A 109141-nucleotide genomic window follows, 5' to 3' on the forward strand; every position below is an offset into this window, starting at 1 on the left:
TCTTCTGGACTACAGGCATACATGCAGACAGAATATTGTATACATAATAAATATTTAAAAAAAAAAAAAGCCAGATAAGGGCACTGGAAGGATGGCACGGCAGTTAGAGCACTTAGGGCTCTTTAGAGGAGCAGGGTTTAATTCTCAACACCCACATGGTGGCTCACAACCAACGTCTGTGACTCAAGTTCCAGGGCATTCAGCGCCCTCTTCTGTTCTTCACACGTACACAAATGGTGCACAGACATACATGCGCCAAAACACCCATATACATAAAAATAAAATGTTTAAATTTTTTAATTAAAAATAATTATTTCACCTTATGTGTATTTTGCCTGTCTGTGCACCATGTGAATGCTTGCAGCTCACAGGAACCAGGAGAGGGTGTCAGATTCCCTGGAACTGAAGTGACAGACAGTTCTAAACTGCCATGTGTGTGCAGGGAATCTAACCTGCGCCCTCTGGAAGAACAGTCAGTGCTCTTGACTGCTGAGCCATCTAGACAGCTCCAGGACATTTCTGTTTAAGCTAAAGGAGTTCTGCAATTCCAGAACTCGTTTGGGGGATGGGAAGTAGAGACAGGAGAGTCACACCGTACCTTTTATCAAAAGTTCAATGGCAGAAACAACAGGAGACACCCTGCCTTAAAAACAAGGTGGAGAGATGGCCTAGTGCTTAAGAAAAAATACTCTTCCAGAGGACTTGGGAGTGGTTTTCCTCACCCACCTCAGGGGGCTCACGCATCTGTAACTCCCGCTCCAGGGAGAGCCAATGCTTTCTGCCCCCTGCAGGCACTGCGTGCATATAGCACACAAATTCACACAGGCACACACATAAATTAAAAGGAAAAAGGCAAGAGAAAACTGATTCCCCAAAAGCTGTCCTGTAACCTTCACAGTTCCTAGGCATAGGGATACTTTCCCCACCCTTTCACACACACATACACAAAATAAATAAAATCTAATAAATAAATAAATAAATAGGCAGAATGTACGGACAAATGCCAGAAATAAAAACGAAATTGCCCTAACAATAAACCCTACCTGACTACTTGGAGCCTGACTCGTGTCATGTAATGCCTTCATAGAAACATCGAGAGCTTAATGCCCAATGACCCAAGGCCTTGTCCCAAATGTCCAGTCTCAAGAAAGATAACCTGATGTAAAACTTACAACTTAACAAGATCATGAGACTTACCCCTGTAGACAAGGATCCCGCACAAATGGCACAGGAGATAAAGCCAAGCAACTCCCCTTAACTGTATAAAAGAACCCGCACTCTTGCTCTCTCTGGTGGGGAAATATGAGAATTCACCCACTTCTCTTCCTCTTTCCCATGTCAGCCGAACATGATAGTGTACACACACTTGTGGTCCCAAACCACTTGTGCACTGGGGGGTTGGGAAAAACTGAGACAGGAGGATTACTGTTGTTGGGTGTTGGTTTTTTCATTCCCTACTCCTTACTCTTTTGAGGGGCCGGCCACCCAGCTACCAAATAAATACACTCACGGTGACTTATTATTTCTTATAAATGTTCAGCCTTTGCTTGGCTTGTTTCTAGGCAGTTTTTCTTAAATTATCCCATCTATTTTTCTGCCTCTGGACTTTTAGCTTTCTTTAGTTCTATATACCCTTTCTTTCTCTCTCTCTCTCTCTCTCTCTCTCTCTCTCTCTCTCTCTCTCTCTCTCTCTCTTCTTTCTTTCTTTCTTTCTCCATTGCTGGTTGTGTAACAGGGTGACTGGCCCCTTCTTTTCTTGCTCCTTCCTCTCCTCCCAGATTTCTCCTTCTATTTATTCTCTCTGCCTGCCAGCCCCGCCTGTCCTTTCTCCTGTCTCGCTATTGGCCGGTCAGCTCTTTATTAGACCATCAGGTGTTTTAGACAGGGAAAGAATCACAGCTTCACGGAGTTAAACAAATGCAGCATAAACAAAAGTAACACACCTTAAAATAATATTTTTTGTTTGTTTGTTTTTGTTTTTCAAGACAGGGTTTCTCTGTGGCTTTGGAGCCTGTCCTGGAACTAGCTCTTGTAGACCAGGCTGGTCTCGAACTCACAGAAATCCGCCTGCCTCTGCCTCCCGAGTGCTGGGATTAAAGGCATGCACCACCATCGCCCGGTTTATATTATTCTACAACAGATTACTGTGAGTTCAAGGCCAGCTCAGTATATATAGTGAGTTTTAGGCCATACTGAACCATGCAGTGAGACTCAATAGGATCCTGGTCTGGTAATTACTGTTTCTCAGCCTGACTTGGAACATCCAGACACAATGCATAAGGTGCTGGCCTTGAATCCTGCAATTGAAAGGAATGATCTTAAATGATAACAAAGTTACATCTGCATTCATCATACCTTTGCCTGTGCAATAAAAAGAGATAAAGATGGAGTGAATAGCCTGATTTAGAATCTTTTGGTAAAAGCTTGTAGCTCTCTTGGCAGGAGATGTTCTAAAGAGAGACAGTTCCTCTCCCATAGGCTATTGGAACAATGAATCCTGAAGAATGAAAATTTCCTCAGGAATCTCATGCAAAGGGAAGAGAAGTGCTGAATCAAGAGAAGGCACTTGCCTTCCAGGAAGACATTGCACACATTTTAATAACTGGTCAAACCACCTTGCGGGACAGACCACACTTCAACCAGGTTACCTTACTTAGGTATACCTCTTGCTCTCTGTTTAAACTAAAACCTTGACTCAGACTTGGGGGTCACTGGGCTCCTCTCTTTTTTCCTCTTCTTAGTGTGGCCCACATTAAATATTGTGGTGGCTTGAATAAGAGTGGCCCCATAGGCTCCTGTTTTTGAGTGCCAGGGAGTGGCACTATTTGAAAGGATTAGGAGGTGTGGCCTTGCTGGAAGAAGTGTGTCACTGGGGGTGGGCTTTGAGGTTTCTTTTCTCCTGCTGCCTGTGGATCCAGATGTAGAATCCTCCGCTACTTCTCCAGCATCATGTCTGCCAGTGTGCTGCCATGCTCGCCATCATGACAATGGACTAAACCTCTGAAACTATGAGTAAGCCCCCGTAAGAAAGTATAAAATATTTTATTTTGTAAGAGTTGCCTTGTTCATAGCGTCACTTCACAGCAACAGAACACTAAGACAAATGAATCTCTGCTTTTCATTATTATTGGTTTCGGTTTGGTTGTTTTTTGAGATTTTGTTTTATTTTATTTTTGATTTTCGAGACAGGGTTTCTCCGTAGCTTTTTTTTGGTTCCTGTCCTGGAACTAGCTCTTGTAGACCAGGCTGGTCTCGAACTCACAGAGATCCGCCTGCCTCTGCCTCCCGAGTGCTGGGATTAAAAGGCGTGCGCCACCACCACCCGGCTGAGATTTTATTTAATTTAATTAATTTATTTATTTATTTTGGTTTTTTCGAGACAGGGTTTCTCTGTGGTTTTGAAGCCTGTCCTGGAACTAGCTCTTGTAGACCAGGCTGGTCTTGAACTCACAGAGATCCGCCTGCCTCTGCCTCCCAAGTGCTGGGATTAAAGGCGTGCGCCACCACCGCCCGGCCTGAGATTTTATTTTAAATGTATGAATATTTTTCCTGTACCTATGTCTGTGCACAATGGTGTGCAATGCTCCCAGAAGCCAGAAAAGGGTGTCAGATATACTGGAAATGAATTTTGGACAGTTGTGAGCCACCACATGGTGCTGAGAATTGAACCAGGTCCTCTGGAACAGCAGTCAGTGCTCTCAACTACTGAGCCATCTCTCTAGCCCCTATTACTGGGGGCTTTATTTTGCATACTGGGAACAAGACACACAGTCTACTTTGCTGGGATAACCAGAGCCCAGACTTTATCCCTCTCTCTCTCTCTCTCTCTCTCTCTCTCTCTCTCTCTCTCTCTCTCTCTCTCTCTCTTCTTTTCTTTCTTTCTTTTTTTCTTTTTGGTTTTTCAAGGCAGAATTTCTCTGTGAAACTGTCCTGCCTATCCTGGAACTCTGTAGACCATAGACCAAGCTCACAGAGATCTGCCAGAGATCTGCGTGCCTCTGCCTCCCCAGTGCTGGGATTAAAGGTATGTGCCACCACCACCCAGCCAGAGTTTAACCCTTAATGACTCTGGTTACAAACTTTTACAGAAATGTTACAATCTCTTTGCTCATCACAGCCTCTTAAAGATAGTTTTCTTTGTCCCTGAAATGAGTCAGTTCCATTGTTTCCTGTTGTCTTTACAGTATAACGAATTACCTGCTTCTCGAAATATTTACACAGCTGATGGCCTGTGACTTGCTGGTGTGTGTTAGTATGTGCATCTGCTTCCACAGTGGTGAAACAAGAAATGGTGACTGAGGGAGGGAGAGAGGTCTAGTTCCACAGAGACAGGCTCTGCGGCAGGGTCTTTATCCACACTGGCTACTACATAGGGACTCAACTCTATGTCTCAGGAGATTGGGGGGTATAGAGTTATCAACACCACGGGCAGACAGACAAACGGCAGCATGAAGAAGGCTCTGAGGAGAGCTCTGGCCCACATGACAGAGTAGGAGTCCCTTCTTACAGATTTCAGAGGAAGGAGCCGTTTATGACTCAGAGTTGGTGAGTAGTCCACTTCCCAGCACAGCCTGCAGCCAGGCTGTCCCTGACTCCCCTGCAAGGGTCAGGTGAGAGTGGGAGTGGGGGGGCCTCACCTCAAGAAAGTGGGGCAGAAGAGAGGAGAGGCACATCTAGTTGGAGTATGCCTATTGTGCTGGTAGCCTCTGATGACTCCATGCCTGGCCGCCTCAGCCTACAGACTTCCTTGGGGAAGTGAGAATTGAACACCTCTTTTCATGAGATGTGGGCACCTGGGGCACCTGTCAGCCAGTTTCTGAACCAGTGACAGGCTCTCAGTTTCTTTCACAGCATCCGTGAGAAAGAGACTGCTGCAGTGGGCATGGCCTGATTAGCCTCTAGCCTAAAACATAATATTTACGCATTCACATGGTACAGAAATCGAGTGGTGAAAACATTTAAGCCAGTGACACACATCTGTAATCCCAGCCGCTTGGAAGGCAGAGGTAGTCTAGTCAATATAGCAAGATCCTGTCTCAATACATGCATGCATGAATACATACATATTTCATAAGGCTGGAAATACAACTTAGTGGTAAAATGTGCCTAACATGTGAAGCACTGGATTTCATCCTGAGCCCTGCAAAAATGCATAAAAAGGAATACGCCACAATCTCCATTACCATTTCCAATCCCCTTGAGATTCTGTTCCTGCTCCCCTTGACAATCTTTACCTAGTTGTGCAACCCCTTCCCCTTTGGTTAAAAACAGATTTCTCTATGTAGCACAGACAGGTCTTGAACTCAAGAGCCTCCCGCTTCAGCCTCCTGTGTGTTTTGATGTTGTGGAACAGTCTTTTTGCACACTGTAAAGATGTGTCTTTGTCAAGGTACCTTCTGATTGGTTTAATAAAGAGCTGAATGACCAATAGCTAGGCAGGAAGCGGTTAGGCAGGACTTCCCTAGACATAAGAAATACGCCAGAGGACATGGAGGGGAAACATGATGTGTAAGATGGAAGAGAGGTAAAAAGTCATGAAGCAAAATGCAGACAAATGTAAGTGGATTGATTTCAGTTATAGGAGCTAGTGGAACAAGTCTAAGCTACAGGCTGAGCTTTCACAATTAATAATAAGTCTCCATATCATTATTTGGGAGCCGGCAGTACAGAAAAGCCTGCTATATTGTGATGACAAGCGTGTGCTACCATACCATAGGCTTTATTTATAGCCTTCTAACAGACAATATAATAATGTTCAGAAACATTTGTTTTCTTTTATGTGCGCATTTGTCTGTGTGAGGGTGTCAGGTTGCCTGGCACTGGAGTTACAGACAATTGTGAGCTGCCACATGAATTAAACTCAGGTCTTCTGGAAGAGCAGCCAGTGCTTTTAACTGCTGAGCCATCTCTCCAGTCCCAATCAGGAACATTTTAGAAAGAAAAAAAATGTTATAATGCTACCTCAGTCATTTCTTTCAAATCCTTGAGACTATGCATATTTTATAGATACTTGTGATGTGGGTCCATAAAATCTATTCTGGACAGTTCTTAAAACCCTTAAAATAACCAAAGTGGTATCATTTTGGATGTTCCTGAGCTGGAAACCCCTGGATTGCTTCACTCAGTGGGGCTGGCTGTTGGGGAGCCCCTATGATTAGAGGGTTGGGACTTTGAGCCTCACCCAGGCCTCTTGGGGAGGAAGGAGTGCTGAAGATTAAGCCAGTCACCAACTACCAATAATTATTAATGCTCATGCTCATGTGGTGGAAATCCCCCCAGGAGTCCTAAAGGACAGTTTAGAGGCTTCTATTGAAAAAGCGCATCCAGGTGCTATGAGGGTAGTACCCCCTCCCCCACCGGGCGTGGAAGAGCCGCACTCCAATACTTAGCTCCGGAGTTGTGTTGTGTTTTTTGAAAGGGTCTCCGTAGTCCAAGCTAGCTCGGAACTCACTGTATAGCTCAGGCTGACTTCCAACTCATGGTCATTTCCCGGTCTCAGCTTCCTGGGTGCTGGGCTCTTACATGTGAGTCGACACACACAGCTTCTGAGTTGTTCCCTTCTTACTAAACATACGGAGTCAACTATTTGCCTGATTTCTCTGAAACTAAGCATTTCTGAAGGAAGTACAACAACAATAGGGCCTGGGGTCTAGCTCAGTCACCTAGCATGTGACTTAGGTGCAAAAACGTCCCATGTCCAGTTCCCAGTGCTGGGTGCAGGATGCCACCAAAGACAAGGAGAGCAACAATAAAAAAAAAAAAAAAAAAGGTTACATCAACTCTCCAAGCAAGCACCAGCTGTGGACAACTCAGAAAGATAGACGACGAGCACTGGGAGAGATAAGAGATAAATGGAGCCAGTGGAGCCTTGAAGTAACAAATACCAGGCCAGCAAGAGGGCTCACCAGGTAAAGGTGCCTGCAGCCACACCTGTGGACCCAAATTAGATCAGATCTCCAGAACCTAGCTGTGGAAGGAGAGAACTAACTCCTTCAAATTGCCCTCCCCTCCTCTCCCCCCTGTCTCTACACACACACACACACACACACACACACACAACAAACAAATGCATGTTTAATATATTAAAGAAACAAGCTGCTGGGCAGGGGAGGCTGAGACAGGCTGATTTCTGTGAGCTTGAGGCCTGCCTGTGATCAGAAGGAAGGAAAAGAAAAAGAAACAAACAGCTGTTACTGTCATCTGAAAAGAGACTCTGGTATCCCAATCTGGACGTGTTCCTGAAGATAGTCCTTGTCTAACATCCACAAAGCCCTGGGTCTGATCCCCAGCACTGCATAAACTGGATATACTTTGGAGGTATAGCAGAAGGAACAGAAGGTTCCTGCTGTATAGTTGGAAGCCAGTCTGGAATATAAGAAAAGAAATCCTTTCTTAAAAAAAAAAGTTTTTATCTAGTCCTACTTTAAATAGAATGGAGTTATAGAGTTGCTTTCACTAGATAAAACACACAAACAAGTATCATTTTCTCAACAGTCTCAGAGAGAGACGACAGTATCTTAGTATCTCAGTGGGAGAGCACTCCACCCCCAACAGCACACAGACACACAGACAGATAGACAGACAGACACAGACACACATCCTGGAAAGGAGAAGATAGTCTGAACAGACTCTGTGCCCTTTCCTTTGGCTATCAGATTATTCAAACAATAGGTCCCAAAATATGAATTTTCCTAGGATTCCTATGCTGGGGAAGGGGAAATCAGAGAAAAAAATGCTTCCCCCCAAAAGACTTTGCACACTCCACTTTGAAGGACAGACTGCAGCAGAAGCAATGATGAGTCAGGGATGGGCAGGACGACATCTTGACCAGAACTGCTTCGTTATATGCACTCTTGCGCTCTCTTCAAACCTAGACTTCATGTAGGATCTAGAAGATGGCCCTTGGGCAGGGGAATAACCCGACCTGCTTATTCGCTCCTTTTGCCTATTGAATAAATCTTCTTTGTTTTCACTATGATCTCTTTAATTGGTGTACTGAGGATGGATGCCCCAGTGTAGCTTGTTGGGATTGCCAGAGCTCAGAGTGACCCTAACACCTACAGTAACACACACATATATACTGTGTGTATGCATGTTCCCAACTACTGCTGAATCAGAGGGAGCAGAGCCTACCACTGCAGGGTAGGGCTGGTCACAGAAAAACAAGCCAACAATTGCAGGAGCTTTTTCCTGAGCGTATATTTGCTGTTCTTAGTTTGAGCAAGAGGCTAGGAATTCAGGAATGCACCCGGTCACCAAATGAGGCAGTTGAACTGAGTGGCCTCAGAACACGGAGGGACAAAACTGGGGACTTGAGGAGCTCTGGAACATAACAATTTTTGCCCTGAGATGACTCTGAAAAGCAGAGCAAGGTTTCAGGCCGATGGTGCTGATAAGTGGACTCCAACCCCCATCAGAGGGGAGGGTGAAGGATCAGGTCTTACTGGGAAACAGGAGGGAACATGGAGTGAGGTGAGGCAAGATTGCAGTGAGGCATCAGGGGATAACTCAGTGGGAGAGAGCTTGCCCAGCCCAAGGTGCATGAGGCCCTTGGGTCAATCTTCAGAACGATAGCTTAGGAGATGATGTTGCGGTATTGCTTCCATCTTGGTTGGGTTAAGGTGAATCGTTCTCATCTTGTCTAGTAGAGGAAGGAGTGGGAGTGAAAAAAATCTGGAGACACTAAGTTTTTATATATCTAGTAAAATTTTGGAAAACTGGGGAGATGGCTCGGAATGCCGACTCCTTTTGTCTCTGTCTACTGGGGCTTTCACAATCATATTTGATTTTTATTATTTTGAGATAAGGTCTCAGGTAGCCCAGTTTAGGCCCAAACTCACTATGTAGGTGAGGATGACATTGAACTCTCTCTCTCTCTTTTCATTTTGTTTTTGGAGACAGTGTTTCTCTGTAGCTTTGGAGCCTGCCCTGGAACTCACTCTGTAGACCAGGCTGGCCTCAAACTCACAGAGATCCATTGGTTTCTGCCTCCTGAGTGCTGGGATTAAAGGTGTGTGCCACACTTTTTTTTTTCAAGATTTATGCGTATGAGTGTTTTGCCTGCAAGTATGAAAGTGCATCATATTTGTGCCTGATGCCAAAGGAGATCAGAAGAGAGCATTAGATCCCCAGGGACTGGAGTTACACCACGTGGGTGTTAGGAATTGAACCCACATCCTTTAAGAAAGCAACAAGTGCTCTTAATCCCACGCCAGCCTCCTAGCTCACATTTATTTACTTGTATGTTTGCGGGGAGCTACATACATACCGTGGAGTACATATGAAGGTCAGAGGACAACCTGGGGTCGTCAGTTCTCTGCTCCCTTTACATAGGTCCCAGAGATTGAATTCATCAGGTTTGACAGCACACTTTTTCCTGTTGAACAGTCTCACCAACCATTTGGTAGTTTTGAGAGTCTAGTACAGTCTGTGCTAGCCTCAAACTTCAAATACTCTTGCCTTAGCATCCTGAGGGGTGGGACTGCAACTAGGAGCTACCCTTGGTTAAAGGGGTATTGTGTTGGTGGCCACTCTTTATGGTAATCCCCACACCTCCAGTTCATTGAGTTTCTTTTTTAATTCTTCTTTTTTTTAATATTTTATTTATGTAGTATGTGTGTGTGTGTGTGTGTGTGTGTGTGTGTGATATACATACATGTCACAAGAAGGGCAGAGAGCAGCTAGAGGAGCTGGTTTTCTTTTTTAATCATGCGGGTCCCAGGGATCAAATTCAGGTCATCAGTCTTTACCCACAGAGTCATCTTGCTGCCCCTAGACTGGGCCTGAACTGTCAATCCTACTGCTCTGCCTTCTGAATACTGAGTTTTCAGACAAGCCCAGCATGTCAATGTTCTCCACCAGGTGAGGGTATGTGTGTGTGTATGTGAAAGGGGATTCTTTCCCTGCTCATATTCCCTTAGCTTTTTCTTTCTGTTCTACCTCTGACTTAACAGTAGAGGACATAGAATAATGATCAGTGACCCAGAAGACAGACAACAGAAATTATCCAAACCAAAGAGCAGATAGAAGAGAAACAGGACAGTCCAGTTTTGGGAAGTAGTATCAGACTGTCAGATATAAATATAATTAGAGTTTAGGAGGCAAAGAGAAAGAAAGCGAAGACAGGAATACTTAAATGACAGTCAAGCAGTCCCCAGATTTGGTAAAAGATATGTACATATTTGGGATACCAAAATTTTACTGTTTTTTTTCTCTTTTTTTTTTTTGAGATAGGGTTTTTCTGTAAATTTGGAGCCTGTCCTGGCTGAGCCTTGAACTCACAGAGATCTGCCTGTCTCTGCCTCCTGAGTGCTAGGATTAAAGGCATACACCACCACTGCCCCACCTGACAATTTTTTAAAGTCCCTATCTAGTCAGGCATAGTAGTACACATCTTTAATCCCAGCACTTGGAGAGTAGAGGTAAGTGGATCTCTGTAGGTTCAAGACCAGCCAGGTATACGTATTTCTAGATTAGTTAGGGATACTAGCTAGAGATAAAAGAAAATGGCCCGTATCTAGGTGTCTCACCATACTGCAACTAAAGATGAGAACAAAAGTGCTACTTATTTGCTTGATTTTTGGTGCAAGGATCTAACCTAGGACCTCACGTACGCTAAGGCTCTCCGGCTGCTCACCACAGTCCAACCCAGAGAGCAAAAGTCAGGCAGCACACACAGAGGACTTGCAGCTAGCTGGTTCTCAGGAGCTCACTGGCCAGCAGTGAGCCCACAGCAGCTCTAACATGCCCAGAGAGATGGAACATTCACAATTCCCTGTTCACCTGGAATGGGTCTCGAGAATGAAGCTGAAATACATTTTCATATACAAGGAAATAGAATTAGCTGCAGTGGTAGAGAAGACAGGAGGACCCCTTTCTGTTTCATCCTAAAGGGTCTTGGCTTGCACTTTGGTGACGAAAAACAGATTAAACACAGCAAATTCACCTGGCCATGGTTTTATAGGACATGAAAGCCTTTGGGTTGGAGACCCAGTGTCTCTGATCTGCTATTATTTTTGCTCTTTTGCAAAGGAGCAGGGATGGCCCGTAGAAGTGTGACTGGACGTGAAGGGCCTGAGGGACAGAACAGCCTGGGGCATAAACATAGCAAGGCCAGTCTGCTCCAGCTGAGCCTCTCCAGGCAGCATTCCTTCCTCCCGGCTATGGAGCAAGGGCTTTTGAGTGACGTCTTCATTCCCTGACCAGCTGTTACAAGGAAAGGCTGAGGGGTGTTGACAAGAGTATTTTTCTGCTTTATGGCTGGCTTTTGAGGGAAAAGAAACCCACTTTCTGTGATCTAGGAAAAGTCTAGTTCCAGTGGCCTGCCTTGGAGTCACTGTGACGGGTGAGAGAGGAGAAGGCAAAAGACGCATCTTGCTTTTGAGACTCTGCACCATAAGTGCTGAGGTCTTTATTTTGCCAGACAGGAGATGAGAACTGAGCAAAGTTGGGTCCTCAGAAAGGAAAACAGTACCCCAGTACCCCATGTTTGAGGTTCTGTACTGTGAGACTTTTCTGTGGATCTGTAGAATAACATCTGCCCCAGCAACTCCAAGAACAATTCATTCAGGTCCGTCTTTTTTGTTTTCAACACGGTCTCTCTACTGTAGCTCTGGCTACCCCAGAACCCAATATGTAGATCAGGCTGGCATTGAACTTACTGAGATCTGCCTGCCCCTGCCTCTTGAGGGCTGAGAATAAGACATGTGCCACCACTTTGGGCCCTCAAGTTCATATTGAATAAAATGATTTATTAAGGGTCACTTATGGGGACCTACAGGCAGCTGTATTTTCCCCAAAGTCACCAGCCCCTTTCCCCTTAGGAAGCTCCAGTTTGTTTTGAATCATATTTACTTATTTTGTGTGTGTACATGCCTACTGTGTGTAAGTACATGATGGGTATGTGTGTGTGAGCATACCATGCCATCTCAAGCATGTGGGGTCAGAGGATAATTTTGGGAGCTGATTCTCTCCTTTCACATGGACATCAGGTCTTGAGGATTTAACCTAGGTATTGAGATTGGTGACAAATGCCTTTACCCATCTTGCTGGCTCAGAAAGTTCGATTTTATATGGCTCTAAATGTGTAAGACTGGTGAGACGGCTGAGCAACTGAACGTGATCTTCAGGACCACATGATGGAGAGAAATGAGTCCTAAAAGTTGTCCTTTAGTCTCGACATTTCTAGTGGTGGCATGGGCACAAATCCATCATATGCACTCTCTTTCTCTTTTCCTTTCTATCTTTCTCTCTCTCACACACACAATGCATGCACAAACACCCAAAAAAATGTTTAAAAAAAAAAAAAAGAAAAGAAAAAGTGCAGCAAATGGCTGCAAATCTAGGTTCAGAGCGCTACCTAGTGTTAAAGTGCCGGTGACTGCAGGCTCAGATAAAGGCTCCGTCAAACCAGAGATGGGGAGAGCTCTGTGTGTAGCCATCCAACCTGCTGTCAGGGATTCTGCTGCACTCAACGAGCATTGTCCTACAGTGAGAAGGATGGCTGCTTCGCTGCCTCTGGAACCTGGGAAAGTTAAATGGCAGCTTGCTGCAAGATGAAGCTGCTCTGCCAAGATTCAGAGGAGCCTCATGAATCCTGGGTTCACCTTCTAGCATGGCAAAGCAAAACAAAACAATTCCAAAATATTAGCGGTATCAGGAAGGAAAAAGGGAAAGAAGTCCCTGTGGCTATTACAATAATAAAGAGCACGATGGGTGTGTGAAAACCTCACAGCCGTGGTATTTGTCATTTTATCTTAAAGAATGGGAAGCTCTTAGAAAAGCAAGAGTATCCCAACCTTAACTCGTAAAGTAGAAAATCTAAACTGCCAAACACCATAATATCAAGGATAGGCATCACTGTAAGGTAAAGGGTTGGAAAAATTAAATTTCAAGCAAATGGACCTAAGAAAAAAGCTGGTATAGTCACTTTAATATCTGACAAAATAGACTTCAAATCAAAACTAATCAGAAGAGATAGGGAAGGACACTCCATCCATGCTCACCAAAAGAAAAGTCCACCAAGAGGACATTTCAATGCTTAATATCCCAAATGTAAATAGATCTTTCTTGGGGCCGCCAGCTCACAAAAAGTGACAGAGAGACTTATTAGTAATTACGAAAACTTAGCCTTATCTTAGGCTTGTTACTAACTAGCTCTTATAATTGAATCCATTTCTATTAATCTACATGTTGTTTGTAGTGGCATTTCAATTGTATTTTAATAAATAAAGCCTGCCTGACGATCTGAGAATAAAACAGTCCCACTGGTCAACCTTACAGACCAGGCAGTAGTAACACATACCTTTAATCCCAGTAGCCACACTAGTTGCCATAGAAACTGGGCAGTGCATGCTTTTAATCTCTCTGGTACATGCCTTTAATCCAAGCCCTAGAGAAGATTATAAAACAGCAGGAGACAGCTCTTAGACACAGTCTCATTTTGGGATTCCTGGAGACATGATTGTCAATTCAGACTGAGTTTGAGGTAAGAGCCAGTGGCTGGCTGCTTTGCTTTTCAGATCTTCAGGTTGAACCCCAATTTCTCTGAGTTTTTATTAATTGTGCTTCATTTGGTGCCCAACATGGGGTATGAATTTATGAAAAATCAGTTCACCTGAGGCTTTTTAGCCACCAGCCCAGGACAGAGTTGGGATTGGAATTCCAGCTTTAGGAGCTGGACCCAAACCTAGCCACCTGGGTTTGGAGAAAAACTAGTGCTCCCAGCTCCCATCCACCCCGGCTTAGCTTCCATGTAAAGATGGAAAACACAAAGAGAATCTGGATACTGTATGTTATTATGTTGTCTTTGAATTGTTTGATGGCTGAGGAAGGAGCAACAGCTGCTAAACAGCATTGGATTAATCCAACCTATATATTTTGAAAATGCCTTGACTTCAAAATTTTAAGTCAAAAGATATGTTACTTTGGAGAAGAGGTTTTGCTTTTGTTTCCACAGGAAATGAGAGGCTGTGAGTTCATTTTGGGTTAAGAAAAAATAAGGTTTGATCAAAGAAGACCCCCTGAAAAATCTCCAGTGGGAACGGATGGCCCAGATGCTCCAATGTTTCAGAGCACCTCTGTTGCAGTTTCCTCTGAGTTCTACATCCAGAACAGCCTCAAGACTGCTGGCTGAAATAATCCATCCTCACAGAATACTTCAGTAAGGACTTCTTTTTTTTTTTTTTTTTTTTTTTTTTTGGTTTTTCGAGACAGGGTTTCTCTGTGGTTTTGGAGCCTGTCCTGGAACTAGCTCTTGTAGACCAGGCTGGTCTCGAACTCACAGAGATCCGCCTACCTCTGCCTCCCAAGTGCTGGGATTAAAGGCGTGCGCCACCACCGCCCGGCCAGTAAGGACTTCTAAATTTTCTTTGGGTCCCCATAAGATTATCAGCACCCCTAATCAGCAGGAAGTAGCCTAGAAAACTATACCCACATTATCAAAAAATGGATTATGGATGTTTGTCTTTGTATAGTGTGTTAGTTACAGGTTGTTGTGGGTAATGGCCAGGAAAAAAGCTAAATAAAGGAAATTAGATTCAAGGTTCTTATTTTGAAAGGAAAAGAAAAGAAAAAAAAAAAAAGCCAGGTGGTGGTGGTGCAAGCCTTTAATCCCAGCACTCAGGATCTCTGAGAGTTTGAGATCAGCCTGGTCTACAAAGCAAGTTCCAGTACTGGCTCCATTAGCTATTGAGAAACCCTGTCTCAAAAAACGGGAAAAAAAAAAAAAAAGAAAAGAAAGGAAAACAAAGGAAAGAAAAGAAAGAAAATGAAAAAAAGAAAAAAGAATAAAAAAGAAAGGAAAAGAAAAAAGGGTGTATAGGTATAATAAGATAAAAAGGTAGATTACTGAATCTACTCTAAGAAGAAAAAGGGAGAATATGGATATGATATGATAAAAGGTAGATTATTGGATCTATTAAAAAGTAACTATTAGTTTTAAATGTTTTACATTGGTTGTACTTTTATATATTGTATACAAATTTTGTATATTAACACAAATTTGAGATTAATTTTGTTAAAACATACTGTATAAGCCGGGCGATGGTGGCGCACGCCTTTAATCCCAGCACTCGGGAGGCAGAGGCAGGCGGATCTCTGTGAGTTCGAGACCAGCCTGGTCTACAGAGCTAGTTCTAGGACAGGCTCCAAAACCACAGAGAAACCCTGTCTTGAAAAACCAAAAAAAAAAACAAACAAAAAAAAAACATACTGTATATACATGTCTAATCTTGTTCAAGGTATTGTACCTATACAGTTCATTTAACAATGTAATGCAGAGCTTGGCGGTATGCACACCTTTAATCCCAGCACTCAAGAGGCAGAGGTAGGCAGATCTCTGTGAGTTCAGGGCCACCCTGATCTACAAGAGCTAGTTACAGGACAGGCTCCAAAGCTACAGAGAAACCAGGTCTCAAAAACCAAAACCAAATAAACAAACAAAAACAATGTAATGTAAATTTCTAGTTCTTAAAAATGATTACCAACTCTTTAAGATAATAAGGAAATATAGGTTACTAGTTAATCACCTAGTATAATCAAATTTGTAGTCACATTAGGTATGTTTTCATGGCAAACAAAGATACATTTTAGATATACAGGTCACCTTCAAACACTTCAGAGATCTACAGAATATGGCATTTAAGATGTTTTAATAACCTAGGTTGGGGCTGGAGAGATGGTTCAGAGGTTAAGAGCACTGACTGTTCTTCCAGAGGTCCTGAGTTCAATTCCCAGCAACCACATGGTGGCTCACAGCCATCTACAATGAGATCTGGCGCCCTCTTCTGGCATGCAAGCATACATGGAAGGAATGTTGTATACATAATAAATAAATCTTTAAAAAAAAAAAAACCTAGGTTGTTGTTGTTTTTTTTTGTTTTTGTTTTTGTTTTTCGAGACAGGGTTTCTCTGTAGCTTTGGAGCCTGTCCTGGAACTAGCTCTTATAGACCAGGCTGGCCTCGAACTCACAGAGATCTGCCTGCCTCTGCCTCCCAAGTGCTGGGATTAAAGGCGTGCGCCGCCACCACCACCCGGCTGGTTCTTCTTTTTTATGACAATGAGACATGTCTGCTCCTGTCAGCACCAATCTACTTCAGAGAAGATCATGATCATCAAAGAAGCTCCACAGGGGGTTTACTTTCTTTGTGGCAAAAGTAAGTCACTGGGCAAGAAAATGCCCCTGCCTCAACTGTTGACAGTATGCTGTCCTAATGAGACAAGCAGAACACAAAATATCCTGCTTCACAGAAAAGCCTTCTGGATATGTTAGGCCTGTAGGCCAAAGATGGATGCTCTAATGCTGCAGAGGAACTTTGGGTGACTGTTCAGGAAGTCAGCTGTTTTTGTCATTTCTCACATTTTTTAGAAGTCGCTTCCTTGCACTTCTTGCTTACTCAGTTAATAATATTTCCTTCTTCGGTCTCTGAGGGAGTTGAAGATTAGATAGCTATAGTTATAATTTACCAGATACAGAAAGCAAGTTATGATAGAAAGTAAATTAGGTATAAGACTTAGAACTTACCAAGATAGGATAGATAAGAAATATTTTCTCTGACTTTTTCAGAGACTAGATATTGTTGATATATTTATTGCCTATATAATATATTGTATATCGTCATTGTACTTATTGTATATAGTTTTCTTATATTATTTATAGCTTTTTTATTTTAGATAAAAAAGGAAATGTAGTGGCATTTCAATTGTATTTTAATAAATAAGGGTCTGCCTGAAGATCAGAGAGTAAAACAGCCCCAATGGTCAGCCTTACAGACCAGGTAATGGTAATACACACCAGATGGTTTTAGTGAAGAGTTCTGTCAGACATTCAAAGAGGAGCTAAAGTTAATATTCCTCAAATTATCACACAAAGCCGGGCGGTGGTGGCGCTCGCCTTTAATCCCAGCACTCGGGAGACAGAGGCAGGCAGATCTCTGTGAGTTCGAGGCCAGCCTGGTCTAGAAGAGCTAGTTCCAGGACAGGAACCAAAAAGCTACAGAGAAACCCCGTCTCGAAGATCCAAAAAAACAAACAAACAAATTATCACACAAAATAGAAACAGAAGGAACATTGCTCAGTTCATTTTATGAGGCCACAATTACCCTGATACCCAAACCACATAAAGACCCAACAAAGAGAATTATCAACCAATTTCCCTTATGAACATAGATGTGAAAAATATTAACATATTTGCAAACCAGCCAGGCATGGTGGTGCACACTTTTAACCCCAGCACTTGGGAGGCAGCAGTTGGTGGATCTCTGAGGTCGCAGTCAGCTTGGTCTAAAAAGTGAGTTCTAAGACAACCAAAGCTACAAAACAAAGCAAAGCAAAACAAAACAAAGCAAAACTGTCTTGAAAAAAATAAAATAAAAGCCTTGCAAACTAAATCCAAGAATACATCAAAAAGATCATCCACTCTGATCAGGGAGGCTAATCCACCATATAAAGACACTGAAAGACAACAACTATGTGATCATCTCATAGATGCAGAAAAGGTCTTTAACAAAATCCAATACCCCTTCATGATAAAAGTCCTGAAGAGAGTAGAAATATAAGGGACATACCTCAATATAATAAAGCCTACAGCTACTTAAATGAAGAAAAGCTCAAGGCAATTACACTAAAATCAGGAACAAGTCAAGGTTATTCATTTCTCCATATCTATTCAATATATCACTTGAGTCTTAGCTAGAGCAATAAGAAAATGAAAGAGATTAATGGTATGCAATTTAGATAGGAAGAAGTCAAAGTATCTTTATTTGCAGAAGATATGATAGTATACATAAGTGACCCAAAGAATTCCATGAGGAAACTCCTGATAAACACTTTCAGCATGGTAGTTGGATACAAAATTAACTCACAAAAAGCAGGAGCCATATACAAACAACAAACAGTCTGAGAGAGAAATCAGGGAAAGAACATCTTCCACAATAGCCTCAAACAATAGAAAATATATTAAGTTATGTCTAACTAAGAGAAAGACTTGTATGATAAAAACTTTAAGTCACTGAAGAGAGAAATTGAAGGAGATATCAGAGAATGGAATGATTGCCCATGCTCGTGGATTGGTAGGATTAACATAATAAAAATGGCCATTCTATCAAAAGTCCTATAGACAACACCTACACAATGCATTGAACAATGGAGATGCGGAACTGATTCCTACATAGAGCCTTCACCTGTACATTCTAGTGTCTTTGGTACAGGAAGGTACTATGCATGCTATCAAAAGAGAAACAAACACCAAGCCACTCTTTTCCTCCTCATCAACTGGGGCACAGTAGTCATCATGAGTGACACAGTAACAATCCGGACCAGGAGTTCATGACCAATTGTCTGCTTCAAAGAAAACAGATGGTTACTGATGTCCTTCACCCTGGGCAGGCAACAGTATCAAAGACAGAAATTCGGGAGAAGTTAGCCAAAATGTACAAAACCACACCAGATGTCATCTTTGTATTTGGATTCAGAACTCATTTTGGTGGTGGGAAAACAGCTGGTTTTGTCATGATCTATGATTCTCTCGATTATGCAAAGAAGAATGAGTCCAAACACAGACTTGCAAGACATGGCCTTTGTTTTTTTTTTTTTTTTTTTTTTTTTGGGTTTTTCGAGACAGGGTTTCTCTGTGGTTTTTTTTTTGGAGCCTATCCTGGAACTAGCTCTTGTAGACCAGGCTGGTCTCGAACTCACAGAGATCTGCCTGCCTCTGCCTCCCGAGTGCTGGGATTAAAGGCGTGCGCCACCACCGCCCGGCAAGACGTGGCCTTTATGAGAAGAAAAACACCTCCTGAAAACAGGAAAGGAATGCAAGAACAGAATGAAGAAGGTCAGGGGGATTGCACAGGCCAATGTTGGGGCTGGCAAAAAGCCAAAGGAGTAGCTCTGCGGTGACTTGATCTGCTGTGATATGCAGACAATTTCCCAAATAAACTAAAAGTTTAAAACAAAACAAACAAAAACCCACCAAGGCTAGGCGATGGTGGTGCACGCCTTTAATCCCAGCACTCGGGAGGCAGAGGCAGGCGGATCTCTGTGAGTTCGAGACCAGCCTGGTCTACAGAGCTAGTTCCAGGACAGGCTCCAAAGCCACAGAGAAACCCTGTCTCGAAAAACCAAAAAAACCAAACAAACAAACAAACAAAAAAACACCAAGCCAGCCAGCCACAAAACCTTTATCTAATCTACAATGGTGTACTATCTGCAAGATAGGCTAGGGCAATTGTGGCACAAAGCTCATGGGAGTAACCAACCAAAAACTGGTTTGACTTAAGACCCACTCCACAAGATGAAACTTACACCTGACACTGGGTGACCAAAAACCGGAGACAGCCCAGGACCCCAGGGTAAAACCAAAGACTACTGGTCTACAAAAAGAAAAAATTGTAGTGATAAGATGGCTCCTAATGATATTCTGCTAGACTCATAGATTAGTGCCTTATTCAGCCAGCATCAGATATGATACAGCAGATGGGAAATAGAGACCCACAGCCAGACATTACACAGGAAGTGAGAGGCGGTGAAACACTCAACTCCAAATGGGGGGTCTCCATCAAATCCCTCCCCTTCAGAGTTCAGAGAACCCCAAGGAAGAGGAGGTGGAGAGAATGTAAGAGCCAGAGGGATGGAGGACACCAAGCAAACAAGGGCCTCTAAATCAACTGAGCAAAACTCATGTGAACTCAGCGCCTGCATAGATATATATTATGTATATTATGTATTATGAGTAGATATTATGCCTTACGTTTATGGTTTTTATGGGATTCCTGAGCGTGCAAACAATCAAGTCTCTGATTCTTGTGTTTTATCTTGGCTCTTTTCTTTTGTTGATTTGTATTGTCCAACTTTGATGATAGTTTTTGTTATTTTATTTTAAAAACAAATGAAGGAATGAATGAAAAACCTAGACATAGGGTAAAGGTTAATAACTGAATTTTCATTTATGTCTGCTGGAAGAGGTAAAGTCATTTCTTCAGTGGAGTGACTCTAGGTGGTATCAACCACTCCGGGGTAGGCCACATGTCCAGCAGTAGTTAACCAACATATAATGAACTCCATAGTTTTTTGTGTGTGCTTTTATTTGGTTACAGTTTGTTATTTTTATCTGTTTGGGTGTTATTTTGTTTTCTTGGTTGGGAGGGTTGATGCTGTATTTGTTTTTTGGTTGTTTTCTGAGAAAGAACTTAAAGTTGGGTGGGTGGGCAGGGAGAGTATCTGGAAAGACTTGGGGGAGGGGAAGAATATGATCAAAATATATTTAAATTTAAAAGCTGTTTTAAATTAAAGAAAAAAGTGGAAGAAATAAATAATAGTCTTTCTGCTGGACGATCACACCAATTAAGCTATCCTGTACAGGATGATCAGCCCTGGAAAGGACAGATAAAATTATACAGATTGAGCAGGTTTTAATTAGGAATATATATGTATATGTGTGCACATATATGCATATAACAACACTTAGTGAAAAAAGAAGCCATAAATTTGAGATGGAGCAAGGAGGGGTATATGGGATGACGTGGAGGTGGGAAGGGAGAAAGGATGTAATTATATTAATCTCAAAAACAAAGTAAACTGGAGCGATGGCTCAGAGATTAAGAGCACTGACTGCTTTTCCAGAAATCCTGAGCCCAGAGGAGTGCAAAAAGGCAGTGCAGATGGGGTACAGAACCGGAGTTCCTTTCCATTGCCTCTGACCCTTGCTAGAGGGTCCCTAAAAGTTCCAGCTAAGATCAGCCAGAGCATTGTGACACCCATCTATAACCCCAGTACTGGGCGGGAAGCAAAGGCAGGACAGGCCTGTCTGGCTTACATAGGGAGACTTGTCTAACCAAACTAAACCAAATCAGAACAAAACAATGTACCAGTGGAAGGCAAAAACAGAGGTGAAGTCAGGAGAGCGGAGGAGGAGGTGAGGAGCAGTGGAGGGAGGCTTTCCACGTCAATTTCTCTCCCCAGGTTATGAATTCCTTTCCCTTGAGGTCTCATTGAGAAGTAACAATTACAGTCTTTACCCACACTCCTACTAGCCAGGGGTGTAACACTTTCATGACAAGTTACTCCCCCAGTCATTTGTTGCCATATCTTATGGCCGGCCGGCTGAGTCAACCTGAGTTCTTTCAGAAACCTTACTCCTCCACTCCCCTGGCGGCAGCAACATACTCTTGCTGCTTCAAAGTGCAACCAAAGCTCACAGCTTGATGGAAACGCTTCCCACCTGGGAGTCTGCTGTCTCCCCTCAACATCCTTGCACTTTTTAGGTCGCAGGAGAATCACCACTGTTTTTATTTGTACTTCTAGAAGAGAACTCCCTACTTCGGACGGTTTCGGTGTCTCCAGCAGTATCTTGTTACACCCAGGCAAGCCTAGTGCATTGTCAGTGGCTTGCGGCGTTTGTTTTCCACAAGGCGGTGGGAAGGAAGAATGGTGGGCCCAAGGCCGATCCTCCAACCACATTGCTACACCGGGCCCCTCAGCCCAACGCCAGGGCGCTGGAGATAGAGGGTGCGAGAGCAGCTCGGGTCTCCTGGACTCTCAAGCTTCGTACAAACCCTTTGGCCTCCCACAGACCAGAGTAGGCGGTTGACCGCGAGCGCTTCTCCGCGCGCGCACCCGGTGGAGTGATCATAGAGTGGCACGGACAGGCAGAGCGGCCAGGAGCTGCCCGCTTCCGGTAGCGCCACATTGCTCCAGGAGCTGCCGCGTACGCAGTTTCCATGGGGACTGAACATGGCGCCGCGAGGTGAGACTCCGGAGGTGTGTGTCTCTACCCACTGTCCCATTGGTACCTGCCAGTCCCTCCACCTCTCTGCTCTCCAGAGCTCGACTTAGTTCCCCATTCTTAAAAGTTGAGGGTCTCACTTTTAAGTCAGGCTTGCGTTGCACTGACCACCCCGAGTGCCCGCATGTGTAGAACTCGGATACCCTTAATAATCCCGGGCTGGCCCTTTTCTGGGATGACTCTAGCCTTGCACAGACCTGCTGCTGGTCTCTGCGCCCCGGTTTCCCCTTCAGCTATGACAGGGTTGGATCTCTGAGGTGCCTCTCAGTTCTGATGATAGCTGAATTGCCAGAAAAGACGCCTGCAAATAATTCCTGGGAAAGGAGGTCGAAGACTAGCCCCTTCACATCCATGCTCCCACTTCATAAGCAATCAGAAGTTTTCCCTCCTTCATCACGATCTTGTGTTTTCTTCGGATTACAGAACCATACAGGAAGTAGAGCTCCAGCTGTCCCTCTGCCCATCTTTGTGTTGCTTTTTTTCAGATAAAAGGTTGTCCTCAACCCCTCTGGAAGTCCTGTTCTTTCTAAATGGGTGGTACTATGCCACCTATTTCCTGCTGGAGCTCCTCATTTTCCTGTATAAAGGTAAGGCTGGGCTTGACTGCCTCTGCCCCAACAGCTCTTTCCCTCTTTAGCCCAGCGCCAACTCCCACCAAGAACTGTTCATTCGGAGGCAGAGGCAGGTGGATCTCTGTGAGTTCGAGGCCAGCCTGGTCTACAGAGCTAGTTCCAGGACAGGCTCCAAGCCACAGAGAAACCCTGTCTCGAAAAACCAAAAAAAAAAAACAAAAAACCTGTTCATTCTTTTCTGGCCTTTACAGCATGTCTCTTCACTGCAAGGCAGAAGTCTCTTCAGCTGATGGCTTTAGAACGATTCAGTAGGAAATCTCTCGCAGCAAGAGTATCTTGAGTTTGGGAAATGTGGGCTTTTCCATCCTGACTCTTCCATCTGTCTCTGCTGAAATATTCAGATCTGTGTACCATTATAATTCATTCATTCGACAGAGAGGAACCCCCACAGACTTAGTAAAAAAGCCTGCGGCTATAACGGTCCACACTTCTCTAATCGGTTCGTGGGAAGCTAAGACTAGTGTCCTTGTTCCTGGGTGTGCGGGGATGGTTAGGTGGTGTTGTAGACTCTGGCTTTTCCACCAGCAGGTCTCTTGCTGCCGTACCCAACAGCCAACCTAGTCTTGGATGTGGTGATGCTGCTCCTTTATCTTGGCATTGAAGTAATACGACTGTTTTTTGGTAAGTGTTGTTCAGAAAATAGTTCTATTCCTTATGAGACACGCTGGAGACTGTAACCTGGTTAACAAGACAAAGGACATAACCTAGGCTCACTATCAGAGGCTGGATCTGGTAGGATATCCCATTACTTCCCTATCAGAGGCTGGATCTGGTAGGTCAAGATTCACCTGTGTATTTCTGAGTGGGACTAGAGGCCGACAGTAGCATTTGATCTTAGATATTCCTTTCCAGTTGCCTGACTGCAGCACTCGGGAGGCAGAGGCAGGCGGATCTCTGTGAGTTCGAGACCAGCCTGGTCTACAAGAGCTAGTTCCAGGACAGGCTCCAAAGCTACAGAGAAACCCTGTCTTGAAAAACCAAAAAAAAAAAAAAAAAAAAAAAAAAAAAAAAAAAAAAAAAAACCAGTTGCCTGACTGCTACAAGAGTTCCTACTTCTTTGCTTTGTTTGGGAGAGTAAGGCATTACAGGCCTAAAGAGCTCTAAGATTCCCTCCACTTCTCTAAACAAGGATTTCTCTAGAAGTTTTTAAACCCCAGAAACACAGAGCAAAACCCTTATTACTTAGAATGTATCGTCTCTGAAAACAGTGATAAAATACAACCCAAGAGGGGGAAATGGTAAAGACCACATGTGTGTCTGGTGCCAGCAGAGGTCAGAAGAAGGTGTCAGGCTAGAGAGATGGCTCAGTGGTTAGGAGGCCTTACTGCTTTTGGAGGAGGATCCCAGTTTGGTTCCCAGCATCAGGCAACTCACAGTTGTCTGTAACTCCAACTCCAATGTTGTCTTCTAACCTTTGTAAACACATATAAACACACAAGTAGGAATGAAAAGGAAAAAATAGAAGAGGACATCAGATCCTCTGGAACTGGAGTTACAGATTATTGAGCTGCCATGTGGGTGCTGGGAACTGAAGCTAGGTCCTCAGGAAGATCAGCAATGGCCCTTAACACTGAGCCATCCATTTCTCTAGCCTTAAGTAACAGATATTTTTAAGGCATTTCTAAAATTGTTTTCCATTTTGGTTGGAAAGTTTTTAGTGTATTTATATACACATACACATATGTACATTGTAGACTCATATTTTACATATACAATTTTTATGTTGCTTTATGTATACATGTGGATTCAAATGCATATATGTTATACATACACACACACACACACACACACACTTTGGTCTTGATTTTTTTGGAGCAAGGAGACCAGGATGATCTTAAACTATCAATTGTGACACCTTAGCCCTTGCTATCATGGACTCTCGGTATAGACCAGGCTGGCCTCAAACTCGAGACCCACCTGTCTTTGCCTCCCAAATTTTTTCTTGATGCAGAATCCCATTGTTCCCTGCATAGTCAGAATGGAAGCAGGGCCTCTGGAATAAATGACTTCAATCACGTAGCACCCTGAAGCTTCAAAGTTTTAGTTCAGTGGGCTTCACTTTTAAATATGACACCTCCCAATCAGGGTAATTTTTCTCTACTCTGCCCATCTGTCACATCCAGATACTTTCTGAGGTGAGGAAATACAAGCTGATGCCAGGAAAAGCAGTCACCACTTGGTGACTCTGGGGGCTGTGTTTTATAGGTACGAAGGGAAACCTCTGCCAGCGAAAGATGCCCCTTGGCATTAGTGTGGCCTTGACCTTCCCATCTGCCATGATGGCTTCATATTACCTGCTGCTGCAGACCTACGTGCTCCGCCTAGAAGCTATCATGAACAGCATCTTGCTCTTCTTTTGTGGCTCAGAGCTGCTGCTTGAGATGCTCACGTTGGCCACCTTTTCCAGGTATTACTGCTGAGGGCTGGGTTCTCCACCCAGGGATGGATGCATTGCTCTTTGAAGGCATGAAAGGTGTAGGAAACTGGATTTGAAGAGGTGTCTATGGGGATGCCTTTTTTTTTACTTCCAGTAGGTAGGAAGGTTGCATGTGTATCTGCATATGTATGTTCACCTGTGTGCATATACAAATATTCAGGTGTGTGTGTGTATGTGCGCACGTGCATACCAGATGTTTATGCCAGATGTCTTCATGAATCACTTTCCACCTTATATTGGAGTCTTTCACTTGAACCCAAAGCTCTCTGATTTGGCTAGTCCAGCTAGCCAAACTAGCTAGCTTACCCAAGAAATCCCATCTCTCCTTTCATGAGTCTTCATGCTTGGGTGGTAAGTACTTTTACTACTGAGCCATCTTTCCACTCCCAAAAGCTTCTTTTTAAGGAAGATAGTCTTCTGGTTTTTTGGAATTAAGAGGCTTCAAATAGGCTGGACGGTGATAACGCATGCCTTTAATCCCAGCATTCGGGAGGCAGAGGCAGGTGAATCTCTGTGAGTTTGAAGCCAGCCTGGTCTACAGAACGAGTTCCAGGACAGCCAGGGCTACACAGAGAAACCCTATCTCAAAAAATCCATACAAAAAAAAAAAAAGAGGCTTCAAATATGCAGATTTCAAGCTAACTTTGTTGCTCAATGCTTTTTTTTTTCTAAAAAAAAAAGTAGAATTTTTATTTTATGTGCATTGGCGATTTGCCTGCATGTATGTCTGTGTGAGGGATTCAGATCTCCTGCAACTTGAGTTACAGACAATTGTGAGTTGTCATGTGGGTTCTTGGAATTGAACCTGGGTCCTCTGGAAGAACAGCCAGTGCTCTTAACTGCTGAGCCATCTCTCCAGCTACACTCACTGGTCATTTAACAGTTTCTTTCTTTCTGCCTTTAGTATGGAGAGGATCTGAAGTATAAGAATTCCAGCTGGTAGCCCATCAGGGTGACAACCCATTCTTCTGGTACTTCAGCCACACTTGTGAAAAGTGGTAGGTCATGTTGGCCTAGGAAAGGTTGTGTGGTTTTTCCTCAGAACAGACATTTGGGCATTGAGCACCTACCTGAGGTCACTGGCATCATCTTTAAACCAGGAACATCAACAGGAGATACTGACCTTTTGTGGTAGGGAGGGGCAATGCTGTCCCCATCTTGATCTTTCTAACAGCTCCTACTGACCTCAAGTTCTCTTCCTTGGTCATCATGGCCAGAGTTCCTTGTGTGGACCATCTGGGCTTGTTGGGCTTCCATCAGGACCTGAGCCACAGCACCTGTACATGTACCACATCTGTCTGCATGAGCATGAAAAGTAATGATGGTGGGCTCCTGGACTGATTCAAATACCCCCAACCCAATGCTCAGAGATGGAGACCCAGAACCCTTTTAGTAGTTCATAGTATTTTTCTATTCTGATCATGAAGCAAACACGATTTTACAATAAAATTATTTTCTGATGTGGGGCTTGTTGTCTTTTCTTTTTTTTAAATATTTATTTATTTACTTATTTATTATGTATACAATATTCTGTTTTGCGTGTATGCCTGCAGGCCAGAAGAGGGCACCAGACCTCATTACAGGTGGTTGTGAGCCACCATGTGGTTGGTGGGAATTGAACTCAGGACCTTTGGAAGAGCAGTCAGTGCTCTTAACCGCTGAGCCATCTCTCCAGCCCTGGTTGTCTTTTCTGTATGACATCTGTCTTTAAGTTCATCTCTTCTAAGTGAGGGCAGAGACTATCCCAACAGTGTGTTCTGAAGCTGTTTAGTAGTAAAATGTAACACAAAGTTAGTGGTGAAACTGTCCCTCTGATCCTTACCCACCCCCATGCCCAATTTGCAGCCTGAATCCCAATAGATACTGCCATCTTGTCTTCTTTGATCTGTCATTGGCAAAAGACTCTGAAATGTTCCACCTCTGTCCCAAGTTTGCTTGTGTCTCAGTTCTTTTCAGCATTAGCCACGTGTAATCAGAAATTGGAAGTTCATTCTAAAACTGACCAAAATTTCTCCTTAGTTTAAAAGGAACATTTATTGGTCAGCATTTTGCTGCATATTGCCATGTATTTATTCCAGAAATTACCAGAAGTTATGAAAAGTCCACTTTAGGAAGCCTTGAGGTCAGTCTTCTGTGTCAGGCCAATCCTGGGATATTTTTGTTTTCCTACTCCTCTTTTTAAAACTTTTCCCCCCTTTTTAAAAATTAATGATTTATTTAAATTTATTGTCTGTGCATTGTTGTGAAGGTGTCAGATCCCCTTGAACTGATGTTACAGTTGTGAGCTGCCATGTGGGCGCTGGGTCCTCTGGAAGAGCAGCCAGTGAGTGCTCTTAACCGCTAGCCACTTCTTCAGCCCCTTTTCATTCTATGGGCTCCATGGTCTAAGCACTGCTGCCTTTGTTTTCTCTTCTCCCTTGCCTCCTAGTTGTCCTTGAGTCCATAGTGAAAGATCAACCGCAAAAAAGTACAAAAATGTCTAATAGGCACTTCTGTGCTATTCCCATCTCCTATTTCATTGAACACGAATTTTCTGCTTCTCACATTTGCTTTCTCTAGTTTTGCTTTGGTTAGTGGCATAGAATAGAGAGGAACCCATTCTCTGTGACTTTGACTTCATTAGTTTCAACCCCCTATCCAGGAGCACAAGGAACAGAAAGCTCAACTAAAGTGCAAGTGGCTTTTACATCTAATTGTTAAAGTTCAGAAGGGCCTTTTTTTTAAAAAAAAATATATATATTTTTAAAATATTTTAAATAATTTAACTTTATGTGCATTGGTGTGAAGTTATCAGATCCCCTGGAACTGAAGTTACTGACAGTTGAGTTTTAAGCTGCCATGTGGGTGCTGGGAATGAACCCCAGGCCTCTGGAAGAATAGCCAGTGTTCTTTAACTTTGGAGCCATCTCTCAAGAATCCCAGAAGGGCCTTGAGACTGTACTCCAGTTTGCAGGCTTAGAGGTGAGAAGCAAAAGCACAGGTAGAACTCTTAAGCCTGTTTTACAAGTCAATATGCACAAAGTAAATAGAAACCCAGCAGGGCAGAGTGGTGTACAGCCACAGTGCCACTGAGGATGAGGTTTAATGGCTGAATGTACTGATTAGGAAGCTATTTCACTTATGCTTATGTGGAAGCTTAGTTCACTGGTTCCCATGGGTGGCTCCTTGTTCTTGATGCTGCTGGAACCACTTGAATAGTTATGCACAAGAGAAACCAAGACAGTAACTGCATGTGTCCCAACCACTTCAGAAGTAAGGATGAAACTAACCTGGGGCCCCATCTCAAGACCGTAGACCAAAACACTGTACTGTGATCATGAAGCAAACACTATAATAAGTACGTTTCTACAAATTTTTTTTTTTTTTTTTCGAGACAGGGTTTCTCTGTGGTTTTGGAGCCTGTCCTGGAACTAGCTCTTGTAGACCAGGCTGGTCTTGAACTCACAGAGATCCGCCTGCCTCTGCCTCCCAAGTGCTGGGATTAAAGGCGTGCGCCACCACCGCCCAGCCGTTTCTACAAATTTTTTAAGACTGGGGGGGGTCCCCCTGTTTCAAATTCCCAGTGCTGAGACTGTAGGTATACCACTATCTGGCCTGGTTTTATTTTATTCTTCTTGAGACAGGGATTCTCTACTTAGTCCAGTCTGATCTCAAACTATCCTCCTGCTTCACTCTTTTCAGGGAGTTAACATGGCTAAAAGCTATACTTATAAAGAGTAAAGCAAGCTATTTTATAGACCTGGAGGCACCAACATTCTGAGACAATACGAAGATTTTGTGGACATAAAAAGCCGATGACTGGATGGAGCAAACCTGGTACTTAGCAAGCATAGTAGTTATCTGACATGCAAGTGATCATTCACCCCTTTGTGAAAACACATTTCAATATTGACACTAGAAAATCAAGCCCCTCCAAGAATTTTTTCCCTGATAGCAGTACACAGTTATCATCTGGTCTGTAGTTTATCTTTTTGTCATGTATGTCTACTCTTACTTCACTTAAAAAAAATTAACTGGATTTGGTGGTATCTCCATACAATCCCAGCACTTTGGGAGGTGAAGGACAGTTCATTGTCAGCCTAGGAGATAAGAGACTGTCTTAAAAAACAAAGGGCTGCCCGCTGGGCGGTGGTGGCGCACGCCTTTAATCCCAGCACTCGGGAGGCAGAGGCAGGCGGATCTCTGGGAGTTCGAGGCCAGTCTGGTCTACAAGAGCTAGTTCCGGGACAGGCACCAAAAAGCTACAGAGAAACCCTGTCTCGGAAAAACAAAACAAAACAAAACAAAAAAACAAAAACAACCAACCAACCAAACAAACAAACAAAAAACAACAAAGGGCTGGTGTGATTGATTGATGGTTCAGTGGGTTAAGGTGGAAAGCCTGACCAGAGCTTGATTCCCTAGGAACCACATGGTAGAGAACAAAGTTTCCAAGTTGTCTTGACCTCCAGATATATGCCTATGTGCATGCATGAAGACAGCCAGCCAGACACATATGCACTAATGTATGCATTTAAAAACAAAACAAAACCCAAGTAACCTTTATGGATTCTGAATCTAACTCCTACATTCAGGTACCAAAACTTAGATACCAAATTTTAGGGACCAGCTCAACATCCTTGAGCAGCAGTGACATTTCAGTACTTCACCCCTCTTGTCATATTTGTCCAAACAGTAAATTGCTAAGATATGACTACTTTGTCAGTGGGCCTTTATCTGTGTTGCTTTAAAAGGAGAGCTCTTCTGGAAATCCCTCAGTATTTCTAAGCTTTCTAGTTTCTTCTTCACATATTTAGATGTCAGTGCTGTTCACAAAACATATTATGTGATTCCTAATGCATCCTTAATATGAAGGCAGAACAGCAATTATTCTCATTTTTGATGAGAGACTGAGGTCACATTGCTTGCCTATGGTTAAGCAGATGAACCTAAGTACTAGTATTCAGGTGTTCACGCCCAACTGGATACCACTAGAATTCCACAGGGTAGAAAACACAATCTGCAAGTAAGGCTCAAGAACCATGAGTGGTCAGGATGACTTGGAAGTCTCTTTAACTCAGGGAAAGGACAAACCGTGAGGGGCACAAGTAAAGGTTCAAATTGTACTCCTCGGAGACTCACCATGTCAGCTAAAGCTGTGCAGAAACGACTGCCTATCACCAAGTTACAGTTAAGAACCTGGATTTCCCTACATCACATCGTTATCAGTCCACACCCATGCCCAGACACCTCAACAAATCTATTCAATGCAGAATCCGTAAACAGCTCACACCCCATTTATTATTTAAAAATATTTTGTTACAAAAGGAAAAAAATACAATGCAGTATAAAAGATTGACATCGTCATCAAGTTTATTACACAATTTTCAACCTATCAGAAAGACAAACAAATCACCGACAACAGGGGGACGGGGCCTTGACCTTTTGAGGGCTGGGATTTTTTTTCTCCTTTTGCTACGAGGAATAAAACTAAAAATTCTGTCATTGAGTAAAAACAAAAAAATGGGGAGAAAATAATTCTCCAGGTAAACAGCTTTTCTGATATTCTATATATTGTTTTTCCTTAACTGTCAGTTTACTTGGTTTTCTCTACATTTTAAAAAGACACCCCACGCTGCTTTCAAGAATAAGCACACTACTTAACACTTGGCCAATTGGGCAGGGTGCCAGCCATGTTCTGAAGTGGAGTAAGGATCGGCTTGGGAGGCAGGAAGATAAGCTACAACTTGTAGCCTCTGTCCCAAGTGAATGAGCCTCTCAAACTCTAGGGGTAGTCCCTCAGTGACGGAAGTGTGCTGGAAAGAGGAAGGATCCAATTCAGTTGCTCTCCTCTGAGTCTATTGGGTCTCCAATGACCTCCTGCCTCATAGACCAAGTCTGATCTCACATGCCACATCTCTTTTCACATTAGATGTCATAGACCCTGCAGATGCATGCAGAAGGAACATCACCCTATGGTACTCCGGGACCGTGGCTACCTCCTGCAGGAGCAACCTATCACAATTTGGATGCTGAGAAAAGCAATTCCATCTGCCTGTGCAGAAAATAGTCACCAGTGTGCTGGTCCTTAGAACTCTGAGCTGAGTTCACTTAAATCAGGCTTCATTTCTTCTGTGTTCTTTGTCAAAGGCAGGAAGCACCTCCAGGCCAAGTGAGGGGGAGTATTATAGCCAAAGGGAAAGGAAAAAAAAAAAAAAACCAACACAAAACACCACATCTGTGACTTTACCTGCCTATTAGTGCTGAGTAATCCCACAATAAGTCAAAGAATGTACCGTGGGGATGCAAGCCCATGCTTACATCAAACCTGAAAAAGAAGAGCCCATGCAAGTAGGCCACATCCTGCTCAAATTGCTTTCTTCCCCACACTCCTGGTACTTAACTAGGGGTCCTCATTACTGAGGTCCCATGACATCCCTATGTCCCAAAGGCAGTACCTTCCTCTAAAACAAGGAAGAAGCCTTCTTGGGGGAAGGATTCCATGTTAAATGGAAAGCCCCAGGGAAAGGGAACACCTAAGAGCTGGTTATTGCAACAGACAACCGAGCCTGAAGCAGTAAATGGTGGTAACTGGCTTGGCTAGGCTTCCAGGAGAAAGCAACCTCCTGGGTTTTGCTTTCGAGGGGCAAGTCCACTGAGGAATCAGATAGCAAGGAGTCAAAAGGATTTAGCCCTCTAGAAGGCCAGGGAAATAAACCATCAATACGTGAGAAGAGAAAACCCAGAACAGCAGCTTGTCACAAGGTAGTTTCTGTTCTCATGGTCCCTCCTCAAAGGGCTACAAAGGTAAAGAGTTGAACAAAAAAGTGGTATGTTAGCAGGGTTTGGACCCTCTTGCCCCAACCAAATCTAGTACCGAGGGCAGAACCCTTAGGTATTTTTGGCACACCCAGTCATTCTTCTAAGATCCCACAAAGAGGGAATCCCGTTTTCTCTGGGAAGGAAGTTTTCTTAGTAACCTCACCATTGACTGCTCCTGGGGAATCAGAAACTCAGGTTTCCTTGGACAAAGCACCATTCTCTATGGAGACTAGGGGCTGGACACGTTGCTGTCTTCCTGTCTGCCCCCATTTCCTACCCCATAAAGTCTTTATGTTCTTCCCCTTCTGGCAAACAGGAGGTGTGGGATTGGGAGGGCTGCCAAGCCATCTTCAATCCTGTAGGGCAGAGGGTATTGCCTGGAGGAAGTTAGGGGTGTGGAAGAGGGGAAAGGGGTGGAGCGGCCTCCGTCCTTTAGTCCTGATCAAGGTGAGGAGATGCAAGTCCATTAAAAACAATTTGCTTCCACCCAGACTCCTGCAATGAAAGTACCAGAAGAGAACACCAGTTAGAGGCCACTCTCATTAGTAAGGGGTTATATGAGATACACTGGCTTTTCCTAAAATCACAACCTAAGTCAGAATGTAGGCAAAGAATGCAAGCTTAGCAAAGTAGAATAAAGTGGACTGTCTGGCATCGAGTAATGTGAGGAAATGGGTGGAGAGAACACAATGAGTAGAGATTGAGAATAACCAAAATGGTGGCATCTTTAAGGTCAAGAGGAAAACTCAGACAATGGAATGAGGTCTCTGAAAGCAGTCTGAGAATATATTAGCAGGAAGATAGGAACTAACATTTCAAGTGAAGTTATTGTAAGGAAAGACTGTTTCAGAAAATCTACTCTGAGCAAGTCATAGCTTACCTTAAGGGAGAAAAGAAAAAAAAAACAGACAAAGAAAGAAAAAGAACAGGAGAAATAATAGTAAGAAAACAAGTGTGCATACAACCAAGTCCACCAATCCCCAAACACCTCAGAGGTTCCAGCAGGACACTCCCAAAGCAAACGCCTCAATATCGGTTTTCTTTTAAAGCAGTCCTGGTTAGAACAGACTTCAAAAACAAAAAGCAAACATACACCCCCAAACCCAACCAAAACCCCACAAACCAAACCAAACCAAAATACAGATTCCAAACAGTATGCTATGCATGTGCACACAGACACACAGCACCAGAGCTTTTCCAGGCTGTACTGAACAAAATACAGATGATTTTAAGACTCTTCCCAGATAGCAGTTGTGAATGAGGACCCAAAGGTACAGGAACACCAACTAGGAATGACTTGGCCAAGCCAGAACCAAAGCAGAGCACGGAAGAAGAAAAGAGTAGTAGTCATCATCAAAAACATCTGACAGCTTGTTAAGAACCTTTACACCCGGGGCTGGAGAGATGGCTCAGAGGATAGGAGCACTGGCTGCTGTTCCAAAGGTCCTGAGTTCAATTCCCAGCAACCACATGGTGGCTCACAACTCATCTGTAATGAGGTCTGGTGCCCTCTTCTGGCCCACAGGGATACATGCAGACAGAATATTGTATATCTAATAAATAAATCTTAAAAAAAAAAAACCCTCTATTTAAAAAAAAAAAAAAGAACCTTTACACCCAACAGGAAGGGTCTGCTAGACTACTTATCACATTTTTAAATGTTAAGGTCCCTAGCAAACCTGAAATATACAGGTAGTTGGTAACTTGATAATATAATCAGGTCCAACAATCAGAAAGAAAGGGAAGAATTAAATTCAGGTCTAGTATGTTTACTAAACTGAACCCGGAACTGCAACAATATGCAAATTCTTACCCTTGATACCCTTTACCTTTGTAAAGAAGTCTCACAAATCTTGTAAGAGTCACCCAAGAAGATATAAACACACCAAAGACATCTGCATGCTGCCTCATCCTCCTAACCCTGGGTTGATACTACCTGAGTCTGCTACTCAGAAATCTGTATGATCTTCATCTTGCTGGCATCTTTAAACATATGTGCAAGTATTTGTCCCTTTTTCTATAAAGCAAAACTATAGCTCTCAGTGCCTTCTTTGTTTCCTAACATTCAGGCTTCTGAATGTTGTTTTCTCAAGACAGGGTCCTGCTGTGTAACTTAGGCTTGCTTTGAAATCATGATCCTCCTCCCTTAGTCTTCCAAGTGCTGACTACAGACATGTACTATCACAATTGTATCTGAATCTTTAAGCCAATTTCTGTTCACACCTGAACAGAAGGCCCAGTTTTCAATGGATCAGGAGGGTATGAAATGAGAATGATTCTATTCCAAGTAAGAAACACCCTGAGATTATGAGACTATTAGAGAGAGTTGAAGACAAAGACCACCTAGAACACCCTCAAACTCCAAAGCATACATACGTGCTCTGAAGAAAGGCATTTGTGAAGTGTCCTTACAGAATGAGATGCAGAGGATAACTGGTACTGGCAGTAGTGCCTGAATGCAGACAGAAGTCAGAGATCCACCACTTTAGCCAACTGAGCTGGGGCCCTCTCCTGAGGAACAGAAGAGGGTGATGCTCTTCCATTGATGCCTCTGCACAAAACATACCTTTCCTGATCAGGGAACACATGTTCACAGAACAGAATATCTTTTAAAGAAAAGATGATGTAAATGCTGTTCAAATGGCTTGGAGGAGTAAGGTCTTCACAGACAGACCTGTACAGCATTTCCCCAACATGAAACCTAAAGTACAATTTAGTAAATGAAGATAGAATTCAGACTACCATGAAAATTAAAGATGATTTTTTAACCTCTTTAAGGTGTCTAACTTGTACATATATGTTAGAGGAAAGGAAAAGAAGTGATGTGAAAAACTTACCCAAGAGTGAGCTTTCCTCATTTCATCAAAGCCCTGTACCAGTAAAATAAACGTTTTTGTGTAACTACCAAAAGAGGCCTTTCTTGCTGGCAATTTCACTGTCAAAAGGTTGTCAAAGAGTGGAACTGATTTATTGTGAGCCCACCAAGGCCAGCTGGTCTGGGACTGAATAAGCATGGGTTGAAACTGGACTCTCTGAGCATGGCGGACAATGAAGGCCAATGAGAAGCCAAGGACAATGGCACTAGGTTTCGATCCTAATACATGAACTGGCTTTGTGGGTGCTTAGCCTGTTTAGACGCTCATCTTCCTGGACATAGATAGAAGACCTTCGCCTTCCCGCAGGGCAGAGAATTTGGACTGCTCTTCAGTATCGAGAGGGAGGGGGAATGATGTGGGGGGAGGAGAAGAGGAGTGGGGATAGGGGGAGGGGACTGGGGGGAGGGGGCAATATTTGGGAGGAGGGGAGGGAAATGGGAAACAGGGAGCAGGTGGAAATTTTAATTAAAAAAGAATAAAAAAAATAAAAAAAAAAGAATGCAACAAACAGACTTCAAATCAAAACAGTTAAAAAAAAAAAGGTTGTCAAAGGAGCAAAGCCAGCAGGAATGGTGATATACAGTCAGATATTCTATTAAGTACACTGAATATGGCTTGAGACTACAACTGCTGCTTTGTACAGCTCCCTTCCTGGTCATTTTTCTCTTTATTTTTAAAAGACAGGGTTTCCCTGTGTAGTCCTTGCTGTTCTGAATCTAGCTCTGTAGACCAGGCTGGCTTTCAAGTCAACAGATCTGCCTGCCTCCACCTCCTGAGGGCTGGGATTAAAGGTGTGCATCACTCCTAGGTCACTCTTATTCCCTCCAATTCCAAAGAATACATACTACATAATAGGAGGAGATGATGTCTTTTTTCTTTTCTTTTCTTTTTTTTTTAAAAAAAACAAGGTCCTGCTAACCCTGGCTACCCTTGAACTTGTGGTTCTTCTGTCTAGGTCTCCTGAGTACTAGACATTTCAAGTTTGATCACAACACCCAGTGCCGGCTGTTTTGGATTTCAAGTAATTCTTCGGTTGTACTCAAAAGAGGTTATGCTGCTACTTACTCAAGGGAAGGGGTAATAGACCAAGACATCCATGTCCACCTTGTCCATCCCCAACAAGAAAGAAGGCCAAAACCACTCATGGGCTACATCTTCATTAACCTGCATTTCCACAGGCTATGTATGTTATGTGAACACCTTTCAAAACTCAATTTGTTGCAAAAATGTAGAAAGACAAACAGAACATATTCAGAGCTAAACTGTTGGCTTTTATGCTGGTTATCCAACATTTTAGAATTCCATGAGATAAGTAAAGAACACAGAAAGTATTAGCCTGTTTGTTTTCTAAAGAAAGAGAGAAAGAAGGCATGGAGTGTGATAGCTTAGGAGGATCTGGGAGGAGATGAAGGAGGGGAAACCATGACCAGAATATACTATGTAGAAAAAAAATATTAAAAAGACAAGATAAAGGGAAACATAAAGCTAAAAAAAAAAAAAAAAAAAAAAAAAAGGACTGAGAAAGGTGTAGACTGAAAATATTAGTAATTGTTATCATTCCATTTACTTTCTATCAAAGATGACAAAAACACTTTCAGCTATAAAATTGTTTAAGTAAAGTGCCAGGTGGTTTTTGATCCCATCTCTCAAAGAGTCAAGAGGCAGAAAGATCTTGGGGAGTTCGAAGTCAGTCTGATCTAAGGAGCCCAGGACAGTCAAGACCACATAAAAGAGACCGTTTCACAAAACCAAAAATAAAAAGGCAGATAACGCCAACAAAGCAGAGGGCAAACATAAGGGAATGTTTTATTGTCTGCTAGTAGGTTGTACCTAGGCAGAATGCTGCAGAACTTTCAATAGGTTTGAGTTTACCGTGACCTATGAGAATGTACAAGGGGAAAGGGTTCCCAGTCTCTTTTATCCAGTCATCCATAGAGCTACACAGCCTGATCAACTACACTACTTCCAAACAATCAGGCAGCCAGCAGCCCAGACAGATCCATCTAGCCATATTCTGCTCTATTTTATACATCTCCAGACACAGAACCAACACCCATTCTTTCTTACACCACAAACAATCCTTGTTAGCAGCTTTCTTTCAGTTTGGATTACAAAATGGTGGGATAAAACTCAAGAGCCACAGGCTCATTCTCCAAGAAAGAAATCTTTCTATGAATGAGAATATAGAAAAGTAGAGTTGAGAGACAGTCCCCAAGCCAGACAATCCAACCTAACTTTAATTACCCACACTCCTGCTTTTACAAAACTTACTAAAAACAAAAATATCCTTCTATAATTACTCATAAGGTCTCTAAAGCTTTTCAAGATTTTTCAGAATGGTTTTTCTACTCTAAAATTCCAATTTTCAAAATCTTTTTAATGGGTATCAATTCTTGAAGTCATTAATATTGTTTTATGAAAACTAAGGTAACAATCTCTTCTGCCTTGCCCAGTTTTCCCTTTTACTTGAAAATTGGGATTAAAATGTAATAATGGTAATAACAGTGGTTTTCATTTATTAAGAACTCAGGGGAGGGAGGAACATCTCTATTACAAATCTTCCTTTTGTTTTGAGAAAGGGTCTCACTTTGTAGTCCAGGCTGTCCTTCAACTCAAGGCAATCCTCCTGCCTTGACCTCACAAGTGCTGGGATTACAAGCATGATCCACCATGCCCAGTTTATACTTAAACCACTGGTCAGGAACAGGGCTTCTTCCCACCTTTCTCAGTGGTGCCGGTCCCGTTCTCTATCCCGGTGTCTCTCATGCTCCCGGTTCCTCTCTTGGAAATAATCATCATGCCGGTCTTCATTATGAAGCAAGTCTCGGTGCCGCCTGCTGCTCTCCCGGGACCGGCTGGGTGACCTCTCCCTGGACCGATGCCTTTTCCTATCAGAAAGATCCTTCAGCCTCAACTCAGAGGGCCTACCACACATTCTTTCCACATGGAATTTTGTATCTTCCGGTGTTTGCTTAAAATATTCTTAGTTCTCTATCATGGAAGTACTGTCTGAGGATCTTAGTTCTTTGAAGTCTAATCTTTACAGGGAAAATGGATGATAGACTTGTCAAGATATATTGGACAGGGTATTTAGAATTTTGCAAGTATTATGATTTCATCTTTATAACAGGTCTATAGGTTAAGTACTAGGACTTTCCCCTTAAGTTCTTAGAACATTACTAACTTCCATATTCAAGATAGTCAAACAGGTAGTCAGCAACAGAACTGAAATCCAAACCTAAGATTCAAAATTCCCACGTGTCCACCTAGTCCAATTTTTTTTCACCCCTTTCCTTGACCACACGGCGCTGAAGAATTGAACCTAGGGCCTCATGAATGCTAGGCGAGTCTTATCATTGAGCTACTTCCTCAGCATGAAAGCCTGTGTTCTTTATTAGCCTTTTTTTTTTCCTAAATGAGGTTACTGCTTCTACTGAACACAGATCTTGGTTTCTTTCATTTCCCAACCAACCTGCAGGAGAGTATTGCTCAAGGCCAATCAGCCCCCAAAGCAACCAACTCACCTGGAAGAGCTTCCACTGGCACCCACACTGTACGACTTGGCCTCTATGCCATGAAGACAGTCTTTAAGAGAGGAGATGAGGACACGGCAACGCTCATCATTGGCGACTCGGGACTGTTTGATAACTGCAATGGCTGTGAGTAGTGTCTCAATGGCATCACTGTAATCCCCTGATAAGATGAAGGGAAAGGCCAAAGATGAGAAAAGGAGGATGCAGGAGGACATAAATTGTGAGTGACTGACTGCTTTAAAGAGTCACAGTAAAATGAACAAGGCAGACAGAGCAGGTATAAAAATGAATCACAGTTATAGTACAGCTTGAAATCTAACAAAGGCTAATGGCCTTATAATCAGTGCATCCTTGTCTAAGGGTTACTTGACAACACTGATTAAAATAAACTGTCCCAGGGCTAGAGAAATGGTTTAGCTGTTCAAATCACTTGCTGGTCTTGTAGAGAATACAGGTTTGATTTCTAGCACATACATGACAGCTCACAACCACCCAATTTTAGGAAATCCAATAGGCCCCCGGGTCCCAAGGATGTATGTGGTACATATACACATGCAAAATACACACATAAGTCTAAAACATAAACATAAATTGTACCTACATTTGAGCCAACAATTCTAAAAATTTTCTGTTCATAGAGCTGTGTAAGCTTAGCCATGTTTTAATAATAGTTTGCTTTATCTTTGCTGGGACCTGGCTAGGCTACATAAATTAAGGAACAATGGCTCTGCAGATTATCAGTTGTTAAACTCATGAGGTTAGTTTGTAGGCAAATAATCTATGTGAAATCTTTAGCATAGTGCCAAATACACAGTAGAGATCAACAAATATTAGATGTTAAGATATACTAATAACATAAGTGTCCAAAATATAGGAAGTGAAAAGATAAAAAACAAAAAAACCCCCAAAGATCTTTTTGTTGCGTGTGGGCTACTGGGTGGTTGAACCCAGAGCTTCAAGCATGCTAGGAGACTGTTCTGTCATGAAGCTACATAACCACCCTTGTAGTTCATTTTTAGAAAATCAAAATCATACATATGTTGTAATATGTGCACTACCCCCAAAAAACTGGAGGAATACCCACCATTCACAGAAGGTGGTCATGGTGGTCCTCACAGAGGATTTTCATTTACTATTTTTTTAAATATTATATTAAGACTACATGTTACTTATTTCTTGCTTTTTTTGTTATTTCCAAAACAGGGTCTCACTATATAACTCTAGCTGTTCTGTAACTCACTATATAGACTAGGTTAGCCTTGAAGTCACAGAGACCTGGCTGAATGTACACATTATTCTAAATTTATAATCATGTGTGTATTTTTTCTAACTCACACACCTCTGTTACATGTATATATAATATACAAACCCTATTACATGTATATACAATATACAGCTTTCAATGACACGGTAACATGCTGAGAAACTTGCTGTTGGGCAGTTTCATCATTTTTAAACACCAGAGTGTATTTAAACAGACTTGTTTATATATATCACAATATATATAAACACATATTTTTTTATACACACACAATTTTCTATCACACAACAGTAGTGTATGAACTTGCTAAAATAACATTTTCTCTCTTATGTATTCACATCCATACATTTAAAACACCACACTGCGTTCAATAACTAGACCTTTCATTTCCCAAATGTGAACACCACCTGACTCAAGGATATGGCTACAGGAGTATTTGCATATCGCTTTTTCAAGGAAGGTAAAGAGTTCTAAGTAAAAAAAAATAAAAGGAAGAACAGATCTACATACTGGTCTGCTGAAAATGAGAAGTGGGTGGCTTTATGAAAAGTAGCAAGAACAGAATGGACAGAAACTATGAAGGAAGTGAAGCAACGTGAAGGACCAGGAACATTGGCACATCAGCTCCAAATAGGTGGGGAAGTTCTGTCTGTTTTAGAGGCACAGTGAATACACATTATAGTCCCTATGACTATAATAAGAAAAAAGGAGGGAGATAAGGATTTATTCATCAGTCATCTCAGTGTGAAGGGACTGGTACTGAAAAAGGAACAGAGATAACTTCCTCTAAACTCCTCTGTATTATTGTATAATAAAGATCATGTATTATGTTTTAACTTAAAAGTCAAGGTATGTTTTTTTGGTGAGGAAAGAACTGACAAGAACACATACTTACTGTTTTTTTTTTAAATCACTTACTGTTTTTAAACTACTCTGTAGAATCAAATTGAAACCAAAGATCAGAAATTACTGTTGGGTACCGGAAGTCTGCATACATTTAGATCCATGTGGGAAACCCCCAGGAAGAAAGTGAGCATGACTTGGACCTCTCTATTCTAGTATGCCAGGCCATTGCTCTGCCCACTGAGGTATAAACTATAAACTTTCCATTCTATATCCTTTTCTTTTATGTCCAGAGCTTTCAGAATCATAGTTACTGATTCTTCAGGTAATACTGAGAGCAAGGCAAGTAAGCTGAAAGGGTGTATGATATGCCTTAGGATGATAACAAACTTGCCTTTCTAGAAACAGGCTACCCACAGGCCACTTGCTCTGCCCAGACTTCTTAGTGTAACAGATCCATTATCACAGCACCATCTAGTTGAGGAATTACTTCTAAAACCCCAAGGGCCTTTAATTCTACTTCATATTGGAGTTACTACATAGGCAGACACAGGTCTGAAGCTTACTTCTGAGATAAATATCTCCCACAGATAGCAATTACATTCTACAACAAATAAAAAAAGGAAATAGTGTCTATTATTCATAGTGTAGGCACTGAGTAGTTTTCTACAGAGCAGGTCTAGACATATGACTAGAGCTTCCTCAAAGCCAAGAAACCAAGTCATACACTTCTTTTGAAGTGCGTATCTTCTGATATCTAACAGTGTTCCAGCTTCAACTTTTTGAAGTTTTCCAAAAGGAAATGACAAAGGGGAAAATTTGAGCTAAAGGTAGCAAAGTAAAAGTTAATTACCTGCACTGGCTCCAGACACTGCTTTGGAAATGGCACTGCTGGAAATTGCTCTGTTTCGCTTCATTATTTCTTCAAATTCAGCTTCACTCACTGTAGAGGGTGGAGGGCCTGAATCTCGGCTGCAGAGAGATAATACCATGACAGATTGCCCACATCCTTTATTATTTTCACCATATTCTATAGTACTGTTATTCAATTCTTCTCTAGGCTATTTCTCAAATGTTTTATGTGTTCATTTTTCTTCAAAGACAGGATTTATATCATATGAATTGATAATTTTGGCTTGACTCAACAGTACTAATCACTGTAGCATCTGCAGCAGCCCTTTATGGCACCAAGTTTAATCAAGCTGGTTAAAGGGAGTTATGAAAAATATGATTTGGGCCGGGTAGTTAAGATAAAAACAGAAAACACTAAATAAAAAATACTGATGGAGCAGGGGAACTAAATTAACCAATAAAGTGCCTGCTAGGTAAGCAATGAGAACCTGAGTTCAAATGCCCAGAACCCACATAAAAATACCAGGAATGGTGGAGCATGCTTATAATTCCCAGTGCTGGGAACGTGAAGACAGGTGGATCCCTGGGGCTCACTGGCTAGCCAATTTAATCTACTTGATGAGCTTAGGCCAGTGAAGCCTTTCTCAAGCAAGGTAGACAACAAAATTGAGGATGACACCAAAGGTTGTCCTTTGGCTTCCACATTCAAGTATACACAGGACACATGCAGCTGCACACACATGCACTTGCACATACAGGCATGCAAAACAAACCTTTGATAGATACTAATCTATGTTCCATGACTCAACATCACAACAAGATTAAAGAGGAAAATAATCAGCACTCAATACTCCTTCATTTAAAATAATGTCTAAAACACTTTCTATCTTTTTTCCTATTCTTTTCGGTTGTTTTTTTAAGATAGGGTTTCAAAAGACAGTAACCCTGGCTGTTCTGGAAGTCACTCTGTAGACCAGGTTGGCCTGCCTCTGTCTCTGGAGTGTGTGTGCCACCACTACGCAGCAAAATACTGTCTACTAATTTGAGTTAGAGGCCAATCTGGTTTACGTAATGAGACCCTGTCAAAACCAAACAAATAAAATACACTGTCTACTATCCTGGCTCAAATCTGCAGGGAAATACAGTTTTTACCTGCCATGGTGGTTATAGGGTGTAGAGGCCTTCATGTAAGTATCTGGTGGAGGCCCCACTGTAGCATTTGGTGGGGGGAAGAAGGCTGGATTGAGGTGAAGGGCTGGTGGAATGGCCCCAGGGGGAGGTACAGCCAGATGAGGAGGTAATCGAGGAGGGGGAGGCATGAGATGCTGGTAGTGAATACCAGGAGGAGGAGGAGGGACACCAAAGCTTGAGGAGAGAGGTGGTGGGGGTGGAATTGGGGGTGGGGGCAGACCCATCAGGGGAAGGGCTGAAGGAGGACGGTTAAAGTAGGGCAACACGCTGGGGGGCTTATCCACACGAGCAGATGAGGGTACAAGGTTCTCAGAGGGAGTTGCCCGTCCATCAGCGGAATCACTAGAATCTCTGGAGTGGGCCCGTGGAGGTATTCCTGCAAAGCAAAGCAGAGCTGATGTTACTGCCCAGGCAGGCTTTGGATATAACAATAGGACCAGCTCATCCCTCAACAAGTCATCAGGCACCACACTGAAAAAGATAAAGCAGCTGAGAGAAGAAACAAATCATTTGGTGCCTTTCCATTGGCCTCAGTGGAAAGATTAGAAGAATCTTCGTTAAGACAACTCCAAAAAGCAACATGATTCATAAGTCCTGCATGTCAAAGGATGTTCTCATCTAGGATCCTAAAAGTTTTTAGAACACATTCAACCTTTAAACTTGTTTCCTATTTTCAAATACACATATTCCAAACAACCCATGAGAAAATGATGTTGAAGCATTCTCAGTGATGTTCTGCTGGATTCTATCTGCCTTGAAATCCTACATCCCCCAGAGGTCGGAGATTCTTAAGACTATTATAAGTTGACCTTCTTTATTATGCTATACTCTAGAAACATTCTCTTTGCCAAAGAACTCTGGTCAGAGAACTAAAAAAGCATGGGAAAAGCAGGAGACAGAGAGCCATTCTCTATCTACATAATTTTCATTGAGAGAGCTAGCTCAGCCTTCTAAAAGTAGACCCCAACAGAACATGATAGAGTCATGCAGGTAGAAAGAAGCATAGCAAATATGGAGGGGGAGAATGCTTTTTAAACTAGACCTTACAGTCAAGGCCAAGCCTGAAACAAGCCTATGTAGTGGGATCAATTACAGTGACAACCACCTTGACTTCTTCACTATGAGATACTGCCAATCTGACACAGGCCCTGTCTGTTTTTCATGTTTCAAACATATGACAGTCTGTTCCTTTCTCAAGTTGTTATGAACTGAAGAGGTTTAAAAGCAAGTGCAGTACTCTGTAACATTAACCTCTTAGGTACTGTTCCAATACTGGTTTGTATATTTTGTTACAAGTCCTCAGAGAAGCAGTCATTTTTAAGCAGAGGAAGTCCACCAGCTTTAGTCTTTCCAGCAAAGTAACATGCACAAGGAAAAAACTGAGAAGAGGTAGAAATACTAATCTTAATACAGCTATAAAGAGATGCATTTTGGGGAAACCATGTGAAGGTCAAATTATACAAAAACTCTGAAACAGAAGGGACTTGAAAATGTAAGTTGTCAAGGAAGCTAAGTGTATGTTTTTAACCCAGGGCAACAAGCTCATCCACCCAGCTGTCAATACAAAGGATAAGGGCGACTGTTTCTATTATAGAGGCTCTATTTCCACATGAAGGACATACCCAATTAATACAAGAACTACTGTTTTAGAGCTAGGTATAAGCAGTGAGTGTAGGTATGTGACGAAATGTTGCTGCCATCACCTTTCCCTAGTAGTGGAAGAAAAGGAGGTTGACTATTTCAGGCAGGGTCTTACAGGGTAAGCTGCACCCTGTAAGATTAGCATAAGTCAAGATTGGTTTTCAGGTTTAGAAGTCTGATTTTAATAATTCACCAGGGAGTAATTACACCCCAGGAGATTGAATAATGCCAACCAAACTCATAAGAAACTGATACGCAAACCAAAGTAGTAATTTATTAGTTGATAATGACAAACAATTACTGCCAAGCCAACTGGAATACTTGTAGGCTGGTCAGTGCAGTCTCTTTCCAGAAGGAAAGCCTCACTAGTAAACCAAGGTAGTATCAGAAGGTGGTTTGGTGAACAGAGTCAGATTAAAGGAAGTAAGATGAACCTAAGGGAGCAAACTAACACAGAATGCCGCATTTCTAAAAAATTATTTTTAAAATTTTATTATGTGTATGGTAATTTGCCTGCATTTATGTCTGTGTACCACACATATGCAGGGCCCACTAAGGTCAGAAGAGGGCATTGGATCCCTTGGAACTAGAGTTAAGAGACAGTTGTGGGCTTCAATGTGGGTGCTGGGAATTGAAACTGGGTCTTCTCAAAGAGCAGCTATTCTCTTAACTGCTGAGTTATCTCTCCAGCCCCAAATAATCCTCCCTCCCAACCAGAGACAGTGCTTTCTGTGTAGCCCTGGCTATCCTGGAACTCACTCTGTAGAACAGGATGGCCTCAAACTCAGAGATTCAAGTGTCTCTACCTACCAGCTGCTAGGATTAAAGGTGTGTACCACCACTGCCCGGCTGCATTTTTTAAAAAACTAATGTGATATATTCTTGCCAACCAACTAAGTAGTCAATAACTGTTTCCTTTCTCTAGGACAACAATGGAGAAACAATGCTTAATTTTTATTGCCTAACACTTCTTTTGGTTGAATTTTACAGAGCACTCCACATATACACTCATGATAATATCACAGCCATCTTTGTAAACCTTAACTACACTCGGTGTGTCTGCTTTTTGAAAACTCAAAAAACCCACATTTTATCTAAAAAAGCAAGCCCATTCATGGTTTATTCATTTATGGCAGAAATAGAACTGACAGTTGACAGGAACTTTAATCATTTTTCAGTTCCGATGGGAAAGAGGCCCCGAGCAGAGAACTGACTTGTTCAAAAGGTCAAAAAGGTCACAAGAGTCAAAGGCAGTACCCACTGACAACCTGAACCTGATTCCCAGGACTGTGCTGTTTACACAAATCTCACTCTTAGGTCTACCCACTTATGCCAACAAGCCATATCCAACAGGGCCCTTCCCCCAAATACTCCACATCAGTCTGAGCCCACGCAGCACACCTCCCCCCATCATACAGATGGTCTCCACGTACCCCCTCTTGGGACTCGGACGCACTCACGTTTCCGAGCCTGCGCCTCAAACTGTGATAAGTTCTGCCGGGTGGCCGGCCTCACATCCACTTTTTCTCCATTAAGAACTTTTCCTGGCAAGAGTTCCAGCAATTTGTGGACAGAATTTTCAGAGGCTACCACCACCTCAGCATACCTGGGGGAACCAAGTAAAAAGAAAATTACTGAGACACTGGAAAAGGAAAAAAAAATTCTATTTGACAAAGAAAAAGGCACCTTGCTAAATTAAATATAAACACACACACACACACACACACACAAAATCAACAGTAAGAAGGGGCCACCCTATATGCTTCCTGTTTTTTCTTATTTTTTGGAATTTAAAATTAACATTTTTCCCTTTAGCAGATGGATATTCAACTTCAGCCTTCCTAGGTTCTCAATCTATGGCAATTTGTCAAAAACCAAGGCAGTAAACTAGGCTGGGGTGGAAAGGGGTTGGAATCCAAGTTCAAATATATCACAAAGCTGTTACTCTAATAGTCACAAACCCAGACCTCACCCTTTAGACTGGCCATTTGCACGGTTCTCAGCAAATTTCAATTCCACCACATCATAGACTCCTATAGAGCGAATAACCTGGATCAGCTGCTGGTCTGTAGTCCACTGGGGTCGGCAAGATGGAAAAGGGAGAAATGTCAATAGCTACATGCCTGTTACCCACCCACCCAGATGTCCCAAGTCCTGTTCCCAAATCTAGGACTCCAGCCATAACCATGACCACCCACAGGAAACCCTAAAGCCCAGCAATATTTCAATCAGTGCAGGCTTTTGTCCTGAACTCTAAGCCCATCTAATCCCACAACCCCTATGTTTGGAAATTAAGATTGAAATTCATTTTAATTTTGACTGACATATGGGCTGGTTGATCATCAGATCAGATCCAACAGATTGTTACCAACTTTAATTATAGATGTAACAGTCTAGAATTGACCATGCCAGGAACTTTCTCATTAATATATACATTTCCTGATTTGGCATTCCCATCACCAGCCCAAAAACATGTTACACAGTTAACTTTTACAGAATCGTTAGCACATATCCCAAGTACACTAGAGCTATCAAGGTCTTTAGTCCCCATCACCCACCATTATCACAGGACCATCTAATGACCACCAAGAGTTCAAGGTGTTCACTCTGAAATCTCGTCCCATAGATGACCCTGCTAGACATAAAGCCCCAGGGTCAGGGGCAGTAATAAGATGGCAGAAAAGGCAACTACCCACTTAATCAATGTTTTCTTCGGCACCAGTACGTCCTCAGGATAGTTCTCTTTCAGAGATCAATCCAACCTGATCCCAGGAAAAAGAAATCCAACCCCATCAGAGCACAAAACAGTGCAACAGCGGTTTCTGAAAATGCCATCACCTCCCAGTGCTCTCCCTCCAGCCCACCCATAAGACTTCTGGTTATCCTTGCTTACCCAGGAGAAGCTGCCTACATAGACAGCTGCTCGTCTACTCCGCAGGCCACTATATGTATACAGGATTGCAGGGGTCTTGTTGTTTGGTTTGGGAGTTGGCTCCTGGCGAACAGGAGGGGGTGGTTCAGTGCTACTGCTTCTGTCATCTGAAGGCTGTGAGGTAGCCGTCAACACATCATCATACAGGTCAATCTGATCTGTATTGTTGAACTCCGAGTCCTAAAAGAGGAGGGGCTGACAATGGAGTCTTCGAACTTTTCAGTTTCCTTTTGCTTCATTCTAGTTGACTTAGAAGCTATAAATGCTTTGTAAAGCAACGCACAAGATCTCCCTGTCCCATTCTAGAAAACAGGGTAACAAAGAATTCCTGATGTGAAACTCTTCATTGCTTATGAGTTTCTAAGACTATCTGTAGTGTGCAAGTTTCTGACCTTAACCTCCTGTGAGGATCACAAGGCAAATGGTGAATAAGCAAACAAACCACTAATGAACAATTAGAACATGTGCTACTGTCATCAATTGATGTCACACTCAAAGACCACATCTAGGATATATTAATAAAAATGTATTTCAGTAACAGATTCTATACTATTATTGCATATATAAGAGTACATTTATTTAGAATTATAAAGTAAGGGGAAAGAATGTTAAAGTGAGTAGGCAACAAAATGCAAGACAAAACACTGAGTTACCCTTTGGCTTATACAACTGATCCAGGGAAACTTTCAAGCTCATAGAATACAATCTCAGTTTCCTAATAACCTTCTAAGAAACAGGGAGTAGAGGACTGGGGATATAGCTCAGTTGTAATAGAGTGTTTGCCTTGTACACAGAAGGTCCGCAGTACTTATTCATCATATATTAGGTACAATAATTTTCCCTTATAGCTTGAGGAACAAAAAGGACACGTGCCTGTAATCTTAGCATTTGGGAGGCAGGGGCAGATCAGCAGTTCACAGCAGGCTTCATACAGAGTTTGAGACCAGCACAGGCTGCACCAGATCAACTTTAAAAAGGGGAGGACAGGTCGGTGAGATGACTCAGTGGATGAGTTCAATTATCAGAACCCACATGGTGGAAGAAAAGTTTTGTCCTCTGACCTCAACACACTTGCCATATACAAATGTAAAAATATAAATAAATCACCAAAATCCGCCTCCCCAAAATCCCCTCCTCCTAAGAGGACTCGATGACTCTATCTTGTTCAATGCTCTAATCCTCAGAAGCCACTACACTTAACTCTCCATATCTGTTAGTTTTCCATCCAGACAAAGCCAGCTAAATATCAGCTGAAAACATCCTTTAAAATCTTTTTTAAGACAGGGGCAGAAGAGATAGCTCAGTGGTTAAGAACATTGGCCACTCTTCCAAAGGATCAGGGTGTGATTCCCAGCATCTACTGGCAGGTTCATAACTCCAGATGCAGGGGATCAGGTGCCCTTCCCTGGCCTCTGAAGGCAATGGATGTGTGTGTTCATATATATATATATGTATTTTTGTATATGCATAAAACACCCACACGCATAAAAGTAAATGAAAAAATTCAAAACCACAATGTAGAACTCTTGCTGAGCAAGACAAGGCTTGTCTTAGCCAAGGTGAAATAATCATTCTCATAATCTGAAGATTTTTTTAAAGCATAGGGAAGGAATGTATAAAGATTTTCTATGCAAAAATACCTCCTCCAAGTGGTTCTGAGCATGCTAGGCAAGATCTCTACCACTGAACTGTATCTTAATTTTTTCTTTAAAGTTTGAGACAAGGTCTGGCTAAGTTATTAAGACTGGTCTTGAACTTGTGATCCCTTTTTGCCTCAACCTCCTCAGTAGCCAGGTTTACAGGCTATACTATCATACCCATAATCATTTTTGTTTTTTCTATTTAAAGCACCTGAATATTTAGTTAAAGAGAAAGATTCTGCGACCAATCCCTGAAAGATATTAAGAACTAGACTTTATTACCTTCCACCAAGGCTTTTTAAAAGTGAAAGAGATTTTTCAAATGAAATGTAAAGACAATAAGGAAATAACAATATTTCATATATTCAATGCCAGAAAACTAGGATTCCTTTTATGCAGTATCTGGGATTCAGAGATGTACCTAAAAGTTGTAAGACAAATGCCATCACTGAAAACTGGCTAGATTAAAAAAAAAAAAAAGTCAGTGAGTCAATAACATTTCAACTTGTAGAGCAAACACATCAGAGGGAATCTTTTCATACTGTTAGCTTAAAGGCAATCAATGGACTCTTTCAAAATCTCTAAAAGAACAAAACAGGCTCAATCCTAGAGGACCTTGTTTCTGTAGATTACCACTTCAGGAAGAAAATCAAATGAATCTGAATGTTCCAAGTTTTAGTGGTCTACCTGGGCCATGAAATCACAGTTAAAAAAGCTAGTGGTAGCTGGACATGGTGCCACATGCCTTCTATCCTAGCATTCAGAAGGCAGAGCCAGGTGGATCTCTGGAGTTGGATGCCAGCCTGGTCTACAGTGGTGAGTTCCAGCACAGCCTAGGCTAACGAAAACCCTGTCTTGAAAAAACAAAACAAAAACCCCCTATCCTATAAAAGAAATACATCCACATTTTATAGGTGGTAATGCTAAAAATTTTTATTCTAAGTTTAAACTGGAAATATGCAATCAACACTGAATATCTCAGCAACAATTTTGTGTTCAAGGACACACACACACAAAGCCACAGTTATCTCATGAAAAGTCCTATTAGGAGTTTGAGTTTGCCCTCTAATATACTCAATGTTCCTACTTTCTATCTCTTTCTTGGTATCTGACCCAATGAAGTAACTAACTTAAATACATTTTTCTCAGTGCAACCATTTTGACTCTTGGTTACTTTTTCTTCAATTAGAAGACCACATCAATTTTAGGCCTCACGCTCACATCTCCACAGCTCTCATCTTATACCTCTCCCCCATTACTGTTGCCCCTTATTCTGCATTGTTACTATCACTCTGTTATTTTACAACTTTTGTTGTTGTTGGGAGAAGGGGAGAATTCTAACAGTTTCACATTGTAGCCAAGCTGGCCTTAATTTGTAGCAATACTGCCCTAGTCTTTGGAGCACTCAGATTATGAATGTGTATCACCACATCCAGCTAATATGACTTTTACTTTTAGCCACTAGGAATGGCACCAATTTTCCAGCACAGGGATTCCCACTCCCCCAACAACTCAATACCTCTGGCAGTGCTAAGGAAACAGAAGTAGTAGTTCAAATCCTTCTTGATGTAGAACCAAGCATACTATAAAGCCCATCTCAACATGAGAAGGAACAAACAGACAACTTAGAGTGGCAGTCACCTTTTTAGTTTTCCCCTGTCCAGTAGAATAATGTGAATCCCAGGGCTCCCAATGCAACATCAATAAAGTATCTCTGCAAAAGGTTTTTGCAGTACATGCTGCCAGAGATCAAAAGCAAATACAGGGTTCCATGTAATAAATGTGTTAATTTCCTTTTAGGAGCAAAGTGCTGTTGAGGGAGCTGTATGCAGGGCTACCTTGGGGCAAATCAATAACTGTCCTAAGACATTCAACAACTCAGTTTATACTGACTGCCTTCTATCCAAGCCAACTTGTAACAACTCCAGCCAGACTTTTTAACCATTTAGCAGCTTCCAGCCTACATTAAAACCAGCTTTGCCAAAATTTAACTTATGGGGATGAGGTGACCCTTCACTTCTAGAACATAAAACATTCAAAATCTATACTTGTCTCAATTTTCCCAGTATCAAACACTGCCTGTTTGGTACAACTAAGACTCCACACACTAATTAGTCCATACACTAATTTTGGTTTTAGGTCAATAAGTCCTTTTAAAAAAAGCTAATTAAGGAACAAATTACTGAAGTTAATAATGTCTACCCTGACAAAGTAGACAAGAACTATGTCTTATTTATGACACCCCCAAGTCATACTATACTGTTTAACCAATTGTTAATTTTTTTTTAAAATCAAACATGGCCCATGGTCAAGGATTCTATACTCCAGAGAGAATGAGTTACAGTATCAGTCAACAATACAGATTCAGAATTTGGGGGCACCATCTTTTAAGTGAGTTGTTAATTAATGACAAAGCCGTAAATTTCAAATGCTTAAAGTCTGATTCAAACAAATGCAGAGAACTCAGGAAGGCAAGACTGGAGAGGGCTCAGTAGTTAAAAGCACTTTCTGTTTGTCCAGAGAAGCCGAGTTTGGTTACTAAAACCCACACCAGGCGGCTCACAACCACCTTAACACCAGCTCCAAGGGGACCCCACATTGCTGGGCTCCTTGGGCGCCTGAACTCACATGCATATACCCCCGTCCCCACTACTGAAAATAAAATAACGTAGCACAAGTGCCTCTTTGTTGCTCCTATCAAAGTCAAGGTCCAAGCCAGGCATGCTACTTCTCTAGCGCAATCTTCCCAGGTCCTTTCGTGTACCCACGGGAATACACCAATGGGTCAGAACCAGTTTGCTTAAGGATAACAGTTCTGAAGAACCCAGGTAAGATAATTAAAGTTTTAAATAGAAAGTATCAGTTGAGCTTTGCCTTCAAGATCACAGAACTCAACTGCATACATTACTATTTCAAGAAACATTTGTATAAATTGCCTGGTATTGTAATAATCGCAAAGACACAACTGACCACAGCCTTCTCAAAACACAGTCCAGCTATTTAAAAAGAAGTGAAGCGGGAACCCCATCTTTAAAGTACATTTTCTACCACGTCTCTCAAAGTTATCTCTTGTACTGTCTGCACCATTAGGAGGGGACTAGCAGGGGGAGGGGCTAACATTCTGGAGCCCCAAGCTGGGAGAACAGCAAAGTAACAAGTATCAAAATTATCCACACAATACTGCAACAAATGTAATTTTGAGTTTTAATTATGGTTAGTCATTCAGCTTTGGAATGACTTGAGGAAACAAATTCCACAGGCTGATTCATCATTCTATTACACTTAGCTTTTTATTTGCTCTTAAAGCAACCCTTTAAAATTGAAGCTTGGAGGTTCAAATTAACATAAAGAAATGGTCAGTCGTCTTCAAAGCCTCCGCTAGGGGGAAACGCTTCAATAGTAATCATTTTGAGCTGATAGAGAAATCACTGCCAGTAGACTGATGAAGGAAACCCCAAAGCTGCTGCTGATTCCTCTTACCTGGTTGAATTCTTCATCAGCGTATATATCAATCAAGTCCACTCCTTCTGACATGGCTCCGGAAATACGCTCTCGAGCACGGAGAACGGACAAAGTAAGAAAGATGCCACTACGGTATTCAGAAAAGGGTAAAAAATTTTAAGGCAAGAGGGTCCCAGGCTGGGAGGAGGGCAGTGGTCGCCAACCTCTCGTCCCCGGAGAGGCAGCATCCCTGCAGCCAGAGCTCGGCCCCACCCGCTCCGCCCCGCCCCCAGCCTCGCGCCGCCCCCAGCTCTCCCAGGCCGCCCGGGCTCGCGGGGCTCGCTGCCCATCACCCGCGGGCCCGACCCGAGTTGCGACGACTCGGCGCCCGTAGCTGCCTGTGGCGCCACCGCCAAGTCGAGGCCTCGACTCTCGAGAGGGGCCCCGGGCCGTGCTGTGATGAACCATGGCGGCGAAGGCCGCAAGCTCAGCCCGCCGCACCTGCTAGGCCTTGGGGGCGGCCGAAGCCGGAGTCCCCCAGCGGGCCCAGAAACTATCGCCGCCTCCACTCCAACCGGACCCGGTCCTCGCCCTCGGCTAGGCCTACCCGGCTCCCTCCCACAGCACCAGGATCTCAGCCCCTCCCTCAGAGGCCCGCGCTTCCCTCCACCCGCCGCCTTCCGCCGCCAGCTCAACCGACCCCCTCCCCGCCGCGGCGCCAGCCCCGGCCCTCCTTCCGGCCCCGCCGGCCCCCGGCCGCGCGCCCCCGTTACCGGGAATATGGCGGCGGCCGCGGAGAGTCCCGACTAGGCCCGAAGCGCGCGAACCGCTCTCCTCCCCAGGTCCCGCCCCCCCCGCCGGCGGCGTCACACGCACCGCTACTTCCGCCACACGCTGGGACGCGTCTTCCGGCTCAAGGGCCACCTCCACTGGTGAAATCAGCAGACTGCCCGCCGGGAGTTCCCGGAAGCTGGCCAAGTGGCCCCTGTTGCCTGCTTCCGGTGCTGTAGGGAGACATGGCGGTGGTCACCTTGATCCCGACGCTGGCGCGGGTGAGATAGCCGAAGATTTAGGGTTCGGGGCGGGCAACAAGCTAGGGCTGTTTTGTCCTCCTCTGTGTCGTGGAGACTGTAGGAAGAGTTCAACTACCCCACAACCCCTCAAGGGAAAGATTCCCCCCACCCCCCCACCCCCGGGCGAGGCGCAAACAGTCGCTGGACATGCTGGTCATTTTCGAGTCTTTGCTGAGCGCACGGTGTGCTCGAGCATAACACTTGGTAATATGTGGTTAAGTCGTCAGTCATCGAGAAAACTCAGATCTTACCTAAGTTCCCAGGCACAGTTACCGAACCGCCTCCAAAAGCCCATTTCTAGTCCCTATTCTTAAACTCTTTAGTGTTTTCTTTCCCTTTTTAACCGGTCTTAATGTGTTGCTCAGGCTGGCCTCAAATTTGCAATTCTCCTGCCTCATCCTCCCAAGTACTGGTATTATAGGCTTGAATCAACACACACACACACACGCCCTTTTTTTTTCAAAGCTTAACCCTTTTGCCGCTATAAATTTACATCTAGGTACTATTTTGGTCTCCACTTTCTTGTATGGTAGGCTTTAATCTGCTTCGAGAGTAAAAAGTAAAGTGTTTTTCATTACTGTAACATTTTGGTTGTTCAAATGTGTGGTTTTAAATATCTGTATGTTTGTAAGTTTTCTGGTTTTATTTCAGTGTTGGTGAAAGGTAGTTAGGATTTATCTTAAATTTGTCAAGACTTGTGACATAACTTGTGAGCTCTTGGGAATGTTCATCCATCCATGCATTTGAGAGAAATACATGGTCCGTTGTGTAGAATGTCTGTATATCTCAGATAAACTTAGCTTATGTCTGGATGTCCCACTCCCTTATTGAAAGTATGGTATTAAAATCTGTCTGTTGCTTTTTTTTGCTCCCTTTAGATCTGTCCCTGCCTGTTTTATAGATCTGAGTTCTCTAGTGTCAGGTCTACATATAGTTATGATTGTTAGACCTTCTTGCTAACTTTTTTTTTTTTTTGGTTTTTCGAGATAGGCTTTCTCTGTGGTTTTGTAGCCTGTCCTGGAACTAGCCCTTGTAGACCAGGTTGACCTCGAAAGATCCGCCTGCCTCTACCTCCCGAGTGCTAGGATTAAAGGCGTGTGCCACCACTGCCCGGCCTTGCTAACCCTTAATACTATATAATGCTCTTCATCTCGTGTGACAGTTTTTTTTTTTTTTTGTGGTAAGTCCCAAACCCAGGGTCTTGGCATGTAGGGAATCTCCTTTTCTTTTCTTTTCTTTTCTTTTCTTTTCTTTTCTTTTCTTTTCTTTTCTTTCCTTCCATTCTCTTTCTCTTTCTTTTAGATTAAAAATATAAGTATATGTATGTGTTTTCATAAGTTTATGTCTACTAAGTGTCCAGGTGCCCATGAAGGCCAGAGGAGGGTGTTGGATTTTCTGAAATTGGAGTTACAGGTGGGTATGAGACACCTGCTGTGGATGTTGGGAACTGAACCCCAGTCCTACATAAGAGCAGTAAATGCTCTTAACTGCTAAACTATCTTTCTAGCCTCAGCAATCTCATTTTCTTTTGAGTCTCTTCTATAGGAGTTTTCATTGTGGTACGATGGGGCTTACCTAGAATATTTTCTAAGTTTATTAAACTGATAATTTTAACTGCATACAAAAACTTCTCTCTTTTACTCCTTGTGTATGGGATATTGATGTCTTAGAATATGCTTTTATTTGAAGATTTTTTTTTTAAGTTTGTGTGTGTGTACTTACACACACTTGTGAGTATGGCTACCCACTGAAGCTGAAGAGATTGTTGGATCCCTGGAGCTAAAGTTATATGTGAGGAGGGCGTGGCCTTGTATAGCTGGTTAGTTTTAGAGACTTCCTGAAACCTTTGAGTTGTTTATTTCCTGAGCTTAAGGAGCATCCCTGTAGAACAGGATATATTACCTTGCTTTAGAACATTCTGTGTCTTGGCTGGGTATGGTAGCATAAGGCAGAAACTGGAGGGTCTCTGAGTTCAAGACCAGCCTGATCTAGATGTCAAGTTCCAGGCCAGCTAGGTCTACTTAGTGATGATGATGATGATCCAGGCCATCTAGGATTACATAGTGATGATGGTGATGGTGGTGATGATGATCCAGGCTGGCTAGGACTACATAGTGATAATGATGAAGAAGAAGGAGGAGAAGAAAAGAAGAGAAAGAAAACAACAGCAACATCCTGTGTTTTAATGAGCTTCCCTCCAAAATTGAAGGTTTTATCATAGGGGAGATTGCTATACAACACCTATAATGCATGAAAGTCCTGAGTTTGCCATGTGCTTCTAATTCTAGCACTGTGATTGGTGGCAAGAGGATGAGAAATTTAAGGTTCTTTAGTAAGTTCAAGGCTAGCCTAGTGTGCTGCTATGATGAGATGGGAGGTAGAGATGAGAGAATCCCTGGAAGCTCACAAGCCAGCTAGCTGGCACACACAATAGAAAACAACAAAGAAAACTCTCAAAACAAGGTAGAAGGTGAAGACTGACACCTGAGATGTTCCTCTGACCTCTACACATGCACCCACGTTTGCACACAAAAATTTTTTAATACGTTTTCTTTTGTTTTGGTTTTTCGAGACAGGGTTTCTCTGTAGCTTTGGAGCCTGTCCTGGAACTAGCTCTTGTAGACCAGGCTGGTCTCGAACTCACAGAGATCCACCTGCCTCTGCCTCCCAAGTGCTGGGATTAAAGGCGTGCGCCACCACCGCCCGGCTACGTTTTCTTTTTTTTTTAAACTTACGTATATAAGTGTTCTAGATGGATGTACAACTTTATGCCAGAAGAGGTTATCAGATCCCACTATAGATGGTTGTGAGCCACCATGTGGTTCTGGGAATTGAACTCTAGACTCAGCCAGTCTTCTTAACCGCTGAGCCATCTCTCTAGCCCCTAAAATGTATTTTCAAGTGCCTTTTCCTAGAGATGCTGGTCTAGAATGCTTAGGCTGTGGCATAGGAAACTGCGCTTTCAAAGCATGCTGTATTCATTTACTGGAGCTACCTTACAACAGAAATGTCTGTTTTCAAAGTTCTCTTCCTCCTTTCCTCGCCTCCTCTGTTTTGTGTGGCACTATAGTCCCTCAGCTTCATAGTAGCCCAGCTATACCCTCTCAAGTGCTGGAATTAGAGGCATGAGGCACCATACCTAGCTAGTTGTTCTGCTCTCTTATGCTCAGTGGCTGCTGGACTTCTAGAGTTTGCTGGTTCTATTAGTGTTGTAAGTTATTCAAAATAGAAACCAACCAGTCCCTTAGGGAATATCAACCCCCATGCTCTAGAACATTAGCCATATGCTCCACTATTCCCTGAGCCCTGGGGAAGAGGCTCCCAAACAATACTAGATTTTTGTCTGCTATGTAAGGTTTCCTCTGCACCAAAAGTAAGCAGCTCAGTTCTCTTGGTCTCCATGGTCCCTAAGTGTCTGGAATGGGTTGTGTCCTGTTACTGCTGTGAGGCAAGAGAGACAAAAAACAGCCCCATAGGCAGCGCCTGAGACACTGGAGCATTAGATGGACACTCCAGCTCTGCTTCTCCAGGAAAAGCTGGGAGTTGTGATTTTTTTTTTTTCATTCTACAGTAAGACAGGAATGGGGGCCATGGCAAGAGAATGCTGCTGGTGTTAACCATCACCTTTGTTTGCTACAGCTTCCAGCCAGGTGCCCCTTCCTATAGCACTTAGATTCAGCTTTTTTGGATACCTTCTAGGAGTCTTACCTTTCCCTCTTAGGTAGAAGTTGTTGAGTCAGTATCTCTATTGGAAGGGTTTGGTATCAAGGAGGATGTGAGTCTTCCTATTCTGCCTTCTTGCTAACATTACCATGCTGTGGGATAATACTCTTGTACAGTGTAAGGACTTGTCACTTGTATTAGTTTAATGAAACGCTGATTGGCCAGTAGCCAGGCAGGAAGTTTAGGTGGGCAACCAGACTAATAATTCTGGGAAGAGGAAAGGTAGAGATGCAGTTATCAGCCAGACACAGAGGAAGCAAGATGAGAATGCCTTACTGAGAAAAGGAACCAAGCCACATAGCTAAACATAGACAAGAATTACAGGTTAACGTAAGTTGTAAGAGTTTGTTAATAATAAGCCTGAGCTAATAGGCCCAACAATTTATTATTAATATAAGCCTCTGCGTTTCTTTGGGACTGAACGAGTGTAGGACCAGGTGGGACAGAAACTTCTGTCTATATTACCACCATACCATTGTGTCTTTTTTAAGAAATTGTGTATATGTGTGATATAATTGTGTGTATGTGAGAGAAGAAAGAGAAGGGAGGAGAGTGCTTGCCAGACTTTCTGTGTGAAAGCCAGAAGTCAACTTCAGGTGTCTTCCTCTATTTTCACTTTATTTCCGGAGACATAATCTCTCTGTTTTGGCTAGACTCCCTGGCCAATAAGCTGTTAGGATCCACCTGTACTGGGGTTACAGCTGAAGGATGTCATTCCTGGCAATGCTTGGCTCTTACATGGTCTGCACTCAGCTCCTCATGCTTGCACAGCAAGCACTTTACTTACTGAGCCATCATCCCACCTTTCTCATTATGTTTTAGAGTTTATGCCCTTCTTAGGTCTGGAGTCTTTAGAGAACTAGGTATCCTCAGGGTTTAACAGGTGAGTAACTGGAGCACAAATAAACAGTTTTAAAGGAACGCAAAAGGAGATGTGCTTCTGCTGGGATAATTTCTGGAAAGATTCATTAAGAATACTTCTGGAATATTTATTCTGTCTTGTAGAGTGAGGTATTGCTCAATTTATGAACATGTGTCTGTGGTTCTATTTCAGAGACTATCCCCTCTAAGTCTTAGATTCATTGGTTTCTGTTCCCTTGGCTATAAAGGGACCAGAATCAGCAGAAGGACTAAGTGAAATCTAATGCATTTAGCACCTTATGTGTTGAATAAATAGCAGTAATAGTAACCATTGTCTTATAAAGATGTTTGTGGTTTGTTTCAGGTGCTGTCAAAGCAGAGCCTGCTGTCTCCTTTGTTCAGTGTGACATCATTCAGACGATTCTACAGAGGTGACAGCCCAACAGATTCTCAAAAAGACATGATTGAAATCCCTTTGCCTCCATGGCAGGAAAGAACTGATGAATCCATAGAAACCAAAAGAGCCCGTCTGCTCTATGAGAGCAGAAAGAGGGGGATGCTGGAGAACTGCATTCTTCTTAGGTAGTGGGGAAGAGGACTCGGGGTGTCATTTCTCTTTAATAAGGCAGTCTTGACAGCCTCATTTTCCTTTTCATTTTTAGCCTCTTTGCTAAAGAATATCTGCACAACATGACAGAGAAACAACTGAACCTCTATGATCGCCTGATTAACGAGCCTAGCAATGACTGGGATATTTACTACTGGGCCACAGGTATTCCATATGATAAACTGCATTTCATGATGACAGGAGAACACACCAATTTGAGTCTGAAATAGTATCTTTGCAATTCTTTTTTTTTGAGATAGGATTGTTCTGTGTAGCCCTGACTGTCCTGAAATTCTCTATGTAGACCAGGTTAGCTTTGAACTCACAGAGATCTGCCTGCCTCTGCCTCCTGAATGCTGGGATTATATGCACCACAAAGTCAGGCCCTGTTTTCATCATTTTTATTTATGTAATAGACACTAAACCTAAACACTGTTCAAAGTTTTCCAGAATGTACAAAATTTGTTTAATCAGTTGTTTCTTTAAACATTTTTTCTTTTACATTTATTTATTTATTTTGTGTGCATGTGTAAGCAAGCACACATGTGCATGTGTATTAAGGTCAGAGGACAACTTAGTTCTCTCCTTTCACCTTGTGAGTTCCAGGGATTGAACTAAGGTCATCAAGCTTTGCAGCAAGTGCCTTTCCTGCCCTCAGTTCAGCTTTTTGTGAGACAGATCGAGTACACTCTGACTTAGGTGAAAAGGGAATATAGTAAAGCTTATAAAACTCACAGGATCGGCAGAGGCAGGCGGATCTCTGTGAGTTCGAGACCAGCCTGGTCTACAAGAGCTAGTTCCAGGACAGGCTCCAAAACCACAGAGAAACCCTGTCTCGATAAACAAACAAACAAACAAACAAACAAAAAAAAACCCAAAAAAAACTCACAGGATCAAAGGAAAGACTGAAGAATAGGTTGGGAACGGGGTGAAATATCCTGGGTTGTTTCCTGTAGGACAAGCCAGTTCAGTTGAGAGACAAGGCATCAAAGTAAAGGCGGCAATATTTTTGGGTTGTTTTGTCACTATGTAGCCCAGTCTGGCTTTGAACTCATGATCCTTCCACCCCAGCGTCCTCAAGGCTGAGTTTACAGAGTGTTGGGAGTACAGACATGTGCCACCATTCCTAGTCAGGATGATGATGTTTTATTCAAAAAGTCAGCTCAATTGCTCAATTAAAAGATGAAGGGCTCTTGTCCAAAATCTACCTTAATCCTGGGGTGGGGGGAGCGGTGAGGGCTCTTGTAAAAGGGAAAGTATAAGGAAGTAGGAACAGAGACTGCAAATGGATCAAGCATTTTTGAATTGCAGGCCACAGACATAATGAAGATTGGTTTTCTCAGGGTAATGCTCAGATGGGGAAGCTAGGGTGTGGTTTTCTGGGACACTCAGAGCCCCCCCCCCCATGGTACCCTCACTGCATAGCACAGTTGAGCTTGGACTTCTCGTTCCTCTTTCGTGAGTTTTCCCTCTTATAATAAATAAAAATATAATTGTTTATCTTTTAACTAGCCTGGTTATTTCCTGAATCGAGCTAACTTCTACAGTTGGCGCCCCGATTCATGGGGCTCAGGTCTCCAGTGGCTCTAGCCAGCCACCATCAGGCTCCATGCCATTCATTTGGTTATAGAATTCCCGTGCCACGGTCCTTCATATTTTCTCATTAAACGTCTCAGAGAGCCTTGGCTACCTGCCATTGCCCGGCTGGCTTCTGGGTCCATTATGGGACGTGGGCTTCCCTACTTTCTTGCTCTCTTTGTGCTCGTGTGGCTGCAGACCAATCAGTTTTCTGTGACTTAACATGTTAGTGTAATGGCCATAGTAATCTATAAGCAGACTGCCTGCTCATAACTTTGTGTAACTCCAACTCCAGGGGAATCCAGCACCTCTGGCCTTTTATGGGGATGGCACTCATGTACACACTCACACAATTACAATTAAAGATAAAGTAAATCTTTTTTAAAAAATAGGAGTCTAGATGCTTAATTGGTTATTTGAAAAACTTTGCTGTCTAGCCTTATGTAGGACAAGTTTGGTGCTGACTTAGACATTTGAGATTGACCTTTGTTGCTTATGTCAGTAGTTCATTCTTTTGTTTGTTGAGTAATATTTCAGTATGTGGATTATACCACAGTTTATTTTTTGACCTGTAGAGGGATTTTAGCATTTTTCAGTTGTAGACAATAATGACCAAAGCCACTATAAACATTTGTGTACAGATTTTATGAAAATAGATTGCAGGTTTTCTTGGATAAATACCCAGAAGAATCATTGGATTGTGGGTATGTGTACTTTTATGCCATACTTTATCTGTATGGGCCAGACAGTAAATATTTTAGGTACTGCAAGCCATATGGTCTCTCATAACTCTGTAACTGTAGATTGCAACTATAATGTGTAATCAACCACAGGTAGCAGGTCTACAAATGAGTGTGCCCGTGTCTCAGTTAATGTCAATCATGAACATTGGATTTGAACTTCATATACTTGCAATCATGAAGTATTATTCTTTTGGATTTCCCCCCTCAACTTTTTAAAAATCAGTCTTGCTTGACATGGTGGTGCACACCTTTAATCCCAGTCCTTGGGAGGCAGGGGCAGGTTGATCTCTGAGTTTGAGACCAGCCAACGCTACATAATGAGACCCTGTCTCAAAACAGAAAATAAAAAAAGTCTTTTTTGCATATGAGCCATTATATAAATAGGCAACTGACCATAGTTTCCACTGTTTATGCTAAGATCCAAAGAGCACCTTCTATGTGCTTATATTTAGGAAAAACAAAACAACAGGGACAATAGCTACTTACCAGTGATTGCCAGGGACAAATTATGAAGAGACACTTTGTGTCTTGGGGTTTTTATTGCTGTGAAGAGACACCATGACCACAGCAACTCTTTTTTTAAGATAGTTTATTTTTATTTTATGTGCATTGGTGTTTTGTTTGCATGTATGTCTATGTGAGGGTGTCAGATCTTGGAATTACAGACAGCTGTGAGCTGCCATGTGGGCACTGGAAATTGAACCCAGGTCCTCTGGAATAACAGTCAATGCTCTCAATTGCTGAGGCGTCTCTCCAGCCCTACGGCAGCTCTTTTTGGTTTTTCAAGATGGGGTTTCTCTGTGTAGCTCTGGCTGTCCTGTAATTCACTCTGTAGACCAGTCTGGCCTTGAACTCACAGAGATCTGCCTGTCTCTGCCTCCCGAGTGCTGGGATTAAAGGTGTATGACACCACTACCCAACTTCACAGCTACTATTATAAATGAAAACATTCAATTGTGGTGGCTCATCTACAGTTTCAGAGGTTCAGTCCTTTTATCATGATAGTGGGGAGCGTGGTGGCACAGGCAAAAATGGTGCTTGAGAAGTAGCTCAGAATCCTACATCTTGCAGGCAGTAGGGAGTCAACTGAGACACTGCACAGTATCCTGAGCATAAGAAACCTCAACGCTCACCACCCATGGTGACACTTCCTCCAGAAAGGCCACACCCACTCCAACAAAGCCATACCTCCTAATAGTACCACTCCCTATGAACTATAGGGGCCAATTACAGTCACTTGGTATTGTCAACATGACAGCCATGTTGGTGAGACTTCATGGGTATATTTTGACATTGCTAGGAGATTCATTGCTAGCAAATTCATTGTTCCTCTGGCTCTTGAAATCTTTCTGCCCCCTCTTTCACAATGTCCCTGAATTTTAGGTACAGGAGTTGTGTTGTAGTTGGCATTGGGCTCCACAATTTCATTTTGATCAGTTGTGGTTTTTTGTAATGGTCTCTGTTGCAAAGGAGAAATTTTCTTGGTGGAGGGTGAGAACTGTTCTTTCTGTGGGCCTCAGAACAGATATTTAGAATATAGTTAGGATTATGCTAGTGTAGTGAAGTGACAATTGTAGGTTCTCCTTCAAGATCTATGATTTCACTACCCCTGGGTAGTTGGCTAGGTTTCCAGTACCAGACATGGTTTCCCTCTTACTAAGCAGGTCTTAATTCCAATTAGAGAACTGTTAGTTACTGCTAAGGTATGAGTACCATTATTGCACCCTAATAGTTATCATGCCATGCTGGTTGTTATGGTTCAAAGATATCATAGATGGGTAGGACTGTTGGTTGCCTCCATTCTTTTAAATCTTGAATGGTGATGTCTTAGTTAGGTTTTCTATTGCTGTGAAGAGATACCATGACCATGGTAACTTTTATGAAAGGACACATTTAATTAGGGTGGGTTGCACGCTTCAGTCCATTGTCATCACGGTGGGACATGGCAGTGTGTAGGCTGATTGGTGCTGGAGAAGCAGTTGAGAGACCTACGTCTTGTATGGCAACAGGAAGTGGTCTGTCTCATTGGGTGTGTCTTGAGCATATGTGAGACTTTAAAGCCTTGATCCTCAGTGACACACTTCCTCCAACAAGACCACACCTACTCCAACAAGGCCACACCTCCTAATAGTGCCACTCCCTTTGGGGGCCATTTTCTTTCAAAATACAGATGCCTTTATTATTTATTTATTTATTTATTTATTTATTTATTTATTTGGTTTTTTTGAGACAGGGTTTCTCTGTGGCTTTGGAGCCTGTCCTGGAACTAGCTCTTGTAGACCAGGCTGGTCTCAAACTCACAGAGATCCACCTGCCTCTGCCTCCCAAGTGCTGGGATTAAAGGCGTGCGCCACCACCGCCCGGCTAGATGCCTTTTTTTTTTTTCCTTGGTGAAGTGAGTCTACCACCCAAGTTTATTGTTGTATGAGCTGCGGTGGGCTGCATTACGGTTGCCCGGCTAGCTTTACCCGAAATAATTACACGGAAACTGTATTCTTTTGAACACTGTCTGGCCCATTAGTTCTAGCCTCTTATTGGCTAGCTCTTACATATTGTTCTAACCCATTTCTAATATTCTGTGTAGCACCACGAGCTGGTTTACCAGGAAAGATCTTAACCTGCGTCTGTCTGGAGTGAGAGAATCATGGCCACTGCCTGACTCGGCTTCTTTTCTCCCAGCATTCTGTTCTGTCTACTCCGCCCACCTAAGGGTTGACCTATCAAATGGGCCAAGGCAGTTTCTTTATTAATTAACCAATGAAAGCAACAGATTAGAAAGAAGTCACTCTCATATCAGTTTATTAATATGTTATTTGGCTTTCAAATTTTGTACCAGCCTTATATTCCAAAATTAACATTAGAGTCTTGATTTATTAACAGTTCAAGATCTTTTGTCTCCATGAATATTGCTGTATAGATATTTCCTAAGTTGTCATCTGGTTTTGATGAGATAGGTTGTGAAGTACTCTTTTCTGTTTTCAGGAGGATGTATTAGAATTGCTGTTACTTCTTCCATAAATATGTGGTAAATTTTGCTAGTGAATTTTTCTGGGCCAATGGTTTTTCCTCCTGGATAGTTTTAACTATGAAGCTAATATTTTTTAATAGAGATTGAACAATTACAGATATATCCTCTGAGGTGAGATCCAGTCATTTGTCTTTCAAAATATTTGCCATGTCATCTAAGTTGTCAGGTGTATGGGTAGGACTTCATTTGCAATGGCTTCTTCCTTGTACTGTTAGAGGAGCTGGAGTAGTATCTTTCCTGGACCTATTCTAAGACTCAGCTGGTGATTCTGCTTGTTGCTGAAGCATGGTGACCTGAGTTCAATCACTGGAATTTACATAAAAGTGAAAGGAGAGAACCGATTTCACGAAGTTGCCGTCTGACTTCTGAGTGAATGCTGTGGCATTTGTGCACTCCCCATTATATACTCACACACTTACTAAAAATAAGACAGGTGTGCTGCCACATACCTCTAATCCACTTGGGAGGCCGAAGCAGGTGGATCTCTGTGAGTTTGAGGTCAACTTGGTCTACATAGGGAGTTCTTGGATAGCCAGAGCCACAAAGTAAGACCTCCACCCTTCTCTGCAAATAAATAGTAATAGGTATCTTTTATATCTATTATTGGTAATTTGTATTTTATCTCCCTCCCTTTTTTAAATCAGTGTTGCCAGAAGTCGCCACCAATTTCATTTTTTCCTTTCTAAGGGCAATGTGTTTTATATTATTGGTGTTTTTTTTTTTTTTGTTTCCAGTTTTCAGTTCCATTGGTTTCTGTTGTTACTCATGTTCTTCTTAAGTGTGATTGGCATTTCCTAGTTGTTTGAAGTAGAAGCTAAGCTCATCAGAGACCTTCTTTTCCACCATAAATAAACATTCAGTCCCTCTAACCTGTTGGAAGGTCTGCTTGTTTGTCCCGGTCACCCAGAACCAAAATAATTACCCAGAAACTGTATTAATTAAATCATGGCTCATTAACTTTAACTTCTTGTTGGCTAACTCTTACATATTAATTTAACCCATTTCTGTTAATCTGTTTATCACCATGTGGCAGTGGCTTACCAGGTAAAGTTCAATCTGGCTCCAGTGGCGCTACGTGGCTTCTCCTGACTCTGCCTCCTTTCTCCCAGGATTCAGGTTACTTTTCCCCATCTAGCTCTGTTCCCCTATAGCTCTGCTATAGGCCCAAAGCAGTTCCTTTATTTATCAGTGGTAATCACAGCGTACAGAGGGAAATCCAACATCATCTCCCCTTTTCTGTTTAAACAAAAAAGAAGGCTTTAACATAGTAAATTACATATAACAAAACAGGTATCAAGCAATAATTATTACAATATTTATATCTATTTTATCTTTTATTATAACTAAGGAAAAGTATAACTATAAATTCTTCAACTCCATTAATGACTCCAGAGGATATCATATTACCTAAGTAAACAGGAATTCCATTGTAAGCAACTTCCAAAACTCTATAGAGTTGACAGAGACATCTCTCTGCCTGGACAGTTACCCAGGGTTCTTCTCTGCCATTGGGGCATCCATCTTCAGCCTACAGGACCATAGTATTCAGCAGACTTTTTCTTGAAGCAGGGAATTTCAAAGATAGTTCCGCCTATATCGGCAGTTTGTCAGTCACTTCTGTGTCTTGCAGAATGTCTGGCAGACTCTTTGATGAAGCAGGAACCCCAAAGGACCATCTCTCCTTTAGGCAACGTCAGCAGTCATTTCTCTGCAGGTCCTGCATATCCAGTTAAGCAGTCCAGGCAAGAGCAGTTTCTTCCCCAAATGGCTAACCAACTCCATAAGGAGCCTCTTCGATGCCCATCTTCCTCTTGAAGTAATTGGTGCTGCCAGGAGCAGATGTGTCTCATTGTTGTGATAAATCCTAAATTCTTAAAACATTTTAAATGCCATATTCTGTAGTCTTTGAAAGGTTTGAAGAATGCCTATTCATCTGAAATACATCTCTGTACATCTAGAAAATCTATCTAACATGACTACAAGCTTGACTATTATAGATGATTATCTATTAGCCTGTATTTCTTAATTATACATTACATTTTTAAATGAGCTTCATATACAATACCTTAATCAAGAGCAGAAATATATATTCAGTATAACAAATTGACCTTAAATTTGTATCAATAAAGCAAGATCCATACCAATGCAACTCTCTATAGCATATCCCCCTTTAAATGTAAATAAACATTTATAGACAATATTTGGGAATATGGGCATAGTTCTGTCCAAACTTCTTCCTGCTGCTTATTGGGCGAAGTAGTATTTTTTTGAGGGGTGTTCAAGGTGGCTTTTCAGGAGATCTTGGTCCATCAAACCACATCAGTCTGGAAAGATTCCACAGGTTCCCATCCTCTGTGGAAATGAAAGAAAAACCTTTTTCCAGAGTAGCATATCCTTAGACCCAAATTCTGAAATCAAATTACCTTTAAAGTCTGTAAGTTGGTTTAGCTTAGCAGCCCATGCAATAAAATGTCTCTCTGTACTTAGCTCATTCACAGTCAAAAAATCCAAAGCAAACACAATAGTATATATAATCTAGACTCTCTTTGCATATTCTATCTTTACATGGCTGATTCTTTTTTTACTTTTTTCAATCTAGGACTGTCTGCACTCTGTCTCTTTAAAGATTTTGTTTCATTTTTTTATAAACCATTTACTTCTTTTATAACTCTCTGTACTCCTTTTCTTCTCTTTCCCAACAAGCCTATGTCCATTTTTTAAACACACTGTGTCTCATTTAGAGGTCTTTTTCATCTGAATTTGTCTTTATTGCATAGCTGTAATTATTTTCTGACCAGAAGTACTTCTTAAAATGCTAAATACGTCTTAAAAACTTAAGCTGCACCGTTACTAGGGTATATACAGCCTGCCTGCTTGTTCCGCCCAGTCCAACATGGTGGAGGAAGTCTGTTCACTGCCTCTGAGCCGCCGTGCACACATACAGAAGGAAATCCCATACCATTAACTGAGTGGTTTTCAACCTTCCTAATGCTGTGACCCTTTAATACAGTTCCTCATGTTATGGTGACTCCCAACCATAAAGTTATTTCATTGGTGCTTCATAACTGTGATTTTGCTACTGATATGAATTGCAATGTAAATATCTGATATACAGGATATCTGACATATGGCCCCTGTGAAAGGGCCATTCAACACCAAAGGAATTGTGACCCACAGGTTGAGAAACACTGCTCTAAGCACTGTTTGAACTTTCTGTTAATGTAATCTTGCATTTTCCTAAGATTCAAATTACTTTATAGTTTTTCTCATGACTCTGTTCAGCCTATGAATTATTAAGAAGTATGTTTAAGTTTCACGTATTTGGGAATTTGCCAGATTTTGTTGAAGTTTGCTTTCAGGCCTGAAATACAAGTACTTGGTAAATATTCCGTATACACTTAATTTTGTGTCTTTATTCTTGTGGGTAGAGCATTCTGTAAATGACAACTGAGACAAGGAGGTTGTTGATGTGTTCTACATGGTTTTAATTTTCTGAGCCTATTCTGTCAGTTACTGAGGGAGGGACATTGACATCTGTTCCCTTCATGGATCGTCTGTCACCCCCTTCTCCTTTCTTGGTCTTTGCTTCATATTGTCAGGGCTCAGGCGTTAGGTGGAAACATATCTGGTACTGTTATATTTTCTTCCTAAGATTACTTCCTTTGTCACTGTGTTGCTCTGTCTTTATTGTTGATAATGATACTTGCTTTGAGGTGTCTGTTAGTATAGTCACTCTGGCTTTTTTTCCCCCAACGTTTGTGTGTGTGTGTGTGTGTGTGTGTGTGTGTGTGTGTGTGTGTAGGAGGAGGAGTGCATACCACAGTGTACATGTGGAGGTCAGAGAACAACTTGTAGGAGGTTCCAGGGATTAAACTCAGGTCCTAGGATTTGGTAGCAAGTGTCTTGATCAACTAACCAACTTGCTGGACCTTCAGGTTTCTTTTGATTAGTTTTTGCCTGGTGTGTAGCTTCCTGTTTGGATTATTTTCCTCTTGCTTTGTAAGCAATTGCCACACATCTACTAAACTCGAAGCCACAGCTATTTCTTGGTTCATAGTTCTGTGGGTAAAAAGCTCTGCCCAGATATTCATACTCCGAAATCAGTGAGTCAGGTGTGCTGTATTCCATCTGGAGACTGGGGAACAATCTAATTCAAAGCCCATTGACATTTTTTTTTTTTTCAAGAATTTGTTTCCTTTCAGTAGAGGGCTGAGTTCCCTATTGACCTGCCAATAGCCAGTTTCCCTCGGCTTTTGAGGGCCTTGTTTGCTCCGTAGCTCTCTGCCTGGCAGTGGCAATCCTCCCTCGTACTTGACATTTGTCTGAGTACCCTTCCATTACCAGCTGGAGTGCATATGTTGTAAAATCACAAACTGTCTTTGTCTTTATGTCTAAATTGAGTTTTTCTGTAGACAGAATACACAGTCTTTCTTTTTTCATCCCATCTGATGGTCTCTGCTTTTCACCAGTGGATTTAGACCTTCCATATTTTCTAAATTCTCAATGTGTTTGACTTAAACTCTACCATTTTTGGTTGTTTGTTGTTTCTTCCATGTGTTTTTTTTTTCCTTTTATTTGGTTGTGTATGGGGGTGGGTATTCTTATGTGCTTTTAGGTTTTTAATGATTGCTCCTGGGTTCACAATACACAGCTTTAAATAATTATAGTCTGATTTTGAGACCTGTGAAGCTCATGTATAATGTATGGCCTTTACAACAGAGTGTGCACCCCACACACATATGCACTGCCTTAAGCTGTGTCATTCTTTTTACTTTGACCTTTATTCTAAGCCCGGAACACATTTCTGTTGTTTTATTGTGTACAGTAAAAGAAAATAATTCAAAATATGTGTTTTACTCTCATTAACTTTGGCCATTTCTGGAGATGGTTGTTTCTGTATGTAAATCTCTGTTCCTATCCTGCCATAATCCCTCTGCTGAACTTCCTGTACTTGTAGCACAAATTGGCTTATTTGAATTCCCTATCTTGAGTATGGAACTGAAGGCTCACAGGTTTGTTTGTTTGTTTTTCAGTGCTTTATGAAGACATACGTCTTTTGCCAGGCTGTCAGTATGTAACTACAGTTCCATGTAACCCACTTCTGGCCTCAGTGGGCACCAGGCACATATATAGTGCACATGCATATACATAGAGGCAAAACACTCACACATAAAATAAATAAATCCAAAATTAAAATAAAAAGATATTTTAAAATTATTCTTTAAGAGATGAGTTCTTGTTGCTCAGGCTGGCCCCAAACTGCTGAACTTCCATGCTTCAGCCCTTCTGAGTAGTTAGAATTGCAAACACATGCTCAGTTTAGAAAGGTTTGTTTGACTCACAGTTTTGGGAGTTCGTTCTCTGGGTGACGAACGCCAGTGCTGGAAGAACTGAGGTAAGTAGATGAGGCAGCACATGGCAGCAGAAAGAACCTGATAAGCGGTGTTCACTTCATGGCCAGAAAGCATGTATCAGGTGTGTTGAGGGATAGGGAAGGGAGGGACTGGATCCTGTTATCCCTTTGAGAATATATCTCCAATGACTGGAAGACTTCCTAGGACCTCCAAGGTTTTCACTTCCTCCCAGTAGTAGTAAGCTGGGGACATATGGGGACATTGTCCTTGGAGGAACATTCCCCATCCTAACTATATTACTATGTCTAGGTATTTGTTGTGGTATTTATTCTGTTTGGGGTTCTCTGGACATGTTGGATCTGGATTTTTATGTTTTTGATTATTAATGGAAGATTCTTCAGTCTCCTTCGTACCCTCTTTTTCTTTTGCAATTCTGATTGCACTTTGAATGATGTGTGTCTACAGTTTTGTGTGCTCCTCTTGTCTCTTTGGGAATCAGTTTGGGTCCTTTGTGTTTGGCATCATCTCTTGGCCTCTCTTTCACTGATTCTCTCTTTGTCAGATGTCACAATGAGCCTCATGAAATCATTTTGCATTGCTGCCACTGTGGCTTTATTTTTAGCATTTCCATATGACATTTAGACTTTCTCACTCCCTGCTGAAATGCCTCATCTGTTCTTCTACTTTGCCTGCTTTTTCCATGGGAGCTTTTAATGTTCGTCATAATTACTTTAAATTCTTACCTGGAGTCCTGATGCAAATTATCCCTGAGTCTATTCCTATTGCTTGCTTTCTTGTAGTTTTCTTTTGTGGGAACTTGAGCCATTTAGCCAATGACACTATGGATTTCTCACAGTAGTTTCCCTCCTGGATTTATTTTCTTTTTTGTCATGTGTCTGTATATGTGTCTGTATGCACATGTGAGTGCTGGTGTGTCAGTGGAGGCCAAAGGCATTGGATCCCCTGGAACAGGAATACAGGTTGTTGTGAGCCACCTGACATAGTGCTAAAATCAAACTCAGGTCCTCTGGGGAAGTAGTAGATGCTCTTAACTGCTGAGCCATCTCTCCAGCTCCTGCATCACATTTTTGTTTGCTGGCTTTAAAAACAATTGTGTGTGTGTGTGTGTGTGTGTGTGTGTGTGTGTGTGTGTGTGTATGTGTATGAGAGAGACAGAGACAGAGAGAGTGTGTGTATACATATGTTACAATACCCATGTGGAGGTCTGAGTGTGAAGTTAGTTCTCTTTTACCCTTACGTGGGTTTCGGGAATAGAATTCAAGCATGGCAAACAGCTTTGCCTAGTTTGTTAGGCCCTTCAGGGATTCTCTTGTTTTGTTAGAGTAGCACTAAGATCACATATGTGTGCCTTCATCCTTGGATTATGTAAGTCCTGGACACACAGGCCCTCCCTTATGCTTACATGCCAAAAGCTTTACTTACTGAGCCCTTTGTTAGCTTTTTGAGATGGGTTCCATTGTGTATCCTACTCTGGCTTCAAATCTTTTTTTTTTTTCCCTTTTGGTACAGGGTCTCACTGTGTAGCCCTGGCTGTCCTGGAATGCACAAAGATCTACTCACCTCTGCCTCCAGAGTACTGGGATTAAAGGCAAGCTCTACCTTACCTGGCTTTAATTTTAAATTCTTGATTCTTCTGCCTCAGTTTTTCCAGTGCTGGGATTTTAGATATGTGCCTACACACCTGTGTCTTACTGAATGTTCGATACTTAGGCATTGGAGATCAAGGTATATAGAGTCTGTCTTGAGGAACTATGCAGCATCTAGGCTGTTAGTGTAGGGAATCAAGTTAAGCTCAGACTAGATTATTGTTTTGCTTTGTTTATGTTCCGCACAGCCCCATGGTGTGCTCAGGGCAGAAGTTATTTCTAAAGAATGTTCTCAGTGTTTCTGTTCCATTTCCAACTTTCAGTCTTCCTTTATTTCTGGGCCTCAGAGGGATTCTTTCTGCATGCTCTGGCCTTCCTCAGTGTTAGAGTCCTGTACCTTCCACTTGACCTTGCTAGACGAAGGGTGGCAAGAATGTCCTCTCTGTTCCTTGTCCAGTCTTGGTCTCGGGCAACCCCCGTGGCCTAGCTCAGAGGTGAGGTTGCTCAGTGACACTGTCCCACCCTCAGACCTACATGTTTGTTTTCCCCTTTGACTCTTCTTCCAGCACATATTAGAGAGACAAGATTGATTTACCCGTTCTCAGTAACAAATTTACCTTTGTTCTTTCCGAGAGAGGAAAGTCCCCAGTTGAGCTTCATGTTCTTTGACCACATGGATTGTGCTCCTCCTCCTCCTGGTTTCCTACTCTGAACCCAGACTCCATTAGGGCATATCCAGGGGAGGCCTTTCAGGGAAGAGCTAGCTCCATGTGGGTGTGTGGACCCAGAGCTTTGCATTCTTAGGCTAATTCATGCTAGGCTTTGGACAGTTACTTAAGATGTAGCTGGATTTTTATTTGTTTGGGGTTTTTTGTTGTTGTTGTTGTTTGTTTGTTTGGAGACAGGATCTCACTATGTAGCCTTGAATAGCTTGGAACTCATTGGAAGAGACTGACCTAACTCACAGAGATTGGCCTTTCTCTCCTTCCTAAATGCTAGGATTAAAGGCATGAACTACCATGCTTGGCTTATGAATTCTTGTCTGTTTGAGTTACACCCTGTGGCTCCTCCTGTCACAGCCCAGCAAGTGCCCCTGTCCAGTTTCTTGTCTGATGGGCTTACCTTCTGTATTCCTTATGCTTTGCTGTACTGTGCTCTCAGCCCTGTCAATGTCAAGGAAAGTCCTGTTTGCTGTCAGGGTTTTTCTTACTGTTAAGGTGCATGTGGGTCCTTTCCAGCTCTTCTGCACTCTAAAAGGAAGCCCGAAACTCCTGGACTTTATTTTGACTGTCACACAAAACCCAGAACAGGCCAGGGCTGTTCTTCCTGCATGCCTTAGCAGGTAAAATCGCTTCCCTCACAAACCTAGGACCTGGGTAGGATCCCTGAAACTCATGTAAAAAGCTCATGCAGTAGAACATGATTTTTTATTGTTTTGTTGTTGTTGTTGATTTGTTTGTTAAGATGAGGTCTTTTAGAGGCTGGAGAGATGCCTGCTCTTCCAAAGGTCCTGAGTTCAATTCCCAGCAACCACATGGTAGTTCACAACCATCTGTAATGAGGTCTAGTGCCCTCTTCTGGCCTGCAGGCACACACAAAGACAGAATATTGTATACATAATAAATAAATAAAATTTTTTTTTTTTTTTTTTTGGTTTTTCGAGACAGGGTTTCTCTGTGGCTTTGGAGCCTGTCCTGGAACTAGCTCTTGTAGACCAGGCTGGTCTCGAACTCACAGAGATCCGCCTACCTCTGCCTCCCAAGTGCTGGGATTAAAGGCGTGCGCCACCACCGCCCGGCAATAAAATATTTTTTAAAAAAAGATGTGGTCTTTTATGCAGTTCTAGGTGGCCTGGCATTTTCTACGTAGACCAGGCTGGCATTGAACTCACAGAAATCCACTTGTTTTTGTGCTAGAATTATGGAGTCACACCACCACAGCTAAGTGGTATATAATGCTAGCACTCCTACAGCAGATCTTCTGGAAGCTGGTTGACCAACCAGCCTGGAACATCCAGCACAGAAACAAGGTAGGAGGAAAGAACCAGTCTCCATGGCTATACCATAGCTTGTCTGTGCCTGCGTGCGCGAACACACACACACAGTTTTTAAAAAATAAAATTGGGGTGTGGAGATGGCTTCACAATTAAGAGCACTTGCTATTCTTGCAGAAAACCCAGGTTTGGTTTCAAGCATTCACATGGCTGCTCACAAATGGCTGTAAGTCCAGTTCCTAGAAATCCATTGCCTTCTTTTGGCCTTTGCTGACACCAGTCATGCATATAGATCACAAATATAGCTGCAGGTAAAATACTCTACACACAAAAAAAATAAATATTTTAACCCCCAAATCCATAATACAGCAAAACACCCAGAACACTCACTGGGTGCCAGGCTCTGGGTCACAGAATCTGTCTTGGTTTAAAGGGATTCTTTCTAGCATCTTATTTAGCTTATTTCTGGAGCTTGCCATCTAAGCTTTGTTAGCAGGAAGTTTTGCTTGTAATTGGCATCTTAAACAAGTGTCTCTAGTACGGAAAGAAAGGTTGAAGGTGGTGAATGCTGCCAGACTCCTACCACTAGACAAGACTGGCACTTTTGTTTTTTTGTCTTACTGCCCCTTTGCCTGTCCATTAACATCTCATTCTGCAAGTTTATGATCATATTATGGACCTCTTGTTACTTCCAAAAAATTCCTATTTGCTTAAGTTTTCTATAGGTAATTTATGTCGTTTATACCCAAGGATTCCTAACAGATAAGGAGAAGAAGTGGAGCTTTGTTTCAGGGAGATTGTAGCTTAGGATAGGAGGGCTGGACGTAGAGCTCAATGGCAGAACTCCTTAGAGCACACATGAGGCCTGCCTGGGTTCATTCTCCAGCACCACAAAACACAAAGGAATAAAAATACTGTTGTCTCCCTTTATTGGTAGGGAATTCATTCTAAAATCCTCAGAGGATTCCTAACACTGGATGATTCCAAGGCCTGTGTAGCTTTCCCCATGTGCCCTGTAGTGTTGCCTGCTGCACAGCACCAGAATGAATGTGTTTGTCCATGTCTGTGCCCAGTGCCTTTTTTGCATCACTGCTCTCGTGCTTTGGGTCAATTATTGAATAACAAAGTGTGGTTACATAGCCTGACATAGTGCCATATGCCTTTAATCCCACTACTCAGAAAGCAGAGGCGTGTGGAGCTCTGTGAGGTCAAGGTCAAGCTGGTCTACATAGTGGGTTCCAGGATAGATAGATCTATGTAGTGAGACCCTGTCTCAAAAACAAACAAGCAAATAAACTAAAACCAAAGAATGTGGTCACTTGAACATAAGCCTGCAATATTTTTTCTTTTTCTTTTTCTTTTTTGTTTTTTTTTGTTTTTCTTTTTTTTGAGCCTGTCCTGGAACTAGCTCTGTAGACCAGGCTGGTCTCGAACTCAGAGATCCGCCTGCCTCTGCCTCCCGAGTGCTGGGATTAAAGGCGTGCGCCACCACTGCCCGGCACCTGCAATATTTCTACATTTATTATATTCCAAAAACTAAGGTGTCTAAGTGACCAGTGCATGGGCAGCATCTATGATGTGGAGATACAGGACAGAGGGTATTCATATACAAGGTGAACAGGACAGGATAGTGTAAGATTTTATCAGCCTACTAAGAATGGCAAGAAGGTAAATTATTTCTGGGATTTTACATGTTATATTGTCAAACTATAGAGGAGTCAAGTTAAGTGATACTGTGATGTTGAAACCAAAGGTAAGGGGGTAACCCAGAAGACAACTGAGGCCAACTGCAAAGCAAAGCAGCGTAGCCAAGATTGCATAAGCAAAAGGTCATCAGATTTGTTCCTTAAGTATCAGATAGTAAATATTTTAATCATGAAGCCATATGAGTTCTGTTGTCATCCCTCAGCTTTGCCATTGTAGCACAAAGTAGCCTGGAACATATGCAAGCAAATGAGAGCAGCTGTACTAACAGAACTATTTACAAAGGTAGGCCAACATGGTTTACCAACCCTACCAACCTTGGTATAGCCTAGAGTATTTGGAGGCCCATGGTCTAATCCATCTGTTTTGGCAATTGCCAGTTTCACCTTGCTCTTTGTTGTTGTTTGCTTTTAGATTTTAAAAAGAAATTTACTTTTTCTTTTAAAAATTGTGTGTGTGTGTGTGTGTGTGTGTGTGTGTGTGTGTGTAGGAGGTCAGAAGATAGCTTGTGGGAATTGGTTCTTTTCTACCATGTAGGATCCAGGGATTGAGCTCATGTTATTAGGCTTGGTGGCAGATATTTACCCATGAGCCTTTGAGTTGGCCCTTAAAATTTATTATATTTTTATTGATATGTGTGTGTGGGTGCCTGTAGGTGGCCAGAAGAGGGCATGGGATCTCTTGGAATTGGAGTTAAAGGTAATTGTGAGCAGCCTGATATGGGTGTTTGGGAAGTGACCTCTGGTCCACTTCAAGAGCAACAAGCAGTTATAACAGCTGAGCCATCTCTCAGCCCCTGGTTTTGTTTTGGAGATAAGAGTTTTACTCTAGCCCATGTTAGCATGGAGTTCACTCTGTGACCCAGGCTGGTCTTGAACTTGCAATAATCATCCTGCCTTAGTCTCATAAGTGCTGGGACTACAGGCATGAGCACTGTATGCAGCTTCATAGTTCCAAGTCTTCACGTGAGCATTGATTATGGTACAATTCTTTCTGCCCACCCTTCTTTTGCAGAAGCAAAACCAGCTCCAGAAATATTTGAAAATGAAGTCATGGAACTGCTGAGAGAGTTCACCAAAAACAAAAACAAAGAGCAGAGACTGCGGGCCCCAGATCTGGAATATCTCTTTGAAAAGCCTCGTTAAGCTGTGTGCTACTGGTTGTCATGGTGGTCAGTATATGGACAGAAACTGCTGCTGGTGTAGACTCTGACTTCCTGATCTTTCTTAGGCACTTGAACCTCTACCAGGACAGACATGTAATATGCAAGATGGCTCACTCATTCTAACCTGCACTTGTCTGTACAGCTCGGGTCAGACTCCTTATCCTGCTGCTATGTGCTGTAGTGCAGGCCTGCCACAAGAGGGCACTGTAGGGGAAGCAATTCAGCTGCCTTAGCCCCAAGAGTACAAAAAATGCAGCTGCTATCTGAAGAGCTGCCCATCCTACACCCAGTGCCCTAGCCTTTGTTAAGGTAAAACTACCCTCTTCCAATCTGGTATAGTTCTTTCTGCCAGAGAGAGCCAGTCTAAGCCCCTGAACTGAGCCCACCCCAGGCACAGCGAGCTGAAGGAGGCCGCCAAGCAGGAATGGTGTGGGTACGCTGCTGAAGTCAACATCCTCTCAGATTTTCTTTCCAATATGCACTTTGTAAGCTGAAAGATAATTGAATATTGAACGCTATCAAAAGAAGGAGGTTGGCAGTTCTCTAACCCTTACAATTACCTTCATTTTGTCTCTTCCTATACAACCCATAACCATGCTAATAATGAGGTTTTACAAACTTATAGTCAGGTTTTCTGACCTTGTGGCAGTCACTGTGGCAAACTTTCCCCCTCATTCCTACAGCCTTTAAAGTTATTTTAGTTGACCAAATAATAATGCCCCATAAGAAATAACATGTTAATTTAACTAGGTGTCATAGGTCATATCTGTAATCCCAGCTCTTGCAGTCCTGAGGTAGGAGTAACATTAAGAGTTTGAAGCCAGCCTGAGCTATAAAGTAAGTTTGGGGCCAGCCTGGGCTATAAAGTGAGTTTGGGGCTAGCCTGGGCTATAAAGTGAATTTGGGGCCAGTATGGGGTATAAAGTGAGTTTGAAGCCAGCCTGGGCTATAAAGTGAATTTGGGGCCAGTCTGGGGTATAAAGTGAGTTTGGGGCCAGCCTGGGCTATATAGTGAGTTTGAGGCCAGCCTGAAGCACACTTGTTAGAATGAAGTAGCTAGGAGGGCTGTGCGTTGATGAAGGTGTTCTCTTTGCCCTGCAGCTGAGGAGAGGCAGTCCCTGGCTGGTGTGTGAAAGTGGTAGCTAAAGAAAAGCGGGCCAGGACTGATAAACACAGGGTTGGTAACTCAAGAGCTGTAGACAAAGGGAAAAAAAGAGTTCCCTGGCCAAGGGAGGAAGTGGAGAAAGCAGCCTTCAGTTATTTCATAGCATTCCCACAGACAGGTGGCGATAGGCCTGTTTTATAAACAAGAGAGTCAGTCATACATCCATGATCAAAAAGCCAAAATGTGGGGCTGGAGAGGTTGCTCAGTGGTTAAGAGCACTGGCTGCTCCCCAAGGGGACCCAGGCTTAGTTCTCAGCACCTACATGATGGCTCACAGCTGTCTAACTCCAGTTCCAAAGAATGTCGATGCCCTCTTCTGTTCTCTGGGCACTCATACGCTTTCTGTACAGACATACATGCAGGCAAAACATATAGAATAAAGTAAATATGGTTGGAGATATGGCTCAACAATTAAGAGCACTGGCTGATTTTCCAGAGGACCCAGGTTCAATTCTCAGCAGCTCATAAACTATAGCTCCAGTCCCAGGGGATCTGACATCCTACACAGACATGCATGCAGGCAAAACATCAATGCACATAAAAATAAATCATGAAAAAAAGAAAAAAGCTGGAATTTATTTTATTTTTTTTTCTGCTAGACAGCAGGGCTTCACTGCTAACGTTGAGTAACAACCTTCATTTCTGGACATTGCACTAGAAAAGAGAAGGCCAGTAAATAAACGGCAGTTCTGAGACACAAGCTCTGTGTTGCTCTGTGGTGAGTAGGAGGCCCCCAGCTACTTCCCAGATAAGGGACATTTCCTCAACTTGGCCACCCAAAATAACTGATAGGGGAGGAAGCAGTGCAGCATGATGGTTGTGAGTTCAAGCTTCCCCTCATCTCTTAGCTGCTGAATAAACTCACTGGCCTAAGCTTTGGTTTCCAACTAGCAGCGGTAATCACTTGAGTCTCGAGAAAACTAGGACCTATAATTCATAACACTGGGATGGCTCCCAGCACACAAGGCACCATAGGAAGACAGGAGACTGCTTGTAGCCTCACCCTGAGACTTAGAGCCTGTCATCTAACAGATTGCCCATCAATTGCATGCACACATGAGGGCAGTTTCGTCTGAAAGTCAGAAGGCTAAGCCTATTAAAGTAACCACAGAGTGCCTTACCAGCCAGTGGAAACTGGAAATAAAAAAACCTACCTTGGTGACAAGTCCTTTGATGGGAAAGTATAGCTCTCTCTCAAAGCAAGTAATGGGAATGAGACCTAGGGAGTAGAAGCAGAAGGTTATAGAGATGCTGGCCCTTTGTTTGGGCTTCTGATGTCCCTCGTGGGGTGCTAAATAGGCAAGGTTTATATATAGAAACATCTGGACTGTAAGGAATGCACAGGAATTGCTAGCATTTCCCTATTTATCCTGCGCACATTATACAACAAACCCCAGAAGCCACGTATGCTGTGTCGGCTCTCCCCACCTCGACTCTGATCCCGTCTTACCCTCATTTGTCTTATTTCACACAGTGTTCGGTTGCTGTCACTTGTACCTGAGAATGGCATGCTTCTAAAGGAATTGTTTTCCTTCTATGCTGCTGGTTTGTGTAATCTTTGAAAGTGAAGGATCGTGCTAACTTGAGCTGCTCAGTGTCAAGCCCAAGGGTGCTATGTAAACACTTTTCCCCTTTATTAGGCATTAAGGAAAACTAGGCCGGCCACAGTGCATTTTCAAAAGAGTTAATAAATGTATCACCAGGGCCAGCAGCTCCCCAGGACCCATAAGAATCACCAGCTAGACTCATTGTTCTCAGTTTGACGTGTTGCTGCTCACTGACCTCATTTAGAGCCTGCGACAGACGCATGAGTATCTGACCTGCAGAGAATGGGTTGCTTGATTAGAGTCACAGGTAGGAAGTGATAGGGTCTGAAAGGAGGCAGTGTCGTCCCCCTCACCACCATCCCCCCCTCCCCCCGGGCTACCGTGTGTCACGCTGCTTCATGGCACTGGCCCCTTTGTAGATCTTGCCGCAGTCTGCCGATCCTGATGACTCAGCTGTGGCTACCCTTTAGTGGCTCCCTGTAGAACTGTTAGTCACTACTTGTAAAATCATGCCTAGTATAATTAACTTTAAAGGAGGAAAGGTTTGTTTTAACTCACAGTTTCAAAAGTTACGGTCCGTGGTTGACTGACTCTGTTGCTTTGGGGCTGTTGACAGAGCACCACAGCAGAAGGGTATGGAGTCCCAACATTCTCCATCTCAGTGGGCAGGTGATAGGGAGAAGCAGACAGAAGGGACAAGATGCATCCTGGGTATGTCTCCAGGACCTACTTTCTCCAGCTAGGCCCCACCTCTTGCTATTTACTACCTTCAAATAATGCCACCATATGATAACTCTGTAAGGAGCGAGGTCAGAGTCCTCAGGAGCCAGTCACTTCCCAAAAATGTATCAGCTGGCAATGCAGTCCCTAGTATAAGCCTGTGGGAGACATTTCATATTCAGACTGTAATGAGTACCCTGGGGCATTGATTTTCACAGAGAGATGGTCACAGCCTTAGCCACTGCAGACTTAATTACTTAAGCCCTCCAAGTAGGACACATGAAGCCAAACTCTTTGGTTGACAGTTTGAGCTCAGACTTCCTTTGGACTTAGAGAGGGGGAGAAAGAGGGAAGGATTAGAGTTCCTATTCTACTGTGAGTATTTTCTACTCTCCTGCCCAACAAAGACAAAATCTGGTGCTTACAAGGTTGTCCTGTCACTGACTGGCTGTTTCCTCAGTGTGGGTGAGGGGGATGGCTGAGGGTTGGATGAGTGTTGTCAGCAAGCACATAGGGACCTCATTCCAGGGTCCCGACATTGGCTTTCACTCCGTCACAGCTTCTGTTTCAAGGCTGTTGCTGACAAGCCAGCCTCCTGAGGTTCCTCCTGAGGCTGGAGACCCTGAGGCTGGAGACCCTGAGGCTAGCCCTCTTTAGCTGGATGCTTGCTCCCAGACCCCTGCTGCTCCTGGCTCCCATCCCTCAGCAGTCATGCTGTGGGAGGTTTTAGTGGATACTGAATTAGATCCTGTCTGAGTAGAAACAAGATGAGCAATGCTCAGAAATCTAATTGGAAAGATACACTGTAATGGTTTTCACTAGACACTGGGGATGGAGAAGAATGGGCCTTGTCTTTCCTTGAAGCGCTCACTCTTGTCTTCTGTGCTTTATTTCATTGATTGCCAAGCAGCGTGCTATGCTCAGTACCAGACACACAGACAAATCAATGAGATACAGCCCATACCCCAGGGATGGCTGAAGAGGAACAGTTGAATAGAAGGCTTTGGAGACCTTGTCTGTGTCTCAGCCACTGACCCTCCCCCCCAAGGCAGCAGCAGGGCAGAAGCTAGCCTTGGTTGATAGGTCTGTCTTTGCAGCAGCGATAAGGACACTAGGCCACAGAATCTTTAAGGCCATACATATAATAAGTTCATTATTCTCCATTCAACTCACCAATAGGGATTGCCAGACAGACTCTTAAGCCTTACCCTTTGCTGTGCAGCTTTTTAAAAAATAATTTATTATTAAATTTATTTATGTGCATTGGTATGAAGGTGTCAGATCCCCTGGAACTGGAGTTGTAGACAGCTGTGAGTTGCCATGTGGGTGCTGGGAATTGAACTCAGGACCTCTGGAAGAGCAGCCAGTGCTCTTAACCACTGAGCCATCTCATCAGCCCCTGCTGTGCAGCTTTGATGGGATCAGCCATGGCCCTGGCATTGGCTACTGATTGCCAGTAATCGTGAAGCTCTCGTGATGAGTGCTTACTCTAGTTCTCATGCCATCTGTGCACCTGCCCAGGCACGTGTGGAAAGTGAGGGACTATGTCTAAGCCACCCCCAGTCTCAACTGACATGTTAATCTGGTAAAGACAGGAAGAATTAGACTGAGCAGTTAAGCGCGCTCACTGCCCTTGCAGAGGACCTGAGTTGGGTTCCTAGCACCCACATGGCGACTCAAAACTGTAACTTCAGTTTCAGGATAGTATCTTTCTCTGACCTCCACAGGTACTGTACATACATGCAGGCAAGATACTCATACATATAAAATAAAAATAAATCTCTTTCTAAAAAGACCAGAATTAGCACATCCAGTCCTAATTGCTAACCCACAAACTCTTATGGGTTATTAGTTCATACCACCAAGTTTGGGCTCATGTGTTATGTGCCGTTATTGTCTCAGTTGATAATTGATGCCGGTGGTAAATTGGGCTCCAATGTAGCCTTGCTTAGGGGGAGAAAAGTCACTGATTGCCTAGTGTGAATGAGAAATTGTCCCTTGAACTGGAGAACTTCCCACTTCAATTTGTGTTTAACTTTAGAAACAAGCGTGGGGATAAGGCAGGGCATGTATGACAGTCTGCGTGTAGAGATCAGAGGACAGCTTGTAGAAAGAAGCCCCTTTCTCTCCCTCCACCATGTGGGTTCTGGAGATTGAATGCTCCAGGCTAATAATATCGCAAAGCAAGCACCTTTACCTACTGAATTTCTCAATTTTTTTTGAAGGTAGTTACTTAGTATTTCCAACTCTAAGCACTTAGTACATCAATCTTACCTGAACACGTGCAATTTCTCCTTTGCTGTCTGAACAGCAAGTGATGACTAATACTATTGATTATTTACTCCAACTAGACTTGGGCTAGCAGTGGGGGCGGTACGTTGTTCCTAGGGATAGCTTGCTCTGTCATCTTCCTTATAGCCAAGGAGTAGGATGACAAAGGAAGATTTCCCCACCCGCCCAGAGAGAAGGGCTGAGCCAACAGGAAGACTGAAAGTAGAGTCCAAGAGCCCAGCAGTGGCTGGCAGCCCTGCCCAGCCTGAGCAGGTAACCAGGGTGGTCTGCCAGGCCTTTGGTGGCTGAATGGTTGGACAAAGAGAAGCCACACAAACTTGAGACAAGACTATGCATATCACCACAGGTTCTGGACTTTGAGGTAGATATGGGGGCATGTGTCCCGATAAAGTAAATCTTGACTTGGCAAACAAAAGGATTGACGGTGCGAGAGATGAGGGTAGCTGGCCAGGATACCATTTCTGCTTTCCACATCATTTCCACTTTGTGCATAAGTGGCTTACTCTGTAGTGTGTGGGAAACCTCTAGACACCTAGGGAACCCGAGGGAGCCTCAGTAAGGAGGTTGGTGCTGTGTTATCAGTCAGGCCAGAGGGATGTGGGTAAAGGAATGAAAGGCCTTGGTCCTCAGGACCTTCAACCGGCCATTGTACTGCTACTGATTTCCCAGAGGCCACTTGGTCAGAACAATGGGCTATACAAAGCAGGAGGGCTGCCTATATTATTTCAAACTGAGTATGAAGAAACCACCTTTCCTGCAGTAAGCCGGAGATTTAGCTCAGCTGTCATTTCCTTGTTATTGCTTGCTGCAGTTTGACACAGATTAGAACAGAAGGCTCATGGTGTGTCACCAGCTCATCTTAGAACAGGCTCATTGTGTGTCACCAGTGCAACTGGGGACAGTGAACTCATGGTGTGTCACTATCTTTCTACCTCATTAGGATAGTGTCCCTTCCCAAGCACACTGAGACCTCTGCATCCTCAGACCAAGTGAACCTTAGGCAACTGTTGCCATTGCTGCTGAACCGTAGGAGAAACCTCTGACCTTAGATATACAGTCTGACGTTACCTTGGGCTTCTTGTTGAGTCTCTGGTCATCCCTTTGCCTCTGTGAGTCATGGCCAAGTTGTGGAAAACAGTGATCTTTCTGATGCTGACCTCTTTTTTTCTGGATACTCTAGTGACCTCTTCCACACCAGGGTGTCCCTGACCACATGTATGCGAGTTATTCTCTTTCAAACCATGCTTCTGAGTTCCAGCCTCAGAGCTGACTACTAATGTGGCACCTCTACTATCCTTTAGAGACTCGACAGGTACAGGGATCCAGGAACATGGTTCTGTGGTAGAGCTCTGACCTATTATACACAAGGCCTTGGGTTCAAGACTCAGCAATACCCAACCCCTTGCCTAGGCAGCATGGGAGAGCTGGCAGACTGACCAGCTCAGCTACCACACAGGCCTAGATTCAGAGATTTGAGTTGGCCCAACCCAACATCTACCCCATCTATGAACTTCTGGAATGTGTCAAGGGGCTGGTTCTGCAGAATCATAACCGCAGGATCTCCATGGTCAAGACACCAGGATATCAAAGAGGAATCTTGGTGAGGTGTAGCAGAAGTCAGAAGCCTTGAGCCAAACCAATGACTCATTGCGATGAACATTTTTAAGTAAAGCTTTTTGGGCAAAAGGGTCCACTGTGTACCACACCATAGCTTCCAATGCCTCTACAACAGACAAATACGTGATGGAGAGGTGGCAAGATGAAGCGGAGTGGAGAAGGTGCACAGCTGTGAGGAGAGAGGGATTGGGGAGACTTCCTCTTTTTTGTTTTGTTTTGCTTTTGTTTTTCAAGACAGGGTTTCTCTAGTTCTCTGTAACAGCCCTGGCTGTCCTGGAACTCACTTTGTAGAGGCTGGCCTCGACCTCACAAAGATCTGCCTGCCTCTGCCTCCTGACTGCTGTGATTACAGGTATATGCCATGACTGTCCAGTTATTTTTTTATTTTCTTTGGGGGGGAGGTGACAGGGATGGAGGGTGGATATAGAAGGAATGGAAAATGAGTGGGATTGTGGTATATGATGTGAAATTGCCAAAGAATCAATACCCCTGCCCCAGCCTCAGCTGGATGCTTCCTCAGCTTTCCCAGAAGACATGTCCTTGGTCTGTCCCCAGAGACCAGAAGGAAGGGACTGAGTACTGAAGCCTCCCTACTTACTGTCCTTGGGTTGTCTTCATCAGTTCCCAGCCAGAGCCCTATGTATGAGGGTGGAGAAAGCAAAAGACTCGAAGGATTGCTTACTCTGGCACAGGTTATCACTTTGTCACCAAAGGGAATAGAATGGTGGCCAGTATCCAGAATGTTTAGTTTCAGTGATGTGTGAGTGGGTATAGTTTCCAGAACTCACAGGAGACTCCTGCCACCTAACAGGCCCCTGTGCAGCATTGCCAGAGGCTCTGGAGCTGGGAACCTGGGTCACATGGCCTGTTGCCTGGTCAGTGTCAGGAAAACAGTCAAACAGTTCTTTCCCCTAATTTGGTTAGTCATCACCTCTGGGAGCCTGAGTCCCAGACTGTAAGCTGAACAGTGCTTACGTGTGTGCGGTGTGCTGTGTGCATATCTCACTCCTATCTCTACAGAAGAGCTGAGCAGCAGAGGCAATGACATGTCATGCTGCCTGCCCACGTGTCTTTTGGTTTGGATCCCTCCTGAAACAGCAGTGAGCCGTCTTCTTGGATCCACCACACTGCTGTTTGGGCCTGCATTCTGCCACCTCTCTCTTGTCGGAGGCTACTGCCCAAGACCTCAGTCTCTAGTGAGCAGTTCAGCTCCCGAGTCAGGTCCCATTGAACCTCAAGGTGAACTCTTGATCTTCTAGTAGCTGGTAGCACTCAAGATCCAGTTTCTTAGATATGACTTTCATCTTTCCAAACAAAACACAGATGCAGCTAGAGAGTGATCTCTTGTCACTTTGGGAACCATCGAGGAGCTCTGTACAGGGAGGGACTTTCCTGGTCTGTGCCCTGGGGGGGGTGCCCCAGCAAGGAGAGGGGTTGCAGGCAGAGAAAATTGCAGGCAAAGGCAAGTATGTGGAGGGTGCAGGGTGTGTTTGGGAAGGGCTGCCAAGTTCCTGGCAGGGCGAGAACAGAGGGCATCGGTGGGAAAGCATTAGGTTGGGGCTTCAAGAAGGGAGAATAACAGATCTTACGTGGCATACTAAACCTACTGCACTTAATTATAAAGTTGAACAGGTTTTCATTATGACGAAACAGCTGAGATAATTAACTTACAAATACAAAAAAGTTGTTGGGTTAAGGTTTCAGAGGTTCTTTCTGGTCTAGGACCGGAGACCCACTGCTTTGGCATCTAATGGGGGAGTCAGCCGGCTATGGCAGGAAGTGTGTGGCAGAGGCTGTTCACTTTGTGGCCTGAAAGCAAAAGAAGGAGAAGAAGTCAAGGTCACCAAATCCCTGAGAACCAAATCCCTTCCAGTGACCTAAGGACCTCTGGTGAGGCTCCGCTTCTTAAGGGCCATAGTAATAGTACCTCCCAATAGCACCACTCTGGGGTCCTGGGCTTTAACACATTAACACTCGAGAGACATTTAATATATAAAATATAACAATGTAGTGTTTAAAAATTATGATGCTTAATCACAGACATAATTTAGTGATAAAGTGCTGGCCTACCATTTTTGTAAGGCCCTGAGTTCTATCCCCAGCATTATAAAATAAAAACAAATTAGTTAAAATTATGGAGGTTGGACCAGGGGTGATACCTCAATGGATAAAAGTGCTTATTGGGAAAGTTTGATGTCCTGAGCTCAAATCCTCAGAACCTGTAAAGCTGGGTTCAGTGGGGGGAGGTCGTGGCAGGAGAATCCCCTAAAAGCGCTCCAGCCAGGATCCTGGAGTATGAAGCACAGATGGAAACAATGAGAAAGACTTTACCTCAGACAAGGTGAGTGTGAAGAGCCAACACCTGAGACTGACATTTGAACTCTGCATCCTGTGGCCCACAGGCATCCTCGCACATAAACATGTTCACATGTAAACTCATCAGTCGATCAACCCATCAATATCGATGATAATAATGCATAAAAGTCAGGATATACTAAGTTGTATATAGTGACAGACCCCAGAACTTGGTGTCTCCCAGCAGCACATACCTGCTTGTTTGTGTTCCGAGTCAGCAAGGGCTGATTGTGGGCTTCCTGAGACATCTTGATTGCCCCCACTCTGGGCCTCCCACTGGCAGAGCACTCCAAGTGCCCCTGTGGAGTGCTGCAGGTCACAGACCAGCATGTGTTCAGGCTGTTTGGTCAGTCTTTTCTGCTGTGATCACAGAATGCCACTGACCAGATCAATTACAGCTGTAAATTACATTTACATTTATAGCTCTGGAGACTGGGAAGTCCAGGGTATGGTGCCATGCTGGTCAGAGGGACACATCAGTGCCTGTTAGAAAGGGTTTCTGCTCAGGGGTCCCTCTCTTCATGTAAAGTCATTAATGCTGCCATCATGGACCCCATCTGACTCTAATCATCTTCATACCAGCAAACACAAATTTGGGGGTTAAGTTTTCAACATGGATTTTGGGGGACATTAAAATCACAGCAAACTGCCATAATACCAGGCTGTCCCCATCTGCCAGGTCTGACATTCATTCACTCTCTGTTCTTGAGGGGACCCTTGTATCTCCAGGGTACCTCAGATGGGAGGGAGTGCCACAGAGTAGCTCCTCCCTAGCTCCAGCCATTCCAACTCAAGGCAGGCTGGGAGTGTAGTTACTGCCTAGCATAGTCACCGAGTCCTGTCAGTGTGGCAGGCTGTGTGTTCAGCAGTTGGACACTGCCTTTTCTGGCTCCTCTACTCCACTCTGAACCATCTCTCCATGATTCCAGCGTGGAGCTGAGGAAGTGGGCATAGGGAGGGGAGGCCTGAGTTTGGGATATGAGCCCACATCCCTGGCCTTTGCAGGACTTGCCCTCTAACCCCCTTCCTGAGTGTCTGTCTTGCTTTGGAGACTCTCCCTTGCTGTGTGAGATGGAGACTGGCTCATGCTTGCTCTTCCTTGCTGCATCTTCTGAGGGAGTCATAAATTTTTAAATCTCCTGCAAGATCAACAAGTTCACCTGAGGAGACAGAGAACAGAATAGGCAGAGCCAGAACAGCCATCAAATCAGCGCTGTAGAGTTCTTCCAGGAAGGCTCAGAGTTCTGCTAGGAGCGAGGAGAGAGCCTCTGTCCATCCTGGAAGTCGGTGTCTCCGAGAAGAAGAGAGCTGGGGAGAAATTGCATTGAACATATTAGACTCATGGTATCTCCGTTCCCAGGGTGATGTCACTTCATGAACAGAGTCCCCAAAGTGTGTGTGTGTGTCATGCATGTGCGTGCTCATGCAAACTCACCCTGCATGCACATTTACTTTTGCATGTGGAAGTCAGAGGACAGCCTTAACTGTTACTGCTTAGACACTGCCCACCATGTTTATTTTTTTAAATCAGTGTATGTGGGTATTAATGTTTGTGTGTGTACATGGGTGTGCATATGTGTGAAGGCCAGGGGTCAACATCAGGTATCTTCCTCAGTCACTATCCACCTATATTTTTTAGATGGAGTCTCTCACTGAACCTAGAACTCACAGATTGGCTAGATTGACTGACTTGTGAGCCCCAGTGACCCATCCTCCTGTCCCTTCTTTTTCAGGGCTGGGATTACTGGCATGGGCTACTGTCCCCACCTTTTTCATGTGTCTCTGGGAGATCAAGCTCAGGTCCTCATGCTTGCATGACAGGCACTTTGCTGACTGAGCTGTTTCCACAGTCGGCCTTGTATTTTGAGACAGGGTGTCTCACTGCCTAGAAACTTGCCCAGTAGACTGGACCAGCTGATTAGCGAGCTCCAAGCAAGTGTCCTCTTATCTCTGCCTTCCAAGTGATAGGATTACAGGCATATGTCACTACACCTGGTTTAATTTTCTAATGTGTATGAGTGTTTTGCTTGTGTGTGTATGCATGGTGTGTGCATGCAGGCACGCATGCAACAGTTTACTCTGACATTCCGTCCTGCAGGGAAGTTCTTTAAGCAGGATGATAAAGGACTCAGAATAGCTTCAGGAAGTCCCTGAAACTGATCAGACTCATTGTGCCTCTCTGTACCAGCTATAAAAGCTGAGAGTCCCTCTTAGACAAGGCAGGCTGCAAAGAATTCTAAGATACCGCCCCGGGTGCGGGAGGTGGCCGGTTCGGATCCCGGCCGTGTCTGTGTCTGTCTCTGTGTGTGTGAGTGTCTGTATCTGTCTGCGCATGCGTGCCACCCATCCATCCATATATATCAGAAAAAAAAAATTCTAAGATGAACCAAGCTGCAAACAAGACTGAATCCAGACCAGCTTCCTGGAAGAAGCAGAAGCCAGCTGAGTTGCCTGGAGGAGGTTTAGACTAATTGAGGGTGAGAGGACATTCTCCAACTTTCTGAGCTGGTACAGGCTGTGCAGTGTGCCCCAGGCCCCTGCTTTGTGAGCTGTCACCCATGCTGGGGTGGGCTTTGGTGATGCAGTTGTTATTGATGCCTTTCTTCTTCTGTAAGTAGCTCCTCACCCACATTCCTGTAAGTGACCTCAGTAAAACTTGCTGGTTAATCAAGTTGGACTTTGATGGTAAATACCTGTCTGGTACTTTTGTCTGCCATGGACTCCCTGTCTGGGGTGAGTAGATGTGTATGTTGGTCTCCCCACAAAAGGGTTGGTCACACAACTCACCATCTGTTCATGGCAGTTGTGGAGATCAGATGGCATCAGATCTCCTTGAACTGGAGTAGAGAGGATTATAAACTACCTTGTGGGTACTGGGAACTGAACCTGGGTCCTCTGCAAGAGCAATGCGTGTTGAGCCATCTCTCCAGTCCTCCCCTTTTAGAAAATGTGGGTTCTAGCTGGGTGGTGGTGGCACACGCCTTTAATGCCAGCACTCAGGAGGCAGAGACAGGTGGATCTCTATGAGTTCGAGGCCAGCCTGGTCTACAGTGCAAGTTCCAGGACAGGCTCCAATGCTACAGAGAAAGCCTGTCTTGAAAATCAAAAAGAAAAAATATATGGGTTCTGGGGATTGAATCAGGTTCTCTTGCTTGCCTGGCAGACATGCTGCTGACTGGCCTGCCACCCCAGTCTGTCAAAGCAGTTTTGAAAGGTTGGTCTTGTCCTGGCATTCTGCCTCACTAAGGCTGCTCACTGGTTCCAGTGTAGAGAAACTAGAGATGGTACCCGTCCACCGCATCTCTGGACACATGACCTGTCTACGCAGCCACATCACCCACCACTCTCCCATGGTCCTGGTGCTAGCACCACCCAGACTCCTCTTCGCTTTGGCTGTGTCATCTCTCTTTCCTCCAGCCCAGGAAGTAGCCACCTCCCACGGTCATGACTAGGACAAGCCTCCTTAGCCAGTGACAGATCTCAGATGGAAAGGCGTATCCATGAGGCCCCAAAGTTAGGGCTCTTTAAAATATTATTTTCTCTTTTGGGTTAAGGTTTCGTGTATCCTAAACTGGCCTTGACTTCACTATGTAGAAGAGGATGACACTGAACTTAGGATCCTTCTTCGACCTCCTGAATGCTGTGATTACATGTGTGTACCACTGTGTGGTGGCATCACCAGTTTTATACAGTACTAGGGACTGAACCCAGGGCCTCATGCATGCTAGGCAAGCACTCTACCAACTGGGCTATATCCACATCCCCCTGCCTCACTTTTAATGTTCTTCTCTGTGAATTGTTTGCCTAGGACATTTGAGGTACTGGGTGTGAGAGACCACCAGAGGGATGGATGAGTTTTGTTTTTTTTTTTAATAGGATTTAGGCTGGGCAGTGGTGGTGCATGCTTTTAATCCAGCATTCAGGAGGCACAGGTAGGCGAATCTCTGAGTTTTAGGCCAGCCTGGTCTACAAATCAAGTTTCAAGTCAGCCAGGGGTACACAGAGAAACTCTGTTTCGAAAAACCAAAAACCAACCAGCCTAAGAAACCATGTCATCAGAGGTAAGATATTTGAAAAGAGATCAGAGAACCTCTGACACAATCTATGAGATGCTATCAAAGTGGTTGGCAGCATGGCCTTGGAGGTGGGCCCACCTGCTTCAAATAGTGGCTGCTTGCTTCCTTCACTAGCTGTGTGACCCCAGGCAGGCAGGCTCTCTGTGCCTCAAATCCTTCATCTATGAAGTGGAATCTGGCCTTTTCCACTGCTGGTGGTAAGGTTCGGGTGTGCTAGAGTGTGGGAAATGATCAGGATGGTTGGTGTCTGGTACCCCGCAAATCCCGAGTCGGTCTGCTGTCGTTGTCAGCCTGTGCGGCTCTTGCTTGAGTGCCCCTAATGGGTGGTACCCTTCCATTAAGCTGGAATCGCTGGCCTCTCTCTTCTTGAGAGCTCCGCACTCCGAGCTCAGCCATCAAGATGCTCCAGCCGAGGTGAAACCGTGCATGCTTGATTGTGTGACATCTTACATGCTCCATTTAGCCCTCTTATGGGGACCTGTAGCCCAGAGCGTAAGTACCTGAACTGATTCGGATCTAAAAAAGAGGAGGATGTTGCCCTCCTGCCTGAGGCAGCCATTACTTTGCAAAACCATTATGCTGAACCGAGTGGTGTCAGAGCTCACGGCTGCTCTCCCAGTGCTCTGCAGAGGATCCAAGATCCACCTCTTCCTGCCTGTGAGACTGCAGATGTTTTCCCCGCTTGTAAAATAGGTTACAGTAATCACTGGCTCTTAGGGTCGGAGCAAAAATTGATGGGGTGGCAGAGGGCGAGGACTGGGAGTGTAACTCACTTGGTGAAGCGCTTGCCTAGCATACACAAACCCCAGCACTGTATAAACTGAGTATAGTATCCCATGCCTGTGATCCCAGCATTTGGGGGGTAGAAACAGCAGCATCACAGACTCAAGGCCACCAGTGGCTACATAGCAAGTAGACATGAAGCCCTGTCTCAAAAGTAAAGAGCCAGATGTTTCCTAGGTTGATATCCCACACAGAGATAGTAGTTAATAAGTAGTAACAATTATGGGAAGAGCGAGGGGTGATGTGAGTCCTGAATTTCAACCTCGGTTGAAAGGATTGTTAGCTTCTCTGTAGAGGTAGAAAAACCTAGGCACACAGAGAGGCCCAAGTCACACAATTTGACTACAAGGACCGTCATCCATGTGGGAAGCCGTTAGGCTTTAGCCCTTCGTGAGACCCAGGCCTGTCCAGTTTGTTCTGAAGAGTGGGTGTGTAAGTGGTGTGTAGGTGAACCTGGTCCTAGCCATCTTTCTGCAAGCTCCTCCAAGGAGTTGCCAGCTCTGTTAACCTTCTCATCCGCAGTTCTGAGTTACGACCACTAGATGTCGCTGCACAACAAAAAACAAGGTTTGCAGCAACCTGGGGCTGCTAACCCTAAGCAGCTGCTTTTGTAAGTCCAGCAGCCCAAGATGCCCAAAGGGACTACTAGAACTTTCCTCCCACCTCTCTTCCCTGTACAGGATCCAGCCACATAGAATATGTCTCAGAATCTAGGCTGAAGTCCAATTCATATTTGCCATTACCTTCCTGGTGGAGAGTCCTCTTTCCCTCTGCCTGTGCCAATTGCCAGACACGGTTGCCAGTATTTCACCTCATCAGAGCCCCTGACCTTGTGAGTTAGATGTGTCCTCTCAGATTGCAGATGCAGAAACAGGCTTGGAGAAGTTACAGAGGAGACAGTTTTGAGCTCAAACTCAGAGTAGAGCTTTCTTTTACTCCATCACATGACTGTGTCTGAGATCCTGTGGAATTCCTGTCTTTAACTGAATGCCTCAACTTTTTGCCTAAAGAACTAGGGCATGGCTCAGTAGGTAAAGCACTTGCCTCATAAGCGTGAGGGCCTGAGTTTGGATCCCTGGAAACCAAATATTGTGGAATATAACAATTGTTTGACTATGTAAAGATGTGTTCCTGTTTTACCTTGCCTGCCTAAAGAACCTGATTGGTCTAATAAAAAGATGAACAGCCAGTAGCTAGCAGAAGAGGGATAGGTGGGGCTAATGAGCAGAGAGAAAAGGGGAGCTGGTCAGCCAGTTGGGGGTCAGCCAGCCAGACACAGAAGAAGCAGGAAAGTAGGCTGGACAGTACGAAAATGAGGTTAACAAGTCTCAAGACAGCACTTAAATTAATAAAAACAGTTAATTTTAGTTTTTTAAAAAAATAGCTAGCTAGAAACAAGCCTAAGCTAAGGCTGAGCATTCATAACTAATAATAAGTCCCTGTGCCATGATTTGAGGCTGGCAGTCCATATAACACTGTGTGTAGAGGGATGAACTTGTAATTCCAGCCATGGCAGGATGGGAGACAGAGACGGACAGGTTCCTGGAACCCCAGGGAGTGGATAGCATAACTTATGTGGCCAAGTTCCAGACCAATAAGAAATTAGGTCTCAAACAAAATGTGGAAGGAGCGGACCATGGTACATGCTCATTGTCAGCTTGACAGGACCCAGAATTTACTTGAGATGGGCCACAGGGTGTGCTTATAGGAGGGCTTATTTTTTGTTTTTTGATACAAGATCTCTCTGCAGGCCTGGCTGTCCTAGAACTCCATATGTAAACTAGACTGACTTCAAACCCACAGAGGTCTTCTTACTTCTGCCCCTGTAGGGAGATTTAAATTATGGACAGCTACATTCCCTGGCTAGGGAGGGGAGTCTGGACTGTAAAATGGAGAAAGCTAGCTGAGCAGAATGCATTCTTTCCGCTGTTTTCTTAGAGGGCATAGGAGTTCCTGGATCTGGAGTTCCAGATAACTGTGAGTCACCTGAAGCGTGCTGTCTGCAAGAGCAGAAGTGCCTTAACCCCCACGCCACCTCTCTGGACCCTGCTCTCTGCTTTCTGGTTGTGCACGCGATGAGAGCAGCTACTTCAAGCCTCTGTTACTTCGGCTTCTTTGCTTTGCTGGGCTGTAAGCTTGAGCTGTGAGCCGAATAAACCCTTTCTCCCTTAAGTTGCCTTTTTCAGAGTGTTTTGTCCAAGCAACAGGAAAAGAAACCAAGACAGTGCCTAGAGTTGAAGGCAAAAGATTTATATGAGCTGAAGAGAAACCACTGAGAGCAACAGTCAATAAATGGGACTTCCTGAAACTGAGAAGCTTCTGTAAAGCAAAGGACATGGTCAACAAGACAAAATGGCAGCCTACAGAATGGGAAAAGATCTTCACCAAACCCACATCAGACAAAGGGCTGATCTCCAAAACAGACGAAGAACTCAAGACACTGGACAACAAAAGAACTAGTAATCCAATTAAAAATGGGGTACAGACCTAAACAGAGAAGTCTCAAAAGACGAATCTAAAATGGCTGAAAGACACTTAAGGAAATAGTCATCAGAGAAATGCAAATCAAAACAACTCTGAGATTGCATCTTACACCTGTAAGAATGGTCAAGATAAAAAACACAGATGACAGCTTTTGCTGGAGAGGATGTGGGATAAGCTCCTCCATTGCTGGTGGGAGTGCAAACTGGTACAACCGCTTTAGATATCAGTATGGCAATTTCTCAGAAAATTAGGAAACAATATATCTCAAGACCCAACAATACCGCTGTTGGGTATATACCCAAAGGATGCTCAATTATATCACAAGAACGTGTGTTCAACTATGTTCAATGAAACATTGTTTGTCATAGCCAGAACCTGGGAACAGCCTAGATGCCCCTGGATGCCCAGTCAACTGAAGACTGGATAAAGAAGATGTGGTCCATTTGCAAAATAGAGTACTTCTCAGCAGTAAAAAATAATGACATCTTGAAATTTGCATATAAATGAATGGATCTAGAAAAAAAAAACATATTGAATGAGGTAACCCAGACCCAGAAAGACAAATGTAATATGTACTCACTCATAAGTGGCTTCTAGACATAAAGAAAAAACCAACCTACAGTCTACAACTCCAGACAACCTAGACAACAAAGAGGACCCTAAGAGAGACGTACGGGGATTTACATAGGAAGGAAAAAAAGACAAGATCTCCTGAGTAAATGGGGAGCATGGGTGTCTCGGGAGATGGTAGAAGGGAGTGGGAGGAAGAGAGGGGATCAGAGAAAAATGTTTAGCTCAATAAAAACAATCAAAAGAAGAAAAAAATTATGCACAAGGAAGGAGGACAATGATCCCCTAAAGATACTTAATTCCTAATTCTGAACACCCAACTGTTATCTTCAGGGGCAATAAAAGACTGCAGAAAAAAAGAGAACATACACTGGGGCTCCCCTCTGATATGCACATACATGCCATGTTTGTACATACATACATACATTTACACATACACACACACACACACAGGGCGCCTCTCTCCAGGGCTTTCCCTACCTCAGTAGATGGCCTTTAGCATGCACTGGTGCTTGGCTGCATGCTTCATTTGTGCTGCAACCCACAGGCAGTTGTCATTATTGTCCCCATTTCCCAGAAAGGCTATTAGGGCACACATACGCTGCACTAAGTTCCAAAAGCATTTAGTGGCAGAGCAGAGCCCGTGTCACCCCGCTTCAGAATCTAAGCTCAGGCTGACCTCTTCTCCAGGGGTGCCCAGAGAAGCACTGCTCTCACTCTCTGCCTTTGCCCTGAGTGTGCCCCACCAATGGCCATCTAAATCTTCCCATGTTTCGTGCGTGGAGTGCCCATGGGCATCTCTGTTGGCAAGCTGGGAACCGCTTGATGGAGGCAAGGCTGATTGCATTCACTCCTCCGCCCTTGGAACCCCTCATCTCTGGGCTGAATCATGACCTTGGAGGGTGAGAATACATTATGCCTCAGTTTGTCCCGAAGCCCTTCTAGACCATGGCCACTTCTGGATCCGGGGTTTCTCTGTTGGGGTATAACGTGCTCACGATCCCTGGTGCTGGTGGGCCAATGTAACATGCGTTAATCCTAGGCAGGGCAGTTCCTTTCTCTCTGTGTTTCTTTTCTTCATAGGTCACTTGTCGCAGAGGAGAAGCTCACACACATGTGACAGCTGAAGGCAGGGAATCGACAGGCTGGCTGTTAACCCTTGCTGGTGTTAAACATGAAATTATTTAAAGTTTCTATTTGGGACACGGCATTGGTTGTCGGAAAGTAGCAGTGATGGCAGAGTTTGCACCCCAGTAGTTGGCAGAAATTGATCGGAGCTCCACCCCTACCCTTGGAGACCCAACTGTCACAATGTTTACAAGGCCAAAAACCAGCCTGAGGCATGCAGGAGTCCCTGTGGAGTTGGCTGGGAGCGGCATTCAGACCACAGCTTGCAGATAAGTACCAACGTTGCCCCCTTACTTTCATCAAACGCTGGACCCACACTTTCTGCCGGAAGTCACATACTTGATTCAGATGGAGAAGAGAGGACATGAAAAGGCAAGGCACCTTATCAAAGCCAACAGGCCTGGTTGGAGCTGTGACTTTAACCACTGCTGTGGTTATTGGCCATATACCAAGAGCCCCGAGCTCATCGGGGAGTCTGGAAATTGTAAGAGGTGATGTGTGTAAAGAGCTTAACACAGATTTGGTTGGAGCAGAACATAGTAAACATTAATTTACCAAGAGGCATAGAGTGTGATCTGGGTCCACCCACGTGGAATCTTAACTAGGTTAATTTTTTTTTTTTTTTTGATTTTGAGACCTCCGGCTGGCTGAGCTGCTTTGCCTGTCTAAACCTCTTGTTCCCCATCAAAGAGAGGATAATAATAGCTACCTGGAAGAGCCGGGAGGAGGATGGAGATAAAGGATGTAAAGTGTCTGGTGAGAAGTGGGTACTCTATAAATGGGAGCGATTGTCCAGAGTTAGCTTTTATTTTCTGTCAGTCTTGTGCAGGCAGCTGGGGCCAGAGCCATGAGAACAGAAAGAAGTCTGTGCCATGCCTGGTGTTCCTCTCCTGGACAGGTCAGCCCCTCACTGGGCCATGGTTTGAGAAGGGCTTCAGAGACTTGGGACGCTGTTGCTAGGTGCTGGTTGCTAAGCAACACTCTGTTTCTTCTAGCTTGGCCATCTCCACCTCAGGAAGGCCGGCTTCTCTTGAGCAGCTCCTGCCTCCTGTGGCCTCTGCCGACCTCAGAGCCAACTGCAGAGGGCAGGTGAGGGTGGGGCCTACTGTCTAGGGTCCCAGGAGAGCACAGGGAACTTCCAGAGGGAGGGGATTGGAGAAGGAACTGAGTAAGAGATGGGGGTGCCTCACAGGAGAGAAATTCCCAGGTAGGCAGTCATCTGGTCATGGACTCCCTAAAATGCACATTGGGGGTGGGTTAGACCAGAGGACTGGGATTCAGATGCCCCAGGTCTGAACCCCAGGCCTGAATCCCAGGTCTGAAGCCTGGCTCCTGCCTCTTCTTAAGAGGTTTGGCACCGAAGTTTCTTGGCTCTAAAATGGGGGCTTTTGAAAGCTGGTATGAGATAAGCCAGTGTGAGCCGAAGATGGGTTGTTTCTTCCCTTGTCTTGGGGTCAGCATCCTTCTGGGGTTGGAGCCTGGGATCAGAACTCCTGAGGGCCTCATGGTTTCTTCTCAGGCCCGCGGGGCCCTGCCCCACAGCACCATGATGGGAAAACTCCCTCTCGGGGTTGTCTCTCCTTATGTGAAAATGAGTTCGGGGGGCTGCTCTGACCCTCTGAAGTTTTATGCTACCAGCTACTGCACAGCCTATGGTGAGGACCCCCTCTGTGGGAGCTACCTTCTGGACCCCGGGTGGGAAGAGAGGCCAGGAGCAGCGCAGTCTCTAGGCCAATCCTACCAGTGACCTGCCACACTGAGCTGGCCTGTTATTCCCTGAACCCCCAAACTCGTGCTGTCAAGCTGGCCTTGTCTAGCCGCCCCCTCCCTCATCCTGTCACTGCAGTGAGTCTGCCACATGGTTCTTGTGTCCCCACGCCATTGAATTTGTTCCCTGTCCTCATAGTCCTCTGAAGGGTCAAGTCTACTCAGCTCCCATCACCTGGGATGTTGGGTATTCCCCCAGCTTGGTGGGTCCTAGGGGATGCTGACCCGGCCTGGAAGCCACTCCTCCCCTTCGGATGACCTTTGGTCCTGTCTTGGTCTTGCCCCCTGGCAGGTCGGGAGGAGTTCAAGCCCCGAATGGGGAGCCATGTAGGCACAGGCTACAAATCCAACTATCGGCCTCTGGTCTCCTACCAACCCCATCTGGATACCCTGGACAATCCAGCCATAGGGTACAGTTTCCATTACCCCTTTCCTCCCACCTCCGTGCTGCTGAATCTTAGCTGTCAGATATGTCATTTGCCCCAGGCTCCAAGGCAAGGCCTCGGTGGCTCTGGGCTCACTGCCCAGTTGAAATGCTTGGGAGAGGGATGGGAGACATGGAAGCTTCTGGAAATGAGTCATACAGCCCTCAGCCCCAGAACAAAGGTAGATGGCCCCAGAGGTCCTAGCTCTTGCTTCCTCCTACCCCTTAGGGAACAGATTCGTGACACTTCCAAGTCTGTGACCAGTCAGAGCTACTGTCCCCTAGAAGTGCCTGATGGCAAACACCCCATGCCCTGGAACCTGTACCAGACCACCTCTGGCTATGGGCGAGAGAAGCTCAATACTGGACCACTTTCCAAGGAGGTCAGTGCGGGGCCTGTGCAGGGAAGGAGTGAACCCCAGGGTGTGTGCAGGAAGGCGGGGAGGGGAGGTTCTTTCTAGCAAGCAGGAGCAGCACCTCCAACCATTGCACAAAGCCGAGATGACAAAGTCTAGGGTGAGGGACCACCCCCCAGTGTGATCTTATCTTCACATGCTATCCCCACTGCCCCTCCACACCCTCACCTCTGCTCCAGCCTCACAGATGCCAGTGTCCTATCCATATGTTCAAACTCATTGCCACCGCTCTCACTGCCTCTCCCTCGCTGTCACCACCCCCATCTGCTTTGCTTCTGTCGTCGTTATTAGCATCATTCAACTCACCACCGTGGTCATGAGGACAGGTATTCATTCGTCCAACCAATCTGTTCTGAACACATTTTAAATTTGGAGGGAGTGTGCTTAGGCTGTAGCTCCGTGGGTTTGGTGCTTGCCTAACACTCATGAGGCTCTGGGTTCCATCCCCTGGCACTTCAAAAACCAGGCTAGTGCTGTTTTCCTGGAATTCCAGCACTGGGGAGATGGAGGCATATCCTTAGCTATATATCAAATTTGAGACCAGCCTGGACCACACGAGACCGAATCTCAATGCCAATAATGATGATGGTGACAGGAGATAAGACTCAGAGATTAAGAGTGTGCACTGCTTTTCTAGAGGATGCTGAGTTCAGTCCCCAGCACCCACATCAGGAGACTCATAACTGTCCGGAACTCCAGTCCCGGGGTATCTGATGCCCTCATCTGGCCTCTGTGGTCTACATGCAACACACACTAGCACAGACACAGAAAATACTAACAAATCTTGTAAGCTGACACACCAGAAGAGGGCGCCAGATCTCATTACAGATGGTTATGAGTCACCGTGTGGTTGCTGGGAACGGAACTCAGGACCTCTCCAGCCCCACTAATAAATCTTTTAAAATTAAAATAAAATTTAAAAAACCAGAAGGGGTAAGAGCAGAGGAAAATGCATCATGGGAGGAAAGATGAAGTACACACCCAAGACTGGGAAAGAGGTTTTCATGGAGACACTGGGCAGGATTCAAGAGACACAAGCATTCCTCTGGTCAAAGCTATCAAAGGGATGTGTGTTCCAAGCAGTATATCAATGCAAAGGCCACAAGGCAGGAGTCTCTGGTTGAGGGGCCCAGCAAGGAGTTGAGTGCCTATAGCAGCCTGAGGACCCAGAGTCCCCATGAGAGTCACTCGGAGCAAGCTGCTGCAATCTCTGATCTAGGAGAGCCCACTGCCTTCATGGTAATCGAACCACACAGACCACCATGAAGGCACTCTGTAGAAATGGAGGGTAAAAGTGATTGACATTCCCACACCTGTAGGATAACCACTTGTGTTCCCTCCTCCAGGTTAAGAAGGTCCATTTCGATACCCAGGATCATGGACCTCAGACCATCACAGGACTGGAGCCCAAAGAGGTTCCCCTGCTCCACCAGCAGCAGGGCAAGGGCTCTGTGGAGTGGGAGAACTCGCACTATGTGAGTGGGCCGGAATAGGAAGGAGTGGGGGGCCATACCAGCCTCCTCCCCCTGCAGAGGCTGGACCTGTGATTACCCTCTCAGGGAGCTACTGCACGTGGGCTCCGGTCCTGAGGAACATTGCAAAGAGCAAGGCATTTTCAATTTGATAGTTACCGAACTGTATCAAAGTGGCCACCATACCCTGCCCTGTCCCATGTGCCCCAAGCTTATATGTATTTTCTTCCGTCAGCTTTTCCCACTTCGCCATGACCCCCTTGCTTCTGTCTGAGTTCCTTGGGGTCATTTCCAGGAACTCAGCATGGTGTGTGACTTGGAGTTTTTATGGAGGCATTCGGGACACTGGCATGCCTCCTCCTTAGGCATATCAGACGGATATCATATCAGAATGTTGTGCTAGCCTCCTCCTCCCAGGCCCACTGGGAGTTCACACACCCAGAGAGCTACCACCACCACCATGGAATGTCTGCTCTCCATCCTGGCCACTGTGTGTGTTCCTATTGCCCCACCTTGTATGTTCCAGGGTCCACGCTTCATGGCTTCTGAGTACAATTCCAAGTATATCAAGGAAGCTCCAAACCATCCAGGTAGGCCTTCTCAACTTGGCCTTCCTTCTCCAACCCCTAGGGAAGACTCCAGGGGGATTAGAGCTAGTACAGTTCTCAGAAGTTACCAGGGGAGAAAGAAGGACAGACATATTGGTGGCTTGAGGGAGCCATGTCCTGATTTCAGAGCTCTGGCCTGCTGCTGTAGCAGTCTGTAGGGCCTGCTCACAGCTACTCCTGGCCTGTCAGTGCCCATTTCCTTCTCTTTTCCTGGCCTGGACCCTGGAGCCTGTCCCTTTCCTGCTGGGACACTGAGGCAGCCCCACAAAGCTCAGACAACTGTGACTGTTGCAGATCTCTTGTTCAAGAAGACGATTGGTTCCAAAGAAGAGACTGGCTTCACTGAAGAGTCAACCAAGAATCCCATTGTCTTCCAGCCGCCCTCACAGGCATATCCTGGGGACCCCGTAAGTGCAGTCTCAGAAGCATTGAAATTCCCAATTCTGGGGGGTCTGTGGTTACGTTTTAAACTCCTGACACAAAGGCCTCCAGTCACTTATGGAGTGGAAGACATGGACCATGGTTCAGAATCCCACTTTATAGATGAGAATACTGAGGTCCAAGTAGGTCCAAGAGGTGAGGCCAAGGTCACTCCCTGCTGGCTCCCATTCAGGACCTTGGGGTTGGTCATTCCACTGAAACTCTACCTGTTCCTCGGTTGTCTGTACAGAACCCTTCTGCATTCTTGACACAGTGGGGGCTGGAGTCAGAGTGTGGGAGCCAGGAAGGACAAGGAAGGTTAAGCTGATTTCCCAGTGTGCACCCCTCCCCAGGTCCCCCACCCAGGACGGAGCATCACCAAGTCAGACTTCCTCCCTATAAGTCACCCTCAGGTAAGCTCTGTGCTCCTGGGGGTCCAGGGCCGCCTGTGAGGAGGACAATTGCACCTGGCTTGGAATTGCGAAGGGATGGTACCCACAGATGCTTTGCTCCCTTCAGGGAAGTGAGTTTCTCCCTGTGCTGTCCAGAGGCTCTGATCGGGACACAGGATACAGCCGAGTGAATGAAAGGATCTTGAACCCCAGAGTGAGTGACAGGAGCCCAGCAGGGAAGAATGGGGACTGGCAGGATATCTGGAGAGGTGGATGAAGGGTGTCTCGGATGGAGTGTAAAGCTGGGGCCTGGGCGGAGTGGCGTGTTTTAAAACACGGAATGATTTGGCAGGGGTGGAAGCACCCTGCCCGTCCTTCCTCCTCCGTATGAACTCAGCCAGCCACCCAGCCTCCCATCTTGTCTGTGGCTCTGCTCCCTACAGATGCCTGCTCCAAGCCCACAGCCTGCCAGCATGAGCCACAGGTCCTACCAGCCGCCCCAGCGGATGCAGCAGACAAACGTTGCCCTGCTTGGCAGGGAGTCTGTGGGGAACAAGGTAACAGCGCCACACCCATCCCTGTCCCTAACTATGCTCCTGAGTCCTGACCATCCCCCTGCCTCCGTCTCATGCAGGAGCCCACAGGGTTCACTATTAACAACCCCAGCTACGTCCGGAGCTCCTATGAATCGGACAGAGACCAACGGTACCTGACTACCTACAACCAAGGGTGAGGCTCCCTTCCAGGCTGAGAGCTGAGATCCATTTGACAGACTGCAGATGAGGCAGAGCAAGTCACGAGGTCACGACCTCTGGACGGAGAACCAAAACCCACACTAAAGTCTCCCCCACACAGACTGAGCATCGTGTGCCACCCCTTCACGGGGAGAGTGGTCTTTAGGGGGCATGTGGAAGTTGAAAGCAAAGGGAAGCAGACAGCGATGGGCTGTTATGAGGCCAGCTGTCCTGTGGCAGAAACTCTGGACAGCAGCATAAGGCACACAGCTCTCTGCTGTCCCCACCTGAGGAGAGCCTGGACAGTCACTAGTTAGAAAGCTGTCCCCAGGGTGACATTAAGCTTCATGGGGGCTCCTTGCTCAGGAGACACAGGTTCTAGCAACTCAAGGGGAGCTCTCACAGGCAGAACAAGATACTAGGGCCAGACTGGTGGGCTCAGGAAGAGTAGGCAAATGCAGGGGTCTCAGCAGCCGAAACATCAGTCACTAAGGCATTGCCTCCATCCCATGATGGGTCAGCTTAGTGCTTCCTCAGCAGGTGAGCTAGGAGCTGGGACTCAGGCCTGCAGGAGGCTTCCAGGGGAAGGCAATCCAAAAGCCATGGGTGCAGGGGCCTTCAGAGGCCAGGGTCAGGTGGTGAGGGCATCTAGGAGCAGCAAAAAGGAAGTAGTATCTTTTTAAAAAGATTTATTTTTTTAATATTATACAGTATTCTACCCGCATGCATGCCTGCACACTAGAAGAGGGCACCAGACCTCATTGTCGATGGTTGTGAGCCACCACATAGTTGCTGGGAATTGAACTCAGGACCTCTGAAAGAACAGGCCACATAGCAAGACTGTCTCAAAAAAACAAAGGAGGACTGGAAAGATGGTTCCGAGTCTTGCTATGTGGCCTTGACTGGCCTGGAACTTTCACTGTAGACCAGGCTGGCCTAGATCTTGAGGCAAGAACTCCTGTTTTTGCCTCCCAAGTGCTGGAATTGCATCTTTATTAGCTCACTCCAACAGGAAGTGCTTTTGGGGGCTAGAATCCTAGAGCCGGGGAAGTTGGACTTCCTCCCCTCACTCCTCTCACACACGATTGCCCTCCGATACCTAAGTATTCCAGGTTTCCCTTTTCCTGCTCCTGTTCTGGGGTACTTCCTGTTTTCAAAGTCCTGACTGAGGGCAAATACTGGCCTAGGCCCTGGTTGGCATGATCACATCGGCGATGTGGTTAGTGGAGAGGAGGAATAGGAAGCTGGGACAGGGGGTTGCTTTAAGAAGGTGGCACTGGAGTCTAGATTGCAAAGCTCTCTGGTTGAGGACCAGCCAGCAGTAGAGGTCTGAGCTGGAAGAGCCTCCAGTGTCTTCTGAGCTAAATTGCCCTTGGGCTTCAGCTTGGGAGCTCAGTAACTTCTCTCCTTCCCATAGGGTGATGGGGGAAAGGGGAGCACTTTGGGTGTTGGGAGACAAAGATCTGTCCCTTTTTAGATGACCGCTCAGCTTTGGAGGCCCCAGTAGGCCCTCCTCAGGCTACAGCCTTTGTACAAGTCCCTACCCTGCCCTCACACCTGCCCCCCCACCCCCGCCGTTACCTATCAGGAATTCTCGTCAGGTGTCAGGCGCTCTGTTTCTTGCTGGGGATCCCAAAGCCCCGAGGGACTGTAATCACTGATTTCCAGATGGACCTATCAGCAGCATCCTGGCATTCATCTTCAGAAGCCAAGGGTGGGGGACAAGTCTTCCTCATTTTGTGTCTCACAACCTGGCCTAGGGTTCAGTTCTCTTGGCCGAAGGAGGGGAGTCAGAGGCTTAGGGGAGACTGGTGGAGCAGGTTCCTCCCTGGCTTCTGGCAGGGCCACAGGTGGGAAGGCCACGGATCCCATCCTTTGCTCTCCACATCTGTCTCAACTCTGGAGTGAGGCAGAGGAGCTCGGCTCCAGGAATGGGGACAGGCTTTCTGAGTGAGAATGTCCTTGGTGGACAAAGGCTCAGGCACGACAGGCAGAGGAGAGACATGAACAGAGGCGAGGGGACTGAAGAGGTCCAAGGCCCAAGATCTGTTGGCAGTGAAGGGTGGGACAGGCCTCAGAAAGAAGTGAGCGGTGATCAAGGACCTACGCACTACCTTAGGTACTTCGAGAACATCCCCAAGGGACTGGACCGAGAAGGCTGGACTCGAGGTGGTATCCAGCCCCAGAAAGCAGGAGGCTATGCCCTCAACGAATCTATTACCCGCATGGACACCACTCCTAACCCCACAGAGACCCTGCGGCACCTGCACCCTCATGTGGGAAGGTAACATGCCCCCACAGCTCTGCCCCTGTGCCCTTTTCTCACTTGGCAGCCTCCTCCAGGCTGGCTCAGCCCTATCCCCTACCTGTTGTGTCTGTGAGGCCATTCCCTCTGGCTGGTCTTGACTCTAGACTCTCTGATTCCTGGCCTCCTACCTGCCCAGATTCTTTCCCTGGCTCTGTCTAGTGACTCCTTCCTCTGCATATCTCCTTTCCTCCATGGTGTCAGGGGGCTGTGGAAGATGGATTTAAAGATGGATGAACTGTGGGCCTGCCCCTCCTATCCCGCTGCTCAGTTCTTCAAAACCCCCACTTGGACAAGAAGGGCTGGTCCAGGTGGCAGGCAGAGATTGTCTGTGGTTTGGTTGCCCTTGTCTGGGCCTTGCGGGTTCTTGGGATCTCAGGGAAGGAGGCAGAGGTCACAAGCCTGGTCATCCATCCTTCTAGCAGCTTCCTTTCTTCCTACAGAACCTTGACTTCGGTTGACCCCTTCTATCGAGACACGCCTCATAGCAACCGCTACACGGCTACCAGCTGAGTCTTGAGGGGTAAGGGGACAGGATGCCCTCCTGCACCCACTCCCCAGGGGAAGGCCTCATTGCCAGCTTCTTTCCCAAGCCCTGGGCTGAGCTAGGCTTTGAGGGATGGGAGTCAGGACATCCTTTGTTTCTGCTGGAGAGTGTTCACAACCACCCTAGGGCCCCCCTCAGACCTTGTCTTTGTCCCTTCTGCCCAGGTTTGTCGTGATGGGACAAGCTGCTTTCCCTATGCTCCCCAAGTCCCCCCAGTTACTTTCCTAAGGAAATAAAGAACATTGAATCAGCACAGTATTGCAGTTATTGTGGGATGGGGTGGTACTGGGCAAAGGTATTGAGCTGGGGTGTGTCGTAGAGGGTTCAGGGCCAGATTTGGAGCCAGGGGACTGGTTGGAGCATCTGAGTCACAGTGGCTCCACAAACAAGATGCATCAGTGTTTCCTGCCCTGTTGAGATAAGCCCCTCAGCTCGTACTGTCTAGGATAGTGACCAGTCAGGTCAGGGTGGAGGTGGGCTCCAGGGGAGGGGCAGAGGGCAGGTGGAGTGAGAGACCAGTTACTGAATTACCTCTCTAAAACAGGAGCAGAGATTAAAGCAGGACTTTGGGGGTCCCACTGAGGGCCTCAGAAGGGAGAAATATATAGGGGTAGGCCAGGAAAATGCCAGAGATGGAAAGGGCTCTGTGATAGATGGGCAGCTAGATGCAAGCACAGGTCGAGAGCTGATGGCAAAGGCTGGCTCTCCCTTCAGCCAGGCAGCCAGAGGAAAGTGCCGTCTTTTATGAGGACAAGAACAAGTTGTTTGTTAGAGGGACGCCCCACTGAGCACAGTCCCCAATGAGCAAACGTGTGGGAAGATGGGACACCTGGGCCCCAGAGCTCCTTGCCTGCAAGGCAGAATCTAGCGGGCTCTCAGCACCCGCTGTCACTCAGCCAGGTGTTTGCTCAGTGCACAACTGTGCAACTGAATGATGTGACTCTATCAGCAACAACCGCTCACCTCGGGAGCCTAGGTCCTAAAGAGGTGTAGACCTAAGGGTCCTGGAGGGCAGTCACATGGCAGCAGTACAGAACTTGGGGGTATCCTCCCAAAGCCCAGGCTGGCATGATGAGGGTATGGCCCATCAGCCATTCACTGTATGCTTTTGTATTTCTCAGCAGGTATTTATATTGCAGTTTTGCTGGCTCTGGAGCCCAGCTGTACCCAGTGCAGTCCTGTGTATCAGGCCTGGGGGCTGTCCATAGCCTGGCAGGGGCTCCATGTGGGCTGTGGGAGGCTCCAGCTGGTCCCAGGGTTGGAGGAGGGGAGTCAGGGACACAGAGTCTCTGGGCTCTAAACCCAGCCAGAATCAGGGACCAGTGACAGGCTCACAGGCTGTGTGTGGGGACTTGCTGGTCCATGGCCTACAACATTAGGGGTGAGTCACCAACCCGAGATAGTCCTGGGTCCCAAAAATGTCTTGTCATAACTTCATAATGAGGTGAGGGCATCTACCATTCATCTAGCCCGTCCCTGTTCAGACACACACACACACACACACACACACACACAGTCAGCACAAAAGCACACACAAGCAGTTAAAAAGGACACAGAGCCCTGAAGACATCCATATACACAGGCACACCTATGCCAACAAAATGCAACAGTTACACACTTGGGCATGGTGGCACGTATGTGAGGCTCACTAGTGAGGTGGAAACAGGAGGATCAGGAATTTAAGACCATCCTCAGATATGTGAGCCAGTTGGACTACATGAGACCTTGCTTCAGGAAAACATTTTTAAAAAGGCATTAACAAATAATATGGACAGGACAACAACCTGGAAACACAAGAGGAACATGTACACAATATATGGATGTTCCCACGAGCGCCTAAGATGCTTATATGTGCAGACATATGCATATTTAGACACAGTGATGACCAAGGACACGGGTATGCAGACATATGAGAATAGACATATAAGGGTGGGGGAGATGGCTTAGTTAGTAACTGTTGCACAGGCATGAAGACTTGAGTTTGGATCCCCAACACCCATGGACAAAAGCAGCCATGGTGGCATGTGTCTTCAGTCCCAGTGCTGGGAAGACAGACAGGAGATCCCTGGAGCTTCTGGAGACAGCCTGACTGAATCCATGAGCCTTGGGTTTGGTGAGAGACTCTATCTTAAAAAAACAAGTTGGGGCCAGGTGGTGGTAGCATGCGCCTTTAATCCCAGCACTCGGAAGGCAGACGCAGGTAAATATCTGTGAGTTTGACGTCAGCCTGGTCTACAGAGCAAGTTCCAAGACAGCTAGGGCTATTAAACAGAGAAACCCTGTCTTGAAAAACCCAAAAACAAAACAGAACAACAACAACAACAACAACAAAAACACCCGGGCGGTGGTTGCGCACGCCTTTAATCCCAGCACTCGGGAGGCAGAGGCAGGCGGATCTCTGTGAGTTCGAGATCAGCCTGGTCTCTACAAGAGCTAGTTCCAGGACAGGCTCCAAAACCACAGAGAAACCCTGTCTCGAAAAACCAAAAAAAAAAAACAAACAAACAAACAAAAAAAAACCCCCTCACATATTAAGGTAGACATTCAAGGTAAAGCTCTACCCCTCCCCCAAGCATGAATGTACATGCATGTGTGCACACATGCACACATACATATATAAAACTCTACCCCTCCTCAAGCATGAATGTACATACATGAATGAACATGCACACACACATATATACACACAAATCATGTGCATATAGCAACTTGCATAGCAAACACATACACACACACTGACACACATGTATATCCACATACATTCACTCCCCCAACCCTACTTTTTGACTCTCTTTCCTCATGAGTGTCACTTTACGGCTCATGTTTCCTGCTTGTTCTATTATTCCTCTACCTGGCCCAACAGGGGACCTGGTGTCGGTGGTGTCAGAGACAGTGGTGTCTGATAACACCCTTTCTCCACTGCTGCTCCTTGTTCTGGGCCCTGCATGCCCAGTTTCCAGGACGCATGAGGTGAGGCACCCAGTAACTATTCTTGAGCAGGGGCTGTGGATTCTGCCTCTGAGGAAGGGTGAAGAACACTGTGGGACCCTGAGTTTCTGTTTCTACCTACAGCGGGGACTGCAGCCTGTAGACAGACCAGGGGTCCTTGTTTAGGAACTCTGTGAGGACAAGGTCTAGGTACTGGGAGCAGGAAGGATGACTAGAAAGGGTCAAGACTGAACCATGGTGGTGGCTGTAGGGTCTCAGGTCACATAGCCATCAGGGATGTGAGTAAGACCTACTGGTAAGGAGTGGCGTTGGAACCCTTCAGTGGCAGCTATAGCCTGGGAGGGTGACTCCACCCCAAGTCAAGCTTGCTCCCTTAGAGACCTTTGCAATGGGTCTATGGAAGCTGAGGTCTAAGAGGGCAGTGAGTGATGGGCAGAGCCTGGGCCATGGCTAGGGCCTTAGAAATGGGCACTCTGGAGAAGGCGGGCTGTTCAAATCTGAGGACCTTGCTCATGGTCCTCCATGTTCATCTCCTGGTAGGTTAAGTCTCAGCAGGGGCCACAAACAGCATCTGTCTTGTTCACAGAGCACACACCAGAGCCCAGCACAGTGCTGTCTGGAATGTTTGGAAGAACATGGTGAATACAGGTGGGTGGGTGGATGGATGGATGGATGGATGGATGGATGGATGGATGGGTGGGTGGATGGGTGGATGGGTGGATGGGTCGGTGGATGGATGGGTGGATGGATGGATGGATGGATGGATCGGTGGATGGATGGGTGGATGGATGGGTTGGTGGGTGGATGGGTGGATGGATGGATGGATGGATGGATGGATGGATGGATGGATGGGTCGGTGGGTGGAATCACACTGTCTGCCTATGGAAATACCAGATGTAGGTTTCCGGGTGGCACCTGCCCTGACAACAGTGGGATGTTTGCTAGCAGGCCTCTACTGTGCCACCTGCATAGCCAGGTTGGCTGTGACCCATCCTCTCTGACTGGTCCTAGCCTCCCAGCTGATCCCGTTGGGGTAAAGGGACCATATATTCCAACCTGGAGGGTGAGCAGTCCGTCTGCCTAAGCAGGCAGGAAGGCTGTCCCTCAGCAAGGCTAGGTCCCAGCTGTTTCCAGGGTCACACACTGCCAGACCTTTGTGATAGCTGACTACTGTAGATCTTCCTTCCCCACACCATAGATATCTTAGAGAAGGTTCTAGGGGTGCCATGCTCATGATTAACCTTTATTAAGCTCCCACGGCTTGCCAGGTGCTGAGAATATTCTGTGGGCCTCCCCGCTCTGAAGTTAGAGCACAGAGCGTCTCCCTGTGGGGGCACATTGAGGACACATGTAGGCAGCGCAGTGACGGCATTGGGGTGGGGGTGCGGTGTAGGGCAAAGAGGGAGTGAAGCTGGGTCAGGCCATACCTCTGACGCACAGGGACGTGTGTGAGGCTGTTGCCCGTCACAACAGCATGGCAGCTGATGTTGACAGGTACCATCTGGCCTGGAGCACGTGATGGCACAGAACCAGCAGCTCACGGGCTTGACAGCTGGCCAGCTGGGAAAACAGGGCTCCCAGGAGAGTGTGGGGGGGTGTTGTTCAAAGGCATCTGTCTGTGGGAACTGGAGGCTCTGGGCGGGTTGGGGGCTGAGGATGGCTGGCATGACACATACAGGCAGATGGAGTACATGAAACTTCTCCGATTTCCTCTCTGACCATCTGGAGAGCCACCCATCCCCCAGGAATTGTTCCCCAAACAACCACACAGGCAGAAGGGAGGAATTGGAACCAGGGGCCGCCCACTTGGGGTTTCTCTTGAAGGGTCAGGGCCTGAGTACTTCTGGCTTCCTCCACGTGCTGCTCCAAACAGCTCTGCCAAGAAAAGAGTTTGAGGAACACATGTCCTCTCCCAGCTCCAGAGACCTTTGGAATAATGAGGTCAGTCTGAGTCAAAGAGAAGCAGCCACCTGCCCAAAGTCTTGTGACTTCGTGAGCAAATACTGTCTCTGGCCCTTCTGATCAGGTCACTTATTTGGCAGCATGGGAGGGGCAGGAGCCTCGAAGCTTCTCATTTGCAGCCAGTGACAGTAAGGGCTTCTTTTATTTTTGTACTAAGTGGAGAGGATGTGAAGATATGTGTTAGAATGTGTAAAGTGTTTGTGTGTGTTTGGGTGAAGTTCTAGGTAAACAGGCAAGTCAGAGAGGCAACCACCCACGTGTCCTAAGCTCGAATGATGCTGAACTGTTTTCAGTGGAGATGCTATGACTGCCAGTGTCCAGTGACAGGGTGTGAACCTAGGCACACAGTCTTAGAACAGTTACCTTCTCCTGCCTGGGTCCTGGCACCCTAGGCAGAAGGCTCATACTGACAACCCAGGGCAAACTTACTCCTGGGCCCATAGAAACAGCATCGGGTGGTACAGGAGCTCCTCGGTTCACGGTAGAAGGTAGGTGTAGAGTGAGGGATGTGTGGGGGTATGTGACTCCCAAAGTGATAGCAGCCTGGCTCTCAAAGTTCCTTGAAAGACACAGAAGCCAATTTGATGACCTTACTTTATATGTTAAAATTATGCTTTATTCATTTATTTCGTGTGGGTTGGGGGAGCTGAGTGCGAATGTGCCACAGCTCTCCTAGGTCAGAGGACAGCCTGAAGGAGTTGATTCTCTTTCCACCATTTGAATCCAGCTCAGGTCATCAGGCTTGGTGGCTGGTAAACTGACCCTCTGAACCACCCTGCTGACTTGATGCCCTATTTTATTTTATTATTTTTGGGGGGTCAGAGTCCCACTGCATATCTCAGGATAGTGTCAGTACCATAACAATTTCTTAAAACATAATTTGTTATTTTTTAAAATTTTACGTGCATTGGTGTTTTTCCTGTATGCATGCCTGAGTGAGGGTGTTAGATTCCTGGAACTGGAGTTACAGACATGTAGGTGCTGGGAATTGAACCCAGATCCTCTGGAAGAATAGCTAGTCGTCATAACCGCTGAACCATTTCTCTAGCTCCTATGATGTCCTTTGGCCTATGACATCCTACGACAACTTTGGGCTTCAATCTACCAAATGCT

General features: G+C 44.7%; 4 protein-coding genes across 13 annotated transcripts; 3 read left to right on the forward strand and 1 right to left on the reverse strand.

Moving 5' to 3' along the window:
- The first annotated feature begins 21383 nt into the window (after positions 1-21383).
- Positions 21384-26274, forward strand: Tmem216 (transmembrane protein 216). Of its 5 annotated transcripts, none has more exons than XM_057778491.1 (5): positions 21384-21740; positions 22265-22366; positions 22940-23032; positions 24617-24818; positions 25753-26274. In XM_057778491.1, the coding sequence occupies exons 1-5, from the start codon at positions 21728-21730 to the stop codon at positions 25766-25768; spliced, it is 426 nt and encodes a 141-aa protein (XP_057634474.1). In that variant the 5' UTR covers positions 21384-21727; the 3' UTR covers positions 25769-26274. The 5 variants fall into 5 exon arrangements, with proteins under 5 accessions (XP_057634474.1, XP_057634473.1, XP_057634475.1 ...); XM_057778490.1 differs by having other exon boundaries at positions 21385-21740; positions 22937-23032; XM_057778492.1 differs by having other exon boundaries at positions 21705-21754; positions 22937-23032.
- Positions 26275-30102: 3828 nt separating this feature from the next.
- Positions 30103-52709, reverse strand: Cpsf7 (cleavage and polyadenylation specific factor 7). 5 transcript variants are annotated; one of them, XM_057777261.1, is made up of 10 exons: positions 52633-52709; positions 51899-52007; positions 46740-46958; positions 45819-45922; positions 45307-45452; positions 42167-42581; positions 41016-41134; positions 38050-38218; positions 37246-37413; positions 30103-32144 (listed from the first exon to the last, which is right to left on the reverse strand). In XM_057777261.1, the coding sequence occupies exons 2-9, from the start codon at positions 51950-51952 to the stop codon at positions 37251-37253; spliced, it is 1389 nt and encodes a 462-aa protein (XP_057633244.1). In that variant the 5' UTR covers positions 51953-52007; positions 52633-52709; the 3' UTR covers positions 30103-32144; positions 37246-37250. The 5 variants fall into 5 exon arrangements, with proteins under 5 accessions (XP_057633244.1, XP_057633243.1, XP_057633246.1 ...); XM_057777260.1 differs by having other exon boundaries at positions 45280-45452; XM_057777263.1 differs by lacking the exon at positions 52633-52709 and adding an exon at positions 52361-52499 and having other exon boundaries at positions 45280-45452.
- A 47-nt stretch (positions 52710-52756) lies between these two features.
- Positions 52757-77160, forward strand: Sdhaf2 (succinate dehydrogenase complex assembly factor 2). Its single transcript, XM_057777265.1, has 4 exons — positions 52757-52911; positions 57881-58098; positions 58179-58288; positions 75145-77160. The coding sequence occupies exons 1-4, from the start codon at positions 52876-52878 to the stop codon at positions 75273-75275; spliced, it is 495 nt and encodes a 164-aa protein (XP_057633248.1). The 5' UTR covers positions 52757-52875; the 3' UTR covers positions 75276-77160.
- A 17882-nt stretch (positions 77161-95042) lies between these two features.
- Positions 95043-103364, forward strand: Saxo4 (stabilizer of axonemal microtubules 4). Of its 2 annotated transcripts, none has more exons than XM_057779141.1 (14): positions 95043-95121; positions 95552-95687; positions 96092-96209; positions 96453-96606; positions 97986-98114; positions 98638-98701; positions 99014-99126; positions 99493-99552; positions 99659-99745; positions 99975-100088; positions 100166-100260; positions 102385-102549; positions 103014-103093; positions 103282-103364. In XM_057779141.1, the coding sequence occupies exons 2-13, from the start codon at positions 95579-95581 to the stop codon at positions 103081-103083; spliced, it is 1278 nt and encodes a 425-aa protein (XP_057635124.1). In that variant the 5' UTR covers positions 95043-95121; positions 95552-95578; the 3' UTR covers positions 103084-103093; positions 103282-103364. The 2 variants fall into 2 exon arrangements, with proteins under 2 accessions (XP_057635124.1, XP_057635125.1); XM_057779142.1 differs by lacking the exon at positions 95043-95121 and adding an exon at positions 95180-95239.
- Positions 103365-109141: the final 5777 nt, after the last annotated feature.

The sequence above is a fragment of the Chionomys nivalis genome, chromosome 8 (assembly GCF_950005125.1).
Source record: "Chionomys nivalis chromosome 8, mChiNiv1.1, whole genome shotgun sequence".
Taxonomy (NCBI): domain Eukaryota; kingdom Metazoa; phylum Chordata; class Mammalia; order Rodentia; family Cricetidae; genus Chionomys; species Chionomys nivalis.

Bases quoted from the DNA above. Each gene is read 5' to 3' on its own strand.
- Saxo4 (XM_057779141.1), top strand. From the start codon at position 95,579: ATGATGGGAAAACTCCCTCTCGGGGTTGTCTCTCCTTATGTGAAAATG. The intron at 98,702-99,013 runs GTAGGCCTTCTC...TGACTGTTGCAG, and splicing joins GGAAGCTCCAAACCATCCAG to ATCTCTTGTTCAAGAAGACG. The intron at 100,261-102,384 runs GTGAGGCTCCCT...GCACTACCTTAG, and splicing joins CTGACTACCTACAACCAAGG to GTACTTCGAGAACATCCCCA.
- Cpsf7 (XM_057777260.1), bottom strand. From the start codon at position 51,952: ATGTCAGAAGGAGTGGACTTGATTGATATATACGCTGATGAAGAATTC. The intron at 46,959-51,898 runs GTAAGAGGAATC...CTCCTCTTTTAG, and splicing joins CTGATGAAGAATTCAACCAG to GACTCGGAGTTCAACAATAC. The intron at 42,582-45,279 runs GTACGTGGAGAC...TTTGCTTTGCAG, and splicing joins CGTCCGAGTCCCAAGAGGGG to GAATACCTCCACGGGCCCAC.
- Sdhaf2 (XM_057777265.1), top strand. From the start codon at position 52,876: ATGGCGGTGGTCACCTTGATCCCGACGCTGGCGCGG. The intron at 52,912-57,880 runs GTGAGATAGCCG...GGTTTGTTTCAG, and splicing joins TGATCCCGACGCTGGCGCGG to GTGCTGTCAAAGCAGAGCCT. The intron at 58,099-58,178 runs GTAGTGGGGAAG...TTTCATTTTTAG, and splicing joins GAGAACTGCATTCTTCTTAG to CCTCTTTGCTAAAGAATATC.
- Tmem216 (XM_057778490.1), top strand. The intron at 22,367-22,936 runs GTAAGGCTGGGC...CTTTTCCACCAG, and splicing joins CCTCATTTTCCTGTATAAAG to CAGGTCTCTTGCTGCCGTAC. The intron at 23,033-24,616 runs GTAAGTGTTGTT...TGTGTTTTATAG, and splicing joins AGTAATACGACTGTTTTTTG to GTACGAAGGGAAACCTCTGC.